This window comes from Bubalus kerabau, chromosome 3 (assembly GCF_029407905.1).
Source record: "Bubalus kerabau isolate K-KA32 ecotype Philippines breed swamp buffalo chromosome 3, PCC_UOA_SB_1v2, whole genome shotgun sequence".
Classification (NCBI taxonomy): Eukaryota; Metazoa; Chordata; class Mammalia; order Artiodactyla; family Bovidae; genus Bubalus; species Bubalus kerabau.
In genome coordinates this window covers 50267328-50411506 of record NC_073626.1, presented here as the reverse complement: position 1 = coordinate 50411506, position 144179 = coordinate 50267328, and positions in this window count along the sequence as shown.

Here is a 144179-nt window from a genome sequence, read left to right as displayed (position 1 = left end):
TTAAAGAAAATTTCATATATTATATATTTTTTAAATAATTTTTGTGATTGATTTTGTTTTGTATTTTTTATATTGTATTTTTGAGAGTCTAACCTCTACTCTAGATTTTTAATCATTGCTTTTTGGTATTTGTTATCAATTTTGTACCTTTAAGAATCTAATCTTCAGTATCCACTTTCACTTAGGGATGTGATTATTGGCTTAATTGCTCTCTCCTTTTTGACTCTTCCTTTTGTCCCTGAGGTCACCTCTATCTCCTCCCTCCCCCTTCTATTTTCTTCTTAACTCTGTGAATCTCTCTGGGTGTTCTGGGCTGTGGAGAACACTTAGGGAACTGATTACTGGCTAGCTTGGTCTCTCCCCTTTTGACTCCCCCTTTTCTTCTCCTGGTCACCTCTATCTCCTTCCTCCCTCTTCTCTTCTCCATGTAACTCTGTGAACCTCTCTGCGTGTCCCTTGTTGTGGAGAATTGTTTCACCATTAACCTGGATATTTTATCATCTTTGCTATATGGATGGAGAAGTCTTGAGGCTACTGTAAAAGAATGACTGAAAGCCAGAGGCAGGAGGCTTAACTCCAAAACTTGTGAACATAAGAGAACTCCTGAGTCCATGTAACACTAACAGACAAGAGGTCAGCCCAAAACCTCTATACCTACACTGAAACCAAGCTCCTCTCAAAAGCCAACAAGTTCTAGAGCAAGACATATCATGCTAATTCTCCAGCAAGCAGGAACACAGCCCTTAACATTAAAAGGCAGGCTACCCAAAGCCATGCCAAACACATAGACATCCCAAAACTCACTACTGGACACTTCATTGTTCTTCAGAGAGAAGAGATCCCACTCCACCAACCAAAACACACGATGCAAGCTCCCCTAATCAGGAAATCTTGATAAACCACTAGTCTAACCCCACTTACAGGGAGCAAACTCCACAATAAAGAGGAACCACAAACTTCCAGCCTACAGAAAGGGCACCCCAAGCACAACAATCTAAACAAAACAAAAAGGCAGAGAAATATTCAGCAGGTAAAGTAACATGATAAATGCCCACCATACCAAACAAAAGAGGAGGAGATAGGGAATCTACTTGAAAAAGAATTCAGAATAATGATAATAAAGAAGATCCAAAATCTTGAAAACAAAATGGAGTTACAGATAAACAGACTAGAGACAAGGATTGAGAAGATGCAAGAAAGGTTTAACAAGGACCTAGAAGAAATAAAGAAGAGTCAATCAATAATGAATAATGCAATAACTGAGATAAAAAGCACTCTGGAGGGAAGCATCAGTAGAATAACTGAAGCAGAAGATAGGATAAGTGGGGTGAAAGAATAGTGGAAATAAAGCAGAGAGGAAAAAATTAAAAGAAATGAGGACAAACTCAGAGACCTCTGGGACAATGTTAAACACCCCAACATTCAAATCATAGGAGTCCCAGAAGAAGACAAAAAGAAAGGCCATGAGAAATACCTGAAGAGATAATAGTTGAAAACTTCCCTAAAATGGGGAAAGAAATAGCCACCCAAGTCCAAGAAACACAGAGAGTCCCAAACAAAATAAACCCAAGGTTAAACACCCCAAGACACATAGTAAACAAACTAATGAACATCGGTCATGAGGAGAAAATATTAAAACAGCAAGGGAAAAGCAGCAAATAACACACAAGGGGCTCCCCATAAGGATAACAGCTGATCTTTCAATAGAAACTCTTCAGGACAGAAGGGAATGGAAGGACATACTTAAAATGATGAAAGAGAAAAACCTACAACCAAGATTACTATACCCAGCAATGATTTCATTCAAATATGAAGGAGAAATAAAAAACTTTACAGACAAGCAAAAGCTGTGAGAATTCAGCACCACCAAACCAGCTCTTCAACACATGCTAAAGGATCCTTGCTAGAAAGGAAACACTGGAAAGGTTTATAAACTCGAACCCAAAATAACAAAGTTAATGGCAATGGGATCATACTTATCAATAATTACCTTAAATATAAATGGGTTGAATACCCCAAACAAAAGACAAACACTGGCTGAATGGATACAAAAATAAGATGCCTATATATACTGTCTACAGGAGACCCACTTCAAACAAAAAGACACATACAGACTGAAAGTGAAGGTCTGGAAAAAGATATTTCATGAAAGAAAGCAGGGGTGGTGGTGGTGGTGGTTTAGTCACTCAGTCATGTCTGACTCTTTGCAGCCCCATGGACTGTAGCCCATCAGGCTCCTCTGTCCATGGGATTCTCCAGGCAAGAAAACTGGAGTGGGCTGCCATTTCCTTCTCCACATAATAGTAGTAGTAGTATAGTGTTAGTCACTTAGTTGCGTCTAACTCTTTGCGACCCCTGGACTGTGGCCGACCAGGCTCCTCTGGCCATGGGACTCTTCAGGCAAGAATACTGGAGTGGATTGCCATTCCCTATTCCAAAATCAGGGGTAACAATATGCATATCAGATAAAATAGACTTTGAAATAAAGGCCGTGAAAAGAAACAAACTACATAATGATTGAAGGATCAATCCAAGAAGATATAACTATAAATATATATGCATCCAACATAGGATCACTTCAATAAGTAAGGCAAATGCTAACAAGTACGAAAGGGGAAATTAACAGTAACACAATAATAGTGGGAGACTTTAATACCCCACTCACACCTATGGATAGATCAACCAAACAGAAAATTAACAAGGAAACACAAATGTTAAATGGTACAATGGACTAGTACATTTCACCCTGAAATAATGAATTTCACCTTTTTCTCAAGTTCACATGGAACATTCTCTAGGATAGATCACATCTTGTGCCATAAATCTAGCCTTGGTAAATTAAAAAAAAAGAATTGAAATCATTTCAAGCACCTTTTCTGATCACAATGCGGTAAGATTAGATGTTAACTACAGGAGAAAAAAAAAACTATTAAAATACAAACATATGGAGGCTAAACAACACGCTTCTGAATAACCAATAAATCATGGAAGAAAACAAAAAGGAAATCAAAATATTCATTGAACCAAATGAAAATTAAAACATGACAACTCAAATCCAATGGGATTCAGTAAAATCAGTGCTAAGAGGAAGGTTCACAGCAATACAAACTTGTCTTAAGAAGCAAGAGAAAAATCAAATAAATAACCTAACTGTAAACCTAAAGCAACTAGAAAAATAAGAAATTAAGAACCCCAGGGTTAGTAAAAGGAAAGAAATCACAAAAATCAGAGCAGAAATAAGTGAAAAAGAAACAAAGGAGATCATAGCAAAAAATAAGGAAAACTAAAAGTTCCTTCTTTGAGAAGATAAATAAAATAGACAAACCAGTAGACTCATCAAGAAAAAAGGGAGAAGAATCAAATCAACAAAATTAGAAATGAAAATGGAGAAACCACAAAAGACAACACAGAAAAAAGGGGGCATCATAAAAGACTACTATCAGCAACTATATGCCAATAAAATGGACAACTTGGAAGAAATGAACATATTCTTAGAAAAGTATAACCTCCAAAACTGAACCAGAAGAAATAGAAAATCTTAACAGACACATTACAAGCATGGAAATCGAAACTGTAATAAAAAATTTTCCAACAGACAAAAACCAGGGACCAGACAGCTTCACAGCTGAATTCTACCTAAAATTTAGACAAGAGCTAACACCTATCCTACGGAATCTCTTCCAGAAAATTGCAGAGGAAGGTAAACTCCCAAACTCATTCTATGAGGCCACTATTACCCTAACACCAAAACCAGAAAAAGATGTCACAAAAGAAAACTACAGGCCAGTTTCACTGATGAACATAGGTGCAAAAATCCTTAACAAAATTCAAGCAAGGAGAATCCAACAATATATTTAAAAGATCATACATCATGACCAAGTGGACAGCAAGGATTCTTCAAAATTCACAATCAATGTGATATGCCACATTAACAAATTGAAAGATAAAACTATATGATTATCTCAATAGATTCAGAGAAAGCCTTTGACAAAATTCAACACCCATTTATGATGAAAACTCTCCAGAAAGCAGGCATAGAAGTAACATACCTCAACATAATAAAAGCCATATATGATAAACCCACAGCACACATTATCCTCAATGGTGAAAAACTGAAAGCATTTCCCCTGAAGTTAGGAATAAGACAAGGGTGCCCACTCTCACCACTACTATTTCAACATAGTTTTGGAAGATTTAGCCACAGCAGTCAGAAAGGAAAAAGAAGTAAAAGGAATCTAGATTGGAAAAGAAGAAGTAAAGCTCTCACTGTTTGCAGATGACAATGATAATCTACATAGACTACACTAAAGACACCATCAGAAAATTACTAGAGCTAATCAAGGAATATAGTAAAGTCACAAGATATGAAATTAATACACAGAAATCCCTTGCACTCCTATACACTAACAATGAGAAAACAGAAAGATAAAGAAAGGAAACAATCCCATTCACCATTGTGGCAAAAGAGTAAAATACTTAGAGATAAATCTACTTAAAGAAACAAAAGACTTGTATATAGAAAACTATAAAACACTGATGAAATAAATCAAAGATGACACAAATAAATGGAAAAATATACCATGTTCATGGATTGGAAGATTAATATAGTGAAAATGAGTATACTACAAAGTAATCTATAGATTCTATCACAGAACTAGAACAAATAATCTCACAATTTGTATTGAAACACACACACACAAAAAAACTCGAATAGCCAAAGCAATCTTGAGAAAGAAGAATGGAACTGGAGGAATCAACCTGCCTGGCTTCAGACTATACTACAAAGTCACAGTCATCAAGACAGTATGGTACTGGCACAAAGACAGAAATATGGACTCAGTTCAGTTCAGTCACTCAGTCGTGTCCAACTCTTTGCAACCCCATGAACTGCAGCACGCCAGGCCTGCCTGTCCATCACCAACTCCTGGACCCTACTCAAACTCATGTGTATTACGTCGGTGATGCCATCCAACCATCTCATCCTCTGTCATCCCCTTCTCCTCCTTCCCTCAATCTTTCCCAGCATTGGAGTCTCTTCAAATGAATCAGCACTTTGCATCAGGTGGCCAAAGTATTGGAGTTTCAGCTTCAACATCAGACCTTCGAATGAACACCCAGGACTAATCTTCTTTAGGATAGACTGGTTGGATCTCCGTGCAGTCCAAGGGACCCTCAAGAGTCTTCTCCAACACCACATTTCAAAAGCCTCAATTCTTTGGCACTAAGATTTCTTTATAGTCCAACTCTGACATCCATACACGACTACTGGAAAAACCATAGCCTTGACTAGACAGATCTTTGTTGGTAAGGTAATGTCTCTGTTTTTTAATATGCTGTCTATTTTGGTCATAACTTTCCTTCCAAGTAATAAGCCTCTTTTAATTTAATGACTGCAATCTCCAACTGAAGTTATTTTGGAGCCAAAAAAATAAAGTCAACCACTGTTTCCATTGTTTCCCCATCTATTTGCCATGAAGTGATGGGACTGGATGCCATGACCTTAGTTTTATGAATGTTGAGCTTTAAGCCAACTCTTTCATTCTCCTCTTTCACTTTCCTCAACAGGCTTTTTAGTTCTTCTTCACTTTCTTCCATAAAGGTGGTGTCATCGGCATATCTGAGGTTATTGATATTTCTCCCGGCAATCTTGATTCCAGCTTGTGCTTCTTCCAGTCCAGTGTTTCTCATGATGTACTCTGCATATAAGTTAAATAAGCAAGGTGACAATATACAGCCTTGACATACTCCCTTTCCTATTTGGAACCAGTAAGTTGTTTAGTGTTCAATTCTAACTGTTGCTACCTGACCTGCATATAGGTTTCTCAAGAGGCAGGTCAGGTGGTCTGGTATTCCCATCTCTTTCAGAATTTTCCAGTTTATTGTGATCCACACAGTCAAAGGCTTTGGCATAGTCAATAAAGCAGAAATAGATGTCTTTCTGGAACTCTCTTGCTTTTTGATGATCCAGCGGATGTTGGCAATTTGACCTCTGGTTCCTCTGCCTTTTCTAAAACCAGCTTGAATATCTGGAAGTTCTTGATTCATGTATTGATGAAGCCTGTCTTAGCTTTACTTAATTTTGAGCATTACTTTACTAGCATGTGAGATGAGAACAATTGTGTGGTACTTTGAGCATTCTTTGGCATTGCCTTTCTTTGACAGTGAAATGAAAACTGACCTTTTCCTGTCCTGTGGCCACCGCTGAGTTTTCCAAATTTGCTGACATATTGAGTGCAGCACTTTCACAGCAACATCTTTCAGGATTTGAAATAGCTCCACTGGAATTCCATCACCTCCACTATCTTTGTTCTTAGTGATGCTTCCAAAGGCCCACTTGACTTCACATTCCACGATGTCTGGCTCTAGGTGAGTGATCATTCCATCGTGATTATCTGGGTCATTGAGATCTTTTTTGTATAGTTATTCTCTGTATTCTTGCCACTTCTTAATATCTTCTCATTCTATTAGGTCCACACAATTCCTGTCCTTTATTGAGCTCATCATTGCATGAAATATTCCCTTGTTATCTCTAATTTTCTTGAAGAGATCTCTAGTCTTTCCCATTCTATTGTTTTCCTCTATTTCTTTGCATTGATCACTGAGGAAGACTTTCTTCTCTTCCCTTGCTATTTGTTGGAATTCTGCATTCAAACGGGTCTATCTTTCCTTTTCTCCTTTGCCTTTCACTTCTCTTCTTTTCACAGCTATTGGTAAGGCTTCCTCAGACAGCCATTTTGCTTTTTTCCATTTCTTTTTCTTGGGTTGGTCTTGATCCTTGTTTCCTCTACAATGTCATGAATCTCCATCCATAGTTCATTAGGCACTATGTCTATCAGATCTAGTCCCTTAAATCTATTTCTCACTTCCACTGTATAATCATAACGGATTTGATTTAGGTCATACCTGAATTGTTTAGTGGTTTTCCCCACTTTCTTCAATTTAACTCTGAATTTGGCAATAAGGAGTTCATGAACTGAGCCACAGAAACATAGATTAATGGAATAAAATAGAAAGCCCAGAGATAAATCAAAGCATCTATCTTTGACAAAGGAGGCAAAGATATACAATGGAGAAAAGACGATCCCCTTATAACAAGTGGTGCTGGGAAAAGTGGTGAACCACCTGTTAAAGAATGAAACTAGAACACTTTTTAACACCATACACAAAAATAAACTCAAAATCGATTAAAGATCTAAATGTAAGACCAGAAATTATACAACTCCTAGATGAAAACATAGGCAAAACTCTCTCTGACATAAATCACAGCAGGATCCTCTATTACCCACCTCCCAGAGTAATGGAAATATAAGCAAAAATAAAGATATGGGACCTAATTAAACTTAAAAACTGTTGCACAATGAAGGAAACTATAAGCAAGGTGAAAAGACAGCCTTCAGAATGGGGGAAGATAGATGAAGCAAATGAAGCAACTGACAAAGTATTAATCTCAAAAATATACAAGCAGCTTATGCAGCTCAATACTAGAAAATAAACCACCCAATCAAAAAATGGCCCAAAGAACTAAACAGACATTTCTCCAAAGAAGACATATATGGCTAACAAACACATGAAAAGATGCTTAATGTTACTGTTTATCAGAGAAATGCAAATCAAACCCATAATGAGGTACCTTCTCATGCCAGTCAGAATGGCTACTATCAAAAAGTCTACAAGCAATAAATGCTGGAGAGGGTGTGGAGAAAAGGGAACCTTTTACACTGTTGGTAGGAATGCAAACTAGTACAGCCACTGTGGAGAACAGTGTGGAGATCCATTAAAAAGCTGGAAATAGAACTGCCATATGACCCAGGAATCCCACTGCTGGTCATAAACACATAGGAAACCAGAACTGAAGGAGACACGTGCACCCCCAATGTTCATCACAGCACTGTTTGCAATAGCCAAGACATGGAAGCAGCCTAGATGTCCAATGGCAGACGAATGGATAAGAAAGCTGTGGTACATATACACAATAAAATATTACTCAGCTATTAAAAAGAATGAATTTGAATCAGTTCTAATGAGTGGATAAAACTGGAGCCTATTATATACAGCGAAGTAAGTCAGAAAGAAAAACACCAATACAGTATATTAACGCATGTATATAAAATTTAGAAAGATGGTAACAACAACCCTATATGGAGACAGCAAAAGAGACACAGATGTAAAGAACAGACTTTTGGACTCTGTGGGAGAAGGCAAGGGTGGGATGATTTGAGAGAATACCATTAAAACATGTATATCTTTCACATATTGCCATATGTGAAAGAGATGACCAGTCCAAGTTGAATGCATGAAACAGGGCACTCAAAGCCGGTGCACTGGGACAACGCAGAGGGATGGTATGTGGACGGAAGTGGGAGGGGGGTTCAGGATGGGGACACATGTACACCCATGGCTGATTCATGTCAATGTATGGCAAAAACCACCACAATATTGTAAAGCAATTAGCCTCCAATTAGTATAAGTATATGGCAAAGCCAATACAATATTGTAAAGTTAAAAAAAAAAAAAAAAGAAAAGAAAAAAATAAATTAAAATAAAATAAAAAGATTTTTAACTACAATTTCAACTTTTGTAATGGATGTTAAGTTGTTCAGGTTATTGTTTCTTTTTGAGTAAAATCCAATAGCTTGTTCTTCTAATAAATTTATATCTTTCATCTTAAAAAAAAAAAAAAAAGATATATGCACTCTTATGTTCACTGCATAAGGACTTCCCTGGTGGCTCAGATGGTAAAGCGTCTGTCTAGAATGTGGGAGACATGAGTTTGATCCCTGGGTTGGGAAGATCACCTGGAGAAGGAAATGGCAATCCACTCCAGTACTATTGCCTGGAAAATCCCATGGTCAGACGAGCCTGGTAGGCTACAGTCCATAGGGTCGCAAAGAGTCGGACACGACTGAGTGACTTCACTTTCACTTTATGGTCACTGCAGCATTATCTGCAATAACCAAGATATGGAAACAACCATAATGTCCATGAACAGATGAATAAATTAAAAGGTTGTGGTATATATATATATATATTATGCTATGCTAAGTCACTTCAGTCATGTCCGACTCTGTGCGACCCTATAGACGGCAGCCCACCAGGCTCCCCCGTCCCTGGGATTCTCCAGGCAAGAACACTGGAGTGGGTTGCCATTTCCTTCTCCAATGCATGAAAGTGAAAAGAGAAAGTGAAGTCGCTCAGTCGTATCCAACTCTTAGCGACCCCATGGAGTGCAACCTACCAGGCTCCTCCGTCCATGGAATTTTCCAGGCAAGAGTACTGGAGTGGGGTGCCATTGCCTTATATATATATATATACACATACACACACACACACACATATATATATATATATATGTATATACACTAAATAGCACTAATAAAGAAAGAACCCGCCTGCCAATTCAGAAGATGGGAGAGAGAAAGGATCGGTCCCTGGGTTGAGAAGATCCCCTGGAGAAGGAAATGGCAACCCACTCCAATATTCTTGCTGGAAGAACCTCGTGGACAGAGGAGTCTGGTGGGCTATAGTCCATGGGATCACAAAGAGTCAGATATGACTGAAGCAACATAGCACACAGCAGACATATACATACATACACACATAATCCAGAACTACTTAGCCAAAAATGAAATCTTGACATTTGCAACAACAAGGATGGATGTGGAGGACATTATTCTAACTAAATAAATCAGACAGTGAAGAAAAATACTGTATGATTTCACTCAAATGTGGAATTCTAAAAACAAATCAAATGAAGAGACATAGCAAAACAGAAAGTTACAGGTAAAGAGAACAAGCAAGAACAGAAGTGGGGGGGGGGGAGAAAACTAGGTGAGAGAGGTTAAGAGGTACAAAATTCCAGCTGCAAAATAAATGAAATGGTTCATGTATGTAAAAGAGTAGAACACGACTGAGTGACTAAGCACACAGACACACACATAATAATTAGATATCAGAATCTTACAATAATAAAGGTAGATGATTTGTTCAAATGTATTTTTAATATTTATAGGGCAATAATTCATCTTTTGTGTTAAATATTTGCATTCAAATTTGGAGATCAAACATTTTTCCATAAAAATCTTTAAGGCAATGTAAATTTTTCTGGAAAGTATGGTTAGTGAATCAAATATCCTGGAAAATTGAAGAGAAAAAATAAGTAATGAGGATATTAAAAAATGCAGTGCTCTGCTTACATATGTTACACAGAGTGTTTTTCTCTACCAAAGCAATTGTTTGAGTAATTTAAGAATTGTGGGGAGAAGTGTAGTTAACTTTTATTTCATTAATCTTATAATGTAATTATTGTATATAAAATGATAAATGAACCTCTGTGTGTATGTGTGTGGGGTGGGAGGATGTTTGTGTATGAAAGAGAAAGCATGATATTGAGTGAAGTGAAGTCGCTCAGCCGTGTCGACTCTTTGTGACCCCATGGACTGTAGCCCACCAGGCTCCTCCGTCCATGGGATTCTCCAGACAAGAATACTGGAGTGGGTTGCCATTTCCTTCTCCAGGGGATCTTTCCGACCCAGGAATCGAACCCAGGTCTCCCGCATTGCAGGCAGACACTTTAACCTCTGAGCTACCAGGGAAGCCCTGATGATATTGAGAGCAAATTTTAAATTAACTGGAAAAATACTGCATTCATTCATGTTTTCTCACAAAATGACAGCAAGTTTATTTCAAAAACACTGTTTGGTTTCAATGACAAGAATATAATAATAATATTTCTAATATTCAAAAATAAATTTTGAATATATTTCAAATATATTCTTAAAATGATATCTCTGATACAAATTATCTAATGCTTCTGTCCATTTTAATTTAGAGAGACACATTTTAAATTACACTCATTTTACTTTTACCCTGTGTAAAAAGAACATCTTCCTCTTCTAAGGTTTATGATAATGATTGTTTTCTCAATTCAAAATGAATTTTATATTCAATTTTAATATCAATTTTACCTGGAATGCTCATGGAGTGGAAAAAATTTGATAAATTTGACAAATTGCTTCTTACCACTTCTGTATTGTTTTCATACTGTTTATTTATTAAATTATATGTACATTTGTGGATTTTTTTTGTGTAATTTTAAGAATTTCTGAAGCATAATATTTTCTCAGAAGATTTCCTCACTCCCATAAGAACTACTGTTTCCCTACAATGCTAGGTGATATGTAACATATCAAAATTATATATCTATTTTTCCATTATGGACATAATATAGATAAATCAATTCAAATAAAACATTTTATAAATAACTATTAAGTGTGAGGCCTTATTTGGACATGGCAGAAACTTCTGATCTCAGGGCCAATGTTCAATAGAAGTTCCCAGTCCGGATACTATTAACTTACTTTCTTCCCTTTACTCCCTACCTTCCTTTCTTTCTCCCTCCCTTCCTTCCTCCTTCCATCCCTAACTTCCTTTCTCACTCTTCTTTTTATCTTTTTTTTGAAAATATAAGCCTATAAATAGGACAAGCACTTCTGGGGAACTTTTTTATTTGTGCTTCAAAATATAAAACAAATTTTAAAGCTATTTATCACGGTGGTCTCAGTACAACCTTACCGGAGGAGATAGTCTTAGTTCCACTTAACAATTGAGTAAATGAGACCCAAAGAGAGAAGTAACATTAAGAACACTCACAGAGCAAATAGTACCAAGGGAATAACAAGCAAATATAAAGGGAACATTTAATGCAAAGATGGGCACAATAAGGGACAGAAATGCTATGGACCTAAAAGAAGCAGAAGATATTAAGAGGAGGTGGCAAGAACACACAGAAGAACTATACAAAAAAGATCTCAATGACTCGGATAGTCATGGTATTGTGATCACCCACGTAGAGCCAGAAATCCTGGAGTGCAAAGTCAAGTGGGCCTCAAGAAGCATCACTACGAACAAAGCTAGAGGAGGTGATGCAATTCCAGTTGAGCTGTTTCAAATCCTAAAAGATGATGCTGTGAAAGTGCTGCACTTAATATGCCAGCAAATTTGGAAAACTCAGCAGTGGCCACAGGACTGGAAAAGGTGAGTTTTCATTCTAATTGCAACAATGCCAAAGAATGCTCAGACTATCACACAGTTGCATTCATTACACACACTAGCAAAGTAATGCTCAAAATTCTCCAAGTGAGTCTTTAAAAGTATGTGAACCAAGAATTTCTAGATGTTCAAGCTGCATTTAGAAAAGACAGAAGAACCAGAGATTAAATTGCCAACATCCAATGGATCATCAAAAAAGCAACACACTTCCATAAAAGCATCTACTTCTGCTTTATTGACTATGCCAAAGTCTTTGACTGTGTGGATCATCACAAACTGTGGAAAATTCTGAAAGAGATGGGAATACCAGACCACCTTATCTGCCTCTTGAAAAACCTGTTTGTATGTCAAGAAGCAACAGTTAGAACCACACCTGGAATAATGAACTGGATCCAAATTGGAAAAGGAGTGTGCCAAGGCTGTATATTGTCACCCTGCTTATTTAACTTATATGCAATGTACATCATATGGAATGCCAGGCTGAATGAAGCACAAGCCAGAATCAGGATTGCCAGGGGAAATATCAATAACCTCAGATATGCAGATGACACCACCCTTATGGCAAAAAGTGAAGAAGAATTATAGAGACTCTTGTTGCAAGCAAAGAGAAGAGTGGAAAAACTGGCTAAAACTCAACAGTCAGAAAATTAAGATCATGGCATCTGGTCCCATCACTTCATGGCAAATAGATGGGGAAACAGTGGAAACAGTGACAGACTTTATTTTTGGGTGCTCCAAAAATCACTGTAGATGGTGACTGCAGCCATGAAATTAAAAGACACTTGCTTGTTGGAAGAAAAACTATGGCCAACCTGGACAGAGTATTGAAAAAGCAGAGACATTACTTTGCCAACAAAGGTCCATCTAGTCAAAGCTATGATTTTTCCAATAGTCATGTATGGATGTGAGAGTTGGACCATAAAGAAAGCTGAAAACTGAAAAATTGATACTTTTGAACTGTGTTGTTGGAGAAGACTCTTGAGAGTCCCTTGGACTGCAAGGAGATCATACCCGTCAATCCTAAAGGAAATCAGTCCTGAATATTCATTGGAAGGACTGATGCTTTGGCCACCTGATGAGAAGAACTGACTGAATGGAAAAGACCCTGATACTGGGGAAAGATTGAAGGCAGGAGGAGAAAGGAATGACAGAGGATGAGATGGCTGGATGTCATCACCAACTGGATGGACATGAGTTTGAGAAAGCTCAGGGGTTTGGTGTTGGACAGGGAAGCCTTGCATGCTGCAGCAAAAAAAAAAACAACAACAACAAAAAAAAAACGGGACACTACTGAGTGACTGAACTAAACTGATTACTTTCACCACACCATGTTGAAAGTACTACCCAGTGTAATATTGGGTTTGTAGTTATTGTTCAGTCACTCAATCATGTGCAACTCTTAATTACCTGATGAACTGTAGCATGCCAGGCTTTCCTGTCCATTGTCTCTGAGAGTTTGCTCAAATTCGTGTCCTTTGAGTGGATGATGCCATAAAACTATCTCACACTCTGCCTCTGTCTTCTCCTGCCCTCAGTCTTCCTCAGCATTGGTGTTTACCTCCATGAGTCAGCTTTTCACACCAGGTGGCCAAAGTATTGGGGCTTCGCTTTCAGCATCAGTCTTTCCAGTGAATGTTCAGGGTTGATTTCCTTTAGGAATGACTGGTTTGATCTCTTATCATCCAAGGGGCTCTCAAGAGTCTTCTCCAGCACCACAGCCCAAAAGCATCAATTCTTCAGCACTCAGCCTCCTTTCAGTCCAACTCTCACATCCTTACATGACTAATATAGCTTTGACTATAGCTTTGACTATACAGATATTCATCAGCAAAGTAATGACTCTGCTTTTTAATACACTGTCTAGGTTTGTCATAGCTTTACTTCCAAGAAGCAAGCGTCTTTTAATTTCATTGTTAAATAAGCAGGGTAACAATATACAGCTTTGATACAATCCTTTCTCTATTTGTGACCAGTCCATTGTTCCATGTCTGATACTAACTGTTGATTCTTGACCTGCATACAAGTTTCTCAGGAGACAGGTAAGGTGGTCTGGTATTCCCATCTCTTTCAGAATTTTCCACAGTTTGTTGTGATCCACCTAATCTAAGTCTTTAGCATAGTCAATGAATGAAACAGAAGTAGATATTTTTCTGGAAGTCTGTTGAATTTTTTATGATCCAACGGATGTTGGCAATTTGATCTCTGCCTTTTCTTTTTTTTTTTTTTTGGTTTTTATTTATTTATTTATTTATTTATTTTTAGACTTTACATAACTGTATTAGTTTTGCCAAATATCAAAATGAATCCACCACAGGTATACATGTGTTCCCCATTCTGAACCCTCCTCCCTCCTCCCTCCCTATTCCCTCCCTCTGGGTCGTCCCAGTGCACCAGCCCCAAGCATCCAGTATCGTGCATCGAACCTGGACTGGCAACTCATTTCATACATGATATTTTATATGTTTCAATGCCATTCTCCCAAATCTTCCTACCCTCTCCCTCTCCCACAGAGTCCATAAGACTGTTCTATACATCAGTGTCTCTTTTGCTGTCTCATACACAGGGTTATTGTTACCATCTTTCTAAATTCCATATATATGTGTTAGTATACTGTATTGGTGTTTTTCTTTCTGGCTTACTTCACTCTGTATAATAGGCTCCAGTTTCATCCACCTCATTAGAACTGATTCAAATGTATTCTTTTTAATGGCTGAGTAATACTCCATTGTGTATATGTACCACAGCTTTCTTATCCATTCATCTGCTGATGGACATCTAGGTTGCTTCCATGTCCTGGCTATTATAAACAGTGCTGCGATGAACATTTGGGTACTCGTGTCTCTTTCCCTTCTGGTTTCCTCAGTGTGTATGCCCAGCAGTGGGATTGCTGGATCATAAGGCAGGTCTATTTCCAGTTTTTTAAGGAATCTCCACACTGTTCTCCATAGTGGCTGTACTAGTTTGCATTCCCACCAACAGTGTAAGAGGGTTCCCTTTTCTCCACACCCTCTCCAGCATTTATTACTTGTCGACTTTTGGATCGCAGCCATTCTGACTGGTGTGAAATGGTACCTCATAGTGGTTTTGATTTGCATTTCTCTGATAATGAGTGATGTTGAGCATCTTTTCATGTTTGTTAGCCATCTGTATGTCTTCTTTGGAGAAATGTCTATTTAGTTCTTTGGCCCATTTTTTGATTGGGTCATTTATTTTTCTGGAGTTGAGCTGTAGGAGTTGCTTGTATATTCTCGAGATTAGTTGTTTGTCAGTTGCTTCATTTGCTATTATCTTCTCCCATTCTGAAAGAGAAATTAAGGAAACAATTCCATTCACCATTGCAACGGAAAGAATAAAATACTTAGGAATATATCTACCTAAAGAATCTAAAGACCTATATATAGAAAACTATAAAACACTGGTGAAAGAAATCAAAGAGGACACTAACAGATGGAGAAATATACCATGTTCGTGGATTGGAAGAATCAATATAGTGAAAATGAGTATACTACCCAAAGCAATCTATAGATTCAATGCAGTCCCTATCAAGCTACCAACAGCATTCTTCACAGAGCTAGAACAAATAATTTCACAATTTGTATGGAAAAACAAAAAACCTCGAATAGCAAAAGCGATCTTGAGAAAGAAGAATGGAACTGGAGGAATCAACCTACCTGACTTCAGGCTCTACTACAAAGCCACAGTTATCAAGACAGTATGGTACTGGCACAAAGACAGAAATATAGATCAATGGAACAAAATAGAAAGCCCAGAGATAAATCCATGCACATATGGACACCTTATCTTTGACAAAGGAGGCAAGAATATACAATGGATTAAAGACAATCTCTTTAACAAGTGGTGCTGGGAACTCTGGTCAACCACTTGTAAAAGAATGAAACTAGAACACTTTCTAACACCATACACAAAAATAAACTCAAAATGGATTAAAGATCTAAACGTAAGACCAGAAACTATAAAACTCCTAGAGGAGAACATAGGCAAAACACTCTCAGACATACATCACAGCAGGATCCTCTATGACCCACCTCCCAGAATATTGGAAATAAAAGCAAAAATAAACAAATGGGACCTAATTAACCTTAAAAGCTTCTGCACATCAAAGGAAACTATTAGCAAGGTGAAAAGACAGCCTTCAGAATGGGAGATGATCTCTGCCTTTTCTAAATCCAACTTTTCCATCTGGAAGTTCTCATTCATGTACTATTGAAGCCTTGCTTGAAGGATTTTGAGTATTAATATCAGGTTAGGCAGTTAATTAATAAATTCTTTTTAGGGAATAATAAAGGTCTGCATCATTCAGTTTTTCTTAATGTCTCAATATATGTTACAATATTCCACTTTTTGATAAAAACCAACAATTCAAAATATAAGTAATGCTCTGAGCTGTCTTCATTTTAGTCCTCTTTACAATTGATAAAAGTCTCTGGCTAGAAAAAGACTACTAAATGACATACATACTTGACTCTAATTGATTTAGACTCTTTAAATGAAAATTTAAAAATTCACAATCAAACATGGAAGTAAAGTACATGCGGTTTATGTTGAAGCCATGCTGTCAATATACAAGTAGTTATTTGGCAATATTTTTCTTCTTGGTACAGCAAAGTAAGGTTGATATCCAATAAAAGAAAATAAATGTAAAATACAGGGCCCAGAGTTGTGAGTGGAATGTTTCCAAAGCTCTGCAAAAACTATCTGGAAAATCATACACCTGAATAAACACATTGGAATTCAGAAGATACTCTTACAAGGTTAAAAGCAAAAATTTAATTTCCTCACATAAAGAAAAATATCTGAAATAGCAGTAAGTGCAGTTGGTCCCCAGCGAATTACAAAGAAATATTTCTAGACTCCTTTTTCTGGAAAGGTAGGAAGATGCAAAGAGTGACATAAAGCATCCTTTATGTTAACACAGAAATTTATTTCTGTAGAGCCTCATCCCTATGTGTGTAAGGTTTAACAGGCTTTGAAACCAGAGGAGAGATCTGAGTTATAGATCTCAGCTATAGAAGAGATCTTTCCCAATAGGTATAGAACTACATTTGCTTATGAAGTATGTGATAATAATGCAAGTACTACTCTGATCATTGCAGCTGCTCAGTGTTTTTGAGATTCCCTGTTGTAACTCCATGGAGCATTTTCTCTGTCTATAATGTAAGGTGAAATCTAAGGCTCTGAGAAGACAGTAATAAAAAGTATGTGGGACTTTTTATTCGTACATCATCCTGTTTACACGTGATGAATTTCAAGTGGATATTTTAACATAAATTTCTTTTTCACAGATAAGAACAAACATTTAAATATTTAAAAAAAAAAAAACCTCCCACATTCTTCTTTATCAGTGTTCTCAGATCCAGTTGTTAGTTTTTCTCCAGTTTCTCTAGAAAGAAAGCCCATGGCAAGCTGTACTCCTTAAAAAAAGAGCTTTGGGAGAATGACATTGAAATATGTAGAATATCATATATGAAACAAGTCACCAGTCCAGGTTCGATGCACGATACTGGATGCTTGGGGCTGGTGCACTGGGACGACCCAGAAGGATGGTATGGGGAGGGAGGAGGGAGGAGGGTTCAGGATGGGGAACACATGTATACCTGTGGCAGATTCATTTTGATATATGGCAACAACCAATACAATATTGTAAAGTTAAAATTTAAAAAAAAAAAAAGAAAAAAAAAAGAGCTTTCATCATTTATTAATAACTGCTCTGAAGTTCAGGTTCCATATTTCTGGAGAAGCAACTGGACTTTAGAACTATATCTCAGATTTATCTTAGCTGCAGCATAATTGAAGGTTCTGTGCTAATAATGACAGTGTTGTTTCTCTTAATATATCTTTACATACATCATCTTTCTTATGTCTATGCATGTAACATTTTAACTGGAGAATAGGAACTGAATACTCCTCCATGTGTGATGGAATTCTGACGTTGAACCTGGCACAGACAAGCTCATATGCTTCTTTACACTGCATTTCAATAGAATTGTAAAAGCAGAAGACTCAACAGAAGTCATCTAGCTTAATCCCTAAGTCTATGGTTTCAGGAAGGTAAAGTCTATAGAAGTGAGATGATTTACCCAAGGTCATATGGTTAATTAGTGACAGAGCTAGAATAAAAACTTTTATTGCATTGTGAGACACTGACTTTTACGGTTTGAAAACTAGCTGCACATAAAGATCCCTTAAAGCTGTGGAGGTATTTCAAAGTGTTCTTATGATCATTATTCTCAAATATAAGGGCATATAGGTATCATCATGGAAGTTTGTTTAAAAATGTAGTCTCCCTGGGTACTACAGACACATATCCTGAGTCAGAAAAACTTCTGAGATAAAACTTCTATTCTAAGGCACATGACCAGGGCACTCCCCTTTTCAAAGCAGCACATGTGAACAAATAATAATATGCTGTGATGCCTCTCACAGCCCTCAGTAAAGATCAGGAAACTCAGGTTCAACATGTTAGTAACAGATCCATTAACAGTAAGCAGTGTACTCAGGACACAGTAAACATTTTACCATTGAGATGAAAATTTCTGTTATTTTAAATATTTCTCAAATGGCAGGTCACCATCATCAAATTCTTCACGGTTTATGTAGTTCTATCTATGAATTACTTAAGACTGTGTATAATTCATATAAAGTTTTTATTGATACTTTGTATTTGCATTATATGAATAATCCTATATAGCCCTTGATGTTTTACTCCAAGAAAGGCAAATTCTCTACTTATAATTATCTTTTCCATAGAAAATAAATTTAATTCACCCAATAAGAAATGAAAATATTTCAAAGAGTCACTCAAAGACATAATTCAAATCCTGTTATATGTTCATTTTTTAATGAATAAACTATAATTGCTTTTTTGAAAGTTATATAGAGACTAGTTAGAATTGAAATATTAATACAATCAAGTGTGTCTTACGTGAAAAATCATAATTCTTCACTAAAATCTAAAATTTACAGGCATCACCTAGAAATCATCTGAAAAAACAAATGCCAGCAACTAGTTATTACTTTTAGCTAAATATTATGCTCTGTCAGGTTGTTATGTGTTCCCTAAATCAACATGGCAAAGATTATTGTACTGAATGCGTGTTTGTTCTATATTATTCTAAATCCTCACTATCCAACAATTTTCACATAATTAAAATATAAATTTCTATGTGGAGAATAAGAAAATAATGTGGTTTTAGTCAGTGTTTCTTAAGAAATATTTTATAGTTTTTCTGCTGGTTTTCATCTCTTAAGCAAAATGAAAACATCATCCCAGAGTAGAACTGAAAAACATAACCCCTTACAATGTACAGAAGATTTACTGAAAGTATTTTTAACCAGAATAACTAAGTCGTAAAAGAGATAATATGATAGTTAACTTACCATGAGATTACTGATATTATATATGAAAAGCAAAGACACTTAACTGACATTTTCTCTTGTTCAGGTTTTTGGTCCAAAAGGATAAATGTTTGAATATCTGATGTAGTAAATAGTTCTGGGACTACTAGAACCCTATGCTTTACTTGACATTTTTGCCAACTTTCTTACAAACAGTAGCATTATTTTAGATAATTTTTCACTTTCTATAATGAATTTTATGGCACAGTGTGATGACTCTAGTAATCAGTGTTGAAGCTCTAATGCAGCTTTATGGTTAAATCAAGAGGCTACATATCTTTCAAAAATCTTCTGTTTGGGAGAAAATATTAAATTTAAATTACTTTCCTAAATTTTTCACTGCCTTTTAGTCTCTGTATTGAAATACAAGTGATGTTCTGTATGTTGATATTTTATACAGCCAACTTACACTTTTTATTATTTCTAACAAATTCTCTGGGAATTATTTAGAGTCTTTTAGAACTGATAATTGTCTTATTGATAAAGGTTACTCTCTTTTTTCCCCTTTTGCTGGAAAATTTTAAATATCTGATTTATTCAAAACTAGAAAACAGAATTAAAAATTCCTGCATATCTATAAATCATGAACAACAATCAATTCAAATATGGTCTTATTTCAAAGCACATCACAATACTATTATCACACCTAAATATTGTTAAGATGATTTCTTATTATCATCAACTATCCAACCAATATTTAAATGTCCTTCACTGTCACAAATACGTTTGTATTTTTATAACAACTTTATTGGCATACAATTCACATGCAGTAAAACCCACCAGTTTAAAGTGTACAGTTCAGTCAATGTTATGGAGTTGTGCAAGCAAAACCACCCTCTAATTTTAGAATATTTTCAACTCCAAAGCAAACCTCTATTTATTACCCCAGCCCCTAGCAACTGAACTTCTTTACACCTTTATCGATTTGACTCTCTGAACATTTTATTTAAATAAAACCATAAAATATCTAAGTCTTTTGTGTCACATTCACATTGTAGCATATATCAATGCTTCATTTCATTTTGTAGTCAAATTTTAGGGATAAATCATATTTTGCTTAGCCATTCACCATGTGATGGGCAGTTACTTTCTGTTTTTTGGCTACTATATTACATTCATATACAAAGGACACAATTAAACTCACTTGGGTGTATACCTAACAGTGAAATATCTAGGTAATAACAGTATTTAACACTTTGAGGAACTGCCCAATTGTTTTCCAAAATGTTTGTACTATTTTACATCCCCACTACCAGAGTGTGAGGTTATCAGTTTCTCTATGTTTCTGCCAACACATGGTATCATCTGTTTTTTTTTTTTTTTTGATTCAAGTTGATATAATAGGTATGAAGTGGTACCTCATTGTGGTTTTGATTTTTATTTCCCTATCACTAGTGATGTTGAGTACCTTTCATGTGTTTATTGGCCATTTGTATATCTTAATTAGGAAAATATCTCTTCTAAGACTTTCATAATTTTTAACTTGGATTATCCATCATCGGAGAAGGCAGTGGCACCCCACTCCAATATTTTTGCCTGGAAAAACCCATGGATGGAGGAGCCTGGTAGGCTGCAGTTCATGATGTTGCTACAGTCCAACGCTATTGAGCGTCTTTACTTTCACTTTTCACTTTCATGCATTGGAGAAGGAGGTGGCAACCCACTCCAGTGTTCTTGCCTGGAGACTCCCAGGGACGGGGAAGCCTGGTGGGCTGCCGTCTATGGGGTCGCACAGAGTCGGACACAACTGAAGCGACTTAGCAGTAGCAGCATTCATCATTTTAATGTTGAGGTGTTCCATTTGTTGGAAAGACTATTCTTTGTTTGTTGTGTTGGTATCCTAGTGAAAAATCAATTGACAATAAGTGTGTGGATTTATTTATGGACTCTTAGTTTATTCCACTGATCTACATGTCTAGGTTTATATAAATATTATTCTGTCTTGATTGCTGGACTTTGCAGTAAATTTTGAAACTGAAACATGTAAATTTTCCAACTTTTTATTTTTAAAGATTGCTTAAGTTATTATTTATATATATATATGTATATTTATTTCCAAATATATCGTAGGATCAATTCATCTATTGCTGTAGACATAAACGTCATCTGGGATCTTGATAAGAATTGCAGTAACTCAGGACTTCTCTGATGATACCTAATGTGTCTAAGAGTTGTTATTTTGATTGATAAAATGCAATATAGGTGTTTTATATGTATACTACTAGGATGTTATGACATATCTTATTACATGCAAAAGCTAAGAAATATTAATGGAATTTCCAAAATATGATTTCTCACAAATTATTATGCATCAAATCAAATAGCTTACATGATATAAATAGAGGTTTATATAAAAATACTTGTTTGCAAGAGATCAGAAAATTTTGAGTTGGACCTGGGAGGATGAATTGAGTTAGAAACCAAAAACTGGGTGAGGCATCCACATAGAGGGGAAAAGCTGGCTTAAAACTCAACATTGGAAAAACTAAGATCATAACATCCTGTCACATCACTTCATGGCAAATAGATGGGGAAACAATGGAAACAGTGATAGACTTTATTTTCTTGGGCTCCAAGATCACTGCGGACAGTAACTGCAGTCATGAAATTAAAAGACACTCCCTTCTTGGAAGAAAAACTGTGACAAATCTAGACAGCATATTAATAAGCAGAAACATTACTTGGCTGTCAAAGGTCTATATAGTCAAAGATATGGTTTTTCCAGTAGCCATGTATAGATATGACAGTTAGACCATAAGGAAGGCTACAATATTCACCAGACGTTACATCTTTAAAATTCAAGTTATTTCAGTCTTTTTTGTTTGTTTGTTTTTAATTAATTTATTTTTTTTAATTTTATTTTATTATTTAACTTTACAATATTGTATTGGTTTTGCTATATATCAACTTGAATCCGCCACAGGTATACATGTGCTCCCCATCCTGAACCCTCCTTCCTCCTCCCTCCCCATACCATCCCTCTGGGTCATCCCGGTGCACCAGCCTGAATGGATAAGAAAGCTGTGGTACATATACACAATGGATTATTACTCAGCTATTAAAAAGAATACATTTGAATCAGTTCTAATGAGGTGGATGACACTGGAGCCTATTATACAGAGTGAAGTAAGCCAGAAAGAAAAACACCAATACAGTATACTAATGCATATATATGGAATTTAGAATGATGGTAACAATAACCAATATACGAGACAGTTATTTCAGTCTTTAAAAAATTCTCTTAGTGGAAAAGATTCCAGTTCCCTGGAAGATTGTAAATGTCATCTGGAACAGTCCTTTGATCACAAATGTAAAAGATTTTTGGGAAAATGGATTTATAAAGTTTCCTAAAAAGAGGCAGAAGGTAGTGAAACAAAACAGTGAATAGGTTGTTCAATAAAGTTCTTGGTGAAAATGAAAAATGTGTCTTATTTTTACACAAAACTCAAAGGAACTTTTTGGCCAACCCAATATAATATTATGTATATCATAATATATAGCATGCAATGATATAACATGCATAATATATACCATGCAATATATAACATACACAATCTATATTAAATATATATATAACATAGAATAGGTAATAGCATATATAATATAATGTACATTATATAAATATAGTATGTATAATATATATTATCAGATCAGTTCAGTTCAGTCACTCAGTCATGTCCGACTCTTTGTGACCCCATGAATCACATCACGCCAGGCCTCCCTGTCCATCACCAAACCCCCGGAGTTCACTAAGACTCAAGTCTAGCAAGACAGTGATGCCATCCAGCCATGTCATCCTCTGTCGTCCCCGTCTCCTCCTGCCCCCAATCCCTCCCAGCATCAGAGTCTTTTCCAATGAGTCAACTCTTCGCATGAGGTAGCCAAAGTACTGGAGTTTCAGCTTCAGCATCATTCCCTCCAAAGAAATCCCAGGGCTGATCTTTAGAATGGACTGGTTGGATCTCCCTGCAGTTCAAGGGACTTGCAAGAGTCTTCTCCACACCACAGTTCAAAAGCATCAGTTCTTCAGCGCTCAGCCTTCTTCACAGTCCAACTCTCACATACATACATGATCACTGGAAAAACCATAGCCTTGACTAGCCGGACCTTTGTTGGCAAAGTAATGTCTCTGCTTTTCAATATGCTCTCTAGGTTAGTCATAACTTTCCTTCCAAGGAGTAAGCGTCTTTTAATTTCATGGCTGCAGTCACCATCTGCAGTGATTTTGGAGCCCCCCAAAATAAAGTCTGACACTGATTCCACTGTTTCACCATCTATTTCCCATGAAGTGATGGGACCAGATGCCATGATCTTTGTTTGCTAAATGTTGAGCTTTAAGCCAACATTTACACTCTCCACTTTCACTTTCATCATGAGGTTTTTGAGTTGCTCTTCACTTTCTGCCATAAGGGTGGTGTCCTCTGCATATCTGAGGTTATTGATATTTCTCCCAGCAATCTTGATTCCAGCTTGTGCTTCTTCCAGTCCAGCGTTTCTCATGATGTACTCTGCATATAAGTTAAATAAGCAGGGTGACAATATACAGCCTTGACGTACTCCTTTTCCTATTTAGAACCAATCTGTTGTTCCAGGTCCGGTTCTAACTGCTGCTTCCTGACATGCATACAAATTTCTTAGGAGGCAAGTCAGGTGGTCTGGTATTCCCATCTCTTTCAGGATTTTCCACAGTTTATTGTGATCCACACAGTCAAAGGCATTGGCATAGTCAATAAAGCAGAAATAGATGTTTTTCTGGAACTCTCTTGCTTTTTATGGTCCAGTGGATATTGGCAATTTGATCTCTGGTTCCTCTGCCTTTTCTAAAACCAGTTGAGCATCAGGAAGTTCACGGTTCACGTATTACTGAAGCCTGGCTTGGAGAATTTTGAGCATTACTTTACTAGCATGAGAGATGAGTGCAATTGTGTGGTAGTTTGACCATTCTTTGGCATTGCCTTTCTTTGGGATTGGAATGAAAACTGACGTTTTCCAGTCCTGTGGCCACTGCTGAGTTTTCCAAATTTGCTGGCATATTGAGTGCAGCACTTTCACAGCATCGTCTTTCAGGATTGAAATAGCTCGACTGGAATTCCATCACCTCCACTAGCTTTGTTCATAGATATGCTTTCTAAGGCCCACTTGACTTCACATTCCAGGATGTCTGGCTCTAGGTCAGTGATCACACCATGGTGATTATCTGGGTCATGAAGATTGTTTTTCTACAGTTCTTCTGTGTATTCTTGCCATCTCTTCTTAATATCTTCTGCTTCTGTTAGGTCCATACCATTTCTGTCCTTTATCGAGCTCATCTTTGCATGAAATGTCCCCTTGGTACCGCTAATTTTTTTTGAAGAGATCTCTAGTCTTTCCCATTCTGTTGTTTTCCTCTATTTCTTTGCATTGATCATTGAGGAAGGCTTTCTTATCTCTTCTTGCTATTCTTTGGAACTCTGCATTCAGATGCTTTTATCTTTCCTTCTCTTCTTTTCACAGCTATTTGTAAGGCCTCCCCAGACAGCCATTTTGCTTTTTTTGCATTTGTTTTCCATGGGGATGGTCTTGATCCCTGTCTCCTGTACAATGTCACAAACCTCATTCCATAGCTCATCAGGCACTCTACCTTTCAGATGTAGGCCCTTAAATCTATTTCTCACTTCCACTGTATAATCATAAGGGATTTGATTTAGTGGTCTAGTGGTTTTCCCTACTTTATTCAACTTAAACCTGAATTTGGTAATAAGGAGTTCATGATCTGAGCCACAGTCAGCTCCTGGTCTTGTTTTTGTTGACTGTATAGAGCTTCTCCATCTTTGGCAGCAAAGAACATAATCAATCTGATGTCAGTGTTGACCATCTGGTGATGTCCATGTGTAGAGTCTTCTCTTGTGTTTTTGGAAGAGGGTGTTTGCTATGACCAGTGCATTTTCTTGGCAAAACTCTATTAGTCTTTGCCCTGCTTCATTCCATATTCCATGGCCAAATTTGCCTGTTACTGCAGGTGTTTCATGGCTTCCTACTTTTGCATTCCAGTCCCCTATAATGAAAAGGACATCTTTTTTGGGTGTTAGTTCTAAAAGGTCTTGTAGGTCTTCATAGACCCGTTCAACTTCAGCTTCTTCAGCATTACTGGTTGGGGCATAGACTTGGATTACTGTGATATTGAATGGTTGCCTTGGAAACGAACAGAGATCATTCTGTCGTTTTTGAGTTTGCATCCAAGTACTGCATTTTGGACTCTTTTGTTGACCACGATGGCTACTCCATTTCTTCTGAGGGATTCCTGCCCACAGTAGTAGATATAATGGTCATCTGAGTTAAATTCATCCATTCCGGTCCATTTTAGTTCGCTGATTCCTAGAATGTCTACATTCACTCTTGCCATCTCTTCTTTGACCACTTCCAATTTGCCTTGATTCATGGACCTGACATTCCAGGTTCCTATGCAATATTGCTCTTTACAGCATCGGACCTTGCTTCTATCACCAGTCACATCCACAGCTGGGTATTGTTTTTGCTTTGGCTCCATACCTTCATTCTTTCTGGAGTTATTTCTCCACTGATCTCCAGTAGCATATTGGGCCCCTACTGACCTGAGGAGTTCCTTTTTCAGTATCCTATCATTTTGCCTTTTCATACTGTTCATGGGGTTCTCAAGGCAAGAATACTGAAGTTCTTTGCCATTCCCTTCTCCAGTGGACCACATTCTGTCAGTTCTCTCCACCATGAGCCGCCCATCTTGGGTTGCCCCATGGGCATGGCTTAGTTTCATTGAGTTAGACAAGGCTGTGGTCCTAGTGTAATTAGACTGACTAGTTTTCTGTGAGTATGGTTTCAGTGTGTCTGCCCTCTGATGCCCTCTTGCAACATCTACCATCTTACTTGGGTTTCTCTTAACTTGGGCTTGGGGTATCTCTTCACAGCTGCTCCACCAAAGCTCAGCCGCTATTATAAGCACATACAATCTTGTATTAAATATATTATAAATGTTATATATGTACATAACTTATATATATATATAGGCTATATATAATCTATATTTTCTGACGTTGAATGCAAACTAACTGATGGTATAAAGAAATGATTTTTAATGGGTATCAGTGCATGCTCAGTCACTTCAGTCGTGTCTGACTCTTTGCGACCCCATGGACCATGGCTCTCCAGGCTCCCCTGTCCATGAGATTCTCCAGGCAAGAATACTGGATTGGGTTGCTATTTCCTTCTCCGGTGATAATGAAGTGAGTGAAGTGAAATCACTCAGTCGTGTCTGACTCTTTGCGACCCCATGGACCACAGCCTACCAGGCTCCTCCATCCATGGGATTTTCCAGGCAAGAGTACTGGAGTGGGGTGCCATTTCATTCTCCAATGGGTATCAGTAAGTATGCAGAAATAAGAGCCAAACAGAAGGTTAGTCTTGATGCTCAGCAGCCGTGGGCCTTTACAGGGAATAAATGACTTATGAGCAATCATCAGTTCCACATATTGATAAACACTCACAATATAACATTTCTACTGTGACTGGAATTTACCAGTGATGCACAAACTCCATCAGTCTTTCATATTCATACATACCTATGTATTCATAATTTGTATTCTTATTTTATTCAAAAGTAAATTATAAATTTAAATTGTAAACCAAACAATTGACAATTAATTGGTACTTTCTTTTTGGTAATCTTTTCTGAGGTCTTTGTAAGATAATGCTGTAATGGTTGTACTGTCAACATTTGATGAAGCTATTATTATAATTGCCTGCATTAGCAAAGCTAAGAGAGTGATTAAAGAAAACACCTGTTAAACACTTTTGTAATTGATAATATCAATATTAAATTATAGGGTTTATAACTTGATCTCCACATATCCTGAAGTACAAAATAAATATGTAAATGCATAAAAGTGTCAAAACTGTATAATAGTGCCCCAATATAGCCAACCACCAAATGCAAAACACAGGGCCAATATAATAGGTCGTGTTTTCTTGCTTTTTAATTCTTCTCATTGGCATTCTACTCTATCTCAGGAGGGATATGAAAACATTCCTGAGACACAGATTGAAGCCATAAAGCATACAAGGAAAAATCAGCATCTCCCAGAAGATCAGTTTATTACAGTACCAAATTTCTTATTCATGAAGTTTGATCTAATTGCCTCAGCAAAGAAGTATATTATGTTTATGGATCCTAATAATGCATGAATGTAATTACATTAGTGATTTTCACATATTAGCAAAATAATGCCTGTCTTTAGCAGTGAAACAGTGTTTGATTTCTTTGAAATACAACATATTTCATACATAATAAAATTATCATGTCCACTTCATTTATAATACTATGACAAATGTAAATCATAAATATTTATATAAATAATGTCTTCATCTTAAACACAAGGTTTCAGTGTATATAGGTGAATTATAGTTCATGTAGTTTACTATCAACAAAATTCCTGTTCCCAAATAGTTTCTTAGGCTATCTTTGCTTTTAGTTCAGTTGCATCAGTCCTGTCCAACTCTTTGCAACCCTATGGATTGTAGACTGCCAGGCTCCTCTGTCCATGGGATTCTCCAGGCAAAAGAACATTAGAGTGGGTTGCCATGCCCTTCTCCAGGGGATCTACCTGACCCAGAGACTAAACCTGGGAGTCTCTTGCATTGTAGGCAGATTCCTTTTGGCTGAACTACCAGGGAATAGTCTATCTCTACTGTGTTAGGCCTTTAAATTTTCCTGTCTTTCTGTTCTAGGACCAGGCACAGAAATTAACCAAAAATGAATATAGTATATTGTCAGTCAACTAAATTGGAAAATATCAATCCTTCCAAAATAGTCTTTCAGGTTACTATTTCTACGAGTTGTGGTATAATGTCATTTTCTTAAAAATGGTTCTTGTTCAGTCACTGAATCATGTCTGACTCTTTGAGAACCCATAGGCTGAAGCAACGAGGCTTCCCTGTCCCTCTCCATCTCCTGGAGCTTGCTCAAATTCATATCCATTGTGTCAATGATGCCATCCAACCATCTCATCCTCTGTCACCCCTTTCTCCTCTTGCCCTCAATCTTTTCCAGCATCAGGATCTTTTCCAATGAGCCAGCTCATTGCATCAAGTGGCCAAAGTTTTGGCGTTTCAGTTCTGTCCTTCCAATGAATACTCTGGAATGATTTCCCTTAGGAATGACTACTTTGATCTCCTTGCTGCTGAAAGGACTCTCAAGAGTCTTCTACAGTACCACAGTTCAAAAGCAACACGTGTATACCTGTGGTGGATTTATGTTGATGAATGGCAAAACCAATACAATATTGTAAAGTAAAGAAAAAAAAAAAAAAAAAAGCAACAATTCTTTGGCTCTCAGCCTTCTTTATGATCCAACAAACACATCCATACATGACTACCATAGCTCTGGAAAAACCATAGGAAAAACCATAGCTCTGACTATACAGACCTTTATTGGCAAAGTGATGTCTCTGCTTTTTAATATGCTGTCTAGGTTTGTCACAGCATTTCTTCCAAGGAGGGAGCATCTTTTAATTTCATGGCTGCAGTCATGATCTACAGTGCTTTGGGGGCCCAAGAAAATAAAGTCTGTCACTGTTTGCATTGTTTCCCCATTTATTTGCCATGAAGTGATGGGACTGGATGCCACGATCTTAGTTTTTTGAATGTTGAGTTTTAAGCCAGCTTTTTGCATGCTCCTCTTTCACTCTCATTAAGAAGCTCTTTAGTTCCTCTTTGTTTTCTGCCATTATGGTGGCAGAAACCTCATCTGCATATCTGAGGTTATTGAAATTTCTCCTGGCAATCTTGATTCCAGCTTGTGCTTCATCCAACCCGGCATTTCACATGATGTACTCTGTACTGTGGTGCTGGAGAAGATGCTTGAGAGTCCCTTGGACTGAAAGATCAAACTAGTTAATCTTAAAGGAAATCAATCCTAAATGCTCATTGGAAGGACTGATGTTGAAGCTCCAATATTTTGGCCAGCTGATGCAAACAGCCAATTCATTGGAAAGGACACTGATCCTGGGAAAGATTGAAGGCAGAAGGAGAAGATGGCAACAGATGAGATGATTGGATGGCATCACGGATGCAATGGAGATGAACTTGGGCAAACTCCGGGAGATGGTGACGGACAGGGAAGCCTGGCATGTTGCAGTCCATGGGATCACAAAGAGTAGGACATGACTTGGTGACTGAACAACCCTACATACAAGTTAAACAAGCAGGGTGAAAATATACAGCCTTGATGGACTTTTTTTTTTTTTTTTTTTTTTTACAAATTTTGAACCAGTCCTTCATTCCATGTCCACTTCTTACTGTTAATTCTTGACCTGCATGCAGGTTTCTCAGGAGGTAGGTAAGGTGGTTTTGTATTCCCATCTCTTTAAAATGTTCCACAGTTTGTTGTGATCCACACAGTTAAGGGCTTTAGCATAGTCAGTGAAGCAGAAGTAGATGTTTTCCTGGCGATCCAAAGGATTATGCAATTGATCTCTGGTTCCTCTGCCTTTTGAAAATCTAGCTGGTACATCTGGAAGTTCTTGGTTCATGTACTCTTGAAGCCTGGCTTGAAGGATTTTGAGCATTTACTTGCTAGCATGTGAAATGAGTGCATTTGTGTGGTCGTTTGAACATTCTTTAACATTGTCTTTCTTTGGGATTGGAATGAAAATTGACATTTTCCAGTCCTGTGGTTACTGCTGAATTTTCCAAATTTCCTGGCTTATTGAATGAGTCACTTTAACAGCATCATCTTTTAGGATTTGAAATACTTCTTTAAAAAAGTCATTTGACCTCTCTCCTATTTTAAAAGTTTCATTAATTTTCTTGGCTACTGGGAAATAACTGATTGAAGCTCAAGATGTCAGGATTTGCTGACTTTTCATCCAAACTATTGAAGAACTGGTTTATGATGTCCTTCCATGGTTGTTTTTTTTTTTATTTTTATTTTAAAAATTCCTTTACACTGCTTAGTAAAAAAAATTTGAAATTGTAAGATATGAGCAAGTTAAACAACCTCTCCCCACCACCAGATTTACTGAAATATCTCTCCAGCAAGTCTTTCATTTTTACACTCACTTTTTGGTTGACCTCTTCCCACCTCTTGAATCTGCATTTGCCTTAATAGTATAAAAATTCTATATTTTGCAAAAGTAAGAACCTCAGTACTCAAAAAAGAGTCCAAGAACCTGTTTTTAAAGGGATACACTGAGAAACAGTTTTATTAAGAAAATTCAATTATGCATGAAAGTTACCTCCAACTGTGACCCAGAGGTTATGGATTGTGTTTCCATGTACAACAGAAGCTGAGTCATCTGTCACTGTGTTAGCCTTCTCTGTTTACCCAGAGGGTTGCGTTGCTGCATCTAGAGACTTTAATCTCTCTGTGTTAAGAATGATATCCACTACCTTTTAACAGATAAATTAGCATTCCTTCAGAACATCTTAGGAAAACATGACTAAATGCTCAGGGATTATTAAGCAAGATGAAAGTCTGTTAGATACACGTGCATCTATGAACTAATTCAGTAATACAACATTCAGAATGTGCTTCTTCCTCTTTTTTGTTTTTTCCCCAGCAGTTCTGAAGTTAAACAATATAATAGTGCTCTTAAATTAGGGCTGTGGGTCACGAATTATCAATACATTTATCATGAACTGATAAAGGTTTTTCTAAGACACTATGATTATAGTAACTTTAATGATATTAAAGATACTGTCTCCCTGTTTAAAGTATTTTTTTTTTAATGATAATGGTTATAAACCACCAATGGGAATCCCCTCTGGATTTAAAATGATAAGAAGATTTGATTTATTCATAGAGCAGCAAAAAAAAAAAAAAAAAAAGTTTTTTTTTTTTTTTTCATTTTGTTCAGTCCCTCCTACGCTACCCTTTCTTTCTTCTTCCCTTTCTTCTTTCCTTCTTTCCTTCATCCCTCCTCTTCTTTCTGCTCTTATTCTACCTCATCCTTATCTTTCTCTTCTTTATCATCCTCTTTCTCTTATATTTCCTATTCTTTTTCCATTTTTCTTTTAATTCTACTAACATCATGACAAAATTAATTTTGTAATGGAATCAGCACAGGAGTGATATTACCAAAATACCCATCCCCTCCCCCAATATAATTATAAAATTATGATAGACATCACAAACTTGAAAATTGTGAAAGGAGGACCTGTGATTCCTGTGCTAAAATGTAAATATGAGTTATTGATATTTTTGGAAAATATAGACATTTCTTGGAGTTGCTTTTAATATTAAGCAAGCTATAACAGGGGATAAAGTATTTCCAGAAAACTGGAAAGGATAATACTATTTTACCTCAGTAGGAAGAGGAATGGGGAAAGTCAGATGGTTCTGCAGTGGGATCTCAGTGGATCTGTCAGCTGGTTAATTACTGCCACATTGGAGAATAGAAAGAATAGGAGTGTGAGAACCAAAGAACTTTAGTTAAAAGATATGTCTCAGCTTTGGGAAACAAGGTATGAAATATCTGTACCATGAAATCCAGTTAACCCCACATATGTATGGTAATTCCTAGTAAAAGGAGGGTTAATTTATTACTTTAAATCTGAAACAATCAACAACCTGTCAACTGCTAAATGCAAGAAACTATCTGTGAGGTATGAGGTTAGAATTGAAATACTAAGTAAATTTTAAAGGTCTCATAATAAGAAATTTGTAACTAGGTATGGTGATAGATGTTAACTAAATTATTGTGGTGATCATTTTTCAATATATACAAGTATCTAATCATATGCTGTAAACTATATGTTGCATACCAATTATATCTCAAAAAATCAAAATACTAATTCTCATAGTGTTATAGTGAAATAACCACTATTACCAAATCCTTTTTTCCCCCCAAAGAAAATTTTGTGTAAAATATTTACAAAATAAGAGGGCTGTTAAAAGAAAATTTTCAAAAATAGATAAATCATAATTATCACATACATAAAAATAAACATGCTAAACTTTTAACTTAACTCAGCAATGACTAAACTAGTAATGTGTAACAACTGATTCAAAGGAGAACCCAAACAATAGGCATTATTAATCTAGAATATTAAAATGAATGGGCAAATGTCCACAGTTGAGGATGGAAGTCAATTTTTTCTCTGCTGTAGAGAATTGCATGTCTTCAGGAAAGAATTATTTTGCATTGTTAGTAGCTGTCTAAAACTTACAAAAAAGTTATAAAATAACTCCCATATAAACAGAAACAGATAATGCACCAAACAATGCATAATTTTCCAATGAAACACAATTTGTCCTTATACTCTAATGCTTATGTCAGTACAGTTGTTTCATAATATGTGATAAATAAGTAGATTAATGAGAAAAATTATGAGTAGAAGAATAAAGGAATGAATGAATGAACAAATAAAAGTTAAATGAACTAATAAGAGTTTCTGGAAAGTGTCCATAAATTTTTCTGTTAGCCAATCATCTGATTTCACTCTTTTGCTTCCATTTCATGTTTAGTCTCAATCTTTTTTCTTTCCCAATCATATGTTCTTCATATACTTCTTTATAACAACTACTTTTATTCCTGAATGATTCAATGGCTGAGGGTAAAAATATGAAATCACCTAAAACTTCAAAATATATACAGTAAAAATGAAAACTTAAAGGAGATAGTGTTCCCACATTCTTTTTTCCTTATGCTAGTTTTTTTTTCTTTTTTTATATGCATTTATCATTCATTCACTTATTTACTTTGGCTACATTGGGTCTTAGTTATGGAGTGTGGGATTTTTATTGCATCAGGCAGCAATTGAGTTTAGTTGTTTTGCAGCATGTGAAATTTCAGTTCCCCAATCATTGATCAAACTCATGTCCCCTAGGAATTGCAAGGTGAATTCATAACCACTGGACCACCAGGAAAGCCTCAGTTTTTCTTTTTTAATTGAGCATATTTTCTGCTCTCTAAATACTTTTAAAGTTCTCTTTTTACTACTGAAATGCTAGGTCAGGAAACCTAGGTTTAAAATAACTTAATGTTAGAATGAAGAGTAACAAGCTAAGAGTATTAAAGGAACAGTAGAAGAAACCTGGATCCCTGTATTACTTATCTATAGATTTAATTTATATGAAATAGAAACAATGGGCATTTTAGATTGACATGTACATGATACTATATTTAAAATAAATAACCAAAGATGGCAAAGGAGTAAGTGGAAGTTGAGTACATCTCTCTCCGTGGATGCATCAGGAATAAATCCTCCAATGGAGAAAATCTTACAGAATACCACCTGAGAGCTGGCAGGAGTCCCTGGCCTCCAGAAAATAATATATAGATCCATGCAAAAGTTGGTAAGATAAAGGAATCAAGGGAAAAAGAGGAAGAGAGTGATTGAGAATGGACCTACACCCAGGGGTGGAAAAGCTGAAGCAGGGGTGAAAGCCTCACATCAGGGCAATCCGTTGGGACAAAAGGGAAGCATTTGAGGCTGTCAGAGAGTGAAGCATGAATGAATGGAATGAGAACCATACAATCTGTGCTATGGCCCCATGTACCCCAGACAAGTTCATCAGAATGTGCAGTTACTGGGAGCTGGAGCATAGGGACAGGAGAGAAATTTCAAGGTAAGGACTGCTGTTGGCTGCAAGGAGGTGGTACAAGGGAACAGGAGGGAGGAGAATATGGTGGGGAATGCCTTTGGAGGTAAAGAAAGGCAGCCATGCAGGCAGGGCACTACTGCTGAGTTATGCACAGGAGGTGGAACCATCTCTGCAGACTTTCTCTCCCCACACACCAGCATCAGCAACTGACCAATAGAGAAAACCCCAGAGAAGGTGATCCTTTAAGTGCACCGAGCAACAGAGAAGGATTAGTCAGGCAAGCCCTTTGAACACCAGCTGCCAGAGGCTAGAAAAAGATTCTAATAGTGTCATATCTCCTGTACCCATGACTGCTGTCTTTCCTGCATACCTAACACCACCAGGCTCCCCACAATCCAGCCACACCACATCCACACTCAGTCTTCACTGGGACAGAGCTGTCAGAGACTAGAAAGAGTCCTAATAATACCATATTTCCTGTGACCAAGGCCTCTGGTTTCCCTGTCCACCTCATGCCACCAGGGTCTATGTGATCCATGCCACCTCCATACACATTCTCATTGTAGCAGGCCCAAGTCCTCCAAGGCAACCTCAAGAGCAAAGTCCTGTGGATGACCCACAAACAGGTGGTGATAAAACTGCAATTGAGTTCCATGGATGGAGGGTAAGGAAGAAAATTTAAAACCTTTCCACCAGCTGTACAAGCTGGAGATTAAATCAACATAGTCAACTAGGTAGACTCTGTGTCTATGGAATATATAAAACGATAATGAGTGTTCTCACAAAAGAAAATGCCCTAGTTTTGGCAACTGCGGACATTGGAGGCAAGTGCACTCAGGAGTAGGGCCAGATTAGTGTCTGAACTGTCCCCACAGGAGGTCCAGAGACCAGCACAACCCTCAGAGGGCCTCCGAGGGGGGCAGAGGTGTGCTGTGGCTCACAGTGGAGGAAAGAATGCTGACAAGTAATACCTGAGAAAAACTTTTATTATTATTCTTATATTTGACTCATTCTGTATTTGGTTCTGGATTTTTTCTTCTTTTTCTCTCTGCTGCTATAGTTATTGTTTTATTATTACTATCTTATCTCTATTTACACTTTTGAAATCTTTCTCTTTTTTTTAATCACACCTTTTATTTCCTTTATATACTTCTACACCTCATTGGCTTTATGCTGTTCTGTGCTTGCTTTCTTTTTTTGTTTTGTTTTTTGTTGCTATTTTTGCTGTAGTTATCCTTTAATATACAAAATATTTTAAACACTTTTATTTACCTTTGCTTTTCTATTTTTTCTTTCTTTCTTCTCACCATGTGTGCTAGTTTGTTTTGTTTTCTTTGCTCGATTCTTCAGTTGGCAATCTGTTTTGGTCTTGTTTTCTGTTTTTTGTGTGTATATTCTTTGTTTTCGTTTCTATTTGTCTGAATTTTGCATTTACCATTTGTCTGGGGCTTGTTTTTTGTTTCTTGGGGTTTTCTGTTTATGTGTTTGTTTAAATCTCCTTTATTATCAATGAACAGTTTATGGGAAATTGGTTCCCTGATCAGAAATCTGGCTTGAACCTCTGGAGGAGGAGCTCTGAGTCCAGGACACTAGACAGCCAGAGAATTCTTGACCCAACGGAATATTAGTTAGTGAGAACTCCCATGAAGGCCTCCACCTATATCCAAGACCCAGCATCAACCAACTGCTGGCAGCACCCTGTGCAGACCTCACCCAAATAATAAGCAAGGCAAAAGCACAAACCTAATCACCAGCAGATAGGCTTCTCACAGACACCCCAAAACACACTATCTTACATAACCCTACCCATCAAAGGGAAAGAAAACTTACTTCTTCCCTCCAGAACACATGTACAAGTCCCTCCTGACATGAAGCCTACACAAGCCACTGGACCAAACTTGCCCACAAAGAGACGAGAGCAAAAGCAAGAGAAACTACAACCCTACAACCTGGAGAAAGGAGACCTCAATCACAGTACTGTAGATAAAATTAAAAGTCAGAGAAATATTGTGCAAATGAAGAAACAAGGTAAATAATTAAAAGACCAAATAAATGAAGAAAAAATAGGCAAACTACCTGAAAAAGAATTTAGGGTAATGATAGTAAAGATGATTCAAAAATCTCAAAAACAGAACGGAGAAAATGCAAGAATCATTTAACACATTTAACAAAGACCTAGAAGAAACAAATAGTAGGGAATAGTACAATTAAAAATATTCTAGAAGGAATAAATACCAGAATAACTGAGGCAGAAGAAAAGATAAGTGAGCTGGAAGATAGAATGGTGGAAATAATTGCTGGAGAGCAGACTAAAGAAAAAGAATGAAAAGAACTGAATATAGTCTCAGAGACTTCTGGGACAATATTATAAGCACCAACATTCAAGTTATAGGCATCTCAGAAGAAAAGAAAGAGAAAAATATTGCAGAGATTATAGTTGAAAACATCTCTAACATGGGGAAGAAAAGAGTCGATCAAGTCCAAGAAGCACAGAAAGTTCCACACAGGATAAAGCAAGAAGAAATGTGATGAGACATGTAAGAATAAAACTAACAAAAATTAAACACAATGAAAAAAATTAAAAGATGCAAAGGAAAGGCAACAGGTAACATACAAGGGAAACCCCATATGATCAACCATGGATGTTTCAGCAGAAAGATTGCAGGCCAAAAGATAATGGCAGGATATATTTAAAGTAATTAAAGGGAAAAAATACTACCAAGATTATCCAGCAAAAAATTCATTCAAATTTGATGGAAAGATTAAAAGCTTTACAGACAAGAAAAAGTTAAGAGAAGTTAGCACCACCAAGCCAGCTTTAGAAAATGCTAAAGGGACACCTACAGCCATGAAATGCAAGAGGAAGGAAAGACATTCAAAAACAAACCTAAAACAACTAAGAAAATACCGATAGGAATATATATATACTTATTTAAATGTAAATGGATTAAACCCTCCAACAAAAATACACAGACTGGCTGAATGTTTACAAAAATAAGACCTGTGTATATACTGTCTAAAAGCGACTCAGTTTAGACCTAGAGACATACAGAATGAAAATAAGAAGATGGAAAAAGATATTCTATTCAAAAGAAAGTCAAAGTAGCAATTCTCATATCAGGCCAAATATACCTTAAAATAAGGAATATTACAAGATATAAGAAAGGATACTGCATAAAGATCAAGGGATCAATCTAAGAAGAAGATGAAACAATTTTAAATATTTATGCATCCAACAATGGAGCACCATAAGGCAAGCACTAACAGACATGAAAGGGGAAAATGACGGCAACACAGTAATAATACAGGATTTTAATACCCCACTTGTTGACAGATTATTGAAAAAGAAAATTAATACGGGAACACAAGCCTTAAATAATACATTAGATCAGGTGAACCTAATTGATGTCTTCAGGACATTCCACACAAATGCAGAAGAATATACCTTCTTCTCAAAAGCATATAGAATATTCTCCATGATATATTTTATTTTGGATCACAAATCAAGCCTTCAGTTCAGTTCAGTTTAGTCGCTCAGTCGTGTCCGACTCTTTGCAACCCCATGAATCGCAGCACGCCAGGCCTCCCTGTCCATCATCAACACCCAGAGTTCACTCAAACTCACGTCCATCGAGCTGGTGATGCCATCCGGCCATCTCCTCTGTCGTTCCCTTCTCCTTCTGCCCCCAATTCCTCCCAGCATCAGAGTCTTTTTCAATAAGTCAACCCTTCGCATGAGGTGGCCAAAGTACTGGAGTTTCAGCTTTAGCATCATTCCTTCCAAATAAATCCCAGGGCTGATCTCCTTCAGAATGGACTGGTTGGATCTCCTTGCAGTCCAAGGGACTCTCAAGAGTCTTCTCCAACACCACAGTTCTAAAGCATCAATTCTTTGGCACTCAGCTTTCTTCACAGTCTAACTCTCACATCCATACATGACCACTGGAAAAATCATAGCCTTGACTAGACAGACTTTTGTTGGCAAAGTAATGTCTCTGCTTTTCAATATGCTGTCTAGGTTGGTCATAACTTTCCTTCCGAGAATTAAGTGTCTTTTAATTTCATGGCTGCAATCACCATCTGCAGTGATTTTGGAGCCCCCCCCCCCAAAAAAAATAAAGTCTGACACTGTTTCCACTGTTTCCCCATCTATTTTCCATGAAGTGATGGGATCAGATGCCATGGTCTTTGTTTTCTGAATGTTGAGCTTTAGGCCATTTTTTTTGCTCTCCTCTTTCACTTTCATCAAGAGGCTTTTGAGTTCCTCTTCAGTTTCTGCCATAAGGGTGGTGTCATCTGCATATCTGAGGTTATTGATATTTCTCCTGGCAATCTTGATTCCAGCTTGTGCTTCTTCCAGCCCAGTGTTTCTCATGATGTACTCTGCATAGAAGTTAAATAATCAGGGTGACAATATACAGCCTTGACGAACTCCTTTTCCTGTTTGGAACCAGTCTGTTGTTCCATGTCCCGTTCTAACTGTTGCTTCCTGACCTGCATACAGGTTTCTCAAGAGGCAGGCCAGGTGGTCTGGTATTCCCATCTCTTTCAGAATTTCCCACAGTTTATTGTGATCCACACAGTCAAAAGTTTTGGCATAGTCAATAAAGCAGAAATAGATGTTTTTCTGGAACTCCCTTGCTTTTTCCATGATCCAGAGGATGTTGGCAGTTTGATCTCTGGTTACTCTGCCTTTTCTAAAACCAGCTTGAACTTCTGGAAGTTCACGGTTCACGTATTGCTGAAGCCTGGCTTGGAGAATTTTGAGCATTACTTTACTAGCATGTGAGATGAGTGCAATTGTGCAGTAGTTTGAGCATTCTTTGGCATTGCGTTTGGTAAATTTAAAAACAAAAAATAGAAATTGTATCAAACATCTGTTCTGACCATGACACTATGAAACTAGATATCAATTAAGCAAAAAAAAAAGTACAACAGTAAGAAAATAGAAACATGGAGATCAAGCAATACATTTCTAAATAACTGACAGTTTACTGAAGAAATCAAAGAGGGTATCAAAAAATACCTAGAAACAAATAATGAAATATGATGTCTCAGTACATATGGGAAGAAAATCATAAATATCAGAGAAGAAATTAAGAAGGAATGAAGGAAACAATAGCAAAGATCTATATAATTAAAAGTTGGTTCTTTGGGAAGATAAATGAAATTGAAAAACCATTGGCCAGGGTCATCAAGGAAAAAAGGAAGAAGGCCAAAATCAACAAATTAAAAAATAAAATGAAAAAGGAGAGGCTACAATGGACAGTGCAGAAATACAAAGGATCATAATAGACTATTATAAGTATATGCCAACAAAATGAACAACTTGAGAGAAATGGAAGATTCTTTAAAAAGTTCAGTCTTCCAAGACTGAAACAGGAAAAAATAGAAATTATGAATAAGCCAATCACAAGTACTGAAATTGAAACTGTGATCAAAAAAATCTCTCCATAAAACAAAGTCCAGGGCCAGATAGCTTCACAGGTGAATTCTATCAAATGCTAAGAAAAGAGCTATTGCTTATCTTTCTCAAACTCTTCCAAAAAATTGCAGAGGAAGGAACACTTTCAAAGTTTCTATGAGGCGACCATCACTCTGATAGCAAAACTATACAAAGAAAAAAGAAAATCAGGCTAAAATCCCTGATGAACATAGATGCAAATATCCTCAACAAAATTCTAGCAAGCAAGTCCAACAACACATTAAAGAATCATACACCATGATCAAGTCAGATTTTTCGAAAGGGTGCAAGGATTCTTCAATATACACAAATCAAACAGTATGTTATACCATATTAACAAATTAAAATATAAAAATCCTATCATAATTTTAATAGATGCTAAAAAAGCTTTCACAAAATCCAGCACCTATTTATGATAAAAATAAAGCTCTTCATTAAAAAGGTATAGAAGGAAACTACCTCAACATAATAAAGGCCTTATATGACAAATCCACATAAAAAATTCTTAACTTGAAAAACTAAAAGCATTTCCTTTAAGGTCAGGAATAGGAGAAGGGTGCCCACCCTCGCCACTATTATTGAACCTAGTTTTGAAAGTCTTAGCCATGGCAATCACAGAAGAACAAGAAATAAAAGGAATCCAGGTCAGAAAAGAAGTTAATTTCTCACTGCAGGCAACATAGTATTACACATAGAAAATCCTAAAGATACCATAAGAAAATTACTAGAGCTAATAAGTATTGAGTAAAGTGGCAGGATATAAAATCAATACACAGAAATTCCTTGCATTCCTATACACTAACAACAAATATTAGAGAAATTGAGGAATTAATCCCATTTACCATTGCAAAAAAAAAAAAAAAAAAAAAAGATGAAATACTAAGGAGTAAACCTACTTATGGAGACAAAAGAGCATATCCGACAAACTATAAGACACTGGTGAAAGAAATCAAAGACATGTTTCAGTGATGGGGAACACGCGTATGCCTGTGGCAGATTCATGATGTGTGGCAGAACCAATACAATATTGTAAAGTAAAAAAAAAAATTAATGAAAAATAAAAGAAATCAAAGACAACATAAACAGATGGAGAGATATACCATGTTCTTGGATTGGAAGAATCAATATTGTGAAAATGACTATACTACCCAAAACAATTCACAGATTCAGTGCAATCCTTATTAAATTCCCAATGACATTTTTCACAGAAATAGAAAAAAGCTTCAAAATTCATATGGAAACACAAAAAATCCCAAATAGGTATTGTAATTTTGAGAAAGAAAAATGAAGCCAGAGGAATCAACCTTCCTGACTTCAGACTATACGACAAAGCTACAGTCATCAAGACAGTATGGTATTGGAACAAAAACAGAAATATAAAGCAATGGAACAAAACAGAAAGCCCAGAGACAAACCCATGCACCTATGGGCACGTAATATTTGACAAAGGAGGCAAAACTATACAATGGAGAAAAGATAGTCTCTTCAGTAAGTGGTACTGTGAAAAATGGACAGCTATGGGTAGAAGAATGAAATTATAAAACTCCCTAACATCATCCACAAACATAAACTCAAAGTGGATTAAAAATATAAATGTAAGACCAGAAAATATAAAACTCAAAAAGACAATCCTCAGAATAGGAGAAAATGTTTACAAACCCAGCTACTGATAAGAGATTAACCCCAAAATACAAGCAGCAGGTGCAGCACAATCTCAGGTAAACAAACAACCCAATCAAAAAATAGGAAGACCTAAACAGAAATTTCTCCAAAGAATATATACAGATGCTCAACATCACTTATTATTAGGGAAATGCACATAAAAATTACAGTGAAATATCACCTCATTTGGTCAGAATGGCAATCATCAAAATATCTACAAATCTTAAATCCTAGAGAGGATGTGGAGGAAAGGGAATTCTTTTTTGCACAGTTGGTGGGAATGCAAATTGATACAGCTACTCTGGAGAACAATATGGAGATTTCTTTAAAAACTAGGAATAAAACTACCATATGACAGAGTAATACCACTACTGGGCATATACCCTGAGAAAATTGCACTTCTAAAAGACATGTGCCTAAGTTCATTGCAGCACTATCTACAATAGCCAGGACATAGAAACAACCTAAATGTCCATTGGCAGATAAGTGGATAAAGAAGTTGTGGTACATATATAAAGTGGAGTATTAATATACTATAAAAGTGAATGAATTTGAATTAATTTTAGTGAGGTGCATGACCCTAGAAGCTATCATACAGAGGGAAGTAAGTTAGAAAGAGAAAAACAAATATCATATATTAATGCATATATATGGAATCTCAAAAAATGGTACTGCTAAACTGACCTGCAGGACAGTTATAGAGACACGGACATAGAGAACAGACTTATGGACACATTCCAGGAAGGAGAGGGTGGGACAAATTGAGAGAGTAAGCATTGAAAAATATACATTAGTATATGTAAAATAGATAGCCTGTGGGAATTTGATGTATGATGCACGGAGCTCAAGCCAGTACTCTGTGACAACCTAGAGGGAGTGCAAGGTAAAATGGAGGTTCAAGAGGCAGGGAGGGAAGGAACATATGTATACGTATGGGTGATTCATATTGAAGTATGGCAGAAAACAACACAGCACTATAAACCAATTATCCTTCAGTTAAAAATAAATAAATTAAATAATAATTTAATGTTCAAATAACAAATCAAATTTGAATTTATTTAAAAGTTTCTGTTGGCTTTCTAAAAAATATGAATGGAAATGTGGGAGAGAATTACAATTAATGAAAGAAAAACAAAGACTATAAACAGATGTCAACTGTTTACTTTGATTTTCTAAGAGGTACAAAATGATGATTTATGTACACACACACACTGTGAAGTAATTACCAAGTTCAAGTTAATTAACACATCAAACACTTCATATATTTACCATTTTATTTTGTGTTGAGAAACTTTAAGGTCCATCCCCTTGACTAATTTCAGATACAAAATCCAGTATTATTAATAAAAATCATCTGCTGTACTTTTGTTGCTGTTGTCGTTCAGTCACTATGCTATGCTATGCTAAGTCACTTCAGTCATGTCTGACTCTGTGACCCCAGAGATGGCAGCACACCAGGCTCCCCCATCCCTGGGATTCTCCAGGCAAGAACACTGGAGTGGGTTGCCATTTTCTTCTCCAATGCATGAAAGTGAAAAGAGAAAGTGAAGTCGCTCAGTCATGTCCGACTCCTAGCGACCCCATGGACTGCAGCCCACCAGGCTCCTCCATCCATGGGATTTTCCAGGCAAGTGTACTGGAGTGGGGTGCCATTGCCTTCTCTGGTTCAGTCACTAAGTCATGTCTAATTCTTTGAGACCTCATGGACTGTAGCAAGCCGGGCTCCTCTATCCTCAACTATCTCCCTGAGTTTGCTCAAATTCATGCTCATTGAGTTGTAATGCTATCTAATCATCTCATCCTCTACTATCCCTTCTTCTTTTTCTACAGTTTTCCCCAGCTTCAGAGTTTTTTAAAATGAGTCAGCTCTTCATATCAGGTGGCCAAAGTATCAGAGCTTCAGTTTCATAAACAGTCTTTCCAATAAATATTCAGGGTTGATTTCCTTTAAGATTGACTGGTTTGATCTCCTTGTGGTTCAAGGAACTCTTGAGAGTCTTCTCCAGCACCACAACTTGAAAGTATCAGTTCTTCAGTGCTCAGCCTTCTTTATGATCAAGCTCTCATATTCATACATTACTACTAGAAAAACCATAGCTCTGACTATATGGACTTTTGTAGACAAAGGGATGTCTCTGCTTCTTAATATGCTGTCGAAATTTCTCATAGACTTCCTCCCAAGGATCAAGCATGTTTTAATTTCATTGCTAGAGTCACTGAAGTGATTTTGGAGCCCAAGCAAAGAAAATCTGTTACTGCTTCCAATTTTCATCTACTATTTGTCATGAAGTGATGGGACAAGATGCCACAATCTTAGTTTTTTGTTTTTTTAATGTTGAGTTTTAAATCAGATGTTTCACTCTTCTCTTTCACCCACATAAAGAGGTTCTTTAGTTTCTCTTCACTTTCTGCCATTAGAGTGGTATCATCGGCATATCTAAGGTTATTGATACCTCTCCCAATAATCTTGATTCCAGTTTGTGATTCATCCATCTGGGTATTTCACATGATGTACTCTGCATATATGTTAAATATGCAAGGTTACAATATACAGCATTGCCCTTTCCCAATTTGGAACCAGTCCACTGTTTCATGTCCAGTTCTGCTACTTCTTGACCTGCATACAGGTTTCCCAAGAGATAGGTACTGTGATCTGGTACTCCCATCTCCTTAAGAATTTTCCAGTTTGTTGTCATGTACACAGTAATGTTTTCACGTAGTCAATGAAGTGGAAGTAGATGTTTTTCTGGAATTCCCTTGCTTTCTTCATGATGCAATGAATGTAGGCAATTTGATCTCTGGTTCTTCTACCTTTTTTAATCCAGCTTGTACATCCAGAAGTTCTCAGTTCACATACTAATGAAGCCTTGCTTGAAGGATTTTGAGAATAAATTTACTGACATGTGAAATGAGCACAATTGTCCGGTAGTTTGAGCATTCTTTGGCACTGCCCTTCTTTGGGATTTGGATTAAAACTGACATTTTTTTCCAGGCCTGTGGCCACTGCTGAGTTTTCCAAACTTGCTGACATATTGAGTGCAGCACTGTAGTAGCATATTTTAGGATTTGTAATTAGCTCAGCTGGAATTCTATCACCTCACCCAGCTTTGTTCATTGTAATGCCTCCTGAAGCCCACTTGAATTCACACTCCAGGATGTCCTGTTCTAGGTGAGTGACTACACCATCATGGTTATCTGGGTCATTGTAATTAATCCTTACTATTTCTATACTTTGTCAAGCCCACCCTTGCATGAAATGTTCTCTTGATATCTCCAATTTTATTGAAGAGATCTCTGGCCTTTCTCATTCTACTTTTTTCCTCTATTTTTTTTTTTTTTTTGCAGTGTTCATTGAAAAAGGCATTCTTATCTCTTCTTTCTTTTCTCTGAAATTCACCATTCAGTTGATTGCATCTTTCCCTCTCTCTCTCTCTCTCTCTCTCTCTCTCTCTCTCTCTTGCCTTTTGCTTCTCTTCTTTTCCTCATCTATTTGAAAAGCCTCTTCAGAAAACCACATTGCCTTCTTGCATTTCTTTTCCTTGGAGAAGACTTTGGTTACTGACTGCTATATATGTTACGAACCTCTGTCCATAGTTCTTCAGGCACTGTGTCTACAAGATCTTAATCCACTGAATCTGTTAATCACCTCCACTGTATAGGAATTTGGTTTAGATCATACGTGAATGGCCTGGTGGCTTTTCCTAATTTCTTTAATTTAAGCCTGAATGTTGCAATAAGGAGCTATCTGAGTTACAGTCAGCTTCAGGTCTTGTTTTCAGTGACTGTAAAAAACTTCTCCATCTTCTGTTAGCCTTTGCCCCACTTCATTTTGTATTCCAAGGCCAAACTTGCCTGTTACTCCAAGGATTTCGTGACTTCCTACTTTTGCCGTCCCCTGTGATGAAAAGGATGTCTTTATTTTTGATATTAGCTCTAGGTGTTTTCACCCCACTCCAGTATTCTTGCCTGGAAAATCCCATAGACGGAGGACCCTGGTGGGCCACAGTCCATGGGATTGCTAAGAGTCGGACACGACTGAGCTACTTCACTTTCACTTTTCACTTTTATGCATTGGAGAAGGAAATGGCAACCCACTCCATTGTTCTTGCCTGGAGAATCCAAAGGACGGGGGAGCCTGGTGGGCTGCCGTCTATGGGTTCTCACAGACTCAGACACGACTGAAGCGACTTAGCAGCAGCAGCAGCTAGGTGTTTTAGGTCTTCATAGACCAGTCAACTTCAGTTTCTTCAGCATCAGTGGTTGAGGCATAGACTTGTATCACTGTGATGTTGAGTGGTTTGCCTTGAAAATGAACCAAAATCATTCTGTCTTTTTTGAGGTTGCACCCCAGTACTGCATTTCAGACTCTTATTAACTATGAGGGCTAATCCTAATTTCTTCTAATCTAGGGGTAATTTCTTTATGGGGATTCTTACTCACAGTGGTAGATATAATGTTCAACTTAATTAAATTTGCCCATTCCCATTCGTTTTAGTTCACTGATTCCTAAGATGTCAATGTTCAATCTTGCCATCTCCTGCTTGACCACATCTAATTTACCTTGATTTATGTACCTAATATTCCAAGTTTCTATGCAGTATTGCTTTTTGCAGTATCCATCTTTACTTTCTCCAACAGACATCCACAACTCAGTGTCATTTCTACTTTGGCCCAGTCACTTCATTCTTTCTGGAGCTATTAGTAACTGCCCTCCACTCTTACTCAGTAGCATATTGGACACCTTCTGGCCCAGGAGGCTGATCTTCTGGTGTCGTCTTTTCTCTTTTCTTTCTTTTTTTTTTTTTTTTTTTTTTTTGCCATGAGCTTCTCCAGGCAAGAATACTGGAGTGGGTTGCTATTTCCTTCTCCAATGGACCACTTTTGTCCAAACTTTTCATTATGACCTGTCTGTCTTGGATGACCCTGCATGCCACAGCTCATAGTTGAGTTATGCAAGCCCCTTCACCATGACAAGGTTGTGATCCATGCTGCTGCACTTAGACCTTCAGAATTTATCCATCTTTTAGCTGAAAGTTTGTACCCTTGAATTTACGTCTTGTCTTATGCTTTTTCCCAACTGGCTCTTTAAAATCATACTGCTACTCTTTGGCTCTGTGAGTTTGACTTTTTAACATTCCTCAAACCCACTCCAGTGTTCTTGCCTGGAGAATCCCAGGGACAGGAAGCCTGGTGGGCTGCCGTTTATGGGGTCGCACAGAGTCGGACACAACTGAAGCGACGCAGCAGCAGCAGCAGCAGGAGCAGCATATAAGTGAAATCATGAAGTACTTTTCTTTCTGGATCTGACATATTTCGTTGAGCATAAAATCATCTAGGGTCATCCCTGTTATCCCAAATGGTAGGATTCCTTCTTTTTATGGTTGAAAATATTTCATCCTTTACCACTTTTTCTTTTTTTTATTGAAGTATATGTGATTTACAATATTATATTTGCTTCAGATATACAATCTAGTAATTCGATATTTTATATATCATACTCTATTTAAAGTTATTACAAAACAATTGCTATATTTCCCTGTGTACATATTTATCCTTTTTGCTTATCTACTTTATGCATAGTAGTTTGTATCTCTTAATCCCAAACCCCTACCTTGCCACTTTCTCTTTCGTCTCCTGCTGCTAACCACTAGTTTGTTTTCTACATCCATGAGTCTACTACTGTTCTTTACATACATTTGCTTGCTTTATTTTTTAGCTCCCACATATAAGTTTAAACATGGAGAATTTATTTTTCTCTGACTTACTTTACCAAATGTAATACCTTCTATGTCTATCCACATAATTGCATGTGGCACAATTTCATTCTGTTCTATGACTGAGTAATGTTTCTATCTATTTCTATCTTTATCTATATCAAATCTATATGTATATCACATATTCTTTATCCATTAATCTATCAATGGCCATTTAGGTTTCTTTCATACCTTGGCTTTTGTAAATAATGATGCTATGAACTTTTTAAAATTAAAGTTTTCATTTTCTTTGGATATTTGCCCAAGGGTGGAATTGCTGGATCATATGGTAGTTCTATTTTTACTTTTTCAGGGAGCCTCCATACTGTTTTCCACAGTGGCTGCACCAATTTAACTCCCATCATCAGTGTCAAGGGTCTTCCTTTCTCCACACCCTCTTTAGTATTTGTTATTTGTAGACTTTTTTTTTTTTTTTTTTTTGGTGGTAGCCATATTGACAGATGTGAGGTGATATCTTACTGTGTTTTTGAGCTATATTTCTTTGATGATTAGCAACATAAGCATCTTCTCGTGTGCATCTTGGCCACTGGTATGTATTCTTTAGAAAAATGTCTATTCAAGCCTTCTGCCCTTTAAAAAAAAAAAATTGGGCTGTTTTTTATGTTGAGTGGTATGAGTTGTTCACATATTTTAGTTATTAATGCCTTATCAAACATATTGTTTGCAATTTTTTTTTCCATTCAGTAGGTTGTCTTTTCATTTGTCCATGATTTTTTTTTAATGTAACAGCCCTTAAGTTTAATTCTAACCCATTTGCTTATTTTTGCTTTGTTTCTTTTGCTTTGGGAAATAGATCCAAAAAATATTCCTATCATTTATGTCAAAGAGTGTTCTGTTTATGTTCTCTTCTAATAGTGCTATGGTTTCAGGTCTTACATATAGGTCTTTAATCCATTTTTCATTTATTTTGTATATGATGTGAGGGAATGCTCCCATTTTATTCCTTTACATATAGCTGTTAAATTTTTTCAGCACCATTTATTGAAGAAAATATTTTTCCTCCATTGTATATTCTTGTCTCCTCTGGTGTAGATTGATTTACTGTAAATCCATGGTTTTATTTCTAGGGTTTATATTCTGCTCCAGTGATCTATGTGTCTGTTTTTGTCCTAGTACCATGCTGCTTTTACTTCCATAGATTTGCAGTATTGTCTGAAGTCAGGGAGCATGATATCTCCAGCTTTGTTCTTCTTTTTTTTATATAATGGCCAACTTAACAGGTGTCAGGTGATAACTGTAGATTTTTGTTTATTTTTCTGTTTGTATTTGCCTGATTCTACCTTGGATTGCAAGCTGATTTACAACAGGATCATGTCTTATTTGTCTCTTTTTAAACTAATGTATTACTTTTGTTTTCTGTTAGACTCACATAGATGATATATTATCTCTTTAGAAGTTAATAGTAATTATGTTTTATTCTACAATGAAACAATTTAAATCGTTGAAAAATATAATCTCTTATAAGGTATGCAGAATGCACCTATCTTTTACAATTTACCCCTCAACTGGTGAGATATTCTGATATTTCCAAGACTATTTAATTTTTCACAAGTACTTCCTCATAGTTTATTTTTGCTCTTTCTTGGTTAATAAGGACAAGCAGAATAATTGAGGACAAATTGTAGCTACCAAACATTTAGGGTTATTTTCCTTATATTTACCCTCAAATTAGAACTGGTAAATATTCCTGCATTTACAATGTTAGGTATTATGTCCTTTTTCATTTAGAGGGACTATAAAATTATTTAAAAATTTTACTGTTTCTGCCTTAAGAATGTGATGAGGCATAGGGGAAATCCCATAACTCCTGTCTGTGTATCAATATTTCCATTTTTACTTTGCATTATCTTTTCACTTTTATTGCTATATAATTGAAATATAGTGAATTCCAACTTATGGAGGCTGAACAACACGCTGCTGAATAACGAACAAATCACAGAAAAAATCAAAAAAAGGAATCAAAATATGCATAGAAACGAATTAAAATGAAAACAAAGCAACCCAAAACCTATGGGACACTGTAAAAGCAGTGCTAAGGGGAAAGTTCATAGCAATACATACCTCAAGAAACAAGAAAAAAGTCAAATAAATAACCTAACTCTACACCTAAAGCAACTAGAAAAGGAAGAAATGAAGAACCCCAGGGTTAGTAGAAGGAAAGAAATCTTAAAAATTAGGGCAGAAATAACTGCAAATGAGACAAAAGAGACCATAGCAAAAATCAACAAAGCCAAAAGCTGGTTCCTTGAAAGGATAAATAAAATTGACAAACCATTAGCCAGACTCATCAAGAAACAAAGGGAGAAAAACCATATCAATAAAATTAGAAATGAAAATGAAGACATCACAACAGACAACACACAAATACAAAGGATCATAAGAGACTACTATCAGCAATTATATGCCAATAAAATGGACAACGTGGAAGAAATGGACAAATTCTTAGAAAAGTACAACTTTCCAAAACTCAACCAGGAAGAAATAGAAAATCTTAACAGACCCATCACAAGCACGGAAATTGAAACTGTAATCAGAAATCTTCCAGCAAACAAAAGCCCAGGTCCAGACGGCTTCATAGCTGAATTCTACCAAAAATTTAGAGAAGAGCCGACACCTATCCTACTCAAACTCTTCCAGAAAATTGCAGAGGAAGGTAAACTTCCAAACTCATTCTATGAGGCCACCATCACCCTAATACCAAAACCTGAACAATGATGCCACAAAATAAGAAAACAACAGGCCAATATCACTAATGAACATAGATGCAAAAATTCTTAACAAAATCCTAGCAATCAGAATCCAACAACACATTAAAAAGATCATACACCATGACCAAGTGGGCTTTATCCCAGGAATGCAAGGATTCTTCAATATCCACAAATCAATCAATGTAATGCACCACATTAAAAAATTGAAAAATAAAAGTCATATGATTATCTCAATAGATGCAGAGCAAGCCTTTGACAAAATTCAATATACATTTATAATAAAAACTCTCCAGAAAGCAGGAATAGAAAGAACATACCTCAACATAATAAAAGCTATATATGACAAACCCACAGCAAACATTATCCTCAATGGTGAAAAATTGAAAGCATTTCCCCTAAAGTCAGGAACAAGACAGGGGTGCCCATTCTCACCACTACTATTTAACATAGTTTTTGAAGTTTTAGCCACAGCAATCAGAGCAGAAAAAGAAATAAAAGGAATCTAAATTGGAAAGAAAGAAATAAAACTCTCACTGCTTGCATATCACATGATCCTGTACATAGAAAACCCTAAAGACTCCACCAGAAAATTACTAGTGCTAATCAATGAATATAGTAAAGTGGCAGGATATAAAATCAACACACAGAAATCCCTTACATTCCTATACACTAATAATGAGAAAATAGAAAGAGAAATTAAAGAAACAATTCCATTCACCATTGCAATGAAAAGAATAAAATACTTAGGAATGTATCTACCTAAAGAAACTAAAGACCTATATATAGAAAACTATAAAACACTGATGAAAGAAACCAAAGAGGACACTAATAGATGGAGAAATATACTGTGTTCATGGACCAGAAGAATCAATATAATGAAAATGAGTGTACTACCCAAAACAATCTATAGATTCAATGCAATCCCTATCAAGCTACCAACGGTATTTTTCACAGAGCTAGAACAAATAATTTCATAATTTGTATGGAAATGCAAAAAACCTCGAATAGCCAAAGCAATCTTGAGAAAGAAGAATGGAACTGGAGGAATCAACCTGCCTGACTTCAGGCTCTACTACAAAGCCACAGTCATCAAGACAGTATGCTACTGGCACAAAGACAGAAATATAGATCAATGGAACAAAATAGAAAGCCCAGACATAAGCTCACGTACCTATGGACACCTTATCTTTGACAAAGGAGGCAAGAATATACAATGGAGAAAAGACAATCTCTTAAACAAGTGGTGCTGGGAAAACTAGTCAACCACTTGTGAAATAATTGAAACTAGAACACTTTCTAACACCATACAAGAAATTAAACTCAAAATGGATTAAAGATATAAACATAAGACCAGAAACTATAAAACTCTTAGAGGAGAACATAGGCAAAACACTCTCTGACATACGTCACTGCAGGATCCTCTATGACCCACCTCCCAGAATATTGGAAATAAAAGCAAAAATAAAAAAATGGTATCTAATTAAAATTAAAAGCTTCTGCACAATAAAAGAAACTATAAGCAAGGTGAAAAGACAGCCTTCAGAATGGGAGAAAATAATAGCAAATGAAGCAACTGACAAACAACTAATCTCAAAAATTTACAAGCAACTCCTGCAACTCAATTCCAGAAAAATAAACGACTCAATCGAAAAATGGGCCAAAGAACTAAATAGACATTTCTCCAAAGAAGATATACAGATGGCTACAAACACATGAAAAGATGCTCAACATCATTCATTATCAGAGAAATGCAAATCAAAACCACAATGAGGTACCATTTCACGCCAGTCAGAATGGCTGCAATCCAAAAGTCTACAAGCAATAAATACTGGAAGGGATGTGGAGAAAGGGGAACCCTCTTACACGGTTGGTGGGAATGAAAATTAGTACAGCCACTATGGAGAACAGTGTGGAGATTCCTTAAAAACTGGAAATAGAACTGCCATATCACCCAGCAATCCCACTTCTGGGCATACACACCTAGGAAACCATAATTGAAAGAGACACATGTACCCCCAATGTTCATCACAGCACTGTTTATAATAGCCAGGACATGGAAGGAACCTAGATGTCCATCAGCAGTTGAATGGATAAGAAAGCTGTGGTACATATACACAATGGAGTATTCAGTTCAGTTCAGTTCAGTCGCTCAGTTGAGTCTGACTCTTTGCAACCCCATGAATCGCATCACGCCAGGCCTCCCTGTCCATCACCAAACCCCCGGAGTTCACTAAGACTCACGTCTAGCGAGACAGTGATGCCATCCAGCCATCTCATCCTCTGTCATCCCCTTCTCCTCCTGCCACCAATCCCTCCTAGCATCAGAGTATTTTCCAATGAGTCAACTCTTCGCATGAGGTGGCCAAAGTACTGGAGTTTCAGTTTTAGCATCATTCCTTCCAAAAGAAATCCCAGGGCTGATCTCCTTCAGAATGGACTGGTTGGATCTCCTTGAAGTCCAAGGGACTCTCATGAGTCTTCTCCAACACCACAGCTCAAAAGCATCAATTCTTTGGCACTCAGCCTTCTTCACAGTCCAACTCTCACATCCATACATGACCACAGGAAAAACCATAGCCTTGAGTAGATGGACTTTCTTGGCAAAGTAATGTCTCTGCTTTTGAATATGCTATCTAGGTTGGTCATAACTTTCCTTCCAAGGAGTAAATGTCTTTTAATTTCATAGCTGCAGTCACCATCTGCAGTGATTTTGAAGCCCAGAAAAATAAAGTCTGACACTGTTTCCACTGTTTCCCCATCTATTTCCCATGAAGTGATGGGACCGGATGCCATGATCTTCATTTTCTGAATGTTGAGCTTTAAGCCAACTTTTTCACTCTCCACTTTCACCTTCATCAAGAGGCTTTTTAGTTCCTCTTCACTTTCTGCCATAAGGGTGGTGTCATCTGCATATCTGAGGTTATTGATATTTCTCCTGGCAATCTTGATTCCAGCTTGTGTTTCTTCCAGTCCAGCAATTCTCATGATGTACTCTGCATATAAGTTAAATAAGCAAGGTGACAATATACAGCCTTGAAGTACTCCTTTTCCTATTTGGAACCAGTCTGTTGTTCCATATCCAGTTCTAACTGTTGCTTCCTAACCTGCATACAAATTTCTCAAGAGGCAGGTCAGGTGGTCTGGTATTCCCATCTCTTTCAGAATTTTCCAGTTTATTGTGATCCACACAGTCAAAGGCTTTGGCATAGTCAGGAAAGCAGAAGTAGATGTTTTTCTGGAACTCTCTTGCTTTTTCCATGATCCAGAGGATGTTGGCAATTTGATCTCTGATTCCTCTGCCTTTTCTAAAACCAGCTTGAACATCTGGAAGTTCACAGTTCACGTATTGCTGAAGCCTGGCTTGGAGAATTTTGAGCATTACTTTACTAGCATGTGAGATGAGTGCAATTGTGCAGTAGTTTGAGCATTCTCTGGCATTGTCTTTCTTTGGGATCAGAATGAAAACTGACCTTTTCCAGTCCTGTGGCCACTGCTGAGTTTTCCAAATTTGCTGGCATATTGAGTGCAGCACTTTCACAGTATCATCTTTCAGGATTTGAAATAGCTCAACTGGAATTCCATAACCCCCACTAGCTTTGTTCGTAGTGATGCTTTCTAAGGCCCACTTGACTTTACATTCCAGGATGTCTGGCTGTAGGTCAGTGATCACACCATCATGATTATCTGGGTCATGAAGATCTTTTTGTACAGTATTACTCAGCCATTAAAGAAAAATAAATTTGAATCAGTTCTAATGAGGTGGATGAAACTGGAGCCTATTATACACACCGAAGTAAGCCAGAAAGAAAAATACCAATACAGTATACTAACGCATATATATGGAATTTAGAAAGATGGTAATGACAACCCTGTATGAGAGACAGCAAAAGAGACACAGATGTAGTATAGAACAGTCTTTTGGACTTTGTGGGCTCGGGGGGGGGGATGATTTGGGAGAATGGCATTAAAACATGTATAGTATCATATAAGAAATTAATCGCCAGTCCAGGTTTGATGCAGGATACAGGAAACTTGGGGCTGGTGCACTGGGATGACCCAGAGGGATGGTATGGGGAAGGAGGTGGGAGGGAGGTTCAGGATTGGGAACACGTGTACACCCATGGCAGATGCATGTGGATGTACGGCAAAACCAATACAATATTGTAAAGTGAAAAATAATAATAATAATAATAAAGAAATATAGTGTTGTATTAGTTTAAGGTGTACAAATAGTGATTTGTTACATTGATATATTGCAAAATGATTACCAAAATAAGTTTAGTTAACATCCCTCGTTTCACACTTGCAAATTTTTTAATGAGAAGATTATGATTTATTCCCTTAGCAACTTTCAAGTATACAATATATTGTCATTAAATATAATCACTGCACTTTACATTGCATCTCCAGAGTTTATGTATCTTATATCTGTAAGTTTGTACCTTTTGACCACCTGATATACCATGTGTTTTTCATTTGTATATCTTTTTTGCAAGAATGTCTATTCAGGACCTTTGCCCAATTTTAATCAGACCAGTAATAATAGTAGTAGTAGTATTTTTTACTGTAGAGTTATTTATTGCTGTAATGTCCTTTGGACATTAATTGCTCATCAGATGTGTGGTTTGGAAATATTTTCTCTTAACATGGAAGTTGCTTTTTTATTTTTTTTTATTTTTACCTTTGCTGTAACAGAAATCTTTTAGTCCCACTCGTTCATTTTGCTTTTTTTGCCTTAGTTTTATGTGTCATATCCAAAACCTAGGAGTTTAATGGCCTCAGGTTTTACATTCATGTCTTTAGTCTGTATTGTGGTATTTTATGCATAGTGTATAAGAGTACAGTTTTACTCTTTTGTGTGTGGATATCCAATTTTCTCAGTACATTTATTGAGGATATTGTCCTTTCCACATTGTGTATTCTTAGTGTCCACGTTAAAGATTAGTTAACCTTATGTGCGTAGGTTAGTATCTTGGCTATCTATTTGCTCCATTAGTTTTTGTGTCTGTATTCATGCCAGAACCGTACTATTTTGATCACTATAGCTTTTAGAGCTTGAAATCAGACAGTCTGATACCTACAGCTTTGATCTTCCTGCTCAAAATTACTTTGGCTCTTTGGGGTCTTTGTACCTTTATATGAATTTTAAGATTTTTTTTTCCCCATTATGCTGGAAACCACCATTGTAGTTTTCACAGGAATTTAATTTGTTGTGTAGATCACTTTGGGTAGCATAGATATTTTCAAAATATTGTTAAATCCTTTTTCTACATCTGTTGAGATGTTTGCTATTATTCACTCACTAAATTGTGTCCAACTCTGCAACTACGTGGACTGCAGCACACCAGGATTCCCTGTTCATCACCAACTTCTGGAGCCTGTTCAGACTTATATCCATCGAGTTGGTGATGTCATCTAACTATCTCATCTACTGTCTTCCCCTTCTCCCTGCCTTCAATCTTTCCAGCATCAGGATCTTTTCCACTGAGTCAGTTCTTCACATCAGGTGGCCAAAGTATTGGAGCTTCAGCTTCAGCAGCAGTTCTTCCCATGAAAATTCAGGACTGATTTTCTTTAGGATTAACTTGCTTGATCTCCTTGCAGTCAAGGGACTCTCAAGAGTCTTCTCCAACATCACAGTTTAAAAGCATCAGTTCTTCAGTGCTCAGCTCAATCCCCTTACATGCTATTGATATTTCACATTTTTCTCTTTCTTTATCATTGTCTTGGGCAATCACTTGTTTCCAAGAAATCATTTCTTCTAGATTTTCCAATTTATTGGCATATAATTGTTGATAGTAGTATCTTATGATTCTTTGTATCTCTGTGATATCAGTTTCATTTCTGACTTCAGTTATCTGAATCTCCCGTCTTTTTCTCTTGATTAGTCTTGTTAAAGGTTTGCTTATTAAAAAAAAAAAATTCTTATTGTTGTCATTTTTAATTGTTTTGTTTTGTTATTTTTTTTCCTAGTTTGTTTACTCTTGCTTTATTTTATTTCATTCATCCTGTTAACTTAATGCTTAGTTTTTTGTTATTTTTCTGGTTCCTCTAGTTGTCAAGTCCAGTTATCTATTTAAAATCTTTCTTTTTTAAAAAAGAAAAAAAAAATCTATTTTTCCATGCTCCTAGCTATCCAGACTATTCAGCCATGATGATCTTGTTAGTGTTCTGGATGGGGAAGGAAAGAACTGGGCCTCTTTGGTTGGATCTCTGTGGATAGGAAAGGTAGATGCTCATCACATGCTCATTTTCTGCTGTGGAAGAAATCACAGGCCAAAGACATCGCTCTTGATATCAAAATTTACTGCCCTAGGGAACGGGTGATGCTGGCAAAATGAAACAGTTCTTGCTATCCTCTTTAATTACATATATTTTGTTCTTTTATTTTTTTCACTTTAATGACATGCTGGACCCCCAGGTTCCCACACAGTTATTCTCATCTGGGATGAAGTCTGTTTCCCTGGGATGAAGTCTGAAAACTTCTATTTTGACATCTCATTGATGTCATCCTAGTGTGGAATTTTAAAAAATTGAAATAGTTGGATAGCTAAGTGCTTCTATATGAATTATGTGATTCCTCTGCTTCTCTTTAGAGGCACATATATTAATCACAGTAATTATTTGTGTTATCGTGCCTGTTAAGTAGTAAAGTAGTTTTGAGATCAATTCACAAGATGGTATTTATATACACATTTGCAGAATGTCTTCTTTCCATAAAAAAAAAATCCATTTTTGTGTACATAGTAGTGAAAGATAATTTTTCTCAGTCTACCTTTGGTCACTTCTGTTATTCATAGTTTAAAAAAAAAAATTAGCACTGTGTTTTGTTAGTAGCAGTTAAGAGTTAATGTTGACTTGTGCTGCCATCCTCCACTTGGAATGAGAGCAATTTTTAAAAAAATACAGATATTTAATACATGGTTCAGTCCACTGCACTGTAATTACTTTTTTTAATTCTTATTTTTAGAATTTGTTATTATACATCATTTAAATTTTTCATTAATTTTGAATGAAAGCATATAATATTTTCCCCTACTTTCTTCTCCAAGGGACATACTGACATGTATTTGTTATAAATGGAATAATTCAGAGACTATTTGGGGGAAGATATATGCTCAATATACTGGCAAAAGTGAAGACAGTATCTTCCATAAGAGAATCTATATATTTTTTAGAATACCCCATTTTTATAAACTCAGAAAATAAACCTTCACAAAACATCATCTGGGATTAGGATTTTAGAATGTGGAGTCTCTTTTTGCTTCTTGATCCTTTTAATGTTGTTCAGTCCTATCCATTTTAATGAATTTGACTGTGATGGAAATGTGCAAATTAAAGGTATGGTTAGTTTTCCCTCATAGTTAGTGAAAAACACTGAGGTATGAAACCAACATGAGAAGTCAGATTTACTTAAAAAAAATTATTACTAAAGAAATGCCCTTGTATATTTGAAAAATATCTCATCTTCTCTCTTATCCACTCACATTTTCAGAAGGAATTAAATGCAGCTGTGGGAGGAAACTTTTTATATTTATTAAAAAAAATTAACCCTGGTGTTCAGCAATTATGTAGGTATAAGAGTAAGATTATATACATTTCAATACTAATTAATATGTTCAACCCAGGTTTCAGTTAATTTATTTAAAAATTTCACTTAACTGTATTACTGATAGATGGCCTTCAGGTAATATGTAGGCTACATGGGAAACACAAATCATTAGAGTGCATAACAACTTAGTGACATGTCTACTAGCTTAGAGTTTGTGCTGATTGATAGCTTATAGGTACCCGGTAGATCAGATAACCTAAAACATACATTCAAATCAGTAAGACTGGGACTATCTTTGACTGATATCTTTGATATCAGTCAGGATGGGAATATTAGGAAAGGTATGCATCTCTTTGAGGATAAAGCAAAGAATCAGCTTAATCATAATTATATGATTGATCATGCATATTATTTGAATGGTGAATGCAACACAATAAAAAAGACAAAAGTAGTCTCCTGCTTAAAGTACATATAGATCACGAGTTTCAAGTTCTAGGAATAAAGAGGTGAAATTTGGGTTTAAATAATCACTTTGAAACTTACTAGATGTATGGTTATTTTTAATTTGCAGATGTTCCCTGAATCTGTTTCTCCATTTTTGAAATGTAGACAATAATGAATTTTTAAGCTTATTGTGAGAACAAATAATATATTATATGTAAAAATGTTTGGTGCATGCTTACACTCGATCCAAACGATACTCTTTATAACTACATAAAGGTGTCTTCTATCCATAAATTAGCTGATTAAAACACTATAGCTCCTTTATTGCAATCTTGAAAATTTATTCTATAGCATAGTCAGGGTCATGTCCATATTTTATTCTCACTCTCTTTACCTGTAAGGCTATAAAAGTCTATGATAAGGCTAAGTAACTTTCATAATTCCAACTTTTCCTTTTGTTGTCTGCATATTTTTATAATTCACAGCCTGAAAACAAGATAGAAAACAAAAGATGAAAGGAATCTTCTGACAGAACTGCCACTGTAATATTTTATGAAAACTTCACCTCTTTAATGATTGCCTGCTTTATTTACTTTTTTCAGAGCTCCTAACAGAGATAGATTACCCTTCATTCCTCCTTGGTATCCATAATTAAAGCCTAATTTTTTAGTTCACTGTGACCTTCCTCTTTTCTGCATGTGATTACCTACATAGAACACTTTAGTGAGCACTATCACCTGCGGTTTGATATATTTAAGGGCTGAAAGAAAAAGTTAAACCAGCAAACAATAATATTATACCCAGCAAAGCTGCCCTTCAGAAATGAAAGGGAGAAAAAGACTTTTCCAGACAAACAAAGATTAAGGAATTTCATCACCACTAGACCTACTATACAAGAAATACTAAATGGTAGTGCTTCAAGTTGAAACAAAAGCAAAAACATGAGAAAACTGTAAAAGTATAAAACTCATTGGTAAAGGTAAACAGACAGTCAAATTTTGAGTGCTTTAATACTATAATGGTGGTGTGTAAATTACATTCAACTCCAGGACAAAAAATTAAAACAAAAGTATTAGAAATAACTAATAACTATAGCTATAATAACTTGCTAATGTTTATAGTATATTAAAAGTTATTATTCGTGACATCAATAACCTAAAAATTGTGAGGGAGAAGTAAAATATAGAGTTTTTAATATATGATTAAAGATAAGTTGCTCCCAGTTTAAAATAGACTGTTATGTTTTGTGTAAACCTCAAGGTAACCACAGACTTCCCTGATGGCTCAGACAGTAAAGAATCCAACTGCAATGCAGGAGACCTGGGTTTGATCCCTAGACTGAGAAGATCTCCTGGAGGAGGGCATGACAAACCACTCCAGTATTCTTGCCTAGAGAATTTCCATGGGCAGAGGAGCTTGATGGGCTATAGTCCATGAAGATGCAAAGACTCAGACATGACTGAGCGACTAAGCACAGCACATTGTAAGCACAAAGAAGAAATTTCAATTAGACACACACACAAAAAAAAGGATAGAGAGAGAAAGAGAAAGGAATACAAACATACCACTTCAAAAAAATCAGCAAATCATAAAGGACGATAGCAAGAGAAGAGTAAAGAAATAAGAAATTATAAAGCACCAGAAAACAACAAAATGGCAATAATAAATCAGTACCTGTCTTACTTAACATTACTTTAAATGTTAATAGTTTGAATTTCCCAATCAAAATATGAATTAAGAAGCAAGATGCAAAAATATGGTGCCTATAAGAGACTCACCTCTACTTTAAGGACAAAAAGACTGAAAGTGAAAGGATGGAAAAAGATATTTCATGTAAATGGTTGCCAAAAGGTAGCAGGGGTCACTATACTTATATTACATAAAATAGACTTTCATTCAAAAATCTGTTACAAGACACAAAGAAGTCACTATAAAATGATAAAGTGATCAATTAATCAAAAGAATATTTTAACAAGTGTAAATGTATATACACATAACATTGCAGCACCTAAATATGTAGAGCAAATATTAACAGAACTAAAGGAAGAAATAGACATCAATACAATAATAGTAGGGAGCTACTTCAACATTCACTTTCAAAAAAGGATAGATCATACAGAGAGAAAATCAATAAGGAAAGTGCAGGTTAAATAACACCACAGAACAAATGAACCTAACAGACATATACAGAACATTCCACCCAGAAGCAGCTGAATATACTGTCTTCTAAAGTGCATATGAAACATTTTCCATGATAGATCATATGCTATGCTACAAAGTAAGTCCTAACAAATTTGAGAATATTTAATCCATACTCCAGTAGTGTGAAACTGAAAATCAATAATAGGAGGAAAATTGACAAATATGTGGGATTAAATGGGATTAAATGGCAGAAGTGAAAGAGGAGACATCACTGCTGATACCATAGAAATATAAAGGATCATAAGAAATTACTATCAACAACTGTATGCCAATAAGTTGAAAATCTAGAAGAAATGAATTCCTGGAACCATACAAATTCCTAAGACTGAATTATGATGGAAGAGAAAACATGAATAGATCAATAATGAATAAGCAGATTGCCAAGATATGGGAAAAAGACCTTCGTTTTTTCAGTGGAGTAATGGAAAACAAAAATGTGGCATATACATACAGTGGGTATTATTTAGCTTTTGAAAAAAAAGGAAATCCTGCTATTAGTAACAACTTGGATGAAACTAGAGGACTTTATCCTAAGTGAAATAAGCTAGGCAGAGAAAGACAAAAGCTGAATGATTTCACTTATGTGTGGAATCTTAAATTTTCAAATGCATTAAAAAAAAAGAGAGAGAGAGAGTAAAATGGTGATTGCCAGGGGCTGGGAGATTGGATGAAAGAGGATATTTTGACCAAATGGAACAGAATTTCTATTATGCAGAAAAAATGAGTTCTAAATGTCTGGTGCATAGCATGTTGACTATAGCTAATACTACAGTACTATATGCTTGAAATTTACTAAGGGAGTAGATCTTAAATGTTCTAAGTAACAAAAAAGGCAACAGTGGTGAGGTGATGTCTATGATAGTTAGCTTGATTGTGGTAAACATATAAGTATATCAATATATCACATTTTGCATTTAAATATATGTTGATTCTTATTTGTCAATTGTACTTAAAGCTGGGTAAATAATACAATGAAACACAATAACAGTATAATACTTGGGCAATATAATCAAACAAGCAGATTTATTTAATTAAAAGATATATTCTTAATTGTGTATGTACTTCAGTTCTCACTTTACTTTTGAGAGTAAACAAAACATTTTAAAAAATAAACTGTTTTTTTTTTTTCTGTGAATGTGAATGGCATTTTATTTTTACTCTTGAGTTTCAGATAATTATTCATGAATTAAACTGAAGGATGATCTTCTGCTTGGAAGACTTCATAAAATACAATTTTGTTATTTACAAGTAACTAGAGACTTATGTGATCAGTATAGCTTGTAATTTTAATAGATAATTAAACTCACACATTTAGTCTAACAAAAGATAATGAGATTAAACAATGTTCCATCTCCTTCCAGTGGTATACTGACAATTACTTTTTTCTCCCTGCTTGCTTTAACATCCCCCAAATGATTTTTAAATTATACACACACACACACACACACACACACATATATTATACATATACATACATACATATATATATATATATATATGAAATAACATGGACTAAATTAGATTTCCCCTTAATTAAAATAATACAGTTTCAATAGAGTTCAACTTAAAGATTTCTTACAAATCTATTTTTGGTTAGAATAAATACTATCTCTTTTGATAAAACTGAGCCATATAGTCATGTTAGAAATTCTTCCAGGTTCTCTAGTGTTTGACATCATAAGATAAGCCTGTAAACTGAGTATATAGCTCTCTATCCATTTCTTTACTGCTGAATGAAAAGAACTGGACAGACACAGTGCTGCAGGAATCCTTGGTGTGACTGACAGAAGGGCTCTCTTGTACAGGCTTTACAGGTGTTAGGTTTGAGCTTCAATTCAGAGAGTCGAGAGCATTCTGTGAGTGATAGAAAAACAACTTTACAGGGATGTGGTGTCTGCTCACACACTTTTTGAGCTATGTGTTGGTAACAAAGGAAAAGCACCATTCATGTCTATATCCCTGAAGTGCTTCTCCCTGGTGGGGCTAAGGGGAAAGAGTAGATGCTACAGTACAAGGTAGGGCTAGGAGAGGGAGAGTGATGTGCCCTCTTTTCCTCCCACATAAAAATGTGGTATGTATCCCTAAGTGGCTTCCTACCTGCCAAGTCGCCTTTCTTTCATAGATGCTGTAAATAATGGTAGTGAAGGACAGTCTTTTCTTTCTTTGCAGCTCCTCATAAATGACTTTGCTTTGGCAGAAAGTACACAGATGGCTGACTTCCTGCTAACAGTCATCTAAGGCTCCATTTATAAGAGCGTGCCCTTTCAAGGGTGAATACTTTTTCATTGAATATCTGAATTGGATGTAATACTCTTTTGCATAGAGTTAATTTCCAGAAATATTTCATTTATACAACCACAAAATGATTCTTTGAGGGACTTTCTCTTTTAGATAAAATAGTGAATATGAGGAAACAAAAGAAAAACGAGGACAACTGTCCAACTTTGTGTGCATATATTATTTGATAAAAATACCAGTACCATTTATTTTGGGTCCTGAGCATTTTTAGATAAATCATTTAATTGACTTCATTTTCACTATCAGCAACATTGATGCAAATATACTAATGGTGTTGAATAGCTCCTTCGAGTGTTTAACCAGGGAGAAAACTCTTATTTGGCCAAAGCCAGGAAGAAAAACCAAGATAATCACGATGGTGTAATCATTCACCAAGAGCCAGACATCCTGGAATGTGAAGTCAAGTGGGACGTAGGAAGCATCATTCCAAACAAAGCTAGTGGAGGTGATGGAATTTCAGTTGAGCCATTTCAAAGATCAAAAGATGGTGTTGTGAAAGTGTTGCACTCAATATGACAACAAATTTGGAAGACTCAGCAGTGGCCACAGGACTGGAAAAGGGTCAGGCTTCATTCCAATCCCAAAGAAAAGCACTGTAAAAGAATGTTCAAACTACCACATAATTGCACTCTTCTCACACGCTAGCAAAGTAATGCTCAAAATTCTTCAAGTAAGGCTTCAACAACACGTGAACAGTGAAATTCCAGATGCTTAGGTTGGATTTAGAAAAGGCAGAGGAACCAGAGATCAAATTTTCAACATCTCTTGGATCATCAGAAAAGCAAGAGAGTTCCAGAAAAACATCTACTTCTGCTTTATTGACTATGCCAAAGGCTTTGACTAAGTGGATCACAACAAACTGTGTAAAATTCTTCATGAAATGGGTATACCAGACCACCTTACCTGCCTCCTGAGAAATCTGTATTCAGATCAAGAAGCAACAGCTAGAACTATGCATGAAACATCAGACTGGTTCCCAATCAGGAAAGGAGTATGTCAAGGCTGAATATTGTCACACTGCTTATTTAACTTATATGAAGAGTACATCATGTGAAATGCTGGACTGGATGAAGCACAAGCTGGAATCAATATTGCTGGGAGAGGCATCAATAATCTCAGATATGCAGATGACACCACCCTTATGGTAGAAAGTGAAGAAGAACTAAAGAGCCTCTTAATGAAAGTGAAAGAGAAGACTGGAAAAAGTTGGCTTAAAACTCTGCTGCTGCCAAGACACTTCAGTCGTGTCCGACTCTGTGCGACCCCATAGACAGCAGCCTACCAGGCTCCCGTCCCTGGGATTCTCCAGGCAAGAATACTGGAGTGCGTTGCCATTTCCTTCTCCAATGCATGAAAGTGAAAAGTGAAAGTGAAGTCACTCAGTCGTGTCTGAACTTTAGCGACCCCATGGACTGCAGCCTACCAGCCTCCTCCGTCCATGGGATTTCCCAAGCAAGAGTACTGGAGTAGGGTGCCAGTGCCTTCTCCAGGCTTAAAACTCAACATTCAGAAAACTAAGATTATGGCATCACTTCATGGCCCCATCACTTCATGGCAAATAGATGGTGAAACAATGCAAACAGTGACAGACTCTCTTTTGTGGGGTCTCCAAAATCACTGCAGATGGTGACTGCAGTCATGAAATTAAAAGACAAAAAAAAAAAAAACACCTAGACAGCATATTAAAAAGCAGACACATTACTTTGCCAACAAAGATCCATCTAGTCAAAAAAGTTATGGTTTTTCCAGTGATCATGTATGATATGAGAGTTGGACTATAAAGAAAGCTGAGCAGCAAATAATTGATGCTTTTGAACTGTAGTGTTGGAGAAGATTCTTCAAAGCCCCCTTGGACTGTAAGGAGATCCAACCAGACAATCCTAAAAGAAATCAGTCCTGAATATTCATTGGAAAGACTGATGCTCAAGCTGAAACTCCAATTCTTTGGCCACCTAATGTGAAGAACTGACCCATTGGAAAAAACCTTGCTGCTGGGAAAGATTGAAGGCAAGAGAAGAGGATGGCAGAGGATAAGATGGTTGGATGGCATCACTGACGATGAGCATGACTTTGAGCAAGCCCCGGGGGCTGGTGATGGACAGGGAAGCCTGGCATGCTGCAGTCCATGGGGTCACAAAGAGTTGAACAGGACTGAGTGACTGAATTGATGTGAACAAAGTAGATAAAGTATAAAAACTTAAGAACCTCTTGATGAGAGTGAAAGAGGAAAATGAAAAAACTGGCTTGAAACTCAACATTCAACATTCCAAAAACTAAGATATGGCCTCCGGTACCATCACTTCACGGCAAATAGATGGGGATAAAATGTAAGCGATGGCATATTTTATTTTCTTGAGCTACAAAATCACTGTGGACAGTGATTGCATCCATGAAATTAAAAGATCCTTGCTCCTTGTAAAGAAAACACTAGACAGCCTATTAAAAAGCAGAGACATCACTTTGCTGACAAAGATCTGTATAGTTAAAGCTATGGTTTTCTCAGTAGTCATGTACGGATGTGACAGTTGGAACATAAAAAAAGGCTGAGTGCTGAAGAAGTGATTCTTTTGAACTGTGGTGTTGGAGAAGACTCCTGAGAGTCCTTTGGACTGCAAGAAGATCAAACTAGTCAGTCCTAGTTGATTTATACTGTTGAGTTAGTTTCAAGTACAGCAAAGTGATTCAGTTACGTATACATATGTATCTATTCCTTTTATTTTTTTTTTTTATTTTTTTATTTTATTTTTTTTTAATTTTATTTTATTTTTAAACTTTACATAACTGTATTAGATTTGCCAAATATCAAAATGAATCCGCCACAGGTACACATGTATATCTATTCCTTTTAAAATTATTTTCCCATTCAGAATGTTACAGAATATTGAACAAAGTTCCCTGTGTTTGTTGTCTATCTGTTTTAAATACAGTAGTGTGTACTTATCAGTCCCAAACTCCTTCACCATCCCTCTTCATCAACCCTTCTTCCCTGATAACCATAAGTTCATTCTATAAATCTATTAGTTTGTTTCTTCTTTGTGAATAATCTGTTTTATTACTTTTTAGATTCTGCATATAAGCCACATCAGGCTTCCCAGGGAGCACTAGAGTTAAAGAACATGCCTGCCAGTACAGAAGATATAGGAGAAGTGGGTTCAATCTCTGGGTTGGGAAGATCCCCTGGAGGAAGACATGGCAACCCACTCCAGTATTCTTGCCTGGAGAACTTCATGGACAGAGGAGTCTGGCAGGCTACAGTCCATGGGGTCCCAAAGAGTCAGACAACTGAAGCGACTTAGCATGCATGCATGCATAAATAAGATTGTATGATTATTGCTTTTAATGGGAGGAATGAAAATATCAGGTGGACAAAGACAAACTAATATTCCTCCAACTTATCCTACCCACTAGTGTGGAAGGGGAACTCAGACACAAGTGAAAGAGGACAGTATGTTAGTCGCTCAGTCTGCCGACTCTGCAACCTCATGGACTATAGCCTGTCAGGCTCCTCTGTTCATGCAATTCTCCAGGCAAGAAGACTGGAGTGGGGTGCCATTCCCTTGTCCAGGGGATCTTCCCAACCCAGGAATCAAACTTGTGTCTCCCACACTGCAGGCAGATTCTTTACCACTGAGCCACAAGTTTGAACTAGGACAAGACTACTCTAAAGCTCTCTGTGAAACACTCTTCTTGTTCTGTTGCTAGTGAGGGATGATTGCTGAAAGCCAAGCAAAACACTGGAAATGGAAATATTACAAGGAACTTACATATGCTATTGCAGGAACTTGATCTCTTAAGGTGCATGTGATACTTATCATAAAAATACTGTGATACAAAATATCTGTTTATTCATTAATCTATTCATCAAGTAAATATGCTATGAACATGTTATGTTAAGTACAAAAATATCCAAAGTTGAAATTATCTGTAGAATAAGCTCCTTAAAGGAAGGCAGACTCTAGAACAAGTGATCCTCAATGATCACCACCTCCTGGTAGCTGTGCCATGTGTAACCTCGGGTCTTTACTTATGCTGGATGCACTGACTTGCCTCTAACGAACATAATTTGGCTGAGGGAATAGGAAGGCACTTACAGGTGAGGCTGGAAATGGACTGTGGCCTGTTTTGGGCACCGTCTCACTCTCTGTTCACTCTTCCTGGAGGAATACAGCTGCCTTTTCAAACAAAGACCTCATAAGGAATGTGGTAAGCCTGATGGTGGATCCTCCCTGAAGTTGATTTACAGAAGGACCCACAGCCCTACCTACAGCTTGACCTCCTGAGGCCTAAAACAGAGACAGTCAGCTTGCTGTGTCTGAATTTCTGACCCACAAATATGAGATGATAAATATGTTTTAACCTGCTAGGTTTGGGAGTAAAGTATTAAACAGCAATTCCATCTAAGACACCTTGGCTTATACCAATAGAATTCTAGGCTCTCAAAATAGGTTGTTAAATTAAAAAAAAAAAAAAAAAAAAGAAGAAGAAGAGGAAAAACTTGAAGATTACTGAAGGAAAAATACAAACAAATTAAAAATACCAAAGGATTACAATGCATGATGTCTCAGTACTGGCATTTTTTTTTTTTCAGGCAAGCAATTTTTTAAAGCCATATTTTCTTATCATTGGACACATGAAGAGAACAATTATATAAACATGAATTATGGAGAAATTTTATTGATATGTATTGATATGTAATGGATATGTAATGATTTTTTCTAAATTTAAATATTTACATCTCAAATAGAACATTCTACATGAACTTGATTTGGTCTTAGCTTGAGAGCAAGCAGCCTATTTTGTTACAGGAGATTAGATGGTGTCACACTTTGATAGTAAACAACTAGTCCTTCAGCAATCTTGATTCCAGGTTGTGCTTTATCCAGCACATCATTCCACATGATGTACTCTGCATATAAGTTAAATAAGCAGTGTGAAAATATACAGCCTTGATGTACTCCTTTCGATGTTTGGAAACCAGTCTGTCATTCCATGCATAATTCTAAATGTTGATCCTTGACCTAAACACAGATTTCTCAGGAGGCAGGTAAGGTGGTCTGGTATTCCCATCTCTTGAAGAATTTTCCAAAGTTTGTTGTGATCCACACAGTTAAAGGCTTTGGCATAGTCAATAAAGGAGAAGTAGATGTTTTCTTGAACTCTTTTGCTTTTTTGATGACCCAGAGGATGCTGGCAATTTGCTCTCTGGTTCCACTGCATTTTCTAAATCCAGCCTGAACATCTGGAAGTTCATGGCTTATGTACTGTTGAAGCTTTTCTTGGAGAATTTTGAGCATCACTTTGCTAGCATGTGAGATGAGTGCAACTGTGTGGTAGTTTGAACATTCTTTTGCATTGCCTTTCTTTGTGATTGGAATGAAAACTGACCCTTTTCAGTCCTGTGGCCACTGCTGAGTTGTCCAAATTTGATGGGATATTGAGTGCAGCACTTTCACAGCATCATCTTTCAGGATTTGAAATAGCTCAACTGGAATTCCATCACCTCCACTAGCTTTGTTCACAGTGATGCTTCCTAAGTCCCACTTGACTTCACATTCCAGGATGTCTGGCTCTAGGTGAGTGATCACACTATTGTGATTATCTGGGTCATGAAGGTCCTCTTTGTACAGTTCTTCTGTGTATTCTTGCCAGGTCTTAATATCTTCTCCTTCTGTTAGGTCCACACTATTCCTGTCTTTTATTGAGCCCATCTTTGCATGAAATGTTCCCTTGGCATCTCTAATTCTCTTGAAGAGATCTCTATTCTTTCCCATTCTATTGTTTTCCTCTATTTATTTGCATTGATCACTGAGGAAGACTTTCTTATCTCTCCTTGCTAGTCTTTGGAACTCTGAATTCTAAAGGGTTTATCTTTGCTTTTTTCCTTTGCCTTTAGCTTCTCATCTTTCCTCAGCTATTTATAAGGCCTCGTCAGACAACCATTTTGCCTTTTTGCATTTCTTTTTCTTGGGGATGATCTTGATCCCTGCCTCCTGTACAATGCCATGAACCTCCATCCATAGTTCTTCAGGCACTCTGTCTAGATCTAATCCCTGTAATCTATTTGTCACTTCCACTGTATAATCATAAGGGATCTGATGTAGGTCATACCTGGATGGTCTAGATTCTTGAGAGAAATATCAATAACCTCAGATATGAAGATGATACCACCCTTATGGCAGAAAGCAAAGAACTAAAGAGCCTCTTCATGAAAGTGAAAGAGGAGAGTAAAAAAATTTGACCTGAAACTCAGCATTCAAAAAACTAAGATCATGGCATCTGGTCCCATCACTTCATGGCAAATAGATGGGGAAACAATGCAAACAGTGACAGACTGTATTTTTGGGGTCTCCAAAGTGACTGCAGATGGTGACTGCAATCATGAAATTAAAAGATGCTTGCTCCTTGGAAGAAAAGCTATGACCAACCTAAACAGCATATTAAAAAGCAGAGACATTACTTTGCCAACAAAGGTTCATCTAGTCAAAGTTATGGCTTTTCCAGTAGCCATGTACAGATGTGAGAGTTGGAGCATAAAAAAAGCTGAGTGCTGAAGAATTGATGCCTTTAAACTGTGATTATGGAGAAGACTCTTGAGAGCCCCTTGGACTGCAAGGAGATCCAACCAGTCCACCCTAAAGGAAATCAGTACTGAATATTCATTTGAAGGACTGATGCTGAAGCTGAAACTCCAATACTTTGGCCACCTGATGAGAAGAACTGACTCACTGGAAAAGACCCTGATGCTGGGAAATATTGAAGGCAAGAGGAGAAGGGGATGACAGAGGATGAGATGGTTTGTTGGCACCAGCAACTTGATATACATGAGTTTGAGAAAGCTCTGAGGATTGTTGATGGACAGGGAAGCCTGGCATGCTGCAGTCCATGGGGACTTCTCAGTCAGACATGACTGAGTGAGTGAAATGACTGAACTGAACTAGTCCTTCTGGTACCACTGTCTCCCTGATTTTCTTGGGACAGCTATAATTGTCAGAGGGAAGCCACCTAAATGATTTACATTATAGGTATTTTTACAGGTTTCCTCCCAGGTAAAAAGGGATGCAGTTAATATGTTAAATGTCATTTAATTTAAGTCTATAAAAGATTCTGTATGAAAAGCTCTGTTTTGCTTTAATTAAGGATGGAATAAAGGTGAATGATTACAGACAGACCTAAGAACAAGGTAATATGTTATCAGAAATTGATAAAAGTGGTCATCTTTCTTTTTGAGCTGTTTATTGAGTGTTTTAAAAGTTCAAATTGATGACATAAATTCAGGTGTTTTTGTTATTGTGTAGTTGCTAAGTCATATTCAACTCTTCCTGACACCATGGACTGAGCCCACCAGGCTCCTCTGTCCATGAAATTTCCCAGAAAAAAATACTACAGGGTTTCCATTTCCTTCCCCAGGGAATATTCCTAACCCAGGGATCAAACCCACATCTACTGCATTGGCAGATGGAGTTTTTAATTCTGAGCCACCAGGGAAGCCCCAGTCAGTGGTAAGTACTCAATATATATTTACAGATATATATTTGCCTTTACTGAGACATTTGTCACCTAAATAAAATTTCATTTTTTATTATGGACATCAATTTTTCAAAATAATACTGCTTGGAGATTATTAAGATTGTATTTTTTGCTTATTACTTTTGTGTTAATTATTATTGTTCTTTACTATCATAAGAACTCCTAAAGAATCATTTTGTAGATCTTATCCCATATATGGTATATCCTACCCATTCTGTGTATGCCACATGCTACTTAGGAGCACAACTCCAGGGACTTCCCTGGTGGTCCCTTGGTTAAAACTTTGCCTTCCAATGCAGAAGGCGTGCGTTCCATCCCTTCTTGCAAAGCTAAGATTCCACATGCCTTGTGACCAAAAAACCAATACAGAAAACAGAAAAAATATTGTAACAAAATTTAATAAATATTCTAAAAATGGTCCACATTTTTAAAAAAATCTTAAAAAAGAAGAAGAAGAAGAATGCAACCCCATAGGACACCAGGACGGGATGGTCCTTTCGACTGGCCTGCCATAGAGACTGCTTCTGTCATATTTTACCTGTTATTTAGCAAACCAATTAAGTTCAGGGACAAAACCCTTTAGACTATACTCTTATAGCTTTATAACAGAGATTGCATGACAACCACAAGATACCTGTTGAAATTAAATAATTTTTGTGGTTTAAATTTAATCATTTCTTCTAGTTAAAGTATTTTACTCAATTACTTTTGTCTTATGAGATAAAACACAAACTAATTCTACCATATTCATGAGCACTGGAATATCTCCGATTTTTTATAGTGCTTTGCTTAAAATGATGGAAAAGATAGCAATGAAGAGACATGAAATTTATTTTCCAGCTATGACCTCTTTTGTAGTTGTAAAAGAAAATGATTAGGCAAGACTAGTCTGCTGTTAAAAAATAGGCAAAACAGCTTAAGTGTGTAACCCAAAGTAGTTGTCCAACTTCAAGTGAGATTCAACTCTTATATTATTTCTTAATCTGCTTAATAGTTTCATTTTATTGAAGTTTAAATTCCTCTAATATTAAAAGTCAGTTATATTGGATTAAGCCTGGCACTTCTACTCTCTTTGTTAAGAAAAGGAATGAAAAGCTCTTTTCTCCTGAATGTCCAGAATCTGATCAAACTGGTTTAGTAATATCCATTTTACATGTAATATTTATAGGAAAATAGCCTAAATAAGGTTCAATATAGCATGCTTTCATTTTTCTAGTACTTATTTAGTAGAAGTCCAATTCTAAGTGATATATAATATGGAGATTTGTGACATCAACAGTTTAGGCTCACAATGAGACAACTATAAGGCACAAGGAATCTCCTATTTTGCTATCTATAGCTTAATATAGTATTTAAAATATCTATTAAATAATATTTCAGTTCTTGGTGTTAGCTCAGATTTATTAATTTTGTGGTCCACCACAATTCAGTGGTCCACCACGTAATTCTATATTGATAAAATTCAGTTTAAAAGATCATAGAAACAAATTAAAAATGAATCTAAACAGATACCTGTCTCAATAACACAGACCTACCCCTGGGACTCAAAGCTACCCTGTCACATGTCCTGTTTTCCATTTATTGAAAGCCATCATTTAAAGCCATCTCAGGACCCACCTGATTAAGCACAAGAAGTCAATCTCTTCTCTGTGCACACTGTCTGTGACTTGGGGATCAGGGGTCTTAGATCACCTCTTTAAATATCCTATCTCCAAATATATGTCACATTATGAGATACAGATGTGAGCTTTTCAACCTAGGAATTTAGGGGGAACAAAATTCAGTCCTGATATCACCCAAGTCTATAAATATGTCAGAATTTTTTTGTAGTCCCATGTGGGCACTAAATGGGTACCCTGTGTTCCATATTCCAGGATAAGACTTTTCCTTTCAACCTTGGAGTCAGATAGGATTTACCTGTTAAATATTTATGTTCAAACAATAAAACTTTTTTTTCCCTAATGGGGCCCAAACTCGAGAAACATCTCCTAGAAGGAAGAGGGAGCAGAGAGGACTCTGGATGCCCCACTGATGAAGACAATGGCCACAATGTAGAACTAGCAGCTTGCCTCTTTTCACTTGGGTTTGTAAAACACAATTAGCAAAACAATACAGATGTAACAGAATGGTGAGAATTATAAAAATAATGATGGTAGAGTTAAAAACTATTGGGGTGCAATTTAAATTCTGTCTTTATGTATTAAACCAAAAATTTGAAGTTCCAGAAAAATTAAAGGGTTAAATAGTTAACAATCTAGAATTAAAAGTTAGAATAGCCTTAAGCATAAAAGAAAGATGAGCACCAAAGAATTGATGCTTTTGAACTGTTGTGTTGGAGGCAACCCTTGAGAGTCCCTTGGACTGCAAGGACATCCACCCAGTCCATCCTAAAGGAAATCAGTCCTGAATATTCATTGGAAGGACTGATGCTGAAGCTGAAACTCCGATACTTTGGCCAACTGATGAGAGGAACTGACTCATTTGAAAAGACCATGATGCTGGGAAAGATTGAAGACAGGAGGAGAAGGAGATGACAGAGGATGAAATGGTTGGATGGCATAACCAACTCAATGGACATGAGTTTGAGCAAACTGTGGGAGTTGGTGATGGAAAAGGCAGCCTGGCATGCTGCAGTCCATGGGGTCACGAGTCGGACATGACTGAGTGACTGAACTGGAACTAAGCATAAATATCAAATCTATTTTAGAAGAAAGAATTATAAGCCAAAGGGAAAAAATGAGAAAAATCATGCATGTTTTATATTTATATTTTTAAGACTTTATAAGGTCATTTAAAATAAAAATAATAAAGTAGGCCAATTATCTGAAAAAATTATGTTAAACCTCACTCAAAATGTTAAAAATGTCCAAGTACCAATCAAAAACCTTGAATAAAATATTATCAGATAAGTTACAACATAAGAATTGGAAATAACCATTATTTACTAGTAATCACAGAATTCTAAACTAAAAGATATGCTTTTTCACTTTGGGGAAAGAGAATTAAAAAAGAGAAAATATCAGCCCTGGTAATGTTATAGTGAAATTGATATTCACATACTGTTGACAAAAGTTTACTTTGGTTCAAGCTTTTGGAAAAGTTACTACAAATATATTTATGTAATAATATTTATGTTAATATAACAAAGAGTATAACACATATTTGTATAAAAATCATTCATAACATTTGACCAAGTAAAAGTCTTATCCATGATTACAAAGTCCCCAAATCTCTAAGAAACATTTTTTTTTTCCTAAATCATTTGCCACAAAACCAAACCTATTTAGTATAATAGTGTGCATAGTCTACTGCAAAAATAGAAATGTGTTTGATAAGGGAGGTTGCTATCTTAGACTTTAATGAGAGTGTCGTTAATATAGACTATAAATAAAACTACAAAATTCCTCAATTTTGAACACACCTCGCCCAAGAATCACAAATGAGCACTGATGACCTGTGATTCCATTTCAGACAGTCTATCTTAGGCAATTATTATGAAATGCAGATAAAATCTTACATATTTTCAACTTAATTCTAGCAATATTTATATCATTTAGTAATGGATAGGAGAAAATATCTAATAAGAGGTTGTAAATAAGCTATATAACTGGTAAAATATACACCTTATGGAATGTTTCAGTTCATTTCAGTTCAGTCACTCAGTCATGTCCGACTCTTTGAGACCCCATGAATCACAGCACACCAGGCCTCCCTGTCCGTCACCATCTCCCGGAGTTCATGAAAACTCACGTCCATCGAGTCGGGGATGCCATCCAGCCATCTCATCCTCTGTCGTCCCCTTTTCCTCTTGCCCCCAATCCCTCCCAGCATCAGAGTCTTTTCCAATGAGTCAACTCTTCTCATGAGGTGGCCAAAGTACTGGAGTTCCAGCTTTAGCATCATTCCCTCCAAAGAACACCCACGGCTGATCTCCTTTAGAATGGACTCCTTGCAGTTGGATCTCCATTAGGTTGGATCTTCTTGCAGTCCAAGGGACTCTCAAGAGTCTTTTCCAAAACGACAGTTCAAAAGCATCAATTCTTCAGTGCTCAGCTTTCTTCACAGTCCAACTCTTGCATCCATACATGACCACTGGAAAAACCATAGCCTTGACTAAATGGACCTTTGTTGGCAAAGTAATGTCTCTGCTTTTCAAAAATGCTATCTATGTTCATCATAACTTTTCTTTCAAGGAGTAAGTGTCTTTGAATTTCATGGCTGCAGTCACCATGTGCAGTGATTTTGGAGCCCAAAAAGATAAAGTCTGACACCATTTCCCCTGTTTCCCCATTTATTTCCCACTAAGTGATGGGACCAGATGCCATGATCTTCATTTTCTGAATGTTGAGCTTTAAGCCAACTTTTTCAATCTCCACTTTCACTTTCATCAAGAGGCTTTTTAGTTGCTCTTAACTTTCTGCCATAAGGGTGGTGTTATCTGCATATCTGAGGTTATTGATATTTCTCCTGGCAATCTTGATTCCAGCTTGTGTGGAATGTTTACCAGATACCTAATATGGATTGACAAAGTGATTAGTGACATAATATATCAGAAAAGTTTCAGCTACATTTTAAAAAGTGACTTGAATATAATTTTAAATTTTTCACATGTAGAAGTACAAAGTCAGAATTTGGACCTGGTTTTATGGCCCCCTGATTTTCAGTTCCAGGGTTTTTTCTTTCTATTCTACTGTTTTTATTGTGTTGCTTCAGATTCAAGGTGGCTGCCTGAGCATCAGCCACTACATTCATATTCCAGTGAGCAAGAACTGAACATCAGACTTGTTCCCAATCAGGAAAAGGGTACGTCAAGGCTGTATATTGTCACACTGCTTATTTAACTTATATGCAAAGTCCATCATATGAAAGGCCAAGCCAGATGAAGCAAGATCTGGAATCAATATTGCTGGGAGAAATATCAATAACCTCAGATATGCAGATGACACCACCCTCATGGCAGAAAGTGAAGAAGAACTAAAGAGCCTCTTGATGAAAGTGAAAGAGGAGAGTAAAAAAGTTGGCTTAAAAGTCAACATCCAGAAATAAAGATCCTGGCATCCGGTCCCATCACTTCATGGCAAATAGATAGAGAAACAATGGAAACAGTGACAGATTTTATTTTTTTGAGGGGTTCCAAAATCACTGCAGATGGTGACTGCACCCATAAAATTAAAAGACACTTGCTCCTTGGAAGAAAAGCTATGATCAACCTAGACAGCATATTAAAAAGCAGAGACATTATTTTGCCAACAAAAGTTCATCTAGTCAAAGCTATGGTTTTTCCAGTAGTCCTGTGTGAATGCAAAAGTTGGACTATAAAGAAATTTGAGTGCTGAATAATTGATGCTTTTGGACTGTGGTGTCGGAGAAGACTTTTGAGAGTTCCTTGGACTGCAAGAAGATCCAACCAGTCAATCCTAAAGGAAATCAATCCTGAATATACATTGGAAGGACTGATGCTGAAACTGAAACTTCAATACTTTGGCCACCTGAAGAGAAGAACTGACTCATTGGAAAATACCCTGATTCTGGGAAAGATTGAAGTCAAGAAGAGAAGGGGACAACAGAGGATGAGATGGTTGGATGGCATCACTGACTCGATGGATATGAGTTTGAGCAAGCTCTGAGAATTGGTGATGGACAGGGAAGCCTGGCGTGCTGCATTTCATGGGGTAGCAAAGAGTTGGACACGACTGAGTGACTGAACTGAACTGAAAGTATCTGCTCCAAGATGGTTAAGAATTACAATTGGAAAGCTAGCAGCTTTAGAGTGGAGCTAATGGTCAAATGTTTTCTTAACCAGCTGGACAATGTTAAGACACATTATGATCATGTGTCCCAGAAACAATACACTGAGAATGGTATGATGTTTCTGTGGCATTCATGTCAAAAATGCACAACCTCAATCCAATGACAAGAAAGCATCATTAGACAACCCATGCTGAGGGACATTCTGTGGAATAATTGGCCAGACTTCTTTAAAAGTATGAGAAGCAAGGGAGGATAAAAGACTTTCACAGACTCAGGGGAGACTTGACCTCTGTAGGCAACATGAGATTCTGGGTCAGATGATGGAACAGAAGAACTTTGATGGTAATTCTGCTGAGATCTGCAAAAGGTCTATAGTTTAGTGTTATTGTACCAATATTAATTTTCTAACTAATTTACCACAGTTATATATGATGCTGATATTGGGGCAAGCTTCGTTAGGGTGTATGGCAGCCCTCTGTCAAATATTTGCACTCAGTCTATAACTCTATTTCAATAAGAAAAAAAAAATTTAAATCACTAAAAAATGTAATGAGAGACTTCCCTGGTGGTCCACTGCTTAGGATTCAGTGCTTTCACTGCCATGGCCCTGGGTTCAATCCCTAATTGGAGAACTAAGATCTCACAAGCTGCAAAGCATGGTCAAATAAATAAATTAGCAAATCACTCTCATTCATTAAAAAAAAAAAAAAAACCTCAGGTCTAAAAAAAAGCAATGAAGACTTACATAAGACTGAAAAGTATAAGGAAACAGCACTTAATAAATTGTTTAAACTGACTATTTTGAAAAGTCAGAGTCTGACCTGCAGGCAAATGAGAATGGACAAGTTAAACTATCTGTAACACAAACATCCTTACCAGTGTAAACCTTCACCTTCTATTGAAGACCTTGGAGAGTCAAGTCTTCACTAAGACCAAGTGAAATTATCCTGATGGGACTGACTCTGGGCTGCAGGAGCACACTTACCTTCACAAACCCCACCCTGTCCTTCAAACTCCCTAAACTCATATATTTTTATTCTCTGCTGGCAATTCTGCCAACTTGGCTGGGTTTTGTTGCTACATTTTGCAAACTATCTTTTCCATCTGACAGTATGCTTTATTTCCCATCCCTGACCCATGACTATTGCCTTCAGTTTGGCCTCTCACTCCACTACTTTTGCTCTTCCATAGGTAACCACACATCGAGTGGACCTTGAACTGATAGCAGAGCAGAGTGTGTGAGTTCTCACCATAATCCAAAGCTGTTACCATATGCTATGGAGATTCATAAATTAGAGAAATTGATAAGTAATAATAGGATTTAAGCAGAAGACATTTAAAGCTAAAGGAAGAAGAGAAAAAGTAAAAAACAAACAAACAAACAAAGGTCCTGGAAAACTAAAACAATCTTGATTAGAAAAGAGCAAAGCCAAAGGTATAACATTTCCTGACTTTATATTACAAAGCTACAGTCATCAAAACATCATGGTACTGACACAAATGCAGACACATAGATCAATGAAACAGAATATAGAGCCCAGAAATAAACCCAGGCATCTATGGGCAATTAGTGTATGACAAAGGAGGGAAGAATATGCAAAAGAGAAAAGATAGCCTTTTCAATAAGTGGTGCTGGGAAAACTGGACAGCTACATATAAAAGAATAAGATTAGAAAATTCTACCATACACAAAAATAAACTCAAAATGGATTAAAGACCTAAATGTAACACTGAAACCATACAAATCTTAGAAGAGAACATAGGCAGAACACTCTTTGACATAAATCATAGCAATATTTTTTGGATATTTTCTAAGGCCAAAGAAAATAAAAACAAAATAAATGAATGGGGCTTAATTAAAATGAAAAGCCTTTGCACAGAAAAGGAAGCTATCAACAAAGTGAAGACAGCTTATGGAATGAGAGAAAATATTTGCTAATGATATGACCAAAAGGGGTTTCGCATCCAGTATATATAAACAGTTCATAAAACATCAAATAAAATAAACAACTCAATGTAAAAAATAGGCAGAAGACCTGAATATATATTTTTCCAACAGATGCCAAACAGACACATGAAAAAATGCTCAACATTGCTAAGCATCAAGGAGAGACAAGTCAGATATCACAACACATCTGTCAAAATGGCTATTATCAAAAAGTTTATAAACAACAAATATTGGCAAGGTTGTGGAGAAAAGAGAAACCTAGTGAACTGTGTGATTGTAAATTGGTGCAGCCACTAAAGGAGAAGGCAATGGCACCCCACTCCAGCACTCTTGCCTGGAAAATCCCATGGACAGAGGAGCCTGGTGGGCCGCAGTCCATGGGGTCGCTAAGAGTCGGAGAAGACTCAGCGACTTCACTCTCACTTTTCACTTTCATGCATTGGAGAAGGAAATGGCAACCCACTCCAGTGTTCTTGCCTGGAGAATCCCAGGGACAGGGGAGCCTGGTGGGCTGCCGTCTATGGGGTCGCACAGAGTCGGACACGACTGAAGCGACTAAGCAGCAGCAGCAGCAGCCACTAACACATTATGGAAATTCCTTAAAAAAACTAAAAATAGGGCTACCATATGTTTCAGCAATTCCACTCCTGGGCATATATCCTGAAAAGATGAAAGTATTAATTTGAAAAGAAACATGTACCTCGGTGTTCATTGCAGCACTATTCACAATAAGTGTCCAATAACAGACGAATGAATAAAGAAGGTGTAGTACACATATGGAAGAAGGCGATGGCAACCCACTCCAGTACTCTTGCCTGGAAAATCCCATGGATGGAGGAGCCTGGTGGGCTGCAGTCTATGGGGTCACTAGGAGTTGGACACGCCTGAGCAACTTCACTTTCACTTTTCACTTTCATGCATTGGAGAAGGAAATGGCAACCCACTCCAGTGTTCTTGCCTGGAGAATCCCAGGGACAGGGAAGCCTGGTGGGCTACCGTCTATGGGGTCACACAGAGTTGGACACGACTGAAGCGACTTAGCAGCAGCACCAGCAGCAGTACATATATACAATGGAATATTATTCAGCCATAAAGAATAATGAAAATATATCATTTGTAACAATGTGAATGGACTTAAAAGGTATTATGCTTAGTGAACTAAGTCAGACAGAGCAAGTCAAATAGTCTGCATTATCAGTTACACAAAATCTAAAAAATAAAAAAAATGTGTATAATAAAACAGAGTCTCCCAGATATAGAGAACAAATTGTAAGCACTAGGATGGAAAAGGGTAGGGTAAAGCAAAACAGTAGGATGGAATTATTAGACACAAACTACTATGAGTAAGGTCTTCCCTGGTGGCTCAGTGGTAAACAATCTGCCTGCAATGCAGGAGCCACACAAGACGTGGGTTTGATCCCTTGCTCAGAGAGATCCCCTGAAGGAGGGCATGGCAACCCACTCCAGTATTTTTGCCTGGAGAATCTCATGGACAGAGGAACCTGGAAGGTTACAGTCCATAGGGTTCTGAAGAGTCGGACACAACTGAAGTGACTTAGCAACCACTATGTATAAAATAAATAAGCAACAAGGATATATTTTACAGCACAGGAATATACAGAAAATGTTCTGTAATGACTTTAAAGGGAGGAAAACCTGTAAAAATAAGTTGTACAGCTTGAAACTCAATATTGTAACTCGACTATACTTCATTTTTAAAAATGTAATAAAAGTCTTGAGCTGCATAACCATTACTGTGAAATTTGAAGTTAAAGCAATTTTTTTTCCCCCAGTGGAATTACATCTAGGAAAAAGGGGTAGCAATAAAAATAAACTAAAATATCTTTGTGACTAAATTTAAAAGAAATTGCTGCTATAGTCATGGAAAACAATAATCAATGAGCAATTTTGTTCTTCACTCATTAGCATACTAGACATATTTAAAGTATAAACAGGGAAATATACTGTAAAATTGCTGGTTGAAGGGTTAGGCTAACAAATCTTTCAATTTACTAGGTTTGAATGTTAAAATTTATATTTATTAATCTAGTAATGACTAAAAATAGACTTGCTTTTAATTGTTTTACAATAAACAGAAAAATCAATTGTTAACAATGGCAATAAATCTTTATTTCTTTATTTATCAATATGCTGACAGGAAAAATTGTTTCACCACCAAAGAATTACTAAATCAACAGAAATTTATTCTAGAAAATTTCAAATGAAAACAAAATAATCATACTTGACAGATTAGCCAAAGAAAAACATTTACATTAATTTCAGTTAAAGAAAATGAAGTTTTCCCTGTGAGAAAATCAATGCTCAAAGTCATTAATTGAGAGAAAAAAAATTTATCTTCCTCTGACATTCATTAAATGGGAAGTTTTCTAGACTGAAACTCATTTAGAGATTAAGTCTTTAATAAATATCTACTGATACACCTAAGAAAGTACTTTCTACAAAGTATTGAATTTAAATATTCCACTAAAATGAGTGTAGGAATAGTTGACTGCAGGCCATATCTGAGTCAATATTACTACCTATGGCTTCAAATTTATTAAAAGAGAACAAAGAGGTTATTATGTATGCAGAATCAGATTCTCACATGTGATTCCTGCTAGCTATCTTCTTCTGTTTGATCTTGTCCTTACAAGCCTGCAATCATCAACTCTCAGGCAGAGAGTTCTTTAATGTGAAAATTGAAATAGGCTGAAAAGATTATTTCCAAAAGCAGGTAACACAGAATTGTGCCCCTCAGGGCCATACAATTCAGAGACAGTTGTATTGCCACTTAAATTGTGGACATATGGAATGAGATCAAAACAGGCCAGCAGGCATGGTGGGATGGTTGCCAAGAAGGTCTTATAGAAAAGTTTTCATTGTCACCACTTCATGGAGATAACAGTTTAACAAGGAACAAGTGATTTGTCCTGGTGATTATTACAGAAGGTTAAGATGAGCTTCTGGAGGAAAGCTATAGCAAGAGAAGGCTGGGAGTTTTAAGTGACACATTGCTAATTTGGAGACTTTCTTCCCTCCTAAATTTAGTGATGACACCATGTGAGAGATGTGATGTGCAAGAAGTTTTAGGTGGCTAAATACAGAACACTAGACACTCAATTACCTTCAGCACTAACATGGGCTGGTCCACACAGAGATTGTCTTCAATAGAGATGCACCAGCCCTGTTTATTTTTTAATAACATTTGGATGTTCACATAGCCTTGAAAACAGTGAAGAGCCATGATGTATTTTCTGCAGCAATTTTCTTTAAAACAATTGTTTCTTTATAAATGTCAGTACCTACACCCAGGCTCTGTTCGATTTCTCATGGATAGGTTATTCATCCTTTTGAAAACTTTTAAAAATTAATCTAAGGATTTTTTTATTTGAGGAGATTTTATGGATATTAAATCCATTGACCTAAAACAATTAGAGAATCATTTATTTTTCCAGGAAAAAATGGGTTTATTCATATTAGCAAAGAATTGCAGTTTGGAGTCTACAACCATAGTGAGCTACTTGCATGTCTTCTTGCACAAGGAGAGGCACATTATTTTACAGAGAGGGAAGGGGAATCGCGTAGCTGTAGTAAACAGAGTCCATTGTAGGGATTGAGCTTGACTGAGGCTGCCTCCTATTCACTGAGCTTTTCCTAGGCATGAAGAGTCTGTCTTCCTCCTCTTGGACTCTGCTGCCATCATGGGTACAAGAGCTCTCCCTTCTGGTTGTTTAACTCTATTGTAATTGCAAGTGTGAAGTGAAAGTGTTAGTAGCTCAGTCTTGTCTGACTCTGTGATCCCATGGACTACAGCCCACTAAGATCCTCTCTCCATGGAATTCTCCAGGCAAGAATACTGAAGTGGGTTGTTATTCCTTTCTCCAGGGGATCTTCCTGATTCAGGGATTGAACTCAGGTCTCCTGCATTGCAGGCAAATTCTTTACCATCTGAGCCACCAAAAAGGCATTTTTACAATTTTTATAATGAAAGACAATTTAAGATGTTAAATACAAAGAGGGCACACAAAAATTAAAAAAGATAAATAAATAAATGACATTTCTAGGGAAAGAGTAATCATACTGACTGATAAGGAGGAAGAATGGAAACCTAGGGTGTGTCTAGACTGACTCCTCCATCAGCCTTCTGCATGTTACACTGCTTCCTGCATGTTACAAAGCCATCTTGGTGTTCATGGCTTTTTTGTATACTTTCCACACTCCACTCCACTACTCTTGCCTGGAAAATCCCATGGACGGAGGAGTCTGTAGGCTGCAGTCCATGGGGTCGCAAAGAGTTGGATACGACTGAGCTACTTCAATTTCACTTCTCACTTTCATGCACTGGAGAAGGAAATGGCAACCCACTCCAGTGTTTTTGCGTGGAGAATCCCAGGGATGGGGGAGCCTAGTGGGCTGCCATCTACGAAGTCGCACAAAATTGGACACGACTGAAGCGACCTAGCAGCAGCACACTATTTCTTTACATTTCCCCAGGCTTCATGAGAAGGATTCATCCACTCACCTGTTTGTCTGAGTCAATCATGACAAGTTTCTCAGAACACTCTTCTACATTTTTCTAGAAGTTTTACAGGTCCTGGGGAGATGAATTTACATCCCAGAAGGCTGATGGAGGAGTCAGTCTAGACACACCCTAGGTGTCCTTCCTTCCTCCTTATCAGTATGGTTACTCTTTGTGGTTCTACACGCAGAATATTTGTATCCTTGTCCCCAAAGTCAGGTGTTGAAACCCTAAGCTCCAAGACAATAGTATCAGGAATTAGAACTTTTAGAAAGCTATGTCATGAATGTGGAGCCCTTATGAATGGGAGTGATATCTTTATAAAAGATCCAGAAGGGATCCCCTCATCCTACTGCCCTGTGAGGACCTGGAGAGAAGATACCATCTGTGACCAGGAAGAAGATCTCATCACAACCTCACCATGCAGACCCTGGGACCTAGGACTTTCAGCCTCCAGAATTGTAAGAAATAAATTTCTGCTGTTTACAAGCTACCCAGTCTCTGGAACTTTTTAATAGCACCCTAAACAAACAAAGACATGTAGTAAGAACATTGACACAAGATTTGACACCTCAAAATTTTTTAAGTATAAAGTACAGTGTCACCAGCTACAGGCACTATTCAATGGTGATGATTTCACAAGTGTACTCATTTTTTAATTGCTTTTATTTTAAATTTTTATTGACATACAATTGATTTACAATATTGTGTTAGTTTCAGGTGCACAGCAAAGTGAATCTGTTATGCATATACATATACCCACTCTTTTTAAGATTATTTCCCCACATAGGTCATTACAGAGTATTGAGTTCAGTTCACTGTGCTACATCATAGATCATTCTTAGTTATTTATTTTATGTATAGTAGTATGTACATGTCATTTTCAACCTCCCAATTTATCCATGCCTCCCTTGCTTTCTTATTCCCAAACTCATCAAATTGTACACATTCAATGGGTGCAGCAGCTATTTACAAGTCAAAGACATGTTTTGTTTTTTTACATGACAGAAATGAAAGAAAACAGAAATCACTGAGCTAATAAGTGCACACCTACAAAAATGGTAGAAAGAAAAATAATGATAAATATTTTAAAATAAATTATCTAAGTTTTTGAATTTCAGTAATATAAAGGCAACATATGTCAACTTGATTATTAAAAGCCCGGTAACTGTTGTTTAAAATATTATTGATGAGAGGGTGGGAAGATTTGGGAGAATGGCATTGAAACATGTAAAATATCATGTATGAAATGAGTTGCCAGTCCAGGTTCGATGCATGATACTGGATGCTTGGGGCTGGTGCACTGGGACGACCCAGAGGGATGGAATGGGGAGGGAGGAGGGAGGAGGGTTCAGGATGGGGAACACATGTATACCTGTGGCGGATTCATTTTGATATTTGGCAAAACTAATACAGTTATGTAAAGTTTAAAAATAAAATAAAATTTAAAAAAAAAAATAAAAAAAAAAATAAAATAAAATATTATTGATGGCAAATACAACCAATCAAAGATGAGTTAAAAGAAAGAATTCACAAAAGAAAAGAGCAACCATGGTAAAACAACTAAAGAAGAGCATAGAATATGCCAGAAATATAAAATGAATCTTACTTGAGAGTATAAAATATTCTAATTGAAATGTGATAAAATATCATTATATTTAATCTAGCTCTACTGTGTATATTGGAGGAAGAATACACCTTGACCTGATTGGGTTTTATCCCATAAAAGCACAAATATTTGAACAATAAGAAATTGTGAATATAATTAACAAGAATTACCAATAAAAGTAGAAAAAATATTTTTAAAAGACTAATTCTATTTAAAAAATAAAAATCATTAAGAGTTTAGTTAGGAAAATTCTCTAACTTGATAAATGATACCTAAAAGAAACCTCAATAGCCATCATAACCATAGAATCTTACCATTGCATTCAAAAAGACTTCTATTTTTCATCATTTGGATTTTCAGAATAAAGATAAATGAGTTATGTAATTTAAAGTAAATTTTTAAAAATATGATTTTAAAATTGCTGTGGAATAAAAATAATGAAAATATACTGACATTAACATCAGTTGGTTTTCTTTATATATACTTATACACAGTTTGGTGACTAGTTATTTTAGCTTATTGAAAAAAATGTTCTAATAACTGTAAGAAAATATTTTCACTATTTAAAACAAGCAATATAAAATAATTTAATTTAAAAATAACCATATTAAATTGTATATTTTTGAAAAGCACAAAATTGGCAATAAGTTAATTCATATTTATCAATTAATAGTAGATATTATTATGTACATTATGTGCTAATCTGTGGAGGAGAGAAGAAATTGGGGCATATAAGACACAGATAAAAAACTGAGGCATAGAGAGATTACACAGCATACATGAAGATACATAGCAAATTCCAACTATGCTCATGCTTCACAAAGGTAAGAATTGTGTGTTTATTATCAACTATTTGTGCCTTTAAAGAAGTCATTTAACCATTCTATATGAAATTTTTAAACATAAACTAAAAAGAGTTTGGATTTATGGCAGCTAATTCCTCTAAGTACTTACTTTAAAAGTTAATTGCATAAGAAAAAATACCCACATGGGTAGTTTTGTTCTTAATACAGACAAATAGATGAGCTTTTTTCCTTCTGATTAAAATGGCAGTTAATTTTTTATATCTAGAAGCAACTCTGAAATAGAAACACACACATGCACTCAGACATGCACAGAGTAACTTGCAGTCATTTTATGAGCTTTTGTTCCAAAGGATATCTGTTAACCAATATGTGGAGTCCTGCCCTAGGCCACAAGCACAAGGCCTTGCACCAAGGAGTGGAGCAAGCACCAAGGAGTGCTTCCTTGCACAGCAGTAGAGCCCAGAACCAAGGTCCCATTCAAAACCAACTGAATCCCTTTGTTAGTATTGCCAAAAGCATCCCTTGATCATCACTGGAGGTTTCCTGACCTCATACTGGACAAAAAAAATATCAATTAATAGTAGATATTATTATGTGCTTATCTGTGAAGGAGAGAAGAAATTGGGGAATATAAGACAGATAAAAAACTGAGGCATAGAGAGATCGGACAGCATGCATGAAGATACAGAGTAAATGCCAACTATGCTCATGCATTCACAAAGGTAAGAATTGTCTGCTCACTCCAGTGCTCACCCTATAGTGCCCTAATCAATTACCTGATGCCAATCTTCTAGCAGGAATTTCCTTTGTCTTGAGACTATAAAAAATGGCTACTAACCCATGAGAGGAGAAGGCAATGGCACCCCACTCCAGTACTCTTGCCTGGAAAATCCCATGGACGGAGGAGCCTGGTAGGCTGCAGACCATGGGGTCGCACAGAGTCGGACATGACTGAGCGAATTCACTTTCACTTTTCCCTTTCATGCATTGGAGAAGGAAATGGCAACCCACTCCAGTGTTCTTGCCTGGAGAATCCCAAGGATGGGGAAGCCTGGTGGGCCGCCATCTATGGGGTCGCATAGAGTCGGACACGACTGAAGCGACTTAGCAGCAGCAACCCATGAGAATCACTGGCTCTCCCTTGAGCCACCCCTGTGTTTTAGCATCATCCTGTCTACTTTCCCTGGCGTGTCAAGAGGTCAGCAGGCTGTGCTCCCAGTACCCCCAGTATCTCTGCTCTTTGTTCCTAATAAATTCACTTCCTTCTGAAATGCTCTGTGCCTGAAAATTCTTTTCTAACCAGCCCTCAAACTGCCACAACAATATACATTAGATATGTATATTTTTTAATATAAAGACAATGATCCTCATTTATTTTTCTACACACCATACTAATATGTCCCTGAACCAATAGTGAATTTCTTAAACTTTTTGGAGTTTATGTTACTTTTTTCCTTATCCTACTAGTTTCAGCTTTACTGGCTATTTTTTAATAGTGAAAACCATCATAACTAATGTATAACTTCCTTATTCTTAGTCTGAAGTAATTTTAGTTCTTATAAAGTATTTATCCTGAAGTTTGAAGGCTTCTATTTTCTGGGCTAGAGAATACAACTTTTTAATAGGAGAACAGAAACCTAATGAGTCTTAGTCTCCTGGGCTCCATGCCCACTTTGAACCCACAAGATTTCACGCCCCAGGAAAGCCTTTAAATATATAAATGGGGAGTTCTTTCTTTTCCACGGGTGAGAATTAACACACTAGGTGAATGTAACTAGGTCTTATGAACCCTACACAGGAGGGAGAATGGGAAGAGGTGGCTCCTACCCCACAAACACTAGGCTCTGATGAGGCATTCTCTGCTCCGGTCATGTCAGGTGAGGGACGGTACGTTCCAGCCAGTGTCCAGGCAGCTCCATGTCCACTGCCCTTCTTGCTGACCTAGAAACACTGGGTGGGGAAATCTGAACAAATACTCTCACGATGATGGCTGGCTTCTTTCATTTCTCCGCTTGTGGATATGTTGACATCAACAGTCTAATGTTGCTTTGATATTGTTGCCACAGAATGCATTCAACTTTTTTTTTTTTCACCCTGATCCTAGGGTGTGAGTTAGAAAAACTGATGAATTGGAAACCACTAATTTATTTCCTTATTAGCATTTTCTCCTTAAGAACTTGCAATACTTAAAATTTATAATCCACAATCAATTCTTTCAGACATAATATTGTTCAAGAGGTTGAAAAGTAATTCCAACCTATTAGTCACTGCTTCTTCCCTTCACTGTTCTGATTTCTCAGCCAGACAAGGCAACTAAAATCCAGAAGGATTCACAAGCACAGATTTGCTGTGTATTTTCTTTCTTTCTCCATTTGCAGAGAAAAATGACTTACAATTGTCTAGGCAAGGATGAAGGGATCAAGCTCCTTCCAGCTGGTCTGTTCCTGTGGTTGAAGACATGTGCACTGTGTCTCCCTCCCATTATAGTCTACTGCATTGGAGACGGCAACCCTTAGACATCAAGCCTGGGGTCAGCACTCTCCTCCTAAGGTGCAAGTTGTCTTGGGGACTCCATCTGATTTTACTCCCATAGTAGTATTTCCTAATCCCACTCAACACTTTTGGGTGCCTGCCTACACTGTCCAGTGTGAAAAGCAATTTAGTCTTAATTGGCTGATAAAGTGAATGTTAATGTAGTAAATGATATTATATAATTCATTCAAAAGCCTTCAAATAGTCAGGATCTCCTCAGTGTCTAGAAAATTCCATGCTTCTGTTACAAGACACAGAAACCTCTCTAAGTTCTGTTAATTTAATAAAAGGAACAAAATGGTTTCACAGGTCAGAATCAGTGCCTTGAGAAATGACCTCCAAAAGAACACTGTCACACTGGCTTCCCAGGGGAGTCTGCCTAGGTGGGTAGTGGAAAACTGGACCCCCACGGAACACACCACTGTATTGTCATCTGCTTGGCATGCATGAAGCCAGAGAGTTGGACATTATCACAGAAAAATCCATAGTTCCCAAATTCACACAAGTGCATCAAATTGATAGAACCTAATTTTCAAAAAGAATCCTAGCTATGTGGTAGCACAGGAAACAGTAATTTAATTTTGCAGCATCTGTAGTTTATAAAGGCACAGTAGAAAGAGATTATTGCAGGCTCACTGCCATCAATTCACCTCCTGTAACTCCATCATTCAAATTCCTCCAAGTCTAATCTTCAAGACCCTCTGTTATCTCACTTGAATGTTTACCTCCCACCCACTATACTTTTACATGACTTTTTCTTAAAGATCAGCAATCTCTAGTTTATTATGAATACAAAGAAATTTCCAAATACATCGTTTATCCCAAAGATAGCTTTTGATTTGAAGGGATTATCCATATTTTTTTCTTCTCACAATATATACCCTGGAAGACTCTGATTTCCTTTTCTTGTAATTTTGCTTCAATTCAATTGCCGATTTTAACCTGGCAAAAATATCCAGTAAAATATTTCTTTCCTCAGTTTAATTAACTTGGTCTACTGCCTTACAGGGGAAATACAAAATTAAGATTGTTATAAGGATCTCAGCTTAACATAGGGATATATTAACAAGAGACAAGATCAGCAAATGTAACTGATCTCAATCTACAATCTACATTCTGCCTATGGCACTGTGATTCTTATTATACTATTTTTTTTGAATTAAAATATTGCAAGGATTGCACCCTATTCTATTCTTTCCAGCCTTGCTTTAAACTTTACTACAGTGCTTCAAACTTTACAATAGAACACGGTATGCCTCGATTTCACATCCAAAAATTACATGTGCAGTAAGAAAAGTTCCACTTTAATTTTAAAAATTACACATATAAGTCAAAACCTATGATAAACACTTAATAATTTCTCTGCCCAATGCGAAGTTTCATGTGAAATAATTTGAAATGGTGGTTTCTCATACATAGCTTCAGCCACAGATGAATATGTCTCATGAATGCAATGAGGTGCAATCCATTCCTTCATAGCCCAGAGCAGGGCCTACAGGCTCCTGGGACCAGCTAGTTCCTTAAGGTGAAAGATGAAGTTTACACAGATTCACTGCTCTGCTGTCATCATGCTTTCTTCTTGGCACAGTACAGTTAACAAACTCCTGAGGATTGTGTAAAGTAAGCAAATTGAAATGATGTATTACATCATCTACTGAGGAGAATGGTGTGATGTCTTGCCTGTGAATGATAAAATATTTAGAATCTGGGTACCCAGGAATTTAAAAAGGGTTTGTTCAGGTCGTTACGTTCATTCTGCTGTGAAAGCCACTAGAGCTTCTGGAGGTCTTCTGCCAGGAACACTGGTTTCCTGAATATGCTGAAAATTTCCTACCTCTGTGCTTTTGATCATATTTTTCTTTTTATTTGTTTAAAAATCTATTCTCTCCTCAGTGACAAAGTTTCTTCTTCATTACTCTGTGACAGTCTTATCTCCAGCAGAAGATTATTGACTTTTGAAGTCAAAGTCTCTTTTTGATCATCTCAGTCTCTCTCAGGTAGAATTTTTTTTTTTTTACTTTATGATATCATTTTTGTCCCAAGATGATACATTTTTTATTAGTTTGTTTTTTACTGAAGGATAATTGCTTTACAGAATTTTGTTGTTTTCTGTCAAACCTCAATATGAATCAGCCATCAGTTCAGTTCAGTTCAGTCACTCAGTTGTGTCCAACTCTTTGCAACCTCATGAATCACAGCACACCAGGCCTCCCTGTCCATCACCATCTCCGGGAGTTCACTCAAACTCATGTCCATCGAGTCAGTGATGCCATCCAGCCATCTCATCCTCTGTTGTCCCCTTTTCCTCCTGCCCCCAGTCCCTCCCAGCATCAGAGTCTTTTCCAATGAGTCAGCTCTTTGCCTCAGGTGGCCAAAGTACTGGAGTTTCAGCTTTAGCATCATTCCTTCCAAAGAACACTGAAACATGTATAATATCATATATGAAATGAATTGCCAGTCCAGGTTCGATGCACGATATTGGATGCTTGGGGCTGGTGCACTGGGTTGACCCAGAGGGATGGTACAGGGAGGGAGGAGGGAGGAGGGTTCAGGATGGGGAACACGTGTATACCTGTGGTGGATTCATGTTGATATACGGCAAAACCAATACAATATTGTAAAGTTAAAAAATAAAATAAAATAATAAAAAAAAGAACACCCAGGGCTGATCTCCTTTAGAATGAACTTGGTTGGATCTCCTTGCAGTCCAAGGGACTCTCAAGAGTCTTCTCCAACACCACAGTTCAAAAGCATCAATTCTTCGGCGCTCAGCTTTCTTCACAGTCCAGCTCTCAGGTACACATATATCCCCTCCCTTTTGAATCTCCCTCCCATCTCCCTCCCCATCCCACCCCTCTAGGGTGATACAGAGCCCCTGTTTGAGTTTCCTGAGCCATGCAGCAAATTCCCTTTGGCTATCTATTTCACATATGGTAGTGTAAGTTTCCATGTTAGTCTTTCATACATCTCACCCTCTCCCCATGTCCATAAGTCTATGCTCTACGTTTGTTTCTCCACTGTTGCCCTGTAAATAAATTCTTCAGTACAATTTTTATAGATTCCATATATATGCATTAGAATATGATATTTATCTTTCTCTTTCTGACTCACTTCACTCTGTATAATAGGCTGTAGGTTAATTCATCTTAGGTAGAGTTTTAACACAATGTTATGAAAACAGGAGTGGCATATTCATTGTGATATATGGCAAAACCAATACAATATTGTAAACTTAAATAAAATAAAATAAAATAAAGAGAACAGGAGTTCAGCAAACATCCAAAATATACAATTAAAGCAATTTTATCATTTTATACCATTTATTTCCTTATCACATACTTCATGCAATGTGAAGTTCACTATTAAAAACAATTGTAGGGCTTCCCTGGTGGGCTCAGTGGTAAAGAATCTGCTTGCCAAAACAAGAGACATGGGTTTGATCCCTGATCTGGGAAGGTCCCACACACCATGGAGCAACTAAGCCCATACACCACAGCTATTGCGCCTGGACTCTAGAGCTCTGGGACCACAACTACTGAAGCCTGATCACCCTAGAGTCTGTGCTGTGCAACAAAAAAAACCACCACAATGAGAAACCCTCCAACCGCAACTAGAATATTGCACTCACTCTCTGCAAATAGAGAAAAGCCTCCACAGCAGTGAAGACTCAGCACAACCAAAAATAAATAAATAATGAAAATTTAAAAGGAAAAATTATAACTCCTAAGGAATTTTCAAAGTTTCTTCAAAGTTCAGAATATTTTATTGAAGCCAAAAAAGTACCTAGATGACTACTAGGCTTCTAGAATTTTCTGACTTGAGGTGGGATGCACACCACCAAAGCATGCACCTGTGGTCCTCACCCCAAACCAAATGATCCATAATAAAATTTCCCTCCGTTCAGTTCAATTCAGTCACTCAGTCATGTCCGACTCTTTTCGACCCTATGAATCACAGCACGCCAGGCCTCCCTGTCCATCACCGACTCCCGAAGTTCACCCAAACTCATGTCCATCATGTCGGCGATGCCATCCAGCCATCTCATCCTCTGTCATTCCCCTCTCCTTCTGCCCCCAATCCCTCCCAGCATCAGGGTCTTTTCCAGTGAGTCAATCCTTTGCATGAGGTGGCCAAAGTATTAGACTTTCAACTTCAGCATCACTCCTTCCAATGAATACCCAGCACTGATTTCTTTAGGATGGACTGGTTGGATATCCTTGCAGTCCAAGGGACTCTCAAGAGTCTTCTCCAAACACCACGGTTCAAAAGCATCAATTCTTTGGCACTCAGCTTTCTTCACAGTCCAACTCTCACATCCATATATGGCCACTGGAAAAACCATACCCTTGATTACATGGACCTTTGTTAGCAAAGTAATGTCTCTGCTTTTTAATATGCTGTCTAAGTTGGTCATAACTTTCCTTCCAAGGAGTAAGCATCTTTTAATTTCATGACTGCAGTTACCATCTGCAGTGATTTGGGAGCCCAAAAAAATAAAGTCTGATACTGTTTCCCCATCTATTTCCCATGAAATAATGGGACCAGCTGACACGATCTTCGTTTTCTGAATGTGGAGTTTTAAGCCAACTTTTTCACTCTCCTCTTTCACTTTCATCAAGAGGCTTTTTAGTTCCTCTTCACTTTCTGCCATAAGGATGGTGTCATCTGCATATCTGAAGTTATTGATATTTCTCCCAGCAATCTTGATTCCAGCTTGTGTTTCTTCCATCCCAGCATTTCTCATGATGTACTCTGCATATAAGTTAAATAAGCAGGGTGACAATATACAGCCTTGACGTACTCCTTTTCCTATTTGGGACCAGTGTGTTGTTCCATGTCCAGTTCTAACTGTTGCTTCCTGACCTGCATATAGGTTTCTCAAGAGGCAGGTCAGGTGGTCTAGTATTCCCATCTCAGAATTTTCCAGTTTATTGTGATTCATACAGTCAAAGACTTTGGCATAGTCAATAAAGCAGAAATATATGTTTTTCTGGACCTCTCTTGCTTTTTTGATGATCTGGTGGATGTTGGCAACTTGATCTGGTTCCTCTGCTTTTTCTAAAACCAGCTTGAACATCCGGAAGTTCACGGTTCATGTATTGCTGAAGCCTGGCTTGGAGAATTTTGAGCATTACTTTACTAGCATGTGAGATGAGTGCAATTGTGCAGTAGTTTGAGCTTTCTTTGGCATTGCCTTTCTTTGGGATTGGAATGAAAACTGACCTTTTCCAGTCCTGTGGCCACTGCTGAGTTTTCCAAATTTGCTGGCCTATTGAGTGCAGCACTTTCACAGCATCATCTTTCAGGATTTGAAATAGCTCCACTGGAATTCCATCACCTCCACTAACTTTGTTCATAGTGATGCTTTCTAAGTCCCACTTGACTTCACATTCCAGGATGTCTGGCTCTACGTGAGTGATCACACCATCGTGATTCCCACTCAAAACACAGTTTTCAAATTTTCTTCCCTAGGTGCACTCCTTTCCTGTGTGTGTGTGAGCTCTTGAAGGCTCAGCATTGTGGAGTTATTATCTAACTGGATTCACAGAATGTTGCACAAAAGTTTAAGACCAAAATATTTTAATTCTATAGATTCTACTGACACTCTCTCAAAAGTTAGATTTAAGGAGGTAGAGGGTAGACAGTTGGAAAATAGACCAGACAGAAAGGAAGGGGAAAGGAAGGGATGAAGAGAAAGAAGACAAATAAAGCAGTGTGGGGATTTGCTGGTTGACAGCATGTGACTTTGCATACATGAACATGGAAAAGAAAAAGAAGTACATGCCAAGTCATCATTCCCTCATCAAAGAAGCTTTCAGAGTTTCCCCAATCCATCTCCTTGGTTGGTTTACTTACTTTCCTATGTTTCTCTGTGTGGGGAGAGGGCAAATTATCCAAGATAGTGTTTTGAGGCTCTCTCCCCCACGTTTTGTGAATAATGACTATGTAAGAACTGAGATAAATAAACTGTGGAAAATTCTGAAAGAGATGGGAATACCAGACCACCTGACCTGCCTCTTGAGAAACCTATATGCAGGTCAGGAAGCAACAGTTAGAACTGGATATGGAACAACAGACTGGTCCCAAATAGGAAAAGGAGTACGTCAAGGCTGTATATTGTCACCCTGCTTATTTAACTTATATGCAGAGTACATCATGAGAAACGCTGGGCTGGAAGAAGCACAAGCTGGAATCAAGATTGCCAGGAGAAATATCAATAACCTCAGATATGCGGATGGCACCACCCTTATGGCAGAAAGTGAAGAGGAACTAAAAAGCTTCTTGATGAAAGTGAAAGAGGAGAGTGAAAAAGTTGGCTTAAAACTCAACATTCAGAAAACGAAGATCATGGTAGCTGGTCCCATCACTTCATTGGAAATAGATGGGGAAACAGTAGAAACAGTATCAGACTTTATTTTTTTGGGCTCCCAAATCACTGCAGATGGTGATTGCAGCCATGAAATTAAAAGACCCTTACTCCTTGGAAGGAAAGTTATGACCAACCTAGACAGCATATTAAAAAGCACAGAGATTACTTTGCCAACAAAGGTCCATCTAGTCAAGCCTATGGTTTTTCCAGTGGTCAGCTATGGATGTGAGAGTTGAACTGTGAAGAAAGCTAAGCACCGAAGAATTGATGCTTTTGAACTGCAGTGTTGGAGAAGACTCTTGAGAGTCCCTTGGACTGCAAGAAAGTCCAACCAGTTCATCCTAAAGGAAATCAGTCCTGGGTGTCCATTGGAAGGACTGCTGCTGAAGCTGAAACTCCAATACTTTGGCCACCTGATGCGAAGAACTGACTCATTGGAAAAGATCCTGATGCTGGGAGGGACTGGGGGCAGGAGGAAAAGGGGACAACAGAGGATGAGATGGCTGGATGGCATCGCCGACACGATGGACATGAGTTTGGGTGAACTCCAAGAGATGGTGATGGACAGGGAGGCCTGGCATGCTGAGATTCATGGGGTCACAAAGAGTCGGACACGACTGAACGACTGAACTGAACTGAACTGAACAGCTGAAATCATATATAGCACTCTGCATGCACGTCATGAAGTACTACCTTGGCCACAGGTAATGTTCCTTACACGTGTGAGTTCCGCCTGAAGTGTCGAGGCATTCTGCTGCATCACGGCTGTGTATATTGGGTCAGACACAAGAGGAGAGAATATAGTGCATCTATTGCTATGGCTCCTGCATCAGCCAGGAGAGAATACTTTTATGGCTGCTGTGTTATCCAGGAGAGGTTGTGTTGTGTTAGGTTATGCTGTGGCTGCTGCTATGGCTGCTGCATCAGCCAGGAGAGAATATATATGTCTGCAGTTCCTACAGCTCCTTGCGTCTCCTTCCAGACTCTTAGCTTGCACCTTGCCTATTCTGGGTTCAGTGAACAGTGTAGACAGTGTGAACAGGGAGACAACTGACATCATGAACAGGATCAGCAATACAATTGGAAAAGTCAACAGGATACCCAGCAGATCGGAGAGCCTGAGGCTCCACTGGATGGGGGAAGCCATTGACCACCATATAGCGTGTAGTACCTTGTGGCTGTGATCCCCTCAGTGTGGGCTCTGCTGGAAGACTGGGAAGGGGTGGACATTTCACCAGATACCATTGAAAAGGCATTATAGGTGGTGAGTTCCCATTTGCCAAACAATGCAGCATGGACTGCCACTGGCCCTAGGAAGAACTGACTCATTGAAAAAGACCCTGATGCTGGGAAAGATTGAAGGCAGAAGGAGAAGGAAACGACAGAGGATAAGATGGTTGGATGGCATCACCGACTCGATGGACATGAGTTTGAGCAAGCTTCAGGAGTTTATAATGGGCAGGCGAGCCTGGGATGCTAAAGTCCATGGAGTCACAAAGAGTTGGACATGACTGACCGACTGAACTGAACTTGAAGCGGTGGGCTAGGTGCCTGTGGGGGTGTTGCGGGTCCTTAATAGAAAATCCTGCAAGGATGGATTTGCCCCTGTGGAGGCTTTCCTGAAATTTCACAAGGAAAAATGGTGGACTGGACTTGGTCAGGGAAGATAAAGGCACTCCACATATGGTGTGTGTCTCCTCTAGCCCCATGAAAGCAAAGACTGCAACATGACTTCCAGGTGACAGAGTGTCTCACAAGACACAATGAAAACCCCATGCACCACAATTAAGACCCAATGCAGTCAAATAAATAAATATTTTTTAAAAAATGGGTACATGGATAAAGGAAATGTAGAATATATACATATACACATGGTGGAATATTATTCAGTTATGAAAAAATGGAATTTTTCCATCTTTGAGCACATCAATGGAATTTGAGGGCATTATGCTAAGTGAAATAAATCAAACAGAGAATGATATGAGATCTCACTTCTATGTGGAATCTAAACAACAACAAAACCAAGTTTATAGATACAGAGAGCAAATTGGTGATTGCCAGAGGTAGGGAGTTGGGGTGGGCAAAAGGAGTGAAGGACATCAACAGGTACAAACTTTTATATCCAGTTATAAAGTAAATAAGTATGGGGATAAAATGTACAACATGATGACAGCAGTCAATAACACAGCATATTTGAAAGCTGCTAAGATAGTTAAGTCTTAAAAACTCTCTTCTTAAGAATAATAAGTGTCATCCCAGTGCACCAGCCCCAAGCTTCCTGTATCCTGCATCGAACCTGGACTGGCGATTCATTTCTTATATGATATTATACATGTTTTAATGCCATTCTCCCAAATCATCCCACCTTCTCCCTCTCCCACAGAGTCCAAAAGACTGTTCTACCCCAATGTTCATCGCAGCACTGTTTATAATAGCCAGGACATGGAAGCAACCTAGATGTCCATCAGCAGATGAATGGATAAGAAAGCTATGGTACATATACACAATGGAGTATTACTCAGCCATTAAAATGAATACATTTGAATCAGTTCTGATGAGGTGGATGAAACTGGAGCCTATTATACAGAATGAAGTAAGCCAGAAAGAAAAACACCAATACAGTATACTAACGCATATATATGGAATTTAGAAAGATGGTAACAATATCCCTGTGTACGAGACAGCAAAATAGACACTGATGTATAGAACAGTCTTATGGACTCTGTGGGAGAGGGAGAGGGTGGAAAGATTTGGAAGAATGAAATTGAAACATGTAAAATATCATATATGAAACGAGTTGCCAGTCCAGGTTCGATGCACGATACTGGATGCTTGGGGCTAGTGCACTGGGACGACCCAGAGGGATGGTATGGGGAAGGAGGAGGGAGGAGGGTTCAGGATGGGGAACACATGTATACCTGTGGTGGATTCATTTTGATATTTGGCAAAACTAATACAATTATGTAAAGTTTAAAAATAAAATAAAAGTATCACATACAGGATTTTATATAATCCCATAATAAATCTTTTTAAATCTTCTAAAAAAAAAAAAAGACTGTTCTATACATCTGTGTCTCTTTTGCTGTCTCTCATACGAGGGAGGTGGGAGGGGGGTTCAGGATGGGGAACACGTGTACACCCGTGGTGGATACATATTGATGTATGGCAAAACCAATACAATATTGTAAAGTAAAAAAAAAATAAAAAATAAAATAAAAAAGAATAAAAAGTGTAACTATGTAGGGAGATAGATGGGGAAACAGTGGATCAGTGTCAGATTTTATTTTTCTGGGCTCCAAAATCACTGCAGATGGTGACTGCAGCCATGAAATTAAAAGACGCTTACTCCTTGGAAGGAAAGTTATGACCAACCTAGTCAGCATATTAAAAAGCAGAGATATTACTTTGCCAACAAAGGTCTGTCTAGTCAATGCTATGGTTTTTCCTGTGGTCATGTATGGATGTGAGAGTTGGACTGTGAAGAAAGCTGAGCACCAAAGAATTGATGCTTTTGAACTGTGGTATTAGAGAAGATTCTTGAGAGTCCCTTGGACTGCAAGGATGTCCAAACAGTCCATCCTAAAGGAGATCAGTCCTGGGTGTTCATTGGAAGGACTGATGTTGAAGCTGAAACTCCAATACTTTGGCCACCTGATGCGAAGAGCTGACTCATTGGAAAAGACCCTGATGCTGAGAAAGATTGAGGGCAGGAGGGGAAAAGGACGACAGAGGATGAGATGGTTGGATGGCATCATCGACTCGATGGACATGAGTTTGGGTGAACTTTGGGAGTTGGTAATGCACAGGGAGGCCTGACGTGCTGCGATTCATGGGGTCACAAAGAGTTGGACACGACTGGGTGACTGAACTGAACTGAACTGATGTAAGGAGACTGATGTTAACTAGAATTTTGGTAATCATTTTGCAATATATACAAATATTGAATCACTGTTATAGACCTGAAACTAACATGTTATATGTCAAATATAATAATTAAATGAACAAAAAAGGTGTCAGTTCATTAAATATCTTTAACTAATCCAACCAATTTAGCAATTGACTTTTATGTACTTTGACTCAATGAGTAATTGAATTTATTAGTTAACTCAGTCAAATGTTCAAAAAGGTTTACACATAAAACTATGGTCACAAAACAGGATAATCTAATTTTATAATGAGGATTTGAGAAAAACAAATCAAAAGAATTCATATTAATAGAATTTGTTGTGATATACTGAAAGGTTGTTGATGAAACACAAAAGACGCTGGGATTCTTGGCCTCTGGAAAAGAAGAATTCAATCCAGGGCCAAGGCTTGATCACTCAGAGCTTTTGTGCAGTAAAGTTTTATTAAAGTATAAAAGGGATAGAGAAAGCTTCTGACATAGACATCAGAAGGGGGCAGAAAGAGTACCCCCTTGCTAGTTTTAGCAATGAAGTTATATATGTTTTAATTACTTATTACAGTGAATCAAAAGAATGTCTGGAGGTTGTAAAGACCCCACTAGACCCACTCCCATAATTTATATTTTAAGATAACAGAATTAGCCAGAAGGTTTTTTTCAGAGACTGTCCTCAAGCAGGATACATTATTGTTATATAATCCTAAGGAATGTAGAGAGGAAAAAGAAAATGTCCTTTATTCCTCCTTGAGAATTCCAGACCCCTCTCTGCTTGGGGATCCCTGGACTTCTTCTCAATCTGCCTAGGAATTGACTCTCTCAATACTACACATGTGGTGACATCATGCTAACAATCAAATTATATTTCAAATTCTGGCCAATTAAGGATTTCTAGACACAATTCCAACAAAAGCAATGAACAGAAGCATTGATTTTCATTAGATTTTGCCCACTTAAGGGTCAGAACTCTGAAGGGAATAATTATCTAAATTAAGTCTATTTTCTTTATTGAACTAGGTAGTCAGTAAGCTTGGTTTTGCTATGTGTTGGGGAGGCAACTGTTGTTTTAGCATCTACTATCATTGCAAGATTTAAGTTCAAGGGTCAGTGTTACTCATCAGGTGAATATCACAGAAGATGGACTGTGCTTAAAATGTGAGACAAGAGGCCCTGAAAGGGTGGAGTGTGGGGAGAGAGCAAATTAGCCAAGGCGGCAGCTTCAGGCTCTCTTGCCCCGTGTTTTGTAAATAATGACTATATAACAGCTGAGATCAATTGTAGTACTGCGCATATGTGTCACCAGGTACTGGCTTGGTCATGCGTCATGTGTAGTACTTATGTGTGAGCTCTACCTGAAGAGTGGAGGTATTACTGCTGCATCAAGGCTGTGTCCATTGGGCCAGACACAAAAGGGGAGATTATAGTGTGTCTACTGCTATGGCTGCTGCATCAGCCAGGAGAGGTTGCAGCCTTTCCCTTTCCCTTTCCCACTCCCTTGGACACAAAAGCCTTCTCAACAGAGGCTGGTGGTGGTTTCTATTCCAAGTTCATCTCCTGTAAAACAAAACCTTAGGGGCCCAAAGAATTAACACAGAACAGCAGCACAAGAATGAGCTCCCAGCAGCACTGCTGGGCTCTCCCTGCCCAGGACACAGGGTCAGCTTAGTTACAACACACACCTTGGATTTCAAATTGCTTAGCACAACACTTATGCAACAGAGTCCCAGTTTTGTTTGTTTGTTTGTTTGTTTTGTTTTGTTTTTAAATCACTCACAAAAATGAAAAAAGCTTAAGTCAAAGTCAAATTCTTTAGTAAAAAGAGAAGTATGTGCTTAAACCCAAATCCCAGACACATTCCAGCCTCCCAGAGACCACAAGCATGCCAAACATGCATTACATGTCCTTTCCACTTGTTATGTGTGTATAGATAGAACTACCTTGGGCAGTGCAGACCATTAGCTCTAGTCCCCACGGCACTCAAAAGACAGCTTTTCCAAGTCTGATGTCTTTCTTCTCTCACCTAAAACATTCTCTTATCGGACTATGCTTAAGAGCTGTATGAAAACATTACTACTGTAAATGTCATTAGGATTTAATATAAGATAATATACAATAGTTATTACCTAAATCACTTTTTTTTTTCTTATTCTATCTACAGAATACAATATGGTTCTATATAGTCACAGTTTCTTCACAAACTGCCTTAATTGATGATATATTGGGGACATTCTTATTGTATTTCTTAAAATATATATATATATATATATATTTCATTGAATTGCAATTGTTCATTTCTGAAACTTTGTATTGATTGAGTTTTGGAGCAAGAAGACATGAGGATAGTCCTGTCTGTAGGATTTCACAAATGTATAATAATTGCTATTTACTATTTTTTTTATTATTTTATTTGACTGTAAAGGTAGGAAACTAATAACTGTGGTCTTATATTCTTGTCAAGTGTGTTTGGATTTTCAGGTGGTTACAGTGGAGGATTTAAAGGTTGAACATGCCTTGTTTTTCATTTCCTGACCAACTGTCATTTCATCATTTGACTTTAATCAGCTGGCTTCTATATACCTCAGTTCAACTCAGGAAATACGTAAAAATTAGAATTTTGCTGATAGATGTTGCATCTCATCTGAATATATTACATAGAAATATATAGTCTTTATTTTCTTTTTCCATGCAAAAACTTGACAATGACTAAAAAATATTTCTGCTTCACTATTTATTGTCCTATTATTATTATCTTTGTAAACATGAGTGCTTTAAATCTTTGTATAAAATATACTTCATATTTCTTATTATATATACCTTGCAGTTGGAAAATAATTCTGTACATGTAAACACAGGGAGGACATAGCTGAGCTGTGCTCTTCTCTGAGGCTGAGATCTTTCATTCACCTTGGTACTCACTGAACCTTGCTCAGCACCTGTTACATAGCAGCTATTTAATGTATGTTTGTCAAGATGAATGAATGGGAAAAATGTCCTGACTTATTTCATCTGCAATTATATAAATAATGTCATACTTGAATACAAAGAAGAAAAGTACCCTAGTTTGTGTAACAAAAATTCCTCTGTGCATCTTCATTCTAAAGGAGGATGAAGGAATAATACTGAAGTTGAGCAGAACCCTGGGGGCCCTCCCAGGTACCAAATACCCTCCCTGACCCTCATTTCTTGTTTGTAGAAAAAAGCTTTCCTCTCCTAGTCCTGCCTGCCTTGAGTTGCAAAGAACATTCTCTAACAGTTACTAATTAGGGAAGTGAGGGAATCAGAAACAAAGGAAACAAAATGACCTTGAAAATAACAGTACAGCTAACCAGGAATTGAAATTCTTAATCCATCATGTAGGCTCTAATTTGCTTTACCTGAGCACATAGGTCAATCACAATCATCAATGGCACATCTGGTCACATGATAGGTCCATGAAATCTGAAAGGGAGGCCTTAACCAAAAGCTGAAATCAAAAGGACTTCTTTCCTTGAAAAAAGACCCCCTCCTACACTTTTGGTGGGCGTGTAAGCTGGGGCAACCACTATGGTGAACAGTTTAGAGATTACTCAGAAAACTAAAAATAGAGCTAAAAATATGATCCATTCACACCTATGTTTGTAGCATCACTATTCACAGTAGCCAAGACATGGACACAAACTAAATGTCCATCAGCAGATGAATGGATAAAGAAGATGTAATACATATATACAATGGAATATTACTTAGCCATAAAAAGGAAAAAAAAATAGTCATTTGCAGCAACAAAGGGCTTCCCAGGTGGCACTAGGGGTAAAGAACCTGCCTGCCAATGCAGAAGATGTAAGAGATGCAGGTTCAATCCCTGGGTCAGGAAGATCCCCTGGAGGAGGGCATGGCAACCCACTCCAGTATTCTTGTCTGAAGAATCCCATGGGCAGGGGAGCCTGGCAGGCTACAGTCCATAAGATCACAAAGATTCAAACATGACTGAACTGACTAAGCACGCACACATGGGCAGTATCATGGATGGACCTAGAGATGATCATACTAACTGAAGTCAGTTAAAGAAATACAAATACCATATGATATCACTTATATGTGGAAACTAAAATATGGCACAAACGAATCTATCTGTGGAACAGAAACAGATTCACAGACATAGAGAAAAGGCTTAGTGTTGCCAAATGGGAAGGGAGTGGGGAGGTTTGGAGTGGGAGTTTGGGATTGGCAGATACAAACTATTATATATAGGATGAATAAACAGCAAGGAAGGTCTTACTGTATAGCTCAGGTAACTATATTCAATATTCTATGATAAACCATAATGGAAAATAATATTTTTAAAAAGAAGGTATATATATATATATATATATATATATATATATATATATAGCTTAATCACTTTGCTGTATAGCAGAAATTAACTAAAATTGTAAATCAAATATACCTCAATAAAATCAAAGAACAAACAAAAAACAAAGACCCCTCCCCTTTACCCTTTTTGCCTTTGAAACCCTTATGCTCCAGCCAGACAGCCAGCAAGAAGGATTTGAGAAAACCAAATCTCCCATCTTTGGAGTAGGTGGCCTGTTGATTACTAAACTTTTTTCTACTTCAGTCTCTGACATGTTGTTTCACTGGGTGAGTGAGGCACATGAACTTTTATTTGATAAAAACACCTGGAGGAGAAAGCAGTGGAGGGTGAGAGGATGGCAAGGAGGGTATTAATTATTTCAACATGGTAACCACTAACCCACATTTACTTCTATTACTCTCTCAGAATCCCTCTGTGCCTGCTTTGAAACATGACATTCTTTATTCATGTAAATGATTAACAAAGAGTTTTTGTGTAAAATTACCATAAGGACTTGAGTTCATATTAACATTTACAGGTAGGCCTGGCTAATCAACTAAATGACTCCACTCTGTGTGAGATACAGGTGCAAACAACACATTTAGGGAAAAGACCAGCATATTGTACAGAATTTACACATACCTGAGATCAACTAAGAAAATTTAAATATAAATAATTAGATCTGGACTGAGTTACTGCTCCATGTCAAAACATCTGAAAAATTTGATATATTCATTTGGATTCAACAAAGGAAAAAATTATTCCAACCATTTAATTTTACTGAACAGCAGAATAAATAATCCACTCAATAGGACATATCTGTGTATCTTCAATAACTGGTAACAACTAACTCCGCTGAGACTATAACTAAAGCTCTGGAATCTCAGAAACATGCATGCTTTCATGTAAATACACATGCACACACACATGATTTTCAGGGTAGTCTTGGCCATATTGAAGTTAGACCCTGATGGAAGAATCCCTTCTGCTGAGCAGGAGATGCATACTTGTCTTACCTGCTCCTCATTTTTCCAGTTAAGCAACATCTGCTAGAGCGATGCTACTAGACTCTTCAGGTCAGTTCACTCACTCAGTCACGTCCGACTCTTTGCGACCCCGTGGACTGCAGTACGCCTGTCCATCACCAACTCCAGGAGTTTACTCAAACTAATTTTCATAGAGTCAATGATGCCATCCAACCATCTCACCCTCTGTCGTCCCCTTCTCTCCCACCTCCAATCTTTCCCCATCAGGGTCTTTTAAAATGAGTCAATTCTTCGCATTAGGTGGCCAAAGTATTGGAGTTTCAGCTTCAACATCAGTCCTTCCAATGAACACCCAGGACTGACCTCCTTAAGGATGGACTGGTTGGATCACCTTGTAGTCCAAGGGACTCTCACGAGTCTTCTCCAATACCATAGTTCAAAAGCATCAATTCTTTGGCACTCGGCATTCTTTATAGTCTAACTCTCACATCCATACATGACTACAGGAAAAATCATAGCCTTAACTAGACATATCTTTGTTGAGAAAGGAATGTCTCCACTTTTCAATATGCTGTTTAGGTTGGTCATAACTTTTCTTTCAAAGAGTAAGGATCCTTTGGCTGCAGTCACCATCTGCAGTGATTTTGGAGTCCCCAAAAATAAAGTTTGCCACTGTTTCCACTGTATCTCCATCAATTTGCCAAAAAGTGAGGGGCTGAATGCCATGATCTTACTTTTCTGAATGTTTAGCTTTAAGCCAACTTTTTTGCTCTCTTCTTTCACTTTGATCAAGAGGCTCTTTAGTTTTTCTTCACTTTCTGCCATAAGGGTGGTGTCATCTGCATATCTGAGGCTATTGATACTTCTCCCGGCAATCTTGATTCCAGCTTGTACTTCTTCCAGCCCAGCGTTTCCCTTGATGTACTCTGCATATAAATTAAATAAGCAAGGTGACAATATACAGCCTTGACATACTCATTTACCTATTTGGAACCAGTCTGTTGTTCCACATCCAGTTCTAACTGGTTCTTCCTGACCTGCATACAGATTTCTCAAGAGGCAGGTCAGGTGGTCTGGTAGTCCCATCTCTTAAGGAATTTTCCAGAGTTTATTGTGACCCACACAGTCAAAGGTTTTGGCATAGTCAGTAAAGCAGAAATAAATATTTTTTTTGGAACTCTCTTGCTTTTTTGACGATCCAGTGGACGTTGCCAATTTGATGTCTGGTTCCTCTGCCTTTACTAAAACCAGCTTGAACATCTGGAAGTTCATGGTTCACATACTATTGAAGCCTGGCTTGGAGAATTTTGAGCATTACTTTACTAGTGTGCGGGAGGAGTGCAACTGTGTGGTAATTTGAGCATTCTTTGGCATTGTGGGAATGGAATGAAACCTGACTTTTCCAGTCCTGTGGGCACTGCTGAGTTTTCCAAATTTACTGGTGTATTGAGTGCAGCACTTTCACATCATGTTTTAGGATTTGAAATAGCTCAGCTGGATTTTCATCACTTACACTAGCTTTGTTCACACTGATGCGCGGGCAAAGGAGGGCCGAGAGGAGCTACTCCATGTCCAAGGTCAGAAGTGGCCATGAGGAGATACCCCTCGTCCAAGGTAAGGAGCAGTGGTTGTGCTTTGCTGGAGCAGCCATGAAGAGATATCCCACGTCCAAGGTAAGAGAAACCCAAGTAAGAAGGTAGGTGTTGCAAGAGAGCATCAGAGGGCAGACACACTGAAACCATAATCACAGAAAACTAGCCAATCTGATCACACAGACCACAGCTTTGTCTAACTCAATGAAACTAAGCCATGCCGTGTGGGGCCACCCTAGATGGGAGGGTCGTGGTGGAGAGGTCTGAGAGAATGTGGTCCACTGGAGAAGGGAATGACAAACCACTTCAATATTCTTGCCTTGAGAACCCCATGAACAGTTTGAAAAGGAAAAATTAGATAGGATACTGAAAGGGGAACTCCCCGGATCTGTAGGTGCCCAATATGCTACTGGAGATCAGGGAAGAAATAACTCCAGAAAGAATAAAGGGATTAAGCCAAAGCAAAAACAATACCTAGTTGTTAATGTGACTAGTGATAGAAGCAAGGTCCAATGCTGTAAAGAGCAATATTGCATAGGAACCTGGAATGTTAGGTCCATGAATCAAGGCAAATTGGAAGTGGTCAAATAGGAGATGGCAAGAGACATTCTAGGAATCAGTGAACTAAAATGGACTGGAATGGGTGAATTTAACTCAGATGACCATTATATCTACTACTGCAGACAGGAATCCTTTAGAAGAAATGGAGTAGTCATCATGGTCAACAAAAGAGTTCAAAATGCAGTACTTGGATGCAATCTCAAAAACGACAGAATGATCTCTGTTTGTTCCAAGGCAAACCATTCAATATCACGGTAATCCAAGCCTATGCCCCAACCAGTAACAATGAAGAAGCTGAAGTTGAACTGTTCTATGAAGACCTACAAGACCTTTTAGAACTAACACCCAAAAAAGATGTCCTTTTCATTATAGGGGATTGGAATGCAAAAGTAGGAAGTCAAGAAACACCTGGGGTAACAGGCAAATTTGGCCTTGGAGTTGGAATGAAGCAGGGCAAAGGCTAATAGAGTTTTATGAAGAGAATGCACTGGTCATACCAAACACCCTCTTCCAACAACACAAGAGAAGACTCTACATATGGACATTACCAGATGGTCAACACCGAAATTGGATTCATTATATTGTTTGCAGCCGAAGATGGAGAAGGTCTCAGTTCAGTTCAGTTCAGTCACTCAGTCGTGTCCGACTCTGTGACCCCATGAATCACAGCAGGCCAGGCCTCCCTGTCCATCACCAACTCCCGGAGTTCACTCAGACTCACGTCCATCAAGTCAGTGATGCCATCCAGCTATCTTATCCTCTGTCGTCCCCTTCTCCTCCTGCCCCCAATCCCTCCCAGCATCAGGGTCTTTTCCAATGAGTCAACTCTTTGCATGAGGTGGCCAAAGTACTGGAGTTTCAGCTTCAGCATCATTCCTTCCAAAGAAATCCCAGGGCTGATCTCCTTCAGAATGGACTGGTTGGATCTCCTTGCAGTCCAAGGGACTCTCAAGAGTCTTCTCCAAAACCACAGTTCAAAAGCATCAATTCTTCGGTGCTCAGCTTTCTTCACAGTCCAACTCTCACATCCATACATGGCCACTGGAAAAACCATAGCCTTGACTAGACGGACCTTTGTTGGCAAAGTAATGTCTCTGCTTTCTAATATGCTGTCTAGGTTGGTCATAACTTTCCTTCCAAGGAGTAAGCGTCTTTTAATTTCATGGCTGCAGTCACCATCTGCAGTGATTTTGGAGCACAGACAAATAAAGTCTGACACTGTTTGCACTGTTTCCCCATCTATTTCCCATGAAGTGATGGGACCAGATGCCATGATCTTCGTTTTCTGAATGTTGAGCTTTAAGCCAACTTTTTCACTCTCCTCTTTCACTTTCATCAAGAGGGTTTTAGTGCCTCTTCACTTTCTACCATAAGGGTGGTGTCATCTGCCTATCTGAGCCAGCAAAAACAAGACCGGAAGCTGACTGTGGCTCAGATCGTGAACTCCTTATTGCCAAATTCAGACTTAAATTGAAGAAAGTAGGGGAAACCACTAGACCATTCAGCTATGACCTAAATCAAATCCCTAATGATTATACAGAGGAAGTGAAAAAATAGATTTAAGGAACTAGATCTGATAGACAAAGTGCTTGGTGAACTATGGATGGAGGTTCATGACATTGTACAGGAGACAGGGATCAAGACCATCCCCAAGAAAAAGAAATGCAGAAAAGCAAAGTGGCTGTTTGAGGAGTCCTTACAAATAGCTGTGAAATGAAGAGAAGCAAAAAGCAAAGGAGAAAAGGAAAGATGCGCCCATTTGAATGCAGATTTCCAAAGAATAGCAAGGAAACATAAGAAAGCCTTCCTCAGTGATCAGTGAAAAGAAATAGAGGAAAACAATAGAATGAGAAAGACTAGAGATCTCTTCAAGAAAATTAGAGATACCAAGGGAACATTTCATGCAAAGATGGGCTCATTAAAGGACAGAAATCGTATGGACCTAACAGAAACAGAAGATCTTAAGAAGAGGTGGCAAGAATGCTAGACACTTCACTCACCCTTTTATTTATCTTGGACCAGGAGGAAAATTGACAGTTATCTGATTGTTGAGTGACATCTACTGAACCATGTTTCTTACTTGGGTGGGAGGGTAACCCAATCAATCTCTACAGAAACTGAGCAATTATTTTCTTTGGTATTTTCTCTCCCCAAGTATCCATGAGGCAAAAGTCCAGGATATATGTTTGGCCTAAAAACTCAGTTTTAATTTCAGATGTATTACTTCAAATGAATAACTTAGGAAGGGTAGGGAGTGAGTGTGCTGGGATAAACAAGATACAGCAGGAATCTAGTTTGGCCACAGATCAAAGACTTTTCCTTTAAGCGGCTTAACAATAATGCAGCTCAGTCACTTTCAAACTTTGGAAGTAGATAAATATATGTTCTTTATCAAAGTACTATAACATAAACACTGCTCATGCATATGAAAGTTGCTCATACATGTCCGTCTCTTTGTGACCCAATGGACCATACAGTCAATGGAATTCTCTATGCCAGAATACTGGAGTGGGTAGCCTTTCCTTTCTCCAGGGGATTTTCCCAGGAGAAGATTGAACTCCAGGGGGAACCCAGGTCTCCTGCATTGCAGGCAGATTCTTTACCAGCTGAGCCACAAAGGAAGCCCTAGTCATGTATAGAAACATCTATTAATAAATGGTAGAATAAAAGGCGGAGAAGGCAATGGCACCCCACTCCAGTACTCTTGCCTGGAAAATCCTATGGACGGAGGAGCCCAGTAGGCTGCAGTCCATGGGGTCGCTAAAAGTCTGACATGACTGAACGACTTTACTTTCACTTTTCACTTCCATGCATTGGAGAAGGAAATGGCAACCCACTCCAGTGTTCTTGCCTGGAGAATTCCAGGTACGGCGGAGCCTGGTGGGCTGCTGTCTCTGGGGTCGCACAGAGTCGGACACGACTGAAGTGACTTAGCAGCAGCAGCAGCAGCAGAATAAAAGCAAAATCTTGAAGCAAATTATAACTTATTTTCTGATATTTGGAGGGAGATTCTGTTCAAAATTTGAGAAACTAAATTTTATTATGCCCAAGAATTCTTTAAAAATACTAATTCATTTTCTATTACTCATAAAAATCAAATATTTATAAACCAAGAAGTTACTTTAAAATATATAGAGTAAAATCTTGATTTACATGTGAGTAAAATGAAACTATAAAAATAATAATATATTACATGGAAAGATAAATATTTCATTCTAGAATTCAGATTAATGCATTTCAGTTGTTTTTTTCAATTGCCTTTAAAAACAAGTGCAAGTTTGATGTATGCAGCAGGGCAACCAATGCCCGTGCTCTGTGACAATCTGGAGGGGTAGGGTGGGAAGGGAGATGGGAGAGGGGTTCAGGATGGAGGGGACATTTATATATGTATGGTCAATTCTGACTAATTATGGCAAAAGCCATCACAATATTGTAGAATAATTATCCTCCAATTAAAATAAATAAATATATTTTAAAAAATGTCTTTAGTTCCAGACAAATAGCATGGAAGAGATACTCAATTTGTATAAGCATTGCTGTCTAATTCAGTTTGAGTCTCTGTAACAAAATACCAAAGATCGTGTGTCTTAAGCAAGAGATGTTAATTTCTTTCAGTTCTGGAGACTAGAAAGTCCAAGATCAAGATCCTGGCAGACTGGGTTCAAGGTGAGCCTTCTCCTCCTCCTGGCTATACAGCAGACACCTGCCCCTCTGTGGGCCTTTCCTTCATGATGGGTGCTGAGAGAGGGGGAGATTTGTAAGGGCACTCATCCCTTCATAGGGGTTCCACTCTGATGATTCATCTAAACCTAATTGCCTCCCCAGGGCCTCACCTCCTAACAGTATCATGTTGGGGATTGAGAGTTTGAACATATGAATTTGGGTGGGACAGAAATATTCAGGTCATAACAATCAGATCAGATCAGATAAGATCAGTCACTCAGTCGTGTCCGACACTTTGCGACCCCATGAATCGCAGCACGCCAGGCCTCCCTGTCCATCACCAACTCCCAGAGTTCACTCAGACTCACGTCCATCGAGTCAGTGATGTCATCCAGCCATCTCATCCTCTGTCGTCCACTTCTCCTCCTGCCCCCAATCCCTCCCAGCATCAGAGTCTTTTCCAATGAGTCAATTCTTCTCATGAAGTGGCCAAAGTACTGGAGTTTCAGCTTTAGCATCATTCCTTCCAAAGAAATCCCAGGGCTGATCTCCTTCAGAATGGACTGGTTGGATCTCCTTGCAGTCCAAGGGACTCTCAAGAGTCTTCTCCAACACCACAGTTCAAAAGCATCAATTCTTCAGTGCTCAGCCTTCTTCACAGTCCAACTCTCGCATCCATACATGACCACAGGAAAAACCATAACTTTGAATAGACGAACCTTTGTTGGCAAAGTACTGTCTCTGCTTTTCAATATGCTGTCTAGGTTGGTCATAACTTTCCTTCCAAGGAGCAAGCATCTTTTAATTTCATGGCTGCAGTCACCATCTGTAGTGATTTTGGAGCCCAGAAAAATAAAGTCTGACACTGTTTCCACTGTTTCCCCATCTATTTCCCATGAAGTGGTGGGACTGGATGCCATGATCTTCGTTTTCTGAATGTTGAGCTTTAAGCCAACTTTTCCACTCTCCACTTTCACTTTCGTCAAGAGGCTTTTGAGTTCCTCTTCACTTTCTGCCATAAGGGTGGTGTCATCTGCATGTCTGAGCTTATTGATATTTCTCCCGGCAATCTTGATTCCAGCTTGTGTTCTTCCAGTCCAGCGTTTCTCATGATGTACTCTGCATAGAAGTTAAATAAACAGGGTGACAATATACAGCCTTGATGTACTCCTTTTCCTATTTGGAACCAGTCTGTTGTTCCATGTCCAGTTCTAACTGTTGCTTCCTGACCTGCATACAAATTTCTCAAGAGGCAGATTAGGTGGTCTGGTATTCCCATCTCTTTCAGAATTTTCCAGTTTATTGTGATCCACATAGTCAAAGGCTTTGGCATAATCAACAGAGCAGAAATAGATATTTTTCTGGAACTCTCTTGCTTTTTCCATGATCCAGAGGATGTTGGCAATTTGATCTCTGGTTCCTCTGCCTTTTCTAAAACCAGCTTGAACATCAGGAAGTTCACGGTTCACATATTGCTGAAGCCTGGCTTGGAGTATTTTGAGCATTACTTTACTAGTGTGTGAGATGAGTGCAATTGTGCAGTAGTTTGAGCATTCTTTGGCATTGCCTTTCTTTGGGATTGGAATGAAAACTGATGTTTTCCAGTCCTGTGGCCACTGCTGAGTTTTCCAAATTTGCTGGCATATGAGTGCAGCACTTTCACAGCATCATCTTTCAGGATTTAGAATAGCTCAACTGAAATTCTATCACCTCCACTAGCTTTGTTCAAAGTGATGCTTTCTAAGCCCCACTTGACTTCACATTCCAGGATGTCTGGCTCTAGGTCAGTGATCACACCATTGTGATTACCTCTGTCGTGAAGATCTTTTTTGTACAGTTCTTCTGTGTATTCTTGCCATCTCTTCTTAATATCTTCTGCTTCTATTAGGTCCATACCATTTCTGTCCTTTATCGAGCTCATCTTTGCATGAAATATTCCTTTGGTGTCTCTGATTTTCTTGAAGAGATCTCTAGTCTTTCCCATTCTAACAATAACCACTTCCAATTTAGATTATATATGTATTCATATGTCCACACACATATATGCATGCATATGTATATACATAAGTATATCCCTATATCCACACACATATATGTACATGTATATTGCATACATGTGTATATATATATATATATGTACACACAAAGACTCCTTTCAATTGTCTTTTGTGTTGTGTGTTGTGACTGATTCTTATGGACACTAGAGAAAAAACAATTGACACTGCCATGAATAGAGGTATGGCAGATAAGAGTATAATGTGGTAAGTGTCTATTTTCTGATTCTTCTCCTTAATTTCTCTTCACACCCAGACTTCAGGACTGACCACTGAAAGATATTTTCATTCTGGCTTCCAGGCGTCACACTTAAATTGTTCAATAAACTGAGTTGTATATGAACACTGCATTGGAATCATATTCTAAAAGTGCTCTGTTGTTTCTATTTTATTAGCCCTCATGCAGCAGCACAATGGAATAAACCAGTTTACATTCCCAGTGTGTTCTGAAATAGAGGTTCTTTCTGCAGTTATTAAATCTTTCAAGCCAGATAGTCATTTTATTGCAGTTGTGCTGTCAGTTTCAAGGTCTAAATTACTTGCAAAACTTGAATTACTGGTGTTCATATTTCAATAGACACTCACAACTCTTTTTCAACTTGCAAATATGCCTAATAATATATTTGTTGTTCATGTTTTAAATTCTACATTATATTTTACCTTCAGAAAGGTCAACTCCCTAGGTACATTGATTCAGGTGCAGTATTATTTTTTTTAAGTATTACTAATGCATTTCCATGGAGAAGGAAATGGCAACCCACTCCAGTGTTCTTGCCTGGAGAATCCCAGGGACAGTGGAGCCTGGTGGGCTGCCATCTATGGGGTCACACAGAGTCGGACACGACTGAAGCGACTTAGCACCAGCAATGCATTTCCAAATTGAAATTAATTATTCAGGACTGAGCCTGGTGGGCTGCAGTCCATGGGGTTGCGAAGAGTTGGACACGACTGAGCGACTTCACTTTCACTTTTCCCTTTCATGCATTGGAGAAGGAAATGGCAACCCAGTACAGTGTTCTTGCCTGGAGAATCCCAGGGATGGGGGAGCCTGGTGGGCTGCCATCTATGGGGTTGTACAGAGTCGGACACGACTGAAGTGACTTAGCAGCAGCAGCAGCAGCAGCAATGCATATAGTTAATGCTCAAAATTCTAATTTTCACTAATGCTCAAAATTCTCCAAGCCAGGCATTAGCAATACGTGAACCGTGAACTTCCTGATGTTAAAGCTGGTTTTAGAAAAGGCAGAGGAACCAGAGATCAAATTGCCAACATCTGCTGGATCATGGAAAAAGCAAGAGAGTTCCAGAAAAAACATCTATTTCTGCTTTATTGACTATGCCAAAGCCTTTGACTGTGTGGATTACAACAAACTGGAAAATTCTGAAAGAGATGGGAATACCAGAACACCTGACCTGCCTCTTGAGAAATTTGTATGCAGGTCAGGAAGAACCAGTTAGAACTGGACATGGAACAACAGACTGGTCCCAAATAGGAAAAGGAGTACGTCAAGGCTGTATATTGTCACCCTGCTTATTTAACTTATATGCAGAGTACATCATGAGAAACACTGGACTGGAAGAAGCACAAGCTGGAATCAAGATTGCCAGGGGAAATATCAATAGCCTCAGATATGCAGATGACACCACCCTTATGGCAGAAAGTCAAGAGGAACTAAAAAGCCTCTTGATGAAGGTAAAATAGGAGAGTGAAAAAGTTGGCTTAAAATTCAACATTCAGAAAATGAAGATCATGGCATCTGGTCCCATCCCTTCATGGGAAATAGATGGGAAAACAGTGGAAACAGAGTCAGACTTTATTTTTTCTGCGCTCCAAAATCAGTGCAGATGGTGACTGCAGCCATGAAATTAAAAGACACTTACTCCTTGGAAGGAAAGTCATGACCAACCTGCTGCTGCTGCTGCTAAGTCGCTTCAGTCGTTTCCAACTCTGTGCCACCCCCACAGACAGCAGCCCAACAAGGCTTCCCTGTCCCTGGGATTCTCAAGGCAAGAACTTTGGAGTGGGTTGCCATTTCCTTCTCCAATGCATGAAAGCAAAGGGTGAAAGTGAAGTCGCTCAGTCGTGTCCGACTCTTAGCGACCCCATGGACTGCAGCCCACCAGGCTCCTCCATCCATGGGATTTTCCAGGCAAGAATACTGGAGTGGGGTGCCATTGCTTTCTCCATGACCAACCTAGATAGCATATTGAAAAGCAGAGACATTACTTTGCCAAAAAAGATCCATCTAGTCAAGGCTATGGTTTTTCCAGTGGCCATGTATGGATGTGAGAGTTGGACTGTGAAGAAAACTGATCGCCAAAGAATTGATGTTTTTGAACTGTGGTGTTGGAGAAGACTCTTGAGAGTCCCTTGGACTGCCAGGAGATCCAACCAGTCCATTCTGAAGGAGATCAGCCTTGGGGTTTCTTTGGAAGGAATGATGTTAAAGCTGAAACTCCAGTACTTTGGCCACCTCATGCAGAGTTGGCTCATTGGAAAAGACCCTGATGCTGGGAAGGATTGGGGGCAGGAGGAGAAGGGGACGACAGAGGATGAGATGGCTGGATGGCATCACTGACTTGATGGATGTGAGTCTGAGTGAACTCTGGGAGTTGGTGATGGACAGGGAGGCCTGGCGTGCTGCAATTCATGGGGTCGCAAAGAGTCGGACACAACTGAGAGACTGAACTGAACTGAATGCATATAGATGCAAAATGAAATAGAAAGTGATGTGATCCATTCAACGTTTTGACCAAACAGTAAGTAATTCCTTCACTTATCAATAAAATTGCAATGGTAATCAAAATGTTCCTTGAGTTAGTCAGACTTTTCAGCCTCCAGCTACTAAGTAACCCAGACTCATTTACAGCTTACACTTAAATGGAGTGTATCATTCAGTTCCTCTATAAGACAGCAGAGTATGGTTTCTTATATTGGGGAGCTGGCCAAACTAATCTTACTCTTTGGCACTGAAATTGCCCTTTTTAGAAACAGTCAAAAAATATTTAATCAATTTAATTTCTATCTAATTGAGAGGCATAATTTTTGCTATATAAATAGTATTTTTAAATAAATGTTCTAGTTAATTGTGCAGTTTTTAGTGCCTCAATTTGGGGCTTCCCTTGTGGCTCAGCTAATAAAGAAACCACCTGCAATGCAGGACACCTGAGCTGGATCCCTGGGTTGGGAAGATTCCCTGGAGAAGGGACTGGGGCTATCCACTCCACTATGACTAGTTTTTTATAAATGTTCTGGTTAACTGTGCAGTTTTCAGTGCCTCAATTTATTTAACATAAATAGGTTAAATGAAACAATGGGTTTTTCAAGTAATACTTAAAAGCAATGGGATTTTTGTATTATTATTTTAAATATTTAGTAAGTGAATAGCATATGCAATATTACATTGTCCCTAAGAAAGGACTAGGTAAGATCATCTCTTTTGTTCCACTCCCTCTTTTCTGAGTTCTGTAAATGTCAAGAAGCTGGGGCCAGCTGAGAGGCAGGATAGTGATTAAACTGAGTGGTATTGGGGTGGGGGGTGCTCTGTTCTCTTTGTTCAAATTTGTAAATAATCTTCTAGTAGCAACAAAAATTTTAAATGAAAATGGGAACTATGAAATCATTTTAAAAGATTGAATAAAAAAATTCTCACTTATTTAAGCTAATCTTGCTGAATCATAAGGTAAATAGTCTAAAATCTCTGTTCTTTTTTTCTAGTATCCAACATTGTGGTGTTTATATGCATCACTTCTGAATTGCCCATTTCTTTCCATCACAGACCACGTATCCTGATGGGAGCTCATTATTATGAGTTATCTTGAACTGTGTTACAGGGCTATAAACTTGATATTTATGCCTAGCCATTTAGAAGTTACTGAAGATTAGAAATATTTATCTTAAAGTTTAAAAGTATATTTTCATTGTTCCCTTAACCCAATCAAGATAGAAATCTTTGGACAGTGAAAGTAAATGACCAATTTTTTTTTTTTTTAACTTCTTAACCCTAAAATTGATTTTCTACTCAGAGCATATCATAACACACTGCTTGCAGGCTTCCTAAAAGTGACTTTATGAGTGAACAGCTTTCCTGTTTAACAGCAGAGCTCAAACTAGCACCTGAATGGTGTGAAAAAAATCAGTTTCTATGAGAAATATATCAATCTGAAGTACTATATAACTAAAGTCTGATTATAAGGACCTGAGGAAATGATGTGGTTAAATTTGTACTTGTCTTCACTCTTCCTTTATGTTTCTGATCTACTTTCTCTACCTTTACATTTTCTTTTTTCCCTCTTGATGGATATTTACTTTTGGCATCTTGTCTTTCTTGTAGATGCAAGACAGATTTTTCCTAGCTTAATTTTGAATTAAGAAATATGCCTCTAAGTTTTAAGTAGGCTGAAGGTGATTGCATAGCTTACTGCTTAAATTAGCTTTAGAACAGGGGTCCCTAACCACTCTCAACTCAGGGACACATATCAGCCTTGGCCTGTTAGGAACCTTAGGAACCAGGAACCACAGCAGGAGGTGAGTGGTGGGTAAGCAAGTGAAGCTTTATCGGTATTTATAGCCACTCCCCATATCTTGTATTATCACCTGAGCTCCACCTTCTGTCAGATCAGTGGTGGCATTAGCTACCCATAGGAGCACAAAACACTTGGGATGTCTCTGTCTCCCATCATTCCCAGATGGGCCTGTCTAGCTGCAGAAAAACAAGGTTAGGGCTCCCAGGGATTCTGCATTATGGTGAATTGTATAATCATTTCATTGTATATCACAACATAATAACAACAGAAATAAAGTGCACAATAAATGTAGTGTGCTCAAATAATCCCAAAACTATGCCACCGCACTCATCCTCAACTCCACACCCCCTGCTGCCTGCAAAGTTCATGGAAAAATTGTCTTGCATGAAACTGGTCCCTGTTGCCAAAAAGGCTAGGGAACTGTTGCTTTCGAAGTTACTTTAGATACATGCTTCAAAACAACTTGTTTGTAAATGAATGTGTTTTGTGACTTTGGTCACTAGAGACATTGCTTTTATTATTTAAAAGACTCTTTATCCAGCATATGTATTTTCAGGTTAACACTAGAATTCACTATCCAAATGCAGGCTGCATGTATGGTGATGTCTCCTTTAAATGCAGATGACCAGCAGGTGGGCTGTATAAATGTGCTGTCATAAATGATTTGTGCTTGTAATTTGCTTTCAGAACTGACTTCGCTGTTTTCTCTTGCTTTGCTTCATCTCTCCTGCAATATATCAAATATATTATGTTTAACTTTATTTTTTACAACTCTACTTTTTATGTTCTTACCACTCAGTCCATTTACTTTCCCCTTACCTCTTCGCTTTCCCCAGGTATCCTCCAATGAATAGAAAATATTTTTATTTATTCTGAAAAAAATGATATCAGAATGTATTTGGCTGTCAGACAATCTGACTGGTACTCATACAACAAAAAGTCTAGCGGCTCAAGGAACAAAATATTACAAGGACTCAGGACAATTTAGGTTAAATTCCTTATTTCTACCTACTATCCATTTTGATTTTTTCTTCCACAATGATTTACTCATAATCTCATAGTTCTCAGATTAACAGGAAAAAGCATAGAAATGTATTTAAGTTTTATGTGACATGGAAGCCTTCATTAGGAAATGGAGAGTTCAAGAAATAGCCCTGCATATTTTATGCTAGGTTTAATGAAGAGTGGGCCACTCTATGGAAATATAGCATGAGGGAGTAGGAGGTAATTGGAGTAAAAAGGAGAAAACTTAGTGAAACCTGTTGTCTGGATCCTTCTGAGCATCACTTTGTTGGAGAAATAACGACGTTCCTTTGTTCCAGGTGTAGGAGGGCCCTCCATTCATGAGTTTCAGGGGAGAAGTTTGGGAGAGGGGATCAGATTGGCTTTTTTGTTCCTGCTGTTTTCTTGAAATCCTTCAGCTTAAAATATTTAGTATGCCAAGGTGCCAAGTTTTGGGGTAGCATGTTTTGAACCCCATTGTTGACACCAGAAGCAGAAGGAGACTCCTTTATTCCCATTTCTCTCTAACACATGGGTGTCCTTCCCAGAAGTCCATCCCCGGACTTCCCCTCAGAACTCGTGGCCTTGGTGGTTGGCATTTCCATTCTTTAACCAGATATCACTAGAAAAAATGGCATTACCATAACAGGCTATGACCCTGCACCATTCTTTTGTTATTTGGAAGGAGTACAACACAAAGCTGCTCAACATCTGAGAAAAAGAAAGCCCTATGTGGAAAGAACATAAAGATGAAGGCATACGAATAGACAAGTAGGTGAACTCTCCACAGACCATGAGCTCCATGAAGGCAAATCCTGTGCATTCTGGTTCAGGGAAGTTTCTAAAAGTCTTGACCCAGAACTCACAGCCAGTGCTCATCCAGGAATCGTGAAATGAATTCAAGAATAATCCAAACACTAATACTGATAAGAATATGATGTACAGTCCGTGAAAGGCAAGATAGGAGGCACATAGACCAACCTCAAAGCCACTATAAGAGCAAAACACGCAGTCTTTTTATAATGGTGTGCTGCTGCTGATGCTGCTAAGTCGCTTCAGTCATGTCCGACTCTGTGCGAACCCATAGACGGGGGCCCACCAGGCTCCTCCATCCCTGGGATTCTCCAGGCAAGAGTACAGTAGTGGGTTGCCATTTCCTTCTCCGATAATGGTGTGCAGTTTCTGGATATTCTGAAACTGTATTTAAGTCACTAATGGCCTAAGTTATTAGGGCTTCCCTGATAGCTCAGTTGGTAAAGAATCCACCTTCAATGCAGGAGACCCTGGTTCAGTTTCTGGGTCAAGAAGATCTGCTGGAGAAGGGATAGGCTATCCATCCCAGTATTCTTGTGCTTCCCTTGTGATTCAACTGGTAAAGAATCCGCCTGCAATATGGGGCACCTGTGTTGGATCCCTGGGTTGGGAAGATCCTCTGGAGAAGGGAAAGGCTACCTACTCCAGTATTCCGGCATGGAGAATCCCATGGACTGCATATTCCATGGGGTCACAAACAGTCGAACACGACTGAGCAAACTTCACTCCACAATGACCTATGGGTGGCTGAATCCAAGGTTCAGTTCTCAGTTACCTTACTTGAATAATAAGCAGTATCTAGCACTGTGACCATTCTCTCCCCTTTGTACATGTTATTTTTTGGACTTTCAAGGTATCACACTCTCTTGTTTTCTTCCTGTCTCACAGGCTGTTCACTTCAAACTGTATTAACTGTTCCCTGTCTTAATTCTGGAGTTACCCCAGGGCTCACTCAGTTCTCAATTCTCTTCTCTTTCCTATTTACATTCATTCCTTGATGGATGGCCTTTTCTGTCTCTCAACTTGGTATATTATCCTGTTTGCTAAAGAATATCCCTGCCCTCCATCTCCCGAAAAAAAAAAAAAAAAAATTTGGTGCTACTGTATTTTGGTAATTTTCCTTTCATTTTATTTTATTTTTTCCTTTATACTTCTTATTTATTTAATTTTTTATAGACCAAGATAGAAACCAACAAGAAAACAAAATAAGTTTGCTGCTGTGCCTGCAGAATTACTCATGGCAATCTTTGAAGAAAATGTCCATTGGGGGAAATGACACAACTAAAAGCAACAAATACCTGTGTTTCACCTATTATGTTAATGGAATAGTGCTAAGAAGCTGAATGGGAATCAGTTCTGCTCTCAAGATGCTTATAGTGGAACCCAGAGAATGTCAGCACATAAATAAAAACAATGATAAAACGACACAGAATAAGCCCCAGCACCTTCTCTTTCACTATAAACTTGTTTCCTGTCTGCCATGCTTAAGAATAAGCAAGACCAAACCAAAATAAACCAGGAGAGAATTTTTTTTTTTCCCTTAGAACTGCTTCCTGCCCTGCTATTTAATTGCAAAACCTTGGAGGAATTTCCCCTCTTACTCTACTTACTGTAGGGAAAAATCTGTTTCTTTTACTTTAAATGTTTCTTCCCATTGCTTTCATTCATACAGAAATTTCATAATATGAAATTCAGACATTTCATAATAATGTCTACACATAATGATTTGTTTTAGGCAACCCTGCCCCTCTGCCTGAATGTTAATACATCCCTTCCTCAAGGTTGGCCATCCAGGAGATATTTGCAAGATTAATGGCTTTTTAACATTACTTCCTCACTCACCCCATCTCTGTTCTGTAAAAGAACCAGTTCTAATGAGGTGGATGAAACTGGAGCCAATTATACAGAGTGAAGTAAGCCAGAAAGAAAAACACCAATACAGTATACTAATGCATATATATATGGAATTTAGAAAGATGGTAACGATAACCCTGTATGCGAGACAGCAAAAGAGACACAGATGTATAGAACAGTCTTTTGGACTCTGTGGGAGATGGAGGTGGGGGATGATTTGGGAGAATGGCATTGAAACATGTATAAAATCATATAAGAAATGAATCGCCAGTCCAGGTTCGATGCAGGATGCAGGAAGCTTGGGGCTGGTGCACTGGGATGACCCAGAGGGATGGTATGGGGAGGGATATGGGAGGGGGGTTCAGGATGGGAAACACACATATGCCCGTGGTGGATTCATGTTGATGTATGGTAAAACCAATACAATACTGTAAAGTAATTAGCCTCTAATTAAAATAAATAAATTTAAAAAAAAAAATAAAGACAGACTATATTAAAAAAAAAAAAAAAAAAGAACCTGTCACCCAAACCCAGATAAGATGTTTATTTTGAGACATTAGTGTGCCACCTTCTTTGTCTGCTAGCTTTCCAAATAAACTCATTAGTCCTTGTCTCAATACTTCATCTCCCTACTTATTGGCCTGTTGAGCAGCAAGGACAGCGAGCTTGGACTCAGTAAGAACTCTTTAATCCCTTATTCAGTCCTAGGTGTTCATTGGAAGGATTGATGTTGAAGCTGAAACTCCAATACTTTGGCCACCTGATGCAAAAGGCTGACTCATTTGAAAAGACTCTGATGCTAGGAAAGATTGAGGGCAGGAGGAAAAGGGGAGGGCAGAGGATGAGATGGTTGGATGGCATCACCGACTCAATGGACATGAGTTTGAGTAAACTCTGGGAGTAGGTGATGGACAGGGAGGCCTGGCATTCTGCGGTTTATGGGGTCGCAAAGAGTCGGACACGACTGAGCAACTGAACTGAACTGAACTGAATCCCTTATTATCTGTGTTACATCACCTCATTTGTGCTGTAGTCAGCTTCATGGGTTACGTGAACACTGTGGTCCTTAGGTCAGATCTTCTCCCCAGGCCTCAACCCTCATCTCCCACAGCAAGTGCTGTAGCAAGTCTTGCTTCTCAAATTCCATTCCACTGTTCTAGCTCTCTCTTCCTTGTCTATTTCTCATTTCTTAACTACCAAATGAGAAGATCTTGGCTTAACATAAGTTTATGTGAAAGGACTTTGACACAAGCATACTGAGAATCAATGGTATGAAATATTCATAAAAACTCAATGCAAATCAAGTACCACAAATAGGAAACCATAGCTTCTGCACTCTCTGAAGCCATACTCTGCCAAAACCAAAGCATTTAGTTGAGTTATAAGTAACATGTTCAAGAGACACTTACCAATTGAAAATATGTCCCTAAGAAGGCAACTAAGATGTTGAGGCAGGGAGGGAAGCTATAAAACAAGTTAAATGGTTGATGATACAGGACATATTTAGAAATAGAAGGGAAAGGAATTATTGACTTTAAATATTTTGTTACCAAGTCCAAGCTTACATCACAACAAGCCAATAATCAAGAAATGAGGTGTTAATGCAAGGAATAGTGACTTTTTTGAAAAGCCGGGTGTCCAAGATGACAGAATAGAATCCTAGAATGCCATCTTATCATGGTCTGCATGGCAGTTTCTTTTGTAGAACAGAGAGTGGGAGGAGGTGAGAAAGTCAGGTTAAAAGACCATTTTGTTGTTATCCTGTTGCTCAGTCATGTCCGACTCTCTGTGACCCCATGGACTGAAGCACACAAGGCTTCCCTGTCCTTCACTATCTACCGGAGCTTGCTCAAACTCATGTCCATCAAGTCAGTGATGCCATCCAACCATCTCATCCTCTGTCATCCCTTTCTCCTCCTGCCTTCAATCTTTCCCAGCATTGGGGTCTTTTCTAATGAGTCAATTCTTTGCATCAGATGGCCAAAGTTCTGGAGCATCACCTTCATCATCAATCCTTCCAATGAATATTCAGAATTGATTTCCTTTAGGACTAACTGGTTTGATATCCTTGCAGTTCAAGGGACTCTCAAGAGTCTTCTCCAACACCAGTTTGAAAGCACCAATTCTTTAGTTCTCAGCCATTTTTATGATCCAACTCTCACATCCATACATGACTACTGGAAAAACTAAAGCTTTGACTAATGAAACTTTTGTTGGCAAAGCAATATCTCTTCTTTTTAATATGCTGTCTAATTTGGTCATAGCTTTTCTTCCAAGGAGCAAGCGGCTTTTAAGTTCATGGCAGCAGTCACCATCTGCAGTGATTTTGGAGCCCAAGAAAATTAAGTCTGTCACTGTTTCCGTTGTTTCCCCCATCTATTTGCCATGAAGTGATGGAACCAGATGCCATGATCTTAGTTTTTTGAATGCTGAGTTTTAAGCCAGTTTTTTCACTCTCCTCTTTCACTTTCATTAAGAGGCTCTTTAGTTCCTCTTTGCTTTATGCCATAAGAGTGGTGTCATCTGCATTTCTGAGGTTATTGATGTTTCTCCGGGCAATTTTGATTCCAGCTTGTGCTTCCTCCAGGCAATGGAGTAGCCAGGATATACAGGAGTTTTTGAAACAAAGGCCATGTAATCAGAACATCAAAAGATTACTGTTAATTAAAGGAAAACAGATACCCCAAGGTAATGAATTTAGTGCTTTTCTATGTGTGGGAGATGCAAGAGTCTGGTCTTCTTGGAAGCATTTCTTTGATATGAACCTTAACTATCTAAGGCCAGTATCCTTTTCATTTCCATCCTGAGTTCCCTTCAGCATGCACCACTGGGGGTGCTGCAATGTCTGATGGCTTGATGCCATGACATCCTTTGTTTACTAATAAAGCAGATGATATTCTTTATCCATATATACTTTAAGTCTCCAATGAAAGTATACATTTCAATGGGCAAGCACTTTCTTTTGATCTCTTCCTAATCTCAGGTGGCCTGGACTTGCTGCAGCTTGAAACAGGATTTCTGTTACCAGCAAGAGATTGAGGTTGGGCTGCAGTGGTGAAAGTGCTCAATCTAGCCACTGGACCAATGACCAGTGACCAGTGATAAGGCCCTAGTCCACACAGCTTTGTAGAAATAAAATTCCCATAAAGATGGGAAGCAGTGAAGAAAGTAAAGCATTTATTAGCAGGAAAAGAATACAGTAGGTGTGGATAGACATACAAGTGGACTCAGAGAGAGTTGTACAATCATGGTAGTTTAAATCACTTATATGGGGCATTTCTTCCAGGTTTCCTTTGGCCAATCATCTTGCTTTGCCTGATTCTGAATCCATATCTGGTTTATTTCAGGGTCCTCCCATGCATGTGTTCAAGTGCATCTCTCAGCCAAGATGGATTCCAGTGAAGAGGTTTATGGGCAGGTTGACATCACTCCCTTTTTGACCTCCAATAAGCTTCTCTGTTTCTGTATAATCAGAAAGGTCTCCTTGACCTTAGAATGAGAAATATGTGATCTCTCACTGTGCAGGACTCAGCAATTCCTCTTCATCTTGGAGTATCTGTCCATAGGAGACAAACTCCAGCTGCTCAGCCTGGGAGTTTAAAGTTAATTTTCAATAATAATTTATTGAGGTTAATTGAAGTTTGTTTGAAGTATTTTATAGCACAAAAAAACACTACTTGAACGTTGCTTTCAAAATAATTTAAAACGTTTACTGCATGCAATGTAAAGAGGGGAATTGGGCATCAAGGAGAGAAACTGCATTCAAGGCCATTAACAGAGCTGCCCTAATGAATCAGATATAGCATGTATTACATGAAATAATAGATTATAATGGAATAAGTGAGTTAAGTGCTAATTAAAAAGTGAGTAACAACAATTTAGCGGAACTTAATTTTATAGTAACAATTATTCCTGCCAAGAAGCATTCTCATCTTCAAGGAAATAAATGAGTGTCATTAACTTGGTATAGGTGTCTATTAAATGTTCCTACTATCAAATGATGTATCCTGGTAATGGGAGGCTATTTTTCATGCACAGATTCTCCTGCTTATCTTAAGATACGGTTTATTCAATAATTTAGAAATGACAAATTATCGCTATTGTGCAAGTCCTTCAAGGTCATGAATCAGTTTAAGCATTCATTAAGTCTTGTTTATTTTTCTAGCATATAAGTAAGTGTTCACTACCAAGTTACAAATTAAGAAAAACAATTGATGACTGATGCTAGACACACACCACTAAAGTGAAAATTGGGCTGAGTCATTCCAAAAAAACTGAAGTGCAGCCAGTGGAGCCAAGGTGAGATCCTAAAACTGGAAAGAGAGCAGAAATTTCACTTTGTTACAGACTCTCTTCCCCCAGAGATGAGTGCTGGATTGAGAGATTCCCTGAAGGCAAGGTGGAGTGATTTGAATACTTATATATGGCTCAGTGCCTAATACCCACTCCAGTGTTCTTGCCTGGAGAATCCCAGGGATGGAGGAGCCTGGTGGGCTGCCATCTATGGGGTCACACAGAGTTGGACATGACTGAAGCGACTTAGCAGCAGCAGTGCCTAATACATTACTTAGGGCAGAGCACAGCATTGAGGAATCATTCATCTGATTTCCAAAGGTGTGTGGTGGAGTATATTTTATATTTTCCTAATAATATTTCTCTTTTTAAGTCCATATACACAAAGTATGCAAAAATACATTAAAACTACACAGTAAAAGTGCAGAGAGACTGTCCATTATTAGTACAATACTCCAAGAACCTCCTGAGGCTCCAGAAAGTCCTGCAGGAAGGAGTCTGAGCTTCCTCCCCTGAGAGAACATCAAACCAACTCCTTTTAGGGCCCTCTTTCTTTTAGCTGCTGGAGATTAACACACAGAATTTCAGTGATTGGAATAAATTCCATGGGGTCTCTGTTCCCATACATTTGACCTGATAATCAACTATTCAGAATTCATGAAGCCATTACTGAAAGTCCTTTAAGTCATGGAGGCACCTGCTGAATTTCCACAAATGATGATGTAAACACTACCATGTGTTTTGAGAACAATAATGAATTGTATTCATTATATCTAAGAATGACAAATTTTACCTTTTTTTGCTGTTTTTTTAAGTTGAAAAGATTCTTCCATTAGATTTGGTTATTTGCTGTTGAGTCTCTCGTGAGGATTCAATGCATTAGGGTTTATAAGCTACACAGCGTTGTGCCTGACACAGAATAAATATCCATACACTTATACTGACAGTGATCATGATGATAATAATAATAATCCTTGTTTCCAGCTGCTTTTCTATGACAGTCTGATTCTAACCAAGTCAGTAAAGTGTGTGTCGGTCACTCACATGTGCACAACAATCTGTCCCAAGCCCTTCTGCACTTATCTTTTCCATGTATGTTCTTTCTTCATCTACCCTGACAGTAGTTTATGTTTAATTACATGCTGTAATTATATGTTCATGCAAATAATATTTTAAAACATCTTTTGACGATCTCATAGCTACCTATTTCTTTAATATGGATTTAAATATCTTTGTTGAAAATGTACTAAAAATGTGTCAAACATTGTCAGAAGGAGGGACAGATGTGCTCTGCACTCTATTCTGGGTAATTTTCAAGCTGATCCTGTCTCTTTTCCATCTCATCCCTTGAGGATTAGTGTAATAAAATAAAAAAGGATTGAGTGTTATAGAAATTATTTATGAGTGTTCATCAAATAAGACAGATTAAGACACTATGCTCCAGGACAAAAATGGTGTAATATGCTGGTTTGGGCATCTAAACACTGGTTCTGGCACTTCCACTATGTTACTGTATCACCAGCAAGAATTTCAACAACCTGAGAAGGAGAAGGACAGAAATATTTGAGATGAAACAAGTTTTCAATGACATCTTCCAAATTTCACAGACACTAAGACATATTTTTTTTTAACTTTTAACTTCTTGAAATTGGGTTGAATCTTTTAATCAACATCTTACAAGTAATTCAGGAAGGCAACAATTCAATTAGATTTCGTTCCTGGAGAAAGTTTAAGTATCAGTTATTTTGGCATCAAATCTTACCAGTTGGGTGTAAATTTATAAAACTCTCCAAGAAATTAATTATAGTGAAGAGTTTGTCAACCCTTAGAAACCAAATGGTAAGGAGGAAGGGATGAGAAATATGGTGATTATGATATTTATTAACGTTGCTTAAGCAGCAATTGAAAGCAGACCAGCTCTATATAACTGCAAATCTTGTTTTGAGTACACGCTACTAAAAAGTTTGATTTTTTATGGCATTTCTAGAGAACTGATGAAAGTGTGAAAAATTTTAAACACTTTTCATAAGTTGAAAAATAACTAAGATTGAAAAATTTAATAATACTTTAAATAGTTTATAGCTTACTTTTCTTTTTTACATATGCACAAAATTATATAATAAAATTTGTGTTACATGCACTTAAAAGCTTAATATATATAAAGCTCAACTAAATATCAAGTTTCCAAGTTAAAAAAAAATGTTTCATAGTTTAGCAAAGGGTGTTTATTCTTAAAAATGATGATTAAAGGTAGACAAGTGAATCTGCCTTAAATTTTAAAATATGTGATATACAATTTTCTCTTCTCATGTAAATGAAAGTTTTGCTCTCTATCAGTTTTCATCACTTTTCCTTCCTCAGTACCCACCCTGTTTTATTTAGCTTTAGCTAAATTTATTTCAGTAAATTTATTTTTATTAAGCAAATTTATTTCAGTACATTCCAATTAGATTTCATTGCATGAGTCTCCTATCTGTCTCCTAAAATATTTTAAAATGCAGTTCAAGAGCCCAGGGTATTCTGACTTTATTATTAGCATGGCTCTTTTGCAAACAAACACAATATCTAATCTGTTCTGTCATATTTCATCCCCATTTTTCTCTTCTTAACAACTAGCTTCTATATTGAATAATTATTCTCAATCGAAGTGTTATAAGATTCACTCATTCTGAAATGCAATTTGAAAATACAGAAACATTACAAAGATCAAATATACATACACTAGAATTTCTCACAGTATGAAATTAAAATTCAGGAAATATCAATACAATCATTTTCTTTGTCTTGGACTCACATACAAAATACCACAGACTGGGTGGCTTTAATAACAGAAATTGATTTTCTCACAGTTCTAAAGGCCGTAAGCCCAAGAACAAGGACTTAGAACCCCTGGTCAATCTAGTTCCTGCTGAGAGCTCTCTCCTTAGGTTGCAAATGGCCAACTTCTTTCTGTGTTATCACATGGCCCTCTGGCAGTGCATTCCCATGGAAAAAGGGGAAGAAAAAGAGAGGAACGCTTCCCTTTTAAGGCCACCAATGCCATGATGAGCGCCGCATCTTCATGACCTAATCTAAACTTAATCACCTCCCAAAGCCTTTTCTCCACATACCATTCATTGGGGGAATAAGACTTCAACATATGATTAATTTGGGGGTCAAAGTGAAAGTCACTCAGTTGTATCTGACCTTTTGCGACCCCATGGACTATACAGTCCGTGGAATTCTCAAGGCCAGAATACTGGACTGGGTAGTCTTTCCCTTCTCCAGGGTATCTTCCCAACGCAGGGATGCAACCCAGGTTTCCTGTATTGTGGGTGGATTCTTTACCAGCTGAGCCACATGGGAAGCCCAAGAATACTGTAATGGGTAGCCCTATCCCTTCACCAGCAGATCATCCCAACCCAGGAATCAAATCAGGGTCTCTTGTATCGCTGGCAGATTCTTTACCAACTGAGCTATGAGGGAAGCTCTTTTATTTTCATTTTTTGGGGAGGACATAAAAATTCCATAACAGTCAGAAAAGAATATTATATAGGCAATGATACTTGAGAAAATTAGGAATAGAGATTCTTTTTCAGAAGGAAGTAAAGTGATAAAAGTGGTATTTTAGGAAGATTACTTTCGAATACAGTACTTAATAAATCAGACAGAAGATTTGAAACAAATCCCATTAGAAAAACATTGCCATGATCTAGGCGTAAGGAAATGAGGAATTCACATCAGGATGGTGCCATCTCAACAAATACAGTTACAACAGCAGGAACAGCATGGAACATGGAACATTCACCATGTGCCAGGTGCTATGAAAAGTGCTAGGAATGCATTATCTTATTTGATTGTCAACAATCCTGTGATGTAGGCACTATTATTCATATCATTTATAAATAAGAAACCTGGCTCAGAAGCACTAATAATGTCCTGCTTCTCCAAGTGAAGGGACCAAGAATCATACAAAAGAAGACAGCCTATGGTAATTAGAAATGCACACTTAGGATGGGACAAATTATCATAAGATGGTATTATGAACTACTTGATTATGAATAAAAATTGAATTTTTGAGATTATTTGTTAGAAAACAGAAAAATAGAGCTTTATGATAAGGGAAGAGTGGATGAAAGAAAATATGATGAAGAAAGGTAAGAAGTAAAAAATGAGATTGAAAATATTTCAGATTTGATAGAAATGAACAAGCAGTGTGTTATATATAGAAATCTAATAAATGAGATTTTTAAATGGTAGATTAAGTCCTTATATGTAAAAATGTCAAACAAGATAAAGACAAAAAAATACTTGCTCAAAAAGGAGCTATTCATAATATAAGTGTTTTTGTCCAATCTTTTTATCACTGGGTATATTTCAGTTAAAAAAAAAAAGTTGCTTTCAAGAAGACTAGACTTTTCTTGTAAAGCTATTCTAAGTCTAACCAAAGATATAAAGGAATAAAAGGTTTTTCCAGTAGTCATGTAGGGATGTGAGAGTTGGACCACAAAGAATGAGTGCTGAAGAAGCGATGCTTTCAAACTGGTGCTGCAGAAGACTCTTGAGAGTCCCTTGGACAGCAAGGAGATAGAACAAGTCCATCCTAAAATAAATCAACTCTGAATATTCATTTAAAAGACTGATGCTGAAGCTGAAGCTCCAATACTTTGGCCACCCGATGTGAAGAGCTGACTTATTGCATCATCAACTCAATGGACAGGAGTTTCAGGAAACTTTGGGAGATAGTAAAGGACAGGGAAGCCTGGGATGCTGCAGTCCATGGAGTTGCAAAGAGTCATACATCACTGAATGACTGAACAACAACAACTAAAGGGAAAGAAGAGAATGAGGAAAAAAGGCCAGTGACGGAAGGAATAAAGTGTATACAGAAGGATGGGAGGGAGACAGTGAGTGGGGGAAGAGAGAACACAGGATTGCTGGAAAGAAAGTAGGAAGTGAGGAAGGAAGGAAGATTGTACAGGAAGTAGGGAGGGAGAAATGGAGTAAGAAAAGTTTTCTGTTTTTCCATCCTGTATACATTCAGTTCAGTTCAGTTCAGTCACTCAGTCGTGTTTGACTCTTTGCGACCCCATGAACTGCAGCACGCCAGGCCTCCCTGTCCATCACCAAACCCGGAGTTCACTCAAACTCATGTCCATCGAGTAAGTGATGCTATCCAGCCATCTCATCTTCTGTTGTCCCCTTCTCCTCCTGCCCCCAATCCCTCCCAGCATCAAGGTCTTTTCCAATAAGTCACCTCTTCCCGTCAGGTAGCCAAAGTATTGGAGTTTCAGCTTCAGCATTAGTCCTTCCAAAGAACACCCAGGACTGATCTCCTTTAGGATGGACTGGTTGGATCTCCTTGTAGTCCAAGGGACTCTCAAGAGTCTTTTCCAACACCACAGTTCAAAAGATTCAATCCTTTGGCACTCAGCTTTCTTCACAGTCCAACTCTCACATCCATACATGTCCTGTATATATTACTGTTAAGTAAATGTAACTGTATATTTTATGCATAGAAATAGCATCTAAAGATTAGTATCAGCATCACATAATATTTTAATCAACTAAAACACTAGAAAAATTATGAGTGATTCCATTCAACGTAGAATCTAGTCTGACAATGTTATTATGTGCTGTGCTTCATCACTCAGTTATGTCTGCCTCTTTACTACCCCAAGGACAGTAGCCTGCCAGGTTTCTCTGCCCATGGAGATTTTCCAGGCAAGAATACTGGAGTGGGTTGCCAAGGCCTCCTCCAGGGGATCTTCCTGATCTAGGGAAAGAACAATGGTCTCCTGCATTGCAGGCAGATTCCTTACTGTCTGAGCCACTAGGGAAGTCCAAACTTATTATGGAAAATAGCTTAAAATTTTTATTAACTGCACTCTTTATCTGAAGGAAAAAAGGAGAGTTAAAATGCAACATGTTTGTCTTTCTTACCAAATGAGTGAATGAGAGTTTAATTTATATTTTCTAAAACTGAAATAAAATAGACACCAGGATTGGGGAGCTGGTCTAGCTAGTTTTACTCTGGACTAAGCATTAATCTCAGCCCATAGTTCATCAGGCATTCTATCTATCAGATCTAGTCCCTTAAATCTATTTCTCACTTTTACTGTATAATCCTAAGGGATTTTATTTAGGTCATACCTGAATGGTCTAGTGGTTTTCCTTACTTTCTTAAATTTCAGTCTGAATTTGGCAATAAGAAATTCATGATCTGAGCCACCGTCAGCTCCTAGTCTTGTTTTTGTTGACAGTATAGAGCTTCTCCATCTTTGGCTGCAAAGAATATAATCAATCTGATTTCGGTGTCGACAATCTGGTGATGTCCATGTGTAGAGTCTTCACTTGTGTTGTTGGAAGAGGGTATTTGCTATGACCAGTGCATTTTCTTGGCAAAACTCTATTAGCTTTTGCCTTGCTTCATTCCATATTCCAAGGCCAAATTTGCCTGTTACTCCAGGTGTTTCTTGACTTCCTACATTTGCATTCCAGTCCCCTATAATGAAAAGGACATCTTTTTGGGGTGTTGGGTCTAAAAGGTCTTGTAGGTCTTCATAGAACCATTCAACTTCAGCTTTTTCAGCATTACTGGTTGGGGGCATAGACTCGGATTATTGTGATATTGAATGGTTTGCCTTGGAAATGAACAGAGATCATTCTGTCGTTTTTGAGATTGCATCCAAGTACTGCATTTCGAACTCTTTTGTTGACCATGATGACTACTCCATTTCTTCTAAAGGATTCCTGTCTGCAGCAGTAGATATAATGGTCATCTGAGTTAAATTCACCCATTCCAGTCCATTTTAATTCGTTGATTCCTAGAATGTTGACGTTCACTCTTTACATCTCTTCTTTGACCACTTCCAATTTGCCTTGATTCGTGGACCTGACATTCCAGGTTCCTATGCAATATTGCTCTTTACAGCATCGGACCTTGTTTCTATCACCAGTCACATTCACAACTGGGTATTGTTTTTGCTTTGGCTCCATACCTTCATTCTTTCTGGAGTTATTTTTCCACTGATCTCCAGTAGCATATTGGGGACCTACCAACCTGGGGAGTTCCTTTTTCAGTATCCTATCATTTTGCCTTTTCATACTGTTCATGGGGTTCTCAAGGCAAGAATACTGAAGTGGTTTGTCATTCCCTTCTCCAGTAGACCACATTCTGTCAGACCTCTCCACCGTGACCCACCCATCTTGGGTGGCCCCAGGGGCATGGCTTAGTTTCATTGAGTTGGACAAGGCTGTGCTCCTAGTGTGATTAGATTGACTAGTTTTCTGTGAGTATGGTTTCAGTGTGTCTGCCCTCTGATGCCCTCTTGCGACACCTACCTTCTTACTTGGGTTTCTCTTAGCTTGGACATGGGGTATCTCTTCGCGACATTGTATGGGAGACAGGGATGAAGACCATCCCCATGGAAAAGAAATGCAAAAAAGCAAAATGGCTGTCTGGGGAGGCCTTACAAATAGCTGTGAAAAGAAGAGAAGTGAAAAGCAAAGGAGAAAAGGAAAGATATAAGCATCTGAATGAAGAGTTCCAAAGAATAGCAAGAAGAGATAAGAAAGCCTTCCTCAGCAATCAATGCAAAGAAATAGAGGAAAACAACAGAATGGGAAAGACTAGAGATCTCTTCAAGAAAATTAGAGATACCAAGGGAACATTTCATGCAAAGATGGGCTCGATAAAGGACAGAAATGGTATGGACCTAACAGAAGAAGATGATATTAAGAAGAGGTGGCAAGAATATACAGAACTGTACAAAAAAGATCTTCAAGACCAAGATAATCATGATGGTGTGATCACTGACCTAGAGACATACATCCTGGAATGTGAAGTCAAGTGGGCCTTAGAAAGCATCACTCCGAACAAAGCTAGTGGAGGTGATGGAATTCCAGTTGAGCTATTTCAAATCCTGAAAGATGATGCTGTGAAAGTGCTGCACTCAATATGCCAGCAAATTTGGAAAACTCAGCTGTGGCCACAGGACTGGAAAAGGTCAGGTTTCATTCCATTCCCAAAGAAAGGCAACGCCAAAGAATGCTCAAACTACCGCACAATTGCACTCATCTCGCATGCTAGTAAAGTAATGCTCAAAATTCTCCAAGCCAGGTTTCAGCAATACATGAACCATGAACTTTCTGATGTTCAAGCTGGTTTTAGAAAAGACAGAGGAACCACAGATCAAATTGCCAACATCCGCTGGATCATAGAAAAAGCAAGTGAGTTCCAGAAAAACATCTATTTCTGCATTATTGACTATGCCAAAGCCTTTGACTGTGTGAATCACAATAAACTGTGGAAAATTGTTCAAGAGATGGGAATACCAGACCACCTGACCTGCCTCTTGAGAAACCGATATGCAGGTCAGGAAGCAACAGTTAGAACTGGACATGGAACAACAGACTGGTTCCAAATAGGAAAAGGAGTACGTCAAAGCTGTATATTTTCATCTTGCTTATTTAAATTATATGCAGCGTACATCATGAGAAATGCTGGGCTGGAAGAAACACAAGCTGGAATCAAGATTGCCGGGAGAAATATCAATAACCTCAGATATGCAGATGACACCACCCTTATGGCAGAAAGTGAAGAGGAACTAAAAAGCCTCTTGATGAAAGTGAAAGAGGAGAGTGAAAAAGTTGGCTTAAAGCTCAACATTCAGAAAATGAAGAACATGGCATCCGGTCCCATCACTTCATGGGAAATAGATGGGGAAACAGTGGAAACAATGTCAGACTTTATCTTTTTGGGCTCCAAAATCACTGCAGATGGTGATTGCAGCCATGAAATTAAAAGATGCTTACTCCTTGGAAGGAAAGTTATGACCAACCTAGATAGCATATTGAAAAGCAGAGACATTACTCTGCCAACAAAGGTCCATCTAGTCAAGGCTATGGTTTTTCCTGTAATCATGTATGGATGTGAGAGTTGAACTGTGAAAAAGGCTGAGTGCCAAGGAATTGATGCTTTCGAACTGTGGTGTTGGAGAAGACTCTTGAGAGTCCCTTGGACTGCAAGGAGATCCAACCAGTCCATTCTGAAGGAGATCAGCCCTGGGATTTCTTTGGAAGGAATGATGCTAAAGCTGAAACTCCAGTACTATGGCCACCTCATGTGAAGAGTTGACTCATTGGGAAAGACTCTGATGCTGGGAAGGATTGGGGGCAGGAGGAGAAGGGGACGACAGCATATGAGATGGCTGGATGGCATCACTGATTCAATGGACATGAGTCTGAGTGAACTCCGGGAGTTGGTGATGGACAGGGAATCCTGTCGTTATGCCATTCATGGGGTCGCAAAGAGTCGGAAACTACTGAGCCACTAAACTGAACTGAACTGAAGGAGAAAAAAGTGCTGCTATCAGTTCAGTTCAGTCATTCCATCATGTCCTACTCTGCAACCCCATGGACTGAAGCACGCCAGCCTCCCTGTCCATCACCAATTCCCGGAGCTTGCTCAAACTCATGTCCACTCAGTCGGTGATGTCATCCAATTAGATCATCCTCTGTCCTCCCTCTATCCTCCTGCTTTCAATCTTTCCCAGCATCAGGGTCTTTTCCAATGAGTCAGTGCTTCATATCAAGTGGCCAAACTGTTGGAGCTTCAGCTTCAACATCAGTCCTTCCAAAAAATATTCAGGACTGATTTCCTTAAGGATTAGCTGGTTGGATCTTCTTGCAGTCCAAGGGACTCTCAAGAGTCTTCTTCAACACCACAGTTCAAAAGCATCAATTCTTCGGCACTCAGCTTTCTTTACGGTCCAACTCTCAACTCCATACGTGGCTACTGGAAAAACCACAGCTTTGACTATACAAACATTTATCAGTCAAGTAATGTCTCAAACTGTTTAATATGCTGTTTAAGCTGGTCATAACTTCGCTTCCAAGGATCAAGCATCCTTTAATTTCATGGCTGCATTCACCTTCTGTAGTCATTTTAGATACAAAAACAATAAGACACTGATGAAAGAAATCAAAGACAACAGAAACAGATGGGGAGAAATATTCCATGTTCCTGGGTTGGAAGAATAATTATTATGGAAATGACTATACTACTAAATGTAATCTACAGATTCAGTGCAATCCCTATCAAATTACCAATAGCATTTTTTACAGAACTAGAGCAGCAACAACAACAAAAAAATCTCAAAATTCATATGGAAACACAAAACACCCCAAATAGTGAAAGCAATCTTGAAAGAGAAGAATGGAGCTCGAAGAATCAACCATCCTGACTTCAAACTACATTACAAAGCTACAGTCATCAATACAGTATGGTACTGGCACAAAAACAGAAATACAGACCAATGGAGCAGGACACAAAGCCAGAGATAAACCCACACACCTATAAATATCTTTTCTTTGATAAAGGATCTAAGACAGTCTCTTCAATAAGTGGTCCTGCAAAAACTGGACAGCTACATTTAAAAGAATAAAATTAGAACATTTCCTAACACCATACACAAAGATAAACTCAAAATGGATTAAAGACCTAAATGTAAGACCAGAAACTATAAAACTCTTAGTGGAAACATAAGGCAGAACAATCTATGACATATATAACAGCAAGTTCCTCTATGCCTCACCTCCTAGAGTAATGGAAATAGAAACAAAAATAAACAAGTGGGGCCTAATTATACTTAAAATCTTTTGCACAGCAAAGGAAACTATAAATGAGGTGAAAAGGCAACCCTCAGAATGGGAAAAAAATAATAGCAAATGAAAAAACTGACAAAGGATTAATTTAAAAAATATACAAACAGCTCATACAAATCAATACCAGAAAGATAAAAAATCCCATCAGAAAGTGGGAAAAAGACCTAACCAGAGATTTCTCCAAAGAAGATATACAGATAGCTAATAAGCATATGAAAAGATTCTCAGCATTGCTCATTATTAGAGAAATGCTAATCAAAAATACAATGAGCTATCACCTCACACTGGTCAGAATGGCCATCAACAAAAATCTACAGACAATGAATGCTGGATAGGGTGTGGAGAAAAGGAAACCCTCTTGCACTGTTGGTGGGAATGCCAATTGATACAGTCACTAAGGAGAACTGCATGAAGAGTCCTTTAAAAACTAGGAATAAAGCCACCATATGACCCAGCAATCCCACTACTATGTATATATTCTGAGGAAACCAAAATTGAAAAAGACATATGTAACCCAATGTTCATTGCAGCTCTATTTATAATAGCTAGGACATGGAAGGAACTTAGAAGCCCATTGACATAGAAGCTGTGGTACATAGATACAATGGAATACATAAAAAGGAACACAGTTGAATCAATTCTAATGAGGTGGATGAACCTAGAGCCTAATATACAAAATGAAGGAAGTCCAGAAGAGTAGTTATTGTGTTCTAACGCATATATATGAATCTAGAAAGATGGTACTGATGAATCTATTTGCAGAGCAGCATTGGAGACAGAAGCATTGAGAACAAATTTATGGATATGACTGGGGAGGGAGGAAGGAGAGGGTGGGAGGTATGTAGAGAGTAACATGCAAACATACATTACCATATGTAAAATAGATAGCCAATGGGAATTTGCTGTATGACTCAGGGAACTCAAACTGGAGCTCGGTTTGAGGGTTGGGTTGGGGAGGCAGGTGGGTGGGATGTTCAATGGGGAGAGGACATGGGTAAACCTATGGCTGATTCATGTTGATGCTGGGTAGAAACCAACACAGTACTATAAAGCAGTTATCCTTCAGTTCAGTTCAGTTCAGTTGCCCAGTCGTGTCTGACTCTTTGTGACCCCACAGACTGTAGCACTCCAGGCCTCCCTGTCCTTCACCAACTCCTAGAGTTTACCCAAACTCATGTCCATGAGTCAGTGATGCCATCCAACCATCTCATCCTCTGTCATCCCCTTCTCCTCCTGCCTTCAATTAAAAGTAAATGAATTAGGAATAGTAGAAAATAACAACAACTGGACTATATGATGATCTTTTACTTTTATCTAGTTTGTTTCACTTTTGCTTAGTAGAAAGACTTTTGTGTACATATATACATAGTATGCATAATTTAGCATGTATTTTAGAACATTTATGAATTTTTTCCTAGAAAAAAAAATTTTTAATTATGTTAGACTTAGTATGAACAGAATGCTAGATTTCTAATTTATAGTCACTCAATAGTCTCATAAAGTTCCATGTATTTTGACATCTAGTATTACTGCTAAACGTCTAGAAAATTTATCTCAGTGATTTTAAAAAAATGAATAAGGCCTGAAACTTCTAATCTAATTCTGAGAATATAAAGAAATATTGTGTTGTAAAAAAACAGGAAATTAATACTGCAGAAATTGAAGAGGAACTAAAAAGCCTCTTGAAGAAACTGAAAGAGGAGAGTGAAAAAGTTGGCTTAAAACTCAACATTCAGAAAACGAAGATCATGGCATCCGGTCCCATCACTTCATGGGAAATAGATGGGGAAACAGTGTCAGACTTTATTTTTGGGGGGCTCCAAAATCACTGCAGATGGTGATTGCAGCCATGAAATTAAAAGACGCTTACTCCTTGGAAGGAAAGTTATGACCAACCTAGGCAGCATATTCAAAAGCAGAGACATTACTTTGCCAACAAAGGTCCATCTAGTCAAGGCTATGGTTTTTCCAGTGATCATGTATGGATGTGAGCGTTGGACTGTGAAGAAAGCTGAGCACCAAAGAATTGATGCTTTTGAACTGTGGTGTTGGAGAAGACTCTTGAGAGTCCCTTGGACTGCAAGGAGATCCAACCAGTCCATCCTAAAGGAGACCAGTCCTGGGTGTTCATTGGAAGGACTGATGCTGAGGCTGAAACTCCAATACTTTGGCTACCTCATACAAAGAGTTGACTCATTGGAAAAGACCCTAATGCTGGGGGGCATTGGGGGCAGGAGGAAAAGGGGATGACAGAGGATGAGATGGATGGATGGCATCACCGACTCGATGCACATGAGTTTGGGTGAACTCCGGGAGTTGGTGATGGACAGAGAGGCTTAGCATGCTGCGAACCCTGGGTTCGCAAAGAGTCAGACACGACTGAGCAACTGAACTGAACTGAACTACATATTCTATAATGATGACTCATAATCATTTCAGAGAGGTTTGCTCATGTTTGGATATATATCTAGTTCATGAATCTTTTAAAGCTGCGTAGCATCATATTAGTGTTCTACAATTTATTTATTGTCTCTTTTGACTTTTAGGTTGTATATCAGGGACTTCCCTTTTGGTGTTTGATCCCTGGGTAGGGAAAATCCCCTAGAGGAGGGCATGGCAGCCCATTCCATTATTCTTGCCTGAAAAATTCCATGGACAAAGGAACCTGGTACGCTACATACAGTCCTTTGGACTCTACTAAGTGACTAAGCACACACACACAAATTGTATATCAGTTAGGAGATGTTAAGTTTATGCAATGATAGGAAACAATCTGAAAATATTAGGAAAAAATGTATTTCTTGCTCAGTCTACTGTACTGGAAGAAAATATTTAATTTCACAGAATACTCGGGTCTCCAGGTATAAAGACTTCCCAACTATATAACCACGGTCCTTAATGGTATGTGTGTGCATGTATTGGGAAAGGGGGGCAGAATGACTGCACAGTTCACTCTGTTCCAAGTTTGCTGGCCAGAAAAAGCCCCCATGGTTCAGCCCAGAGCAGTAGTTTCCAAAGCTGGGTGTTGGTGACCTGGGATAATGCTGACCACCACCTGCTTCTAGTTTTCATTAGTGCAAAACTTACTGATATCTCCTTGTATTCCTGTTAGAGAAAACCTAGAAGTGAAATTACTGGACTTGAGGAACACTACCTCTTCATCATTCTTAAGCAATAACCAAGTTGCATGTTCAGAGAATTCTACTGTACTCTCATCACAAGGGAACAAGTGTTCCTGTTTCTTACAGTACTTGCCAGTAATAGATGCCCCCTTATATAAAAGTCTACCCCTTCCCCCATGATCTGACTGATAGTTATATCATTTTATTGTGATTTTAACTCATATGTGACTTGGTACTGTAAGGTCAAATATCTTTTTTTTTTTTTTTAGCGACTTCATTTAACTTAATGATCCTATTCACATCTTTTGCTCATTTTCAATTGAGCTGTTTGTCTTATCAATTGGTTGCAGCTCTTTATACATAATGGCAAATATAGGCTCCAAATCTATGGATTACATTTCTAATTTTTAACATGTTTCAAAGATGCATACAAATTTATTCTTATAGGTGCAAATATTTTTTATAGATGAAAATATCTAACGCTTATCAGGCTTTTATTTTTTACAATTGATACATTTTTTAAAATAATCCTTACACCAGAACAACAAAAAATTCTCTTCAAAAATTACAATATTTTGCTTTTCAAGTTTATTTTATTTTTGTTCTTCCTGAAAGCGTAAATAAATATTTAAATATGGATAATAAATTTTTCCAAATTACTGAAAAATACACCATTATCTTCTAATCTAAATATCACTCGATTTATGTTATATATATATATATCAATATGTATATCACTCTATATGTATATACATACATATATGTGTGTGTGTATGTGTGTGTGTGCATGATCAGTCAATTCAGTCATGTCTGACTCTTTACAATCCTATGAACTAGAGCATGCCAGGGTCCTCTGTCCATGGGATTCTCTGGGCAAGTATACTAGAATGGGTTGACATACCTTCCTCCAGGGGATCTTCCTAACCCAGGAATCAAACCTCAGTGCAGTACAGTTCAGTCGCTTAGTTCTCTCTGACTCTTTGTGACCCCATGACTGCAGCACACCAGGCCTCCCTGTCCATCACTAACTCCTGGAGTTCACCCAAACTCATGCCCACTGAGTCGGTGATGCCATTCAACCATCTCATCCTCTGTCATCCCCTTCTCCTCCTGCCCTCAATCCTTCCCAGCATCAGGATCTTTTCCAGTAAGTCAGCTCTTTGCATCAGGTGGCCAAAGTATTGGAGTTTCAGCTTCAGCATCAGTCCTTCCAATGAACAGTCAGGAATGATTTTCTTTAGAGTGGACTGGTTGGACCTCCTTGCAGTCCAAGGGACTCTCAAGAGTCTTCTCCAACACCGCAGTTCAAAAGCATCAATTCTTCAGTGCTCAGCTTTCTTTAAAGTCCAACTCTCACATCCATACATGTGAAAAATAATAGCCTTGACTAGACCTTCCTTTGTTGAAAAGTAATGTCTCTGCTTTTGAATATGCTGTCTAGGTTGGTCATAACTTTCCTTCCAAGGAGTAAGCATCTTTTAATTTCATTGCTGCAATCACCATCTGCAGTGATTTTGGAGCCCAAGAAAATAAAGTCAGCCACTGTTTCCACTGTTTCCCCATCTATATGCCATGAAGTGATGGGACCAGATGCCATGATCTTCTTTTCCTGAATGTTGAGTTTTAAGCCAACTTTTTCACTCTCCACTTTCACTTTCATCAAGAGGCTATTTAGTTCTTCTTCACTTTATGCCATAAGGGTAGTGTCTTCTGCATATCTGAGGTTATTGATATTTCTCTCGGCAATCTTTATTCCAGCTTGTGCTTCCTCCAACCCAGCATTTCTCATGATGTGTTCTGCATAAAAGTTAAATAAGCAGGGTGACAATATACAGTCTTGACGTACTCCTTTTCCTATTTGGAACCAGTCTATTGTTCCATGTCCAGTTCTAACTGTTGCTTCCTGACCTGCATATAGGTTTCTCAAGAGGCAGGTCAGGTGGTCTGGTATTCCCATCTCTTGAACAATTTTCCACAGTTTATTGTGATCCACACAGTCAAAGGCTTTGGGATAGTTGATAAAGCTGAAATATATGTTTTTCTGGAACTCTCTTGCTTTTTCGATGATCCAGCAGTTGCTAGCAATTTGATATCTGATTCCGCTGCCTTTTCTAAAACCAGCTTGAACATCTGGAAGTTCACGGTTCACGTATTGCTGAACCCTGGCTTGGAGAATTTTGAGCATTACCTTACTAGCATGTGATATGAGTGCAATTGTGTGGGAGGTTGAGCATTCTTTGTCATTGCCTTTCTTTGTGATTGGAATGAATAACTGACCATTTCCAGTCCTGTGGCCACTGCTGAGTTTTCCAAATTTGCTAGGATATTGAGTGCAGCTCTTTCACGGCATCATCCTTTAGGATTTGGAATTGCATCACCTCCACTAGCTTTGTTCATAGTGGTGCTTCCTAAGCCCACTTGACTTCACATTCTAGGATGTCTGGCTCTAGGTGAGTGATCACACCATAGTGATTATCTGGGTCGTGAAGATCTTTTTTGTATAGTTCTTCTGTGTATTCTTGCCACCTCTTCTTAATATCTCCTGCTTTTGTTAGGTCCATACCATTTCTGGCCTTTATTGAGCTCATCTTTGCATGAAATATTCCCTTGGTATCTCTAATTTTCTTGAAGAGATCTCTATTCTTTCCCATTCTATTGTTTTCCTCTATTTCTTTCTATTGATCGCTGAAGAAGGCTTTCTTATCTCTCCTTGCTATTCTTTGGAACACTGCATTCAGATGCTTATATCTTTCCTTTTCTCCTTTACCTTTCACTTTTCTTCTTTTCATAGCTATTTGTAAGGCCTCCTCAGACAGCCATTTTGCCTTTCTGCATTTCTTTTTCTTGAGGGTGGTCTGGATCCCTGTCTCCTGTACAGTGTCAAGAACCTCTGTCCATAGTTCATTTGGCACTCTATCTATCAGATCTGTCCCTGAAATCTTTCTCACTTCTACTATATAATCATAAGGGATTTGATTTAGGTCATAGCTGGATGGTCTAGTGGTTTCCCCTACTTTCTTCAATTTAAGTCTGAATTTGGCAATAAGGAGTTCCTGATCTGAGCCACAGTCACCTCCTAGTCTTGTTTTTGCTGACTGTATAGAGCTTCTCCATCTTTGGCTGCAAAGAATATAATCAATATTTCAGGGTTGGCCATCTGGTGATGTCCATGTGTAAAGTCTCCTCTTCTGTTGTTGGAAGAGGGTGTTTGCTATGACCAGTGTGTTCTCTTGGCAAAACTCTATTAGCCTTTGCCCTGCTTCATTCTGTACTCCAAGGCCAAATTTACCTGTTACTCCAGGTGTTTCTTGACTTCCTACTTTTGCTTCCAGACCCTATGATTAAAAGGACATCTTTTTTGGGTGTTATTTCTAAAATAACGCTTCTTTGGTGTTACTGGTCAGGGCACAGACTTGGATTACTGTGATATTGAATGGTTTGCCTTGGAAATTAATAGAGATCATGGTGTCATTTTTGAGATTGCATTCAAGTACTGCATTTCAGACTCTTTTCTTTTTTTTTTTTTTAATTTTATTTTATTTTTAAACTTTACATAACTGTATTAGATTTGCCAAATATCTTGACTATGATGACTGCTCCATTTCTTCTAAGGGATTCCTGCCCACAGTAGTAGATAGAATGGTCATCTGAGTTAAATTCACCCATTCCAGTCCATTTTAGTTCACTGATTCCTAGAATATCGACATTCACTCTTGCCATCTCCTCTTTGACCACTTCCAGTTTGCCTTGATTCATGGACCTAACATTCCAGGTTCCTATGCAGTATTCCTCTTTACAGCATTGGATTTTGCTCCTATTACCTGTCACATCCACAACTCGGTGTTGGTTTTGCTTTGGCTCCACCCCTTCCTTCTTTCTGGAGTTATTTGTCCACTGATCTCCAGTAGCACATTGGGCACCTACTGTCATGGGGAGTTCATTTTGCACTGTCCTATCTTTTTCCCTTTTCATACTGCTCATGGGGTTCTCAAGGCAAGAATACTGAAGTGGTTTGCCATTCCCTTCTCCAGTGAACCACATTCTGTCAGACCTCTCCACCATGACCCGTACATCTTGGGTGGCCACTCATGGCATGGCTAAGTTGGTATTTGGTAAACACAGGTCATGAATGAGAAATAAACATTTCTTCTTAAGTCCCTGAGATTTTAGAGTGGGTTGTTAATACCCTACGGACAAGTAGATCTTGACTACAGACTATCTGTTTTGCAGTGCTAACCTTCAAGACTGCACCTTGGTTTTAGACACATAGATGGAGGTATAAGTCATCTAGGCCAGTACCGGTCCATGGCCTGTTAATCACAGGGCCACACACAAGAGGTGAGTGGCGGAAAGGTAAGCAAAACTTCATCTGTATTTACAGCCACTCTCCATCACTGCCTGAGCTCCACCTCCTGTTAGATCATTTGTAGCACTGGATTCTCATAGGATCCAGAACTGAGTACTATGAGCTGAGTATGGGAGGGGTCTAGGTTGCATGCTCCTTATATTAATTTGCTGCCTGATGATCTGAGGTGGAGCTGAGGCAGTGATGGCAGTACTGGGGAGTTACTGCAAGTACAGATTATCTTTAGCAGAAAGGTTTGCCTGCAAAGAGACCATAATAAATTACTTGCTTGCAGACTAATATCAAAATCTCATCAATGAGTGGCAAATGACAATTCTATAATTATTTCATAATATATTACACAATAATAATAATAGGAATAAAGTGCAAAATAAATGTAATGTGCTTCAATCACCCAAAACTACCCCTCTGTCCAAGTCTATGCAAAAATCGTCTCCCACAAAACTGTTCCCTGGTACCAAACAGGTTGGAGACTTCTGGTCTATCCATACTTCACAAAATAAATACCCTATAAAAACAAAAGATATATCGTGAATCATCTGTTTGATTTATTTTAACAACCATTTGGTCTCTGATTCAGCCTTGCCACTTCAGTCTGCCATATAGAGCTTATTCAAACCAATCTTCCTTGAAGATCTCTGAAATCTGAGATTTCTCTAGAAATCATCCCTATTCCTGACCACACAGTCTAGCTTAGTATTGTAGATACATGCTCTTCCATATTTCAAGGTAGGCAATAATAACTGATGGCAGTAAGTTTTCTTTAAGAGGTAAGATGCACTCTTAAAATCATTTATTTTAATTTTTTTAATTGAAGATTAATTGCTTTACAGAATTTTATGGTTTTCTGTCATACATCAACAAGAATCAGCCATATATAGGTTCACCCATGTCCCTTCCCTCTAGAGTCTCCCTCCCATCTCCCTCCCCATCCCACCCTTCAGCCTGTCACAGAGCCTCTGTTCGAGTTCCCTGAGCCATACAGCAAATTCCCACTGGCTATCTAGCTTGCATATGGCATTGTAAATTTCCATGTTACTCAAATTTTGAAAACCTCAATAATCCATCAGAGTAAACAAGGAAGATGTAATAAATTTGCTATCATTGGTCTAAATTCTTCACCCTGATGTCCTAAACACTCCCTAAAATCTGGTCCCATTATTTTAATTTTAATTTTCACTTCCTACAACTCCTGAAAAAAGTAAGCTTTTTTCAAAACAGAACAGCCTCCACTTTTTTTTTCCAAAAAGTAAAATACAGTCATGTGAGGTCTGATTGAGAACTTTAATTTCCCTAGCATTTATGCAATGGCACCCCATTACAGTACTCTTGCCTGGAAAATCCCATGGATGGAGGAGCCTGGAAGGCTGCAGTCCATGTGGTCGCTGAGGGTGGGACACGACTGAGCAACTTCACTTTCACTTTTCACTTTCATGCATTGGAGAAAGAAATGGCAACCCACTCCAGTGTTCTTGCCTGGAGAATCCCAGGGACGGGGGAGCCTGGTGGGCTGCCATCTATGGGGTCTCACAGAGTCGGGCACGACTGAAGTGACTTAGCAGTAGCAGCATTTATTAGGTAGATTACAATGCAGGTAATAACCTGTTGAAAACAAATTTGAAAAACTGTCCAGCTCTTTCCATGAGACCAGAGAAGGCAATGATAACCCACTCTAGTACTCCTGCCTGGAAAATCCCATGGATGGAGGAGCCTGGTAGGCTGCAGTCCATGGGATTGCGAAGAGTCGGACATGACTGAGCAACTTCACTTTCAATTTCATGCATTGGAGAAGCAAATGGCAACCCACTCCAGTGTTCTTGCCTGGAGAAGCCCAGGGACAGGGCAGCCTGGTGGGCTGCCGTCTATGGGGTTGGTTGCACAGAGTCGAACACGACTGAAGCGACTTAACAGCAACAGCATCTTGTCATGAGACACTTGTGTTTCAGGTATAAAAAGACTAGCTGGTCTAACCATCCTGATTAGTGAGAACTTTAAGAAAGGTTGTGAAACTGAAAGTCACTCAGTCATGTCCGACTCTTTGTGACACCATGGACTATACAGTCCATGGAATTCCCTAGGCCAGAATACTGGAGTTGGTAGCCTTTCTCTTCGCCAGGGGATCTTCCTAACCCAGGAATCGAACCCAGGTCTTCCGTATTGCAGGCTGATTCTTTACCAGCTGAACCACAATGGAAGCCCAAGAATACTGGAGTGGGTAGCCTATCCTTTCCCCAGCGAATCAAACCATGGTCTCTTGCATTGCAGGCGGATTCTTTACCAACTGAGGTATCAGGGAAGCCCTTCAGAAAGGTTAAGGGTGTACAAATCAGCTCAGTTTCTCATAGATAAATACACTCATCAGAGAACACAAAATTCAAGGTCAACATGATTCTGAGGATATGAGACTGTGGCTGTACACTTGTTACATACTGTAGCCCTTGTTTACAAGGGCTAAAAGAAACAGAAATAACATCAACAATAGTAGTAATAGTAACTGTTATATACTGAGTACTTACTGTGTGACAAATGCTGTAAGAAAGTCTTTTCTTGTATTTAGTTTTCCCACATCCCTTTAAGATAGGTTTTATTATTATTCCAACTTGATGGATGGGGAAACTGAAACTCAGACTTTTTAATAAATTTGCCCAAGGTCACACAGCTTAAAGATTTTGAAAATAGGACTTTCTACCTCCAGAACATGCATGCCTAACACTTTTCTGCAGAATGCTCTAGTCAGTGAGACAGTTGTGGTCACCCTTCTTAAAATAATGGGGATTAAAATCAATAACTGAGAAAGAGTTACATCTCAGCTCTGGTTCCAATTCAGTTTCAAGTGTCCATTGACCTTGGGTAAGATCACTAACGCACTTTTGCTACAAAGATCTGATGACTGTTACATAGTTCAACATCTTTTACACAGATACTCCACTCTAGAGCAACTTATGAACTAATTTTCTGTTTCTGTAATTATTGTATATGTTTAATGTATATGTCATTGACTGATTCTCTGCATATATATACATATATAAATTAATGAATGATCCTATTTTTCATGCAAGCAATAAGTTGTGATTAACCTGGCTTTTTATTTGTGATTTTATTCATTGATATTTCTCACCAGCCAGCTGTTAGAAAAACTGGATTTCTCATTTGTCTCAACTGATTATATGTTTTGAATCTCGTAAAAACCTTCAAGTAGTTCATCAATTATTCAACATTATGTTCCAATTAATTAAAAAGTTTTCCAAGGTCCAATTTTCAATATCTAGCGTCTGTGAAGT